The sequence below is a fragment of the Thamnophis elegans genome, chromosome 13 (assembly GCF_009769535.1).
Source record: "Thamnophis elegans isolate rThaEle1 chromosome 13, rThaEle1.pri, whole genome shotgun sequence".
NCBI lineage: Eukaryota > Metazoa > Chordata > Lepidosauria > Squamata > Colubridae > Thamnophis > Thamnophis elegans.
The window spans coordinates 44,936,846-45,081,024 of NC_045553.1; the positions used below are offsets into that span (position 1 = coordinate 44,936,846).

The window sequence follows — 144,179 nt, forward strand, 5'->3', positions numbered from 1 at the left end:
GAGCATTGGGGGGTGGAGGAAGCAGCGTTCTGGAGCTTCCGCCTTGGGTTCCGGCAAAATGGTATGGTCCAAGGTCTGTTTGTTTTGTTTTGTTTTTAATCCAAAGGTTTAGGATTTTAAACCAAATTGGCAGTTTTCTAATTTTAGGAAGAGGGAGGGAGGAGAAAGAGAAGGAGGGAGAGAGAAAGGGAAGGGAAGGGAAGAAAAGGAAGGAAGGAAGGAAAGAAGGAAGGAAGGAAGGAAGGACTGATGATGTTATCCAGTTTGGTAATGAAACGTCTGCAAGAAAATAACCAAGCTCAGAGAGCACTGAGGTTCTCGACAATTCAACCCTGAGCTACAAATATGGATGGATGGAAGGAAGGAAAGAGATGGAAGGGAGGGAGGGAAGAAAGGAGGAAGGAAGAAAAAAAAGATGGGTGGTAGGGAGGAAGGAATAGGTAGGGAGAGTGAGAAGGAAGGAAGGAAAAGAGATGGAATAGAGGGAGGGAGGGAAGAAGGAAAGGAGGAAGGAAGATGGGAGGGAGGAAAAGGAGGGAGGGAAGAAAGGAGGAAGGAAGAAACAGATGGGAGGGAGGAAGGAAGGGATGAAGGAAAGACTAGGGAGGGAGAGTGAGAAGGGAGGGAGAGAGGAAGAAAAAGAGTTGGAAGGGAGGGAGAAAAGGAGGAAGGAAGAAACATGGGAGGGAGGGAAGGGAGGAAGGAAGGAAGAAAAAGAGATGGAAGGGAGAGAGGACAGAAAGGAGGAAGGAAAGGAATAGGGAGGGAGAATGAGAAGGAAGGAAAGAAGGAGGGAGGGAAGAAAGGAAAGGAAAAAAACATGGGAGGGAGGAAAGGGAGGGAGGGAAAAAGAAAGAAAGAACAAAAGGAATAGGGAGGGAGACTGAGAAGGAAAGAGGGAGGGAAGCAAGGAAGGGAAAAAGAAAAAGATGACAGGGAGGGAAGGAGGATTTTACAGGGCAATTTAGTCAACAATGCTATTTCTCTCTTTTTTTTAAATCAAATCTGCAAATGACCTTATGACAGACCCTCTTTTTATTCACTTTGGCGCATTTGAAGTGTATGCTTTTTCCAAAAAGGAACTGCGTTTGTTGAAAATTAAGCTCTAATTAATAGAAGATAGGTTGCAAACCTCCACATGACTAATAGGGGGCGGTTTTATCCCAAAACCTGCTGCCCTCTACTGGTTATCTTGACCTCAGCAGCTTCGATGCGTTACAATATTTGGCAAATGGATACCGTACTCCACTGTGCTTGCAACCAAAGAGGTTGCAGTGTTGGGGGCTATCATTCTAACCTTCCTTTTAGGGGCGTTTAAAAGATTTCTTGGAGTAATGTAATAAAATAACTTTGTATATCCCGAAAACTGGTTTTCCCAGTTGCAATGAACGGCTGTGAAAGTTGGAGCATAAGGAAGGCTGAGCGCCAAAGAATGGAGGCCTTTGAACTCTGGTGCTGGAGAAGACTCCTGCATTGAGTCCCTTGGACTGCAAGGCCATCTAATCGGTCAGTCCTAGAGGAGATCAACCCTGACTGCTCTTTAGAAGGCCAAAATCCTGAAGAGGAAACTCAAAGACTTTGGCCACCTAATGAGAAGGAAGGACTCCCTGGAGAAGAGCCTCATGCTGGGAAAGACGGAGGGCAAAATAAGAAGGGGACGGCAGAGAAGGAGGTGGCTGGATGGAGTCACCGAAGCAGTTGGCATGAGCATAAATGGACTCCAAAGGATGGTAGAGGACAGGAAGGCCTGGAGGAACGTTGTCCATGGGATCGCGATGGGTCGGACACGACTTCACAACTAACAACAGCAGCTTAGCAAAAACTCATCTTACCACACTGACAAAATGCAAGGATTTAATGTCAATTTGGCAAAGTATTTTTTTTAAAATAAAAAAGTCATATATATATATATTTTCATATATGGGTCTTCTAAAATAAATTTTGCTGTGTTACATTTGGGCTGTCTCAGCCAGTGTGAGATAATTCACGTTCCTATGGTTTCCTTTGAAAACTGTTGCTGGTACATCTGTATTTTGGGTTTCTTTTTATTAGTTTCAGAGTTGTTATTAAGTGGTTGGATACGTTTATTTTGTGGATAAAACCAATGAAAATAACAATAGCCCTGTCTTTGCAGTCGGTGTGAACTTATATGGACTCCAAAGGATGGGAGAGGACAGGAAGGCCTGGAGGAACGTTGTCCATGGGGTCACAATGAGTGGGACACGACTTCGCCACTAACAACATCCCAAAATCATTTAAGTCCACACACAAGGAATTTCACTGCTAAATAACAACTGGCACAGATTCCCAAGGGCCTTTATCGCGTGGTTATCGCTTTATTTGCAGTATTGTTCTGAGATGTATCTTGGTCTAAGAGATCCAAAATCCTCTCCAAAATCTGGATTTTTGAAGATAATTTATTTTATTTTTTTTGCAAGAAAGGGTCAGCGCAGGAAGAAAAATGGGAAGAGAAGGTGGTTCTTGCCGTTAAGCACAGCACAACATTGTCCTTAGTGTTACATATCTGTTTCTTTAAAGTGGGACAATTCTTTTTCGAAGACCGAAGAGTCCTGACTTCCTTCGGAAGGTTTTGGCGTCCTGGCACGTGATTCTTGGACGGTATACTTCTCGCTGTTCCTCCAGGGCATCACTGTGTAAAATAAAGGCACAGGTCATTGCTACTTTGAGCTCATATCTTTTCACTTCTGATACTAGCTCATATTTCAGCCCCCAAAGAGCTGGTAAAAAAAGATACAGTTTAACGGAGTTGGAAGGGACCTTGTTGGTCATCTAGTCCAACCCCCCAACCAAGCAGGACACCCTACACCATTTCTGACAGAAGGCAGTCCAGTCTCTTCTGGAAAGCTTCCAGGGTTGAAGCTCCAACAACTTCCGAAGGCAACTTCTGTTCCACGGGTTGATTGTTCCCACTGTCGGGAAATTTCTCCTTATTTCTAGGTTGAATCTCTCCTTGATCAGTTTCCAGCCATTATTCCTTGTCTGGCCTTCAGGTGCCTTGGAAAATAGCTTGACCCCCTAACTCTTCTCTGTGGCAGCCTCTCAAATATTGGAAGCCTGCTATCCTGTCTCCCCTGGTCCTTCTCTTCACTAGACAAGACATGCCCAGTTCCTGCAACTGTTCTTCATATGGTTTAGTCTCCAGTCCCCTAATCATCCTGGTTGCTCTTCTCCGCACTCTTTCTAGAGTCTCAACTTCTTTTTTATGGTGTGGTGACCAAAACTCGATGCAGTACTCTAGGTGTGGTTCAGAGGTGAGTTCCCACCAGGCCTTACTAAGGCTTTATAGACTGGTATTACCCTTAATCTTGATTTTAACCTCTGTTGATGCAGTTTAGGATTACATTGGCTTTTTTGGCTGCCTCTGCACATGGCTGGCTCCTATTTAACTAGTTGTCCACTAAGACTCCAAGATCCCTCTCACAGTCACTGCTATTAAGCCTGGTTTTACCCAGTCTACATGTGTATTCCACAGCAATGGAGCTGCCCATTTGTTCACCCTTTTCTTAATTCCAACCTCTGCCCTGCCTGCAAACCATAAGAAATCTCATTTCTACGTACCACATAGATTCTTCTCGAGTCCGCCAAGGGCTTTGCTTGCTTTAGGCCTGTAGCTCTCAATGGGTTGTTCAGAAGCATTATTATTTTCTATATTAGGGAGGGACACGAATGAGGTGCAGAGTATTAGTCCGGATATCTGTTCTGACAAACACATTGTTATTTTTAAAATCTGCTATGGACATTCAATGCAATGCAATGCAATGCAATGCAATGTAATGCAATACAGTAATGCAATGCAATGCAATGCAATGCAATGCAATGCAATACAATAGCAGAGTTGGAAGGGACCTTGGAGGTCGTCTAGTCCAACCCCCTGCCTGGGCAGGAAACCCTATACCATTTCAGACAAATGGCTATCTAACATCTTCTTAAAGACTTCCAGTGTTGGGGCATCCACAACTTCTGGCGGCAACTTCTGTTCCACTGATTAATTGTCCTCACGGTCAGGAAATTTCTCCTCAGTTCTAAGTTGCTTCTCTCCTTGATTAGTTTCCCCCCATTCTTCAGGAAAGTGAAATCAATCGCTATGGCCGACAAGGTCTACTGTTCTATGAAGATGCTGGAGATGGTTTCCCTCAAAGAATGCTTTTCAAAACCTTGGAGCCCCGCAAGAAATTTTGTGGGTGTTGAATACAGGCTTTTTAGAAACTTTTGGACGTTTGCGTGTGTGTGTTTGTGTCTGTGAAAGAGGAAAATATTCCAAATATGTACTAAATGCTTCTTTTTCCCCCCTTCTTACCTTTTTTCCAGACGCTGTGTGCTTTCCACAGCTTCATCACAAAGAGAAGGACCATGATCAAGAGAACAAGCAGGAGAATGGACACAAGGCCCGGGAACAAAATGTGGGCTTGTTCCTCCACAAAGCCTCTGTAAGCCACGTTTGTTTCTGTTTGGGATGAAAAGGAACAGAAAACATTGGAGTTTTGTCATCTTTAGCTTCCTAGCAGAAAAATATTGGGGGCTTTGAGAGCGGGGAAATTGTATTTTTCCACCAACTGGAGCTTCCATGGAGTAAGATGTCTAGGTCCACCACACCAGCCTTCTCCAACTTGTTATTTCCCAGAAAGTTCTGGACTACGCACAGAATTCGCATGACCCGACAAAAGCGCGCCGACAAAACCGCGTTGCTAAAACTGCAACGTCATCAACGCGCCGACAACAGCGCGTCGACAGAAGGGCGATTTACAACAGCCTGTCGGCAGAAGGGTGATTTAAGTTAAGGTAAGGGTTAGGTTTAGTTTTAGGATTAGGGTTAGGGTTAGGGTTAGGGTTACGTTTAGGGTTAGGGTTAGGGTTAGGTTTACAGCACCCTTCTGTCGGCGTGCTGTTGTCGGCGCGATTCAGTGCTCATTCGTCGGCGTGGTTCAGAACTCATGGTTTTCTCACAGCGGTTTAGTTGGGCGCGCTTTTGTCAGGCGCGCTTTTGTCGGTGGAACCCAGAATTTGTTAGAATATTCATGACTGAGGGAGACATGGGAACAAGGTCAGCCAATGAATAGGCAGAGCAACTAAGTCAGCCAATGGGAGCCTAAACAGGCCTGAGTCTGTGCTGAGAATTGAAACTGAAACAAGACTGATTCTCTCTGTTCTGAACTGAAAACTCCTCTCTGCTGTACTGTTGCGTGTGTTCTACTTGTAACTTCTACCACGTTGTAAGAATCTACTATTGGTATTGTACATCTATTCATCTGTTAGAGGTGGGTTTCTACCAGTTCGGGCAAACCAGTAGTGGTAATTTGGCCTGGGTTACAGAACCGGCAGCGACCCAGGCTGGCTCGCCCCTGAACCAATTCTTCGGTCTCTTCTGCCATTGCCGGCATGGTTTTTATTAGCGTTTCATGGTCTTCGCGTATGCGCAGAACAATTTACAGTGAACTATGCATGTGTGCGCCATGCGCGCCTGTGCAAATGAAGCAAGTAGTGAGTGTGTAAAGTGCGCAGAAGCGAAATGGTACCAACACAGTTGGGAAACCGCCCCTTATCTATTATTAGGTATATAAAGATGAATCCAGCTGAATCAGTTGTATCTGTGTGTGCTTTCTGGATTTCATTTTTCTGCAACAAACTCTGAGAGTTTGTATAGTCTTCCAAGGGGTCTTGAAGGCCATCTAATCTAACCCCCTACACAGGGCAATTCCTATACTAGGAACATCATTTGAAATCAATTAATAAGAACAATATGAACCCACCAGGAATGTCATTAGTTTTGCTTTAGCTAAGTGTCTGAATCCAAGTTATGATTTATAGCTTAGTGTATATTGAGCCAAGAAAGGCTATTTATAAACCTATTTACCTCTGCTTACCTCTGCTTATAAAGAATTCCATGCCCCTATACATAGTGCGCTTAATTCCAGGAAGTTGACTAAAGGTTGCACATATGTGCTAATCGTTCCTGACTCTAGGGGGTGGTGCTTATCTCCATTTCTAAGCCGAAGAGCCAGCACTGTCCAAAGACGTCTCCGTGGTCATGTGGCCGGCATGACTAAATGCCAAAGGTGCACGGAACGCTGTTCCCTTCCCACCAAAGGTGGCTCCTATTTTTCTACTTGCATTTTTTACGTGCTTTCGAACTGCTAGGTTGGCAGAAGCTGGGACAAGTCCCGGGAGCTCACTCCGTTACGTGGCACTAGGGATTCGAACCGCCGAACTGCCAACCTTTCTGATTGACAACCTCAGCATCTTAGCCACTGAGCCACCATGTCCCCTTATAAGAAGTTGACTAGAGAAACACACACACACAAAAGAGAGAGCATATCTTTTAAGCAAATACTCTGAAATGAAAACTCCATCATCTTCCCTAACCTGTTCCATGTCACCAAGCCTCTGGCATCAGATCAGGAAGGACAGCAAAGAATTAAAAGCACATCAGTTGAACATGAGGAGTAATGTGGGAGCAGCTTACGATTGTTTGTCCAAACTTCTGTATCTGTACTTGGGAATGATGTTTGCGTGGTTGGGTTTCCTTCTCCCATGTTGAATGTTGGATTGGATTCTGTGGAAGGGTTGAAAAAGAGGGTTATGGGAAGGCCAGGAGAAATGCAACCGATGTTTTGGAGACGAGCTAGAAGCAAATTGAGGGTGATGTCCAGAAACACCAGAGAGGATCAATGTTGTAGTCTTACCGTTGGTGGTGTTAGGATGTTGAACTTCTGTTTTCCTGGTTGGGGATAATGTTGGAATGCTAAACGTTCCTTCTGCCTTCTGTTTTTGTTCTGAATGTGTGGAAAAGGAAACAAGGAAGGCATTTAACGCCCAAGTGTAACATATATCAAGGTCAAAATCTTCTAATCTTCTACTAGATTAGAAGATTCATTTAGATCAGATATGGCCTTCCGCTTCACAGTGCTTTTACAGCCCTCTCTAAGCGGTTTACAGAGTCAATCTCTTGCCCCCAACAATCTGGGTCCTCGTTTTACTGACCTCGGAAGGATGGGAGGCTGAGTCATCCTTGAGCCTGGTGAGATTCGAACTGCCAAATTGCAGGCAGCTGGCAGTCAGCAGAATTAGCTGCAGTACTGCATTCTAACCACTGCGCCACTGCAGCTTAAGTAGTCGCAAGTCATTTTTTTCAGTGCTGTTGTAACTTTGAACAGTCCCTAAATAAACTGTTGTAAGTCGAGAACTATCCGCAGCGCAAACCGTATACGTTTCCCATGGGGCATACTGCACATGCAAATGATTGTGTAATTCTTAGGTAAAGGTAAAGATTCCCCTTGCACATATGTGCTAGTCGTTCCCAATTCTAGAGGGAGGTCTTCATCTCCGTTTCAAAGCCGAAGAGCCAGAGCTGTCTGAAGATGTCTCCATGGTCATGTGGCCGGCATGACTAAACACTGAAGGCGCACGGAATGCTGTTACCGTCCCACCAGAGGTGGTTCCTATTTTTCTACTTGCATTAATACATGCTTTAAAACTGCTAAGTTGGCAGAAGCTGAGACAAGTCACGGGAGCTCACTCCTTTACGCGGCACTAGGGATTTGAACTGCTGATCTTTCGGATCAACAAGCTCAGCGTCTTAGCCACTAAGCCACCACGTCCCTGGTAATTCCTAAGAGGGTCTTATTTCTCCTGTTTATTTTTTAAACCCTTTTTCCATCTTGCCCTCAAGATCTCCACTTACTGCCATGTTCCAGGTGCAAAGTCACAGTTAAATTCCTCCTTCCTAAGGCTTTGTGGTGTATCACACAAGAAATGACACAGCCTTGTGGGAATGCGTAGATGGCCAAGTTGCTTATGGAATGGAACCTCTTGGCTTCCAGTTGATGTTGACTGTTTCCTAAAAATGCATTGAGGGATGCAAAAAGAGATGATGATAATAACAATGATAACAAAATATCCTGTTTCCCTGAAAATAAGACCTCCTCAGATAATAAACCCAATCGGGCTTTTGCGCGAAAATAAGCCCTCCCCCCCAAAATTGCAACACAGCAGCAGCCATGAGGTGATCACGCTCGCCGCCTCCTGCACCTCAAAAATAATAAGACCTCCCCGAAAATAAGGCCAAGCGCTCATTTCGGGGATCAAAAGAAAATAAGACCCTGTCTTATTTTGGGGAAACAAGGTAATAATAGAATTATTTAGTGGCCAAGAGAGTAGAGTAGAGTAGAAAAGAAATAGGAATAGGAATAGGAGTAGAATAGAATAGAATAGAATAGAATAGAATTCTTTAGTGGCGAAGTCAGAGGTGGGTTCCTACCAGTTTGGTAGAACCGGTTCGTTAAATCTACCGAACCGGTTAGAAGACGTTCCACCAGTGGACCCAGAAAGCAGGCCACACCTACAGAAGAGATTCCAAAATTTTTTGAAACCCACCACTGAGCCAAGTGTGATTGGACACACAAGGAACAGATTAAGTGGACACAGAAACTTTTGAAAAGTTCTTTCTACTTTCTGCTGCCCTCTCCCTGCAGTCTGACGTGGCTGCCTTCATCAACCCTAAACCTAACCCTGATCCTAGGATTCTCCATGAATACCGAGCTAGGATAAACCAGATTCAAATCCTACTTGGTTGTGTCATTTCCACAGTTGTAGTTTGAAGCCTGGTTCCCACCGAACATTTAAAGTTCCTAGAAAGATGCTGACCTCACTGAGGTTCTGAATGGAGATGATGCTGATCTTATACCCCAAGATAAGAATTCAAGGTAATACAAATACTGTGATCTCCCTTCAAGGAGTAGAGTAGAGTAGAGTAGAAAAGAAATAGGAATAGGAATAGGAATAGGAAAAGGAGTTGGAGTAGGAGTAGGAATAGGAATAGGAAAAGGAATAGGAATAGGAATAGGAATAAGAGTAGAGTAGAGTAGAGTAGAGTAGCGTAGAATAGAATAGAATAGAACAGAACAGAGTAGAATAGAATAGAATAGAATAGAATTCTTTATTGGCCAGGTGTGATTGGACACACAAGGAATTTGTCTTTGGTGCATGAGCTCTCAGTGTATAGCTTATAAAAACTATAAGAAATAAACCATGATCATAGTCATCATAAAAATACACTCATCATAAATCATAAAATACAACACTTAGTGATAGTCATCGGACTATCAACATAAATCGTACTAGGAAACTAAATAAAACATTATAAATAGTAAAGATACAAGCAACAACGTTATAGTCAAATGTAGGAAGAAGATAGGCAATAGAAAAAATGAATAATAGTAATACAGCCTCAATGAATAGTTTGACAGTGTTGTGGGAGTTAGTTGTTTAGCAGAGTGATGGCATGAGGGAAACCTGTCCTTGTGTCTAGTTGTTCTGATGTGCAATAGCAATAGCAATAGCAATAGCAGTAGACTTATATACCGCTTCATAGGGCTTTCAGCCCTCTCTAAGCGGTTTACAGAGAGTCAGCATATTGCCCCCAACAATCTGGGTCCTCATTTTACCCACCTCGGAAGGATGGAAGGCTGAGTCAACCCTGAGCCGGTGAGATTTGAACCGCTGAACTGCTGATCTAGCAGTAGCCTGCAGTGCTGCATTTAACCACTGCGCCACCTCGGCTCTGCAATGGCATACAGCTTCGTTTTGAGGGTAGAATTTGAAACAATTCATGTCCAGATATGAGGGGTCTCTGGATCTTTTCATTGGTTTCTTTTTCACTCATGCAATGTACAGGTCTTCGATGAAAGGCAGGTTGGTAGCCATTGTTTTTTTTTCCTGAAGTACTAATTATCCCACTATAATATCACAGTAGGATAATTAGAACTGCATAAGCAAGACTAAAACATCTGGATAGTGGATGTGGTATTACCTGGAGGCAGCAGAAGAGAAGAGAAAGAACTCTCTAAACACAAAGACCAACAAATAGAAATAGAACAACAACGGCAAAAGAAAGCAAAGATAATACCGACAGCAATTTGGTGCAATCCCAAAACATCTGGAAGAGATGTTTTTTTTTAAAAAAAAATGCTTAGTGCTATTTTTGTCGAATGCTGATTATAAACCAAGTTCACTGCTTAATACAGTGTTTCTCAACCTTGGCAACTTGAAGATGTCCGGACTTCAACTCCCAGAATTCCCCAGCCAGCATTCTCTGGCTGGGGAATTCTGGGAGTTGGAAGTCCGGACATCTTCAAGTTGCCAAAGTTGAGAAACACTGGCTTAATACAATGGACCCAACTAGTAAATAAATAAACAACCAACTTGATTTTAAAGCAGGTAATTGCCTAGCGGTTTTTTCAGTGTTATTGAACAAGAAGCTATTAAAAGGCAAAGTCCAGGAAGAAAAATGACGTTATTTGAAACATACCAAAGATTTCCATTCCGTTTTGTAGCAGCCAGGTGATTTGAGGGGCGGGCCAACTGCCCTGAGTGGAACACCTTAAAAGCATATTTTCTTCTGTCTGGTTTACTGTGGTTTTCAATGCTTCCAACAAAGGTTTGGAAGGTGGAGCTGTAAAAAGAAGAGAATCCATTAGTAAAAAGGCTTGATTTAAATCAACTCGGTTTAAATCATAATTTTTAATGAGCACCTGCCACCTCTGTCCCGCATCGGCTACTCCTGTGACTGGCTGTTGAGTTACCGACCGTCCCAATATTGCAGAATATACAGCCTCATGCTACCTAACTAGGTTCCATTTCATGCTGAATAAACTCAATTATTAATGTATCTTAAATAGAAAACTATCTTTAGATAGATTTTTTTTTTTACTCCAGAAGCATTTTATTAAAATGAGTTTGATAAAAATAAAAAAAAAACACGATTTAAATAGAAAAAAAATCCATTTTATTTTATTTTTTTATTGGATCAATTCATCTGCGTATTTGGAGGGGAGATATAAGCAAATTTAAGATTACTGGTGGCCCTCGATTTACCACTACAACTGAGCCCAGACATTTCCGTTGCTAACTGAGGCAGTTAAGTGAAGCCGGCCCCATTTTATGACCTTTCTTGCCACAACTGTTAAGTTAAACATTGCAGTTATAAGTATGTAATATGGTTGTTAAGCAGTGGTGGTATTCAAAAATGGTTCTGTGGGCGTGGCTTGATGGGCGTGGCTTGGTGGGCATGGCAGAGGAAGGATACTGCAAAATCCCCATTTCCTCCCGATCAGCTGGGACTCGGGAGGCAGAAAACAGATGGGGGCGGGGCCAGCCAGAGGTTGTATTTACCCATTCTCCGAATTACTCAAAATTCCCACTACCAGTTCTCCAGAAATGGTCAGAACCTGTTGAATACCACCTCTGTCATTAAGTGAATCTGCAACGCCCTGCGGTTCAGCTCCAAACCATCTCACCCATCTCCGCAAGCCGTCATCCGTTGAAAAGTAGGAGTTTCAGATCTTACCCCAAATTGTAACGTTGACTACTTTGGTCCCAACATTCTCGCTGTAGTAGAGACAGGTGAATAAACCCTCATCGTGTCTTGTTACGTTGGAAAGACGAATGGACAGGGAATCATTGGAGTAGTGCAGAAGTTCGTACCTTCCATCTTTTGTGACTGTTTAAAAGAGAGATATAAATGTTGGTAAGGCGAAGGCCACACTTGGAATATTACATCCAGTTTTAGTCACCACGACGTAGAAAAGATGCGGAGACTCTAGAAAGAGTGCAGAGAAGAGCAAGAAAGATGATTAGGGGACTGGAGGCTAAAACATATGAGGAACGGTTGCAGGAACAGGGTACGTCTAGTTTAATGAAGAGAAGGACTAGGGGAGACATGATAGCAGTCTTCCAATATCTCAGGGGCTGCCCCAAAGAAGAGGCAGTCAAGCCATGCCCGGAAGATAGCTGGGCCTCAACACAACTGAACATCACACATAATGCTTTCTTGTTGGAGAGAGTGAATACTTTGAAGTATTTCTTAAAAGAAAGAAAACAAAGAACAACTGTGGAGGCCGCCATCACACTATCGGAATTGCCCTGTTCACACATCCTAACTGTGGTGTGGAGGTCTTGTGGCTTTGAACCAAGAGGGCGAGTTGTGAAAATAGATTTATGTCAGCCTGTTACACCTCAGAGGCCTGTAGGAAAAACCCCCTTCTTGTCTGCTTCCAGTGGAAAAAGTTGAAGGCGCCACCATCCCACCTTGCAAGTCATTGAAAAATATGGTAAAGCCGCTGGGGTCCTTCCATTCCAGAGCGGAGGTGTTGCCTTGACTGTTGACGCAATGGAGATCCAGATTCTGACCTTCCTCCAAGGTGAGACGTTCCCTTAGGACTTGGGAAGAAATCCCTAGCAAAGAAAAGGATTTGTAGAGGGTTACTCCAGGGGGACCCAGCGGTTGAGTCCTTTTGAGTAAAATAGAAGAGTAGCCTCTCATTGGCCTCTTACAGAATTACTACGTTCCTCCAATCACTTGGGGAAACATATCTTTGACACAATATGTATTCTTCTTTCTCTCCACCTCTCTCTGTCTCCCTCCCTCTCTCTCCCCCTCCCTGTCTTTCTCTTCCTTTCTCTCTTTCTGTCTTCCTCCTTGCCCTCCTCTCTCCCTCTCTTCCTCTCACTCCCTCTCCCTCTCTCTCTCTCCTTCCCTCTCCTTCCCTCCCTCTCCCTCTCTCTATTTCTCTCTCCCTCTCTTTCTTGCTCTCTCCCTCCCTCCCTCTCCCTCTCTTTCTCTCTCCCTCCCTCTCCCTCTCTTTCTCTCTCCCTCTCTTTCTCCCTCTATTTCTCCCTCTCTCCCTCCCTCTCTCTCCTTCCCTCTCCTTCCCTCCCTCTTCCTCTCTCTATTTCTCTCCCCCTCTTTTTCTCGTTCTCTCCCTCCCTCTCTCCTTCCTCTCCCTCTCTCTTTCTCTCTCCCTCTCTTTCTCTCTCTCTCCCTCTATTTCTCCCTCTCTTCCTCCCTCTCTCCTTCCCTCTCCTTCCCTCCCTCTTCCTCTCTCTATTTCTCTCTCTCTTTCTCACTCTCTCCCTCCCTCCTTCTCTCTCCCTCTCTCTCCTTCCCTCCCTCTCTCCCTCTCTCCTTCTCTTCCTCCCTCCCTCTCCCTACTTCCTTCTCCTTCCTTCCCTCCCCCTCTCTCCCCCTTTCTCACTCTCTCCTTCTCTCTTCCTCTCCCTCTCTCTCCTTCCCTCCCTCTCCCTCTCTCTATTTCTCTCTCTCTCTTTCTCGCTCTTTCCCTCCCTCTCTCCTTCTCTCTCCCTCTACCTCTCTCTCCCTCTATCTCTGTGTTCCTCCCCCTCCCTCCTTCCCCCTCTCTCCCCCCTCTCCCTCCCTCCCTCCTCTATCTTAAATACATACACACACAGTGTATTGCGGCTGAATTTTTATTTTCTCCTAAAACATCCTACACACTGGGTGGACTTAACGCCTTGTGTAAACCAGACAGATATGGACTTCCTTAAAATGGTATTTGCTCAAAGACACTTGAACACACCAGGGTTAGGTCCAAATCCTGATGCCAAGGATTCATTTATTCATTTTCATTTATTCTAAAAAAAAAAAAAAATTATTCTCCAGGCCACGAGATTCCAAGCTGTTCACAATAAAAGAACGTTAAAAACACCCCATTTATCCCTCAACTCCTCCCAATTAAAACCCATGTTTTAATTTTAGCTATGTTTAGCTATGTTAAGCTAAAACATAGTCTCAATCTAAGTTCTTATGAATCCAAAATGCAACCCGCCCAGTGTGGGTGCTGAATTTTACCCACCCAAGGGCCGCTTCTATTTCATTTCGCCCACCTAAAATAATGTCACACTTCTACAAACATTGGAGTTTCCCGAAGCTGGTTGATAACCTCCCACCTTATCTGTGAAAAGTGTCACTGAGGCTGGAAGGTGGGTTTTCCATAGGAGGGAATAAAAGGTTCCAAAACGCTCACCCCCTAAAGGGAAAGTTTGTGAAGTTTTCTCCTGGGGGCTCAAAGGCAGAATTTGCGGTCTTCCTGTGAACTCATCTTTAGCTTCACTGTTTCCTGCCGCAGCTCGGTTCGCAAACTATGAAATGAGGCCGAAAGGAAACGTGCACGCCAACAGAGATTGGGCCCCAGAATCAATTATATATTTCCTTTCCATTTGAGGTCTTAGAAAAACCGAGAGTGAAAACAAATGCAGTAGGCAGGGCCGAAGTACATGTAAATGTGTATTTTAAACAGAAGCAAGTGTGTAGAGAAAAGAAGAATTAGGGGGTGACAGGATAGCAGTGTTCCAGTATTTGAGGGGCTGCCACAAAGAAGAGGCAGTCAACCTATTTTCCAAAGCACCAGAAGGCAAGGCAAGAAACGATGGAAACTAATCGAGGAAAGAAACAAGCTGGAATTGATGAGAAACTTCCTAACAATGAGGATAATTAATCAGTGGAACAGAAGTTGTCTTCAGACATTGTAGGTGCACCATCACTGGAAGCTTTAAATGGTATAGGGTCTCCTGCTTCAGCAGGGGGTTGGACTAGAAGACCTCCAAGGTCCCTTCCAGTTCTATTCTGATTGGTTGATTGATGTTGGAGAACAAGAAATGGGGAAAACACTCATTTCCCCCACGTTAGCTTAGCATCCTCCCACCTACCCAACATTGGCCCCAGGAATTCCCAGGTTGAGTTCAGACATTGCCCGAAGCTGGGGTTCTCCAAAATGGTCAATATCGGCCCACCAGGGTTGGTCTATTATGGTTGCTGTTGTGGCCCAGCAGGAGCTGATGGAGCTGCCACCAGACTCCGACAGCGAGGGGCCCTACGAGTTGGCTCTGGAGGATGTTGAGGACCCTGGACAGGGTTCCGACTCCAAGTAGGGCGCAGAGACTAGTTGGCCACCAGGTGGTGCCTGAGCCTTGGATTAGTGGGGAGGAGATAAGGGAGAGTGATCCAGAAGCCAGCAGTGAGTTGTTCCTGGATGCACGCCATCGAAGAGCTACTAGGCGTCAGGAACAATTAGGCAATTACAGGAGGTAATTGTGCTCAGCTGGTGGTCATTAGACTCCTCTCCAGACTATAAAAAAGACTGTGCACACACACCTCTTGCAGAAGTCAACGCATTGACTAAAGAGACCTGTTGTAACTAACTTGGCAGGCTGGATTGCTGCCAAGGTTTGTCTGAGTTGCTGCCAAGATCCTTATCTGTTTGTTTGCTTGGCTTTCAGCCACCGAGATTTTGGTCTTATTATTAAAGGACATTCCAGTTAAGCTTGGAAATTTGTTACTGGACGGAGGAGGGGGTCAGAACAGGTTGCTATGGTTATTATTATTCATAGTATTACTAGTAAATGTAACGATCTTCATCTAGGAAATATTTGGAGGTCAATGAGCAAATGAAATTTCATGACAGGGTGGATGGCAGTGCGAGAAAGACCTTGAGAAATGGAGCAAAGAGATGCTACCTAGGGAAGCATTAGATAAGAGATGATGCAGCCCTGAGCTGTATAGTAGGCAGAGAAAGAAACTGGGAAGAAACCCTCCCTAACTTCTCAGAGGAAACACTAGCTTGGCTCTTTCAGGCTTGCAAATGTTGACGTACAATAAAGTAAGAGTTGCCCCAATAAAAGAGAATATTTGTAGCTCAGGATTGAAATGCAGGGTCCTTGGTGCTCTCTGAGCTTGGTTGTTTCTTGCAACCAAGAGTAACTTGATCACTTGGACCCCTAAGAGTAACTCAACTCATCATAATCATTATCATCCCAACAACTGGAACAATTAATAGCATTACCTGTGAGAGGGATCTTAGCGTCTTAGTGGACAACCAGCTAAATATGACCCAACAGTGTGTGCCGTCAGCCAAAAAAGCCAATGCAATCCTAAGTTGCATTAACAGAGGGATTCAATCAAGATCAAGGGCGGTACTAATACCACTCTGTAAAGCCCTAGTAAGACCACACGTAGAGTACTGCATCCAGTTTTGATCACCACACTATAAAAAAAGATGTTGAGACTCTGGAAAGAATGCAAAGAAGAGCAACCAGGATGATTAGGGGGCTGGAGGCTAAAACATAACGATGAACAATTGCAAGAATTGGGTTTGTCTAGTGAAGAGAAGGAGCAGGGGAGACATGATAGCAGACCTCCAATATTTGAGGGGCTACCACAGAGAGGAAGGAGGTCACACTATTTTCCAAAGCACCTGAAGACCAGACAAGGAATAATGGATGGAAACTGATCAAGGATAAATTCAACCTGGAAATAGAGAGGGATTTCCTGACAGGGAGAACAATCAATCCATGGAACAGAAGTTGCCTTGAGAAGTTGTGGTGGCTTCATCACTGGAGGCTTCCAAGAAGAGACTGCCATCTGTCAAAAATGGTGTAGGATCTCCTGCTTGAGCAGGGGGTTGGACTAGATGACCTACAAGGTCCCTTCCAACTCCGTTGATCTGCATCTAACTCCCGTCAGAGAAAAATGAGCAGCCCAACCATTTGACCATGAAGATCTCGTTCGTTGAAGGAATCTTCATCCTTGAGATGAGTCCTTGCAATTTAAGCCACCGCCAGCTGGCTCTACTCCCTGAAGACCAGGGAGAACGCTGGCTTGGTCTCAACACTCATTTGAAGGAGGTGAAGCAGAGCCGAGCCTGATCCTAAAGATGCTGCTGGATCGCCTACCCTGCTGGTTTTCTGAAAGCTACAATGATGTCCCAGAACTGAACCCTTGACATGGAATCCGAGCAGATGCTCTGGTGTTACTTACCTTGCAGGGACAGGAGTACCAGCACCCAGACCCAAGGAAGGCAAGTCATCGTGAGGTGATGTCTGATCGACTTCCCCTCCACTTTCGATCTCAGGGGTTTGCTGACGACTTCTCCTTTTCAACAGAGCAGCAAAAGCCGTGTACCATGACTTCATCAGGGGTAGGTCGGCCCTCTTCCTCTTGACTCCTTCTCCCCTCCCTCCCCCGTATCGTCACAGTTCCCTTCGCGGCAAGGGACAAGTGATCTCCAGGCTTGTGGGTGGGGAGATCTGCACCTCTCTTTAGACTGCTCCAAGCTTCGCTTTGTGGTGAATGCTGAAGCGCAGCTCAACCGCGAGTTCTTGCAAGGCGCCTTGTGCATGCATCTCATAGCTTTCTGGCGGTGTTCTGACCGAGGCTTCACAAGAGCATGAAGCAAACTCCTTGTCCCAACAAAAAAACCCTTTTATTAATTGACTGTGAATTCTGCTCATTCACATCCAGCAAAGTCTTTCGAGGGAGGATTTATAATCACTGCCCTTATCTGGCTTGGAGAGCTGCGAGATCGATATCTGCAAAACTTGGCAAGGAGCCTCAGAGAGTCACAAACCAATTAAGTGAAGTAATTGTCTCCTGCAAACTCCACTCCCCTTTTGCTCCTCTTTTATTTGTTCTGGGAGGGGCCATTCATCGTCCACCTGTGGCCTTACTCCCAAGTCGACCCCTTTTCTTTAGCTGTTCCCAGTGTGCGCATGTGCAGAGCTGCCAGAAGAAAAGAACAGCTCAGAAATCAGGGTAGACTTGGGAGTAAAGCCACAGGTGGAAGGTGAATGGCCCCTCCCATAGGAAATAAAAGAGGAGTGGGCTTTTGCAGGAAACAATTTGTTTCAGGAGTGTGAAGATCTGTCCATGAATCTCAGAGACTCTGTGCCCAGTCTTTCCTTGCACAGCACCTCACTTGGAAAATATTTACATGGCAGCTTTCCAAGGTAGATAAGGTCTGTGGTCATAAATTCACCTTTGAAAGACTGTTTGCCAGGCCTTTGATGAATGTGAATGAGAGGAATTCACATTTGTTTAATAATGTTGGGACCAGGACTCTGCCTCGTGCTTTTTGGAGGGAAGCCTAGGTCAGAACAAACCCCAGGACTTGTCTGTTTCATTCCCTCTCCTTGTGCATCCCCCAAAAATCATGGGCATTCTTCCAAGAGGCCGTGTCAACCTCGCCTTAACATTTTGACTTGCAGAAATGTGGTGTTGCACTTACCTGAATGATTCTGCTTCCAGCACAACCTCTTCTGAATAGTGCTACCTAATTCCTCCTGTCATTCAATGTTTATCCAATGTGCTAGGACAACGGTGGTGTTCCGTTGGTTTTCTAGTGATGGACTTAAGAGGACGTGAAAAGAGGACTCTCCTTGCAAATTAGAGAATGCATTCTTGCCAATCCCAAAAGAACTGAAAACCAAATTTATTTGGATGATTCAGGACAAACCAGATGATGAGGGGACTGGATGCTGAAACATACGATGAACGGTTGCAGGAAATGGGCATGGCTACTTTAGTGAAGAGAAGGACAAGGGGAGACACAATAATAGTGTGCCAATATTTGAGGGGCTGCCACAAAGAGGAGGGGGTCAAGCTATTTTCCAAAGCACCCGAAGGCCAGACAAGGAATAATGGATGGAAACTGATCAAGGAGAGATTCAACCTGGAAATAAGGAGACATTTTCTAACAGGGAGAACAATCAATCCATGGAACAGAAGTTGCCTTCGGAAGTTGTGGGAGCTTCTTCCCTGGAGGCTTTCAAGAAGAGACTGGACAGTCACTTGTCAGAAATGGTGTAGCGTCTCCTGCTTGGGCAGAGGGGTGGACTAGATGACCTTATAAGGTACCTTCCAACTTTGTTAAACTTTAACCATCATCTTTTTTAAATACCTTTTTGCTCTGTGGGGCTCCCTCCCTCATAAATATTATGCAACTTGCAATGTGTGTTCCTTAGTTACGATGGGAAAGAGAGAATAATATCCCTATCTATTTGTTATATACCCTTTTAGAAAGAGCTTAGAAAGGATCTACCACATCCTGTTTTGGTTGTCCTTTCCGTCAAATTGAAAACCACTGTAGATCAACTCAATTAGGGGACTGGAGGCTAAAACATATGAGGAACGGTTGCAGGAACTGGGTATGTCTAGTTTAATGAAAAAAAGGACCAGGGGAGACATGATAGCAGTCTTCCGATATCTCAGGGGCTGCCACAAAGAAGAGGGAGTCAAGCTATTCTACCAAAGCACCTGAGGGCAGAACAAGAAGCAATGGGTGGAAACTAATCAAGGAGAGAAGCAACCTAGAATTGAGGAGAAATTTCCTGATAGTGAGAACAATTAATCAGTAGAACAACTTGCCTCCAGAAGTTGTGAATGCTCCAACACTGGAAGTTTTTAAAAAGAGGTTGGACAGTCATTTATTTGAAATGGAAAAGGGTTTCCTGACTGAGCAGGAAATTGGACTAGCAGACCTGCAAAGTCCCTTCCAACTGTGTTATTCTATGCTATGCTATGCTATGCCATGCCATGCCATGCCATGCCATGCCATGCCATTCTAATTGTTCCCAGACTTTGATCCCAAATAATATTGTGGGGAGACAGTGAGAGCCCTTTTGTGGGAGGAGAAATAAATAAATGTACACTTTAAATAGTGCGGTTGTGAGAAACAGAGACCAATTTCTTTTATTGAGATCAATTTCGTTTCAAATGACAACATGTGGAAATTGAGCAGTAACAGAAAGAAAACATACTTTAAGCAGCAATTCTCTCCTTTAACACACACACACACACACACACACACACACTTCACATCCAAATGAAAAATCTGCGAAAGGAGGCATAGGATTTCCCTTTCATACCAGATAACACTCCCAAAAACTTAAAAGCAACAATAAAAAGGACGTTGCTTACTTAGCACCAATCCCTTGAACAGAAAATCTTAGTTCACTCTAAACTCCCTGCAAACTCGCTTTAAAACAAAGCAAAACAACAACAAGAAAACACAACGAAAAACTTAACATTTGGTTCCGGGAAGGAGATTAGCTAAACCTTTCCCGAAGATTCCCAAAATATATTTTTTTGCGTGTCATTTTTTTTTAAAAAAAGAAGTTTCTTCGCTTCCCATTTTCCCTGAATTCAGCAGTTTCCTTTTGAGAGAGGTGGCTAAGAAGCCATCTCTACCCCAAACTGAGAAGTTTCTCTTCCCCAAATCAGTGCACAAATTTGCTAACATGCTAAAAGAACTACTTGGTGGTGGTGGCGGTGGTGGGAATGGACGTTTATCCAATCATCCGGGACATAAGCGTCAATAGTAACACAACGGAGTAAGACCCTGGAATGTGTACTTTGTGAACGAGTTTTTGATACATTAAAAGATCGACCTACTTCTGGGATGGGTGCTACTCAAACATATCCTGTTATCTTTTTGTACAGTACAGGGGTGGGTTCCTGCCAGTTCTAACCTCTTCTATAGAAGAGGTTCCATAAATCTACAGTGCCGTTTAGAACCGGTTCCAGTTCCCTCCCCCCTCCCGTCCGCACATCATCAAGATGAAGAGGGAGAGGAGGAATTCTGGGAGTTGAAGTCCACCAGTCTTAAAGCTGTCAAGTTTGAACACCCCTGGGTTGTTTTTTTCTAAAGGGTTAGGGGTGTAAGAGTCTTGTAACTTAACAGCTTTAAAACTTGCTTGCTTCAAATGCCAGAGTTCCTGAGCCAACATGACTGGAGGAGGAATTCTGGGTGTTGAAGTCCACAAGTCTTAAAGCTGTCAAGTTTGAACACCCCTGGGTTTTTTTTTCTAAAGGGTTAGGAGTGCAAGGGTTTTGTAACTTGACAGCTTTAAGACTTGCGTGCTTCAAATGCCATAGTTTCTGAGCCAACATTTTGGTTGCTCAGCAAGAGCGTTGTTAAGTGAGGTTCACCACATTTTACAAGTCGGCCACACCCACCCAGTCACATGGCTGGCAAGCCACTCCTATCCAGTCACGTAGCCGGCAAGCCACTCCCACAAAGCAGGCCACACCTACCGAAGAGGTTCTAAATTTTTTTGAAACCCACCACTGGTACAGTACATCATGAAGTGTGAACAACTTGCAAGCTCTCAGTGCAAAAAACCCCCAAAACATTCCTGCCCCAATTAAATACATATCAGTCAACAATAAGTCGGCGTTGATTGTCAAACACGTTTCAAAGATCGCAAAGACTCTTCCAGAAAAACCAGCCCGAAGAAGCTAGACCCTCGGTTCATTTTTAGAATATCTGTACATAGCCAAAAATATTTTAAATTATATACTTCCTACCTAGCCTAGGTGTATGCATGTATTTACAGGTGTGTGTGTGCGCGTATATACACATATGTATACATTTCCAAAAATACTAGCAGCAACCAACGGCGTAATACAAGGCCTGCAATTGCTCTCCGTCCCACTCTTGGCTGCAATTTCTCAACTTTTCACTGTACATCCCTGGTTACAAAAGAATGCTTTCCCAGAATGCCTTGCTTACTTTTACATGGGTAGAATGTACATCATTTTAAGTCAATTTACATATTGCACACCAGGAGCTTTCGTGGATTGGCGTAGCGCCCTCTGCTACCCTTGGCGGAAAGCTCCTTTTTTTTAAAAAAAAGCAAAGCTTATCCTATATACTGTACTTTTCTGAGCATAAGATGCACCGGAGTATAAGTCACACCAAGGTTTTGAAGAGGCAAATTAAAAGGGAAAAAAAAGTTTTTGCACTCTGCAAACTTCCCAAAAAATGGCCCGTTTTTTGTGAAAATGGACGGGCCCGTTTTTTTTCCCCAAAAAATGGGCAGGAGTAGCTTGTAGAGTGTTCCTGGGGGGGGGATCCCCTCAAAATGAACAAAATACAGCCTGATTTTCACAAAAACTGGCCCGTTTTTTGTCAAAATGGCTGTGCATTGTCTTTAGCTGGGGAGGGGGCAAAATTGAGCAAAAAATGGCCTATTTTTCACTCATTTCTGCCCTCCCCAGCCCCCAGCTCTCTGGAAGCCTCCTAAAGGCAATGCACGGTCATTTCGGTGAAGGGGGCGGGGTTTCGGGAGGCAAAAAATGCTATATTCAGTGTATAAGATGCACCAAGATTTTCAGCCTCTTTTTTGAGGGAAAAAGATGCGTCTTATACTCCGAAAAATACGGTATGTACGATGCAAATGGCATTATTGTTTATTTGAACCGGCCATGTGGCAGCTGTGTTCGGGGCCGGCCGGCCCTACCCTTTGGCAGAATTCAGGAAGGTGCCAAGCAAGGTTTGGAGGCGTAAGCTCTGTGCCCAGAGAACCGACGGGGTGCTACCTAAACTAGTCTTTGAGCCTTTTGAGGTGTAGTTGTGAAAGCGGTGGCGCTGGGACCCTATTGCGCCAGGGCCCTATCGCCACCGCGGTTGAAGAAAGATTCATCTTGGCAGTTGGGTTGACTTTGGTACGTGGGTTAAAAGGGAGCACCGTTTCGACTGTAAGGTAGCACAATATTTTGGGTGGAACTGAAGCCGATTGTTCTACCATCGAAGCCCCTCGTAGCACTAAGGAATATAGGTCGTCCTTGAACTTACAATCATTCATTTAGCAACTGTCGAGAGGACTGACAAAATGACTTAGAACTGGTCCTTGCCCCCCAGGGACATGTGATCAAAATTTGGGCGCTCGGCAACCTCGGCGTATATATATATATATATGATGCTTGCAGCATCCTGGGGTCATGCGGGGGCCATTCGCAACCTTCCCATGGTCTTCTGACAAGCGAAGTCAATGGAGGGGGAGTTGGATTTGCTTAATGACCATGTGATTCACTTAACAACCATAGGAAAAAGGTAAAACCGACCACGATTCACTTAACAACTGCATCACTTAGCAACAGAGGATCTGGTCCCAGTTGTATTCGTAAGTTGAGGACTACTGGTAATGTATGAACCACAGTTAACCAGGTTAGCGTTGGCGTAACTTATTTGTAAGAGGCTGTATCTGCTGGGGTCAACTTCATGTCTGGTGAAACTATCTTAAGATACTTATTTTCCCAACCAGACACACACACACACACAAACCCACAAACCCACACACACATACACACACAAAACCCTTCCTTGGAGTTTTTATACTGGCCTTGAGTCAGGGGTAAAAAGCTCTGTGGTCTGCTACTGGTTTGCTTCGTGAACCCATAGTAGAACAGCGAGGGTGGGGAACAGCTGTGCCGCATGATTTCCTGCTTTCTAGCAAATATAAATATTTATATTTATATAAATATATAAATATTTATTTATATTTTATTTATTTGCTATTTATATAAATAGCAAATATAAATCGTGCAGCACAGCCAATTGTCACACAGCTGATTGTCGGAACATTAAAAAAAAAATTAGCATTTTTTTTTTCCACTAATGGTTTGGGCGAACCAGTAGCATTTTTTACAACTGGTTCGGGTGAACTGGCCCGAACCTGGTAGCATTTCACTCCTTCCTTGAGTGTAGTTGAAGGGAAAAGCTGTCTCTTGAAGCAGCCTAAACCGGATGAAAAGTATCCCATTTTTTCCCAACCATTTGATAAACCAATTGTTTATCAATTCAACGTAGCATTTAAGCATACCTTCAAATGGCACCCAGAAACAGGTACCTATCTGAATCTTAGGGGACCCCCCCCCCCATTTCTATGAGTTCTGAACTCGCATTTTCTGGGTCTATTTTTAACGATACAACCTCTCTTACATCAAGTTGTTATTAAATAGATTTTTTTTTCTAGTTCTGTTAGCAAAAGCTCCCCTCTTGAATTCCTGGTCCCCAGGTTCACAGCCAGAAACCAACAAGCACCATAATTGTTTAATCCCATAACTAAATCTATCCAGAACCAGATCTTCCATGCTTTGTAAGGCTTATCTAAGAGTTGTCTCAGTAGCAACCATGAGTAGTAGTTCTTCCTCTAGGATAATAGGACTCTTTCTCATAATGTCTAAGAGTCACAATTGGAAGCCCTTCTAAGATGGCTTCCCTCTTCCTCGGGATACGGCCGGCTCAGCCACAAAGGGAGAACTCTTTCAGTTGCTTGCTTGCCCAAAGCTGATTGCCCCCCAAAACCACTTAGGAGAAATATGCAAAAAGAACAAAACGAGAGCCTTCAAATCTTTGCCGATCGTTGTAAGGGAACTTGTGAAGTTTGAAAAATCAATTTTCTGAAGCGTAAGGGAAGTGGGGGGGAGGAAATGGAGTGGGAAGGCTAATAAACATTTATAGAGTGATTGCCCTGCCGGCAATAACCCAATCGCTTAAAAGAGTAACTTAACGGTGACTTTTTTGAGAAATATTTATGGCGTGGGGGGGGGGGGGTGGGCCAGAAAAATGCATGGAAGAGCTGGCTCATGAGGTAAGGGCCATGAAACCGCACGTTCAAAACTGTTGAGTAACATCAAGAGGTGCTGATCATGGTTGAAATACCGTATTTTGGGGAGTATAAGACGCATCGAGGTTTTGAAGAAGCAAATTTTTTAAAAAAGTTTTTGTGCTCTGCAACCCCCCCCAAAATGGCCTGTGTTTTGCAAAAACGGGCCCATTTATTTTTTAAAAAAAGGGCATGAATATCCTTTAGGAGGCTTATAGAGTGCTCCTGCGGGCTGGAGTCGGGGAGCAAAATTGAGCAAAAAATGGCCCGTTTTTCGCTCATTTCTGCCCTCCCAAGCCCCCAGGAGCACTCTGGAAGCCTCCTAAAATCTATGTATTTTGGTGAAGAGGGTGGGGTTTGGGGAGGCAAAAAATGCTGTATTCGGTGTATAAGATGCACCCAGATTTTCAGCCTCTTTTTTAAGGGAAAAAGGTGCGTCTTATACTCCAAAAAATACGGTATATCATTACGACTAAATTAAAGAGTTTCTCCAGTCTCTAACTAGACCAGGACTGTCAAAATCAAGGCCCGGGGAGGGGCGCATCCGATCCACAGGGCGTTTAGATCTGGCCTGCCGGCCTGACCAGTGAAAAAGGAGCAGACCACTGCCTCTGCCAGCGAAAAGGGAGGAGACCCTTTGCCAGTGAAAAGGGAGCTCAGGAGGGCCGCGTGCAGCCCTCCCGGGCTCTGTTTTGGGCTGCAACAGCCTCCTGCACTCCTCTGCCAGAGCTCAGGGAGGCTGTGCAGCAGAGGGTTGCAGGAGGCCTTCACGGCACAAAACAAGAGCCCGGGAGGGCTGCACGTGGGCTCCCCAAGTTCCATTTTCAATGGCAGTGGTCTGCAGGAGGCATCGCAGTTGAAAAACGGAGCCCGGGAAGGTCTTTGTGGCCAAAAACGGAGCCTCGATAAGTGACATCGAGCTGGCCACGCCCATCCGGGCCACATCCACCCAGCTCTGCGAGGTCAAACACAACCCTGATGTGGCCCTCAATGAAATCGAGTTTGACACCCCTGAACTAGGCAACTGTTTCACTTGAGGTTTTTCAGTATGGCGAGATAACGCAGCTAGTCCTTGACTTACCACCATGTGTCCAGTGGCCGTTCCCAGTTACAATAGCCCTGGAAAAAAGTGACCTATGACCATTTTCCACAGTTACGACCATTGCAGCATCCCGGTGATCAACATTCAGCCGCTTGGCAACGGATTCATATTTACGACCGTTGCAGTGTCCCGGGGTCACGCGATCCTCTTTTGCGACCTCCTGAACAAGCCGAGTCAGTGGTCAAGCCAGATTCACTTAACGACCGTGCTACTAACTGAACCATAGCAGAGATTCACAACTGTGGCAAGAAAGGTCGTAAAAGGAAGCCGAACTCGCTTAACGATTGTCTCGCTTAGTAACAGAAACTTTGGGCTCAGTCGTGGTCATAAGTCAAGGATTACCTGGACATCTTTAGTGTGCAAACGAGATTTCCCTGTACAAAAATCTCTCTCCTTTTTTTTGCATTCTGATTCCTTTTGTTCATTTCAAATATCAAATCATAAACCCTGTGCTGACAATGCTAGAAAAATTAGATATACTGTTAGGCAACCTTCTCTATTTTGACCTGAACTTTCCTTCCACAGAAAAATAATTTTCTTTCACAGACACATCCCTATAATGGGGATGAGATCTTGCTCAATATATCAAAAAACTAACATTGAACAAAACCCACAGTTTACGACTTTGTTGCTAACAATTATACAGAAGGCAGTGGAAACAAGTTTTCCTTCCTAGACCTTAATTCCAATTTTTTTAAAAAAAATTCTGGAAGTTATATATATATATATACACGCATAAATACATACATAGAGATGTGCATTAAAACTCAATGGCTTACATCAGAGAGACCTATCTGCTGGACAGAAGACCGAAGAGACGAAGAATGAAAATAAGTTGGAATAACGTTATATTTTTCCACAATCCAAGCAGATGCTATATTTGCTAATTCCCCCCCCCCAAAAAAAGTGCCATTTGGTGGCAGATATGCTTAAATGTTATTTTTAAAGCCATTTCCAGGGCCAGGAGTAATTTTCTCCACCATCAATGTTTTCTGTTTTTTGTTTGTTTGTTTGTTTTATAAAAAAAAACTCTCAAGGAGGTGAGAGACGAGCTCCAGTTTTTAAGAAACTTTTTCCCCCCCTGTCCTTCTGACTTTTCCCTCCCCACTTTTGGCCTTATTCTTGGAGCAGAGTTTCTCTCCAGTTAAATCCACCGGTTGGTCCGTGAGTGAGTGGTAGGATAGGTGGATCGGTCAGTTGCCAGAGTCCAGTGTCTTCAAGTTCTTCACAACAGCAGAAGCCCAGGTAGGGAATCTGAATCGAAGGAAAAGAAACGTCAGCGAGAGATTCAACAGAATAAATTATTCTCCAAAGCACCAGAGGGCAGGACAAGGAAAAAAAAATGGATGGAAACTGGTCAAAGAGAGAAGCAACCTGAAATTAAGGAGAAATTTCCTGATAGTGAGAACAATTAATCAGTGGAACAACTTGCCTCCAGAAGTTGTGAATGCCCCAACACTGGAAGTTCCTAGCAGTGAGGACACTTAACCAGTAGAACAGAAGTTGCCTTCAGAAGTTGTAGGTGCTCTCTCAATTTTTTATTCTTTTTTCCAATATATTTTGGAATGTTATTGTTAAAGATTTATACCGTGTATGGGTTCTGGGAAGGCTGGGGAGGGAAGGCTGGGGGTTGGGGGTTGGGGGGGAGGGTGGGAGGGAGGGATGAATATTAGGCTTGACGAGGGGTGTTAGATTTTAATGTAATATGATCACACATGTATACTGTCTTCTCTTATTTTTTTCTTTAAAACTAAGATATGTTAAGTATATTGATATGGAAGCATAAATACCATCAACATAGATTGGGGTTTGCTCAGAAGCTGAAATACACCAAGTGAATGAGAGGAAGAGTGGGAAACAGAGGAGAGAAGAAAGATAGGAAGAGAGGGATAGGAGAGAGGGTAAGGGGGGAAGATGAGGAGGATAAGGAGGAGCAGAATGAAGAGAGAGGAGAAGGAGAAAGGAAGGGGAAGTAGAGTAGAAAAGGATGGTGGAGGGAAGAAAGGAGGTAGGAGAGAGGTAGAAGAAAGGTGTATGGAGAGCAGAAGAGCTAATAATGGGTTTTTATCTTTGGGCGTTGATGACAAGAGGAACTGATGTAATTACTACTTAATACAATAGGATATTGGCTATGTAATAGTATACATGTGATTATATGTTATGAAAGTGGAAAATAAAAAAAGTATATTTAAAAAAAAAACAAATCCCCCCCCAAAATTAAAAAAAACAACTAACATAAAAATCACAGAAGTTGTAGATGCTCCATCACTGGAGGTTTTTAAGAGGAGACTGGACAGTCACTTGTCTGATATGGGATAGATTCTCCTGCTTGACTAGAGGGCTGGGCTAGAAGATCTCCAAGGTTCCTCCCAACTCTATTCTATTCTATGTCAGGCCGATGCTTTATGAGTTGACATTCTAACTTATTCTATTCTAGCCAAGAAGTTGCATCTCTGTAACTTGATTTCAGTATTATTGGTCCAATAACATTATTTAGGTTGTGTTTGGAGAGGGGAGCGAATACCTTTCAGCCATGCGCTTCCTCTACACCAGTGGTAGTCAACCTGGTCCCTACCGCCCACTAGTGGGCATTCCAGCTTTCATGGTGGGCGGTACGGGTTTTGTTCCGATATTGAAGCACTTTCCTTTTTAAAATTGAATTGAATTGAATTTTATTATTTGTATGCCGCCCTTCTCCGGGAGGACTCAGGGCAGCGAACAATTCAAAAGGGGAAAAAAAGGGGAACATAGAACGAAATACAGATAATTAAAATAAGCAAGAGTCACGCAACCATACAAGTCGAGAGGGGAGGGAACTCATCAACCCCAGGCCTGCCGGCAAAGCCAGGTTTTGATGGCTTTTCAGAAGGCCTGGAGAGAGGTGAGGGTCCGAATCCCTACGGGGAGTTCGTTCCAGAGGGCCGGAGCTGCCACAGAGAAGGCCCTCCCCCGGGTAGTAGCCAGATGGCATTGGCTAGTAGATGGAACCCGGAGGAGGCCAACCCTGTGTGATCTAATGGGTCTGTGGGAGGTAATTGGCAGCAGGCGGTCTCTCAAGTACCCAGGTCCAATACCATGAAGGGCTTTATAAGTTACGACTAGCACCTTGAAGCGTATCCGGAGACTGATCGGTAACCAGTGCAGCTCGCGGAGGATAGGTGTAACGTGGGTGTACCGAGGTGCACCCACAATCGCTCGCGCGGCTGCGTTCTGGATGAGTTGAAGTCTCCGAATACTCTTCAATTGACTTCCCTACTTTATAAATCACCATTACTGTGGAACCGGTGGGCGGTTAGAAAATTTTACTACTAACAGAGATACCAAAGTGGGCGGTAGGCATAAAAAGGTTGACTACCCCTGCTCTACACAATTATAATTTTGTTTCAGGAGTGCAGAAGCAACATATGTATTAAAAATAGAAGTGCAAAAGAGAAGCGAATGCTGAAATAACCTTTTCGAAACACTAAGTCTATCAGGCACAGTCTGGATTAATTGCTCTGCAAATGTGCATATCTGTGCCCAATTTCATGGTCACCGTCATGGGTTGTCCAAATGAGGTATGAGACAATCCTTTTTCCGGCAATCTTCCCTGCTCACATGGTTCTTGTGCTCAGACAATAAGCTTAGGGATCACGCCTGACTGAATAAAGCATGTTCGGACGCCTAAGAAGATTTTCATCTGGGCGCAAACAAAACCACATCTAAAGAGCTTTATCTTGTCAGCATGTCAATCACCTTTCGGACCATCTGGATAAAATCCTTCGAATTCTGCGGCGACAGTCCTTGTAGCTGGCAAGTGCAGGCCTCCAGGGAGGATGCGTGCGCGACAATCAAGATGTTATTCCCTGCGGTTAAAAACAACAACAAAACAACAACAGGTAAACACAGAATCACATGGATTTAGGTTTCCCAGGGATGAGCTCTCCGGGATGCAAAAGCAAAGCTTTGACATGGGTTTGATGAGGCTGGTAGGGTTTTCTGGTCCAAAGTGGCTCCAAGAGGCTGCCTTTTTGAGCTGAAGATAGTGAGAAGTTTAGAAAGTAGAAAACCGTTGCACACAGACACCCGTGTTTTTGTCTACTTATAATCAATTTCTTTCTATCCTGCTTTCCCACAATCTCTGGTGGGATTTCCTTTCTCTCCTTCCTTTATTCAACATAACTATTTCCATAAGTTGCCTTTCCAACCCAATGCATTGCAAGCCAACCCAATGCAATGCAACTCAACCCAACCCAATACAATGCAACTCAACCCAACCCAACACAATCCAACTCAACTCAACCCAATGCAACTCAACCCAACCCAACGCAATACAACCGAACCCAACACAATGCAACTCAACCCAACCCAATCCAACTCAACCCATCCCAACTCAACCCAATGCAACTCTCCCATCCCAACCCAAAGCAATACAACCCAACACAATGCAACTCAACCCATCCCAACTCAACCCAATGCAACACACCACACACAGAAACTGGTTTTTTTGTCTACTTATAATCAATTTCTTCCTATCTTGCTTTCCCACAGTCTCTGGAGGAATTTCCTTTCTCTTCTTCCTTTATTCAACATAACCCCCAACCCAACCCAACACAACACAATGCAACCCAAACCAACTCAAAGCAATGTAATCCAATACAAGACAACCTAACTCAACCCAACCCAACTCAATGTGGAGGTAAGCTTCGAAACATTTGAAAAGGGGAAGAAAACAGCTATCTAGTCACTAGTTGGATGAATTCCTTTGGCCAAAGTTAAATGAGCTTAAATCAAGAGCCACATAGACTTTGGGAGGAGATTAAACCACAATACATTCTCGTGCCATCTTTCCCCAAGAGTCTCTCTTTACATGGGACAGGCCTTCTTATTTTATTTTCTTAACTTTGTAACAGAATAGAGAGGTTTGCTGTTTGCAACTTCTTTAAAAAAGAGAGAAAGCCTATTTACAATGTTCATGAGCTTCCTATCGTATCTTGTAAGGCAGGATTGTGGTTTTCTCTTCTGCCTTGTCTTTACAATCACATCCTACCGTATCTTGTAAGGTAAAGGTAGAACTTTCCCTTGCACATATGTGCTAGTCGCTCACGACTCTAGGGGGCGATGCTCATCTCCATTTCAAAGAGCCAGCGCTGTCCAAAGACGTCTCTGTGGTCATGTGGCCAGCATGACATAATGCCGAAGGTGCATGGAACGCTGCTACCTTCCCACCAAAGGTGGTTCCTATTTTTCTACTTGCATTTTTTACGTGCTTTCGAACTGCTAGGTTGGCAGAAGCTGGGACAAGAAATGGGAGCTCACTCTGTTACGCGGTGCTAGGGATTCGAACCGCTGAACTGCCGACCATTCTGATTGACAAGCTCAGCGTCTTAGCCACTGAGCCAGCGTGTCCCTCCACTGCGTCATGAGTTTCCTATCGTAAACCAGGACGATGGTCTCCCCTTCTCCCTTGTCTTTACAATCCTATCCTACTGCATCTTGAGTGGCAGTGTTACAGACACAGGTTGTCCTCGACTTACGACCACAATTGAGCCCCACAATTTCGTTTGCTAAGTGAGGACACTTGTTAAGTAAGTTCTGCCCTGTTTTATGACCTCGCTTGCCCTGGTTGTTCAGTGAATCGCTGCAGGGGTTAAATTAGTAACACAATTGTTAAGCAAATCTGGCTTCCCCATTGACTTTGCTGGTTAGATGGTCGCAAAAGGGGATCACGTAACTCTGGGACACTGCGACCATCATAAATAAGATTCCATTGTCAAGCATCTGAATTTTGACCGTGTGGCCGTGGGGATGCTGGAACGGTTGTTAAGTGTGAAAAGTGGTTGTAAGTCGCTTTTTTCAGTACCATGATAAACGGTCATTAAATGAAGCGTTGCTAAGTGAAGGACTGCCTGTATCTCTTAATCTAATGTTACTGTTCTCCACTTCACCAAAGGAATTATACTTGCCTTTAGCTTTGCATTCACTTAGAATTTCCTTGGTGACCTGGAAACTTCGGCTGATGTAGGTCTCATAGGATTCCGAAATCCCTAATTTGTTCACGGCTAAATGAGGTCTGTGAAGAAGAAAAGAATCAGAAAGCAAAAAATCCAAGTAATTAATTAATTGTAATTTGTAATTTAATGAGTTTATATGCCGCCCAATCCCGGACGACTCCGGGCAGCTTACAAATACAAGATAAAAATAAAATGACAAATAGGGGAAAGAACAAAAAACAATTTAAAAACACAACATACATTAGGGTTAAACTGGGGGTTGGACCTGATTTAAAAATCAGCAACCCCAGGCCTGTCGGAACAGCCAGGTTTTGGTGGCTTTTTGGAAGGCCACGAGAGTGGGAAGGGTCCGGATTTCTGCTGGTAACTCGTTCCACAAGTATTATAAGAAGGAAAAGCTCAGCTGCCAGGGATGAAATGCTACCGGTTCGGACCAGTTCGCCGGAACAGGTAGTAAAAATGCTACCGGTTCACTTGAACCGGTAGCATAAAATATACTAAAAATGCTTTCCCCACAATCAGCTGTGACGCCTGATTTATATTAACTAGAAAGCAGGATTTCCTACTTTCTCAATTGCTAATGTAAATCGTGGGGCACAGCGGAATCCCCCCCTTCGCTGTTCGCTTACCTTTGCAGGCGCACTCAGTAGCAGGCTTCGCCCACCTGCCCGAATGCCATCCCATCCTTTTTTGACCCTCTGCGTATGCGTGGGGGGTCCTGCGTGGAGGTGGCATGTCCAACCAAGCGAGATCGTGCTCAAACGCGAGCACGCTCTCTCTCACATTGCTACTGAACCGGTAGTAACAGTAAGTTGATTTCACCCCTGTCGACTACGATTCTCTGTCTTCTCTTTTGGGGTTTTTTTTTTCTTATTATTTTGCACTCTATTAACCTCCCAGAATTGGGTTTGTGAGATGGGCCGATGCATGAATCAATCAAAATAAATAAACAAATGCAAAGAGATAAGAGAATACTGGAATTGGAAGGGACCTTGGAAGTCTTCTAGTCCAAACCCCTCCTTAGGCAGGAAACCAGAGGTGGGTTCCTGCCAGTTCGCACCAGTTCGGTAGAACCGGTTCGTCAAATCTACCGAACCGGTTAGAAGAGGTTCCACCAGTGGACCCGGAAAGCAGGCCACACCTTCAGAAGAGGTTCCAAAATTTTTTTGAAACCCACCACTGACACACACACACATACACACAAACACACACACACACACAGACTCACACAGAGAGAGAAAGAGAAAGGAAGAAATAAAGAAAGAAAGAAAAAAGAAAGAAAGAGAGAGAGATGAAAGAAAAAAAGGAAAAAGGGGCAGAGAGGCAAAAGGAAGGAAAGAGAAAGAGAGAGAGAGAGAGAGAGAAAGAAAACACATGGCCGGCAAGCCACTCCCACCAGGTCACATGGCCGGCAAGCCACTCCCACAAAGGAGGCCACATCCACAGAGTAGGTTCGAAAGTTTTTTGAAACCCACCACTGCAGGAAACCCTATATAATTTCAGACAAATGGTTGTCCAATCTTTTCTTGAAAACCTCCAGTGTTGGAGCATTCACAACTTCTGGAGGCAAGTCGTTCCACTGGTTAATTGTTCTAACTGTAGGTTGATTCTCTCCTTGATTAGTTTCCTGATTAATCCTTCTTTTCATTAAACCAGGCAGACCCAATTCCTACAACTTTTGCTCCTACCTGTATGTTGTATCGACACTCAAACTGGCTGCAGCTAAATCAGGCGGTGGGATCCAGGCTGGCAGAGAATTCCCTGATACCCATTTGGTCCATTCGAACAACCCTGGCTCAACTCGAATCTTCAGGTTATTTTCTTGTTGCAAGCCTATTGAAAAAAGAAAAGAAGGAAGGATATAAAGGGAGAGAGGGGAAGGAAGGGAGGAAAGAAAGAAAGAAAAAGAAAAGAAGAAAAAGGGGGAAGGAAGGAAAGAGGGAAAGGATGGAAAAAAGGGAGGGAGGGATGAAAGAAAAGGAGGGAAAGAAAGAAAGGAAAGGAAGGAAAGAAAGAAATGATGAAAAGAAAGAAGCAAGCAAGGAAAGAAGTGGCATAATATAAAAAAATGCAGTGGTGGCCAACGCTTCATAATAACACATGCCATTTTCAAACGTTTGTGTTTCCGATGAACAAATTTGGCCTCTTGGCTCTTGGCTGTTTTTATCAGCCGCTTGTTACTTGTGCGTAAATCACAATTCTGGCTGGATTAAACCTCCAGGCAGCAGAATTTTACAGAAACGTAGGAACAAGTGCCCCATTTCATCCCTAGGATGGACTCGGCCACGGGTGGCCCTCGGGGGAACCAACATCAACCCACCCAGCGACTTACCTTTCAGGATATGGTGTGCGGTCTGCACACAGCGCAGCGACGGAGAACAATAGATGTGGTGGATGACTGTGTTGCTCTCAAGAAGAGCCTCGCCTGTATGGAGACAGTGGGGTTCAAAATAAAGGCCACCGCAGGGTCTGCAGCACCCCGAGGGCCAAATTGGCTTCTTCAAGCTAGGAAAATTGTGACTTTCCAACAGGGGTGAAATGCTCTGAAGTCTGCTACCGGTTCACTCCTCACGTGATTAAGAAGCCTTTCCTGAGTCTGCAAAGGTACGTAGAACAGCAAGGGGGAGTGGGAACAGCTGTCCCGCACGATTTAGATTAGCTAGAAAGCAGGATTTCCTGCTTTCCAGCGAATATAAATTGTGTGGCACAGCTGATCGTTGGAACTACCGGTTCGCCTGAATCAGTAGTAAAAAAAAATGTTTAAAAAAAGTTTTAAAAAGTTCCGGTGATCAGCTGTGTGGCAATCAGCTGTGCCGTGCGATTTCTAGCAGATCATTCCCCCATTTTTTGCATTTTTGGGGAGAAAAGCCACTAAAACTGTAGCCTGCAAGGCAGTAACTACATTCAGCCTCTAGATGGCAGTTGTGCTGCAAAAAAACAATGTTCCCATCCGACGTGTATTCCTTTTTTTTTGGAAGCTTAGTTCAAGAGGTGATTTTGAGTGGGGTTATCACATTGTCAGTCTGGAAAATGGGAGACGTGCAGTAGGGCATTGCCAAGTTTCATTTTCAAGGACTCTTGGGGAGGGGGGGGGGCAGAGGTTGGAGATTATTCTGCTGGTGATGTTGTTTGATCCCGGTGACACAGTTGTATTGTATTGTATTGTATTTGGTTTATTTGTATGCCGCCCTTCTCCAGGAGGGACTCAGGGCGGCGAACAACTCAGGGGGGAAAGGGAACATAAACACAATACACATAATTAAAATACACGAAAATCACACAGCCATACCAGTCGAGAGGGGAGGGGAACTCATCAACCCCAGGCCTGCCGGCACAGCCAGGTTTTGATGGCTTTCCGGAAGGCCTGGAGAGAGGTGAGGGTCCAGATCTCCGCAGGGAGTTCATTCCAAAGGGCCGGAGCTGCAACAGAGAAGGCCCTCCCCCGGGTAGTAGCCAGATGGCATTGGCTGGTGGACGGAACCCGGAGGAGGCCGACCCTGTGAGATCTGACGGGTCTTTGGGAGGTAATTGGCAGCAGGCGGTCTCTCAAGTACCCAGGTACCCAGTTGGTGTCATTGGCACAAATGTGGTCAATGAAAAAGCTGCAGCCAAACTGGGCCAGTGGCCAGCAAGGCGCCCACGGGCTGGGGTGGGAAATGGAGGCTTTGCTGTGGTTTTGCCAAGGGGAGGCCAACAGGCACAGGAGCATTAGAGGAGCATTGGTGAGTGTGCTAGTGCCTTTATGGGTGTACAACCAGCATGGCTGTCTAAGGAATTCTGGCAGTCGAAATTCTGAAAGTTGTTACCGTGTTTCCCTAAAAATAAGACAGGGTCTTATTTTCTTCCCCCCCCCCCCCCGAAATAAGCGCTTGGCCTTATTTTCAGGGAGGAGGTCGTATTATTTTTGAGGTGCAGGAGACGGCGACCTCAGGGCTGCTGCTGTGTTGCAATATTTTCAGGAAAGGGCTTATTTTAGCACATGTGCTCAAAAGCCTGATTGGGCTTATTATACTGGGGTGTGTGTCTTATTTTCAGGGAAACAGGGTAAGACTTGTAGCCCCCAGTCTTTCTGGCTTTGCAGAGTGATGGGAGAGGAAATAGTTCCGTGCGAGCGGCAAGGGTGTGTGCTTCCACGCGCAGCTCTGCTTGCAGCACTCGCACAAATGGAGCTTCACATGGGTCTGCGAGTGCCCGTCACTCAAACAAATGGAGCTGCGTGTGCAGGCTCGCCTGCTCCTTGTGTGGCCCAGTTCCAAACAGCCCAGGGTTGGGGATCTCTGCTTTAGACCGGAGGGGGTGTCAAACTCAATTTCATTGAGGGCCGCATGAGGGCTGTGGGTGACCTCAGGGCACCGAGCAAGCATGGTTTACTGGGTGGGTGTGGATGACGGTGGGCATGGCCAGCTTCATGCCACTTACTGGGCATGGCCGACTGGGTGGGCGTGGCCAGCTTCATGCCACTTACTGGGCATGGCCGACTGGGTGGGCATGGCCAGCTTGATGCCACTCACGGCACCGAGCAAGCATGGTTTACTGGGTGGGTGTGGATGACGGTGGGCATGGCCAGCTTCATGTCACTTACTGGGCATGGCCGACTGGGTGGGCATGGCTAGCTTCATGCCACTTACTGGGCATGGCCGACTGGGTGGGCATGGCTAGCTTCATGCCACTTACTGGGCATGGCCGACTGGGTGGGCATGGCCAGCTTCATGCCACTTACTGGGCATGGCTGACTGGGTGGGCGTGGCCAGCTTCATGCCACTTACTGGGCATGGCCGACTGGGTGGGCGTGGCCAGCTTGATGCCACTCACTTGACATGGCTGACTGGGTGGGCATGGCTGACTTGGCCCCACTCCCCAAACTGCTGGCCTGTTTCCTCTTCACACTGAGTAGGCCAGGCTCAAGCGACATGGGCAGGCCCCTTACATTTTCCAGGACGGCCCTCGTCGGCCACATCCGGCCCGCGGGCCTTGTGTTTGACACCCCTGCTTTCGACAAAGAGCTTGCAAAGGCAAAGATACACCTTTTCAACGTGCCCCTTCCCGCACCAAACCTCTGAGCAGGCCGAACTCACCCACAAGCCGGGCTTGCGTGCATCCCAACACCGTGATGGGAGCATCCTTTTCATACTCCCTGAAGCCACCACTCCGTTGAGGCAAGTTGTGAGGCATGTTCAGATTTGTGCGGATGTATCTTCCTGTTGGGAGACACAGAACAGTGCCGGATAAGGAGATTCCTCAAGGATGCATGGCTGACGTCAAGATAAAAGTCAAACTCAACTCCTGGTGGCATCTGTGAAGCTTTCTTGGCGCTATTAGAGAAAGGATTTGCCCCAATCGAGTTCTGGGGGACGGAGTGGTGGTGGGATTGACCTCGAGTGTCCACAGCTGATGGCCTCTCCTTCCAAGATATAATCTGCTTTGATCTTGGTGTTCTTTTGAGGTTGGTCAGGAGTTGCCACCTCTTATACATTAATGGGATGGCCTGGCAATTTTGAGATTGCTATCCGTAGTTTTTTAAGGTGACACTATGCAACGTTCATGGGAATGATTTAGAAGTGAATTGGCTTTGTCTTCTTCTAGGCTGCCTTTTTTAATTTAAAAATCTAGCCCAGTGCCTTAGAATTTCCTGGTATTCTCTTACCCTAATACAAATCAAGCTAAGATAAGATCTGTCTGTCTGTCTGTCCATCCATCCATCCATCCATCCATCCATCCATCTATCATCTTCATCATCATCTATCTATCTCTATGTATCATCTCTGTCTCTCTCTTTCTCACTTGCTCGCTCACTCATTTGCTAGCTATCACCTAGCTATCATCTATCATCCATCCATCCATCCATCCATTATCAAAGTCTTCATCATCATCATCTTTCTATCTACGTATTATCCCTCTCCCTCCCTCTTTCCCTATCTATCTATCTATCTATCTATCTATCTATCTATCTATCTATCTATCTATCTATCTACTATCCTCTATCATCTATCTATCATCTGTCTGTCTGTCTGTCTGTCTCTCTATATATACCATCTATCTGTCTGTCTGTTTGTCTGTCTCTGTATGTCTGTCTGTCTGTCTATCTATCTATCTATCTATCTATCTATCTATCTATCTATCTATCTATCTTCCTTCCTTCCTTCCTTCCATCCATCCATCCATCCATCCATCCATCCATCCATCCATCCATCCTAGAACAACAATCAAGCAATAAACAATAACCCAATCAAGGAACTACCAGCTCAAACAAAGAAGCTAACAAATAAACAACAGCCCAATGAGCTGTTGTTAAGAACATCTCACCAACACTGACAGCGTAAGGCAGGGTATACAAACAGAGAGCAGACCCCACCCCCTCCCCACACTGACCATGTTACCCAATTAGGTAATGAAATGTCTAAAGGATCCCACGGCAGCTGTCTGTCTGTCTAGGAAGTTCCAGAATCTCAGAAATCGCCATACGTTCTCTTCCTTCTCATTCATCCTCTGTTTTTGCTCCGACCTACTTCCCATCCTCTTCTAAATCAGGTGAAACCTCATTAAAGGTGAAGATGAAGGTTCCCCTCACACATGTGCTAGTCATTCCCGACTCTAGGGGGCGGCGCTCATCTCTGTTTCAAAGCCGAAGAGCCAGCGCTGTCCGAAGACGTCTCTATGGTCATGTGGCCGGCATGACTCAACGCCGAAGGTGCACGGAACGCTGTTACCTTCCCACCAAAGGTGGTCCCTATTTTTCTACTAGCATTTTTTACTTGCTTTCGAACTGCTAGGTTGGCAGAAGCTGGGACGAGTAACAGGAGCTCACTCCCTTACGTGGCACTTGGGATTCGAACCGCCAAACTGCCAACCTTTCTGATCGACAAGTTCAACGTCTTAGTCCCTGTTTTCCCATTACATTAATCCCCATTACTGAACTCAAAATTGGCTGCCTGTAAACATAGAAGAATGAACAGGTTCCTGACGGAACGGAATGGAGAGAGACTCACCTTTGGTATCAAAACATTGCGAGAGCCAGTATTTTCCAAACACGACATCCATTCTTTCTCCATGACGACAGACAAAAAGGCATCTTTTCTGGGGTCCAGGTGTGTTGGAGATCCGTAAGGGCTGACCACAAGGAGAAAGTAGGACTTAAAAACGACCTTGGCTTGACTTCTCCCCTCCCAGCAGTCAAAACTGGGAGGCAGGCAGAGGGAGACTCACAAGCGTGAACTTTCCTTACCTGCATACTCTGACAGAAAATTGTGAGAGGCCCTGTTTCCCCTGGCCCTTGATCCTCCTGGGATCGTCGATCCATCACCCCATCAGCGAACATCACGAGAGACGAGGAAATAGTGGCATTCATAATAGAATATGACCTAGAGCCAATGCAGAAAACAAAAAAAATATGGCTAAGAAGAGCCTTGGTGGTGCAGTGGTTAGAGTGCGGTACTGCAGGCTACTTCTGCTTACTTCCGGCTGACTGCAGTTTGGCAGTTCAAATCCCACCAGGCTCAAGCCTGACTCAGCCTTCCATCCATCCAAGGTAGGTAAAATGAGGATCCAATTGGGGGCAATAAGCTGACTCTGTAAACCGCTTAGAGAGGGCTGTAAAAGCACTGTGAAGCGGTATATAAGTGCTATTCCTTGGGAAGGGAGGGAGGGAGGGAGGGAGGGAGGGAGGGAGGGAGGAAGGAAGGAAGGAAGGAAGGAAGGAAAACAAGGAGAAGGAAAGAAGCCATGTTGGTGCAGTGATCCGAATGCCGTATTGCAAGCTAACTCTGCCCATAGTTAGGAAGTTCGATCCTGACCAGCTCAAAGTTGACTGAGCCTTCCATCCTTCCGAGGTGGGTAAAATGAGGACCCAGATTGTTGGGGGAAAGAGGCTGACTCTGTAAACCACTTAGAGAGGGCTCTTAAAGCTTTATGAAGCAGTATATAAGTCTAAGTCCTATTGTTGTCTTCCTTCCTTCCTTTCTTCCTTCTTTTCCTTCAGAGCGGTTAGAATGGAATATTGCAAGCTAAGTCTGCCCATAGCCAGCAGTTTGATCCTCACCAGCTCAAAGTTGACTCAGCTTTCCATCCTTCCGAGGTGGGTAAAATGAGGACCCAGATTGTTGGGGGCACAAGAGGCTGACTCTGTAAACCGCTTAGAGAGGGCTGGAAAGCACTGGAAAGCGCTATATAAGTCCAAGTGCTGTTGATATTGCAGGGAATATAACTCTTTATGTGTAGAATGCTACCAAAGGGCCCTCAACCTGGTACCAGCTGGACTTCACCAATTCTTATGATAAAAAGAAAATAAAACTAACATTTTCCAAAGATGCAGGAAAATACAGGGGTTGGTTTTTGTTTTTTTACAACAGACAAGAATAGACGGGGGGGGGGGTCATCTCTTAGTAGCGTATCTATACAACGATCAGTATGTTTATGTCCCCTCCTTATGGCCATGGCTGCCTACCACTGACAATTGTAATTGACCTAGTTTCAAAATGTCAGCTCTCTTATGGAAGATAATTATTAAAATCTGGAGCAAATCAATTTTGCAAACTGTCTCACCAGGAAGAGCTACTACTGTTCCTTTCCATAACGCTAGTCGTTTGGAAGGAAGAACAAAGCACAACGATGAGAGCTATTTTATTTTGTGGGGCTGCCCCAGAGAGGAGGGGGGGGGTCATGCTATTCTCCAAAGCACCCGAAGGCCAGACAAGGAATAATGGATGGAAACTGACCAAGGAGAGGTTCAACTTGGAAATAAGGAGGAATTTTCTGACGGCGAGAACAATCAACCCAATGGAACAGAAGTTGCCTTCAGAAGTTGTGGGAGCTTCATCCCTGGGGGCTTTCAAGAAGAAACTGGAATGCCCTTTATCAGAAATGGTGTAAGGTCTCTTGCTTGGGTTGGGGGTTGGACTAGATGACCTACAAGATCCCTTCCTACTCTGTTAATCTGTATTTGTACTTTCTCCTACGCAGTCTGGATAATGTTCTAAAAGTACTCCAAATTACAGCGATTAAATGGGATGTAGACTGAGAGATTACTTTTTGTTTAATATCCAAGAGAGATCAGCTCTTCTCCATCAAGTGCTTCATCTTGACCTTTAACTAACATGTGAACCTGTGAACTCACAGGTTCATCTTGATCTCCCATCAATATGTATCTACTCACAAGTTCCTCTTGACCGCCTATCAACATGTTTCTATCCAAAGGTTTATTTTAATTGTCTGCCAAGGTAGGTCTACCCAGCGATTTCACAGACCCATCAACAAGAAAACTTCTATAACTATAACTACTGATTGTACTGTTATAGAGACTAACTTGATTCTGCATTTAATAATGGCAGCAAGACAGTTGGTGGCGCAATACTGGAAGAAGGAAGATTTGCCTACTATTCAAGAATGGACAATAAAAGTAACAAACTTAGCAGAGATGGCTAAAATATCAGCATATTTTAAGGACCACTCAAATGAAAAATATAAACTGGAGTGGCGAAGATGGATTGACTATATTCAAAATAAATACGGGACTAAGAAACTCCAGATAGTTTTTGACTGAAAAAGCGAGGAATGATACAATCTGTTTAGAGTTAGCCTAACAAAAGAGGAGTTAAAGCTCAAATGAAAGATGATACTAACTTTCTTTAAGTTTATTTTAGAACATCCTTGTTAAAGATTTATACCCTGTATTGGTTCTGGGAAGTCGGGGGGGGGGGGGGAGAAGGTTTGGGGTGGGTGGGCGCGGGTGGAGAGGGCGGAGGAGGGGAGGTAAATATTTGTAAAAGCCTTTTTTTGTAAAAAAAAATTTCAATTAAAAAAAACAACAAGAAAACTTCCCATTACCCCTTCTGCACAGGATGAGGGTTATTCCCCACGAAAACACTAGACAAGATGGAACATGGAATTACTCACCCGTGGTAAACCCAAGTGCCACATTCATCGGCTTTGGTGATATAATTCTCCGGCAACAATCCTGAGCACCCCGTGGCGAAAGAAGTACCATAAATCCATCCTTCGCTTGTCGTGATTTGTTCCACAGGAGACATGAAGATGAAGTCCCCCGGCACGAGTTCAAGCTCGTCATCATTCTGTGGGGTGTAGGGGTAGATGACTTGCAGGGTCTGGAGTAGAGAAAGAGGAAGAAATTGGGCACTGACTGGCAAATCTTTAGGCTCCCTTCTCCAATCCTTCAGAAGATGTGAACAATCAAAGGAAACGAAGAAACGATGGATGGAGAGAAGCAACTTAGAACCAAGGAGAAATTTCCTAACGGTGAGAACAAACAACCAGTGGAATACCTTGCCTTCAGAAGTTGTGAATGCTCCACAGTGTGGGGTTTCAAAAATTGTTGGAACCTACTCTGTGGGAGTGGCCTCCTTTGTGGGAGTGGCTTGCCACCCATGTGCCCAGATGGGAGTGGCTTGCTGCCCATGTGACCGGATGGGAGTGGCTTGCCGCCCATGTGACCAGATATGAAATTATGAATTAGTACTTAGGTCGGTCCAAGTAGCTATTCAGAAGTTAGTGGTTAGAAGCAATCGTAAAGCAAGATATGGAATTAAAAACCAGAAATATTTTGTTGGCTATTTGAAAGGGAGTATAATATATATTTAATTTTACACATGTTAGCAGCTGCTGGAATTGTGTTTGCACAACAGTGGAGAAACAGAGACATGTAAATGAATAAATATTACAATGTGCAGGAATAAATAAATTGACAATTAAAATCAAGAAGGCTTTGAATACTTTTTCACATGGGATTGGTTTTAGCAATTGCCAATTAACGGAAACAGAAATTAGAAATCCAAAAGTTTGTTTGTTTGTTTGTTTGTTTATTAGTCTTGTATGCTGCCCACTCCCGGAGGATTCCGGGCGGCTTACAATAAAAAGGGGAAGGGAATAAATAAGACAAACAAACAATTTAAAATACAACAACATTCAAAGTATGAAAGAAAACACCAATTATGTAAGGAAAGGTCCCTAAAATGTATAAGGAAATATTACTAGATCATTATTAATGTGTAGATAACTGCGGGACATTACACACCCACCAGTGGTGGTTTCAAAACTTTTTGGAACCTCTTCTGTAGGTGTGGCCTGCTTTCCAGGTCCACTGGTGGAACCTCTTCTAATCGGTTTGGTAGATTTGACGAACCGGTTGTACCAAATAAGTGTGAACTGGTAGGAACCCACCTCTGGTGCTCCATCACTGGAAGGTTTCAAAGACACTGGACAACGATTTATCTGAAATGGGATAGGCTCCTGATGGAGCCAGGGGTTAAACCAGAAGACCTCCAGCGTCCCTTCCAATTCTGTTATTCTATGTTCTATTCTAAAGGTAAAGGTAAAGGTTCCCCTCACACATATGTGCTAGTTGTTCCTGATTCTAAAGGGCGGTGCTCATCTCCATTTCAAAGCTGAAGAGCCAGTGCTGTCCCAAGATGTCTCTATGGTCACGTGGCTGGCACGACTAAACATCGGAGGTGCACGGAACGCTCTTACCTTCCCACCAAAATGGTCCCTATTTTTCTATTTGCATTTTTTTTAACCTGCTTTCAAACTGCTAGGTTGGAAGCAGTTGGGACAAGTAACAGGAGCCCCACTCCGTTACGCGGCGCTAGGGATTCGAACTGCTGAACTGCCGACCTTTCTGATCAACAAGCTCAGCATCTTAGCCACTGAACCACCGTGTCCCCATGTTCTATTCTACTTTTCCCCTAACCATGGATTCTTAGGGGGAACTTCTAAGACTAAAGCTTCTGGAATTCCCACCCCCAAATAAATAATCTTCTATTCCTACTTCATCGTCATCTTCTACTGAACCCATAATCCCTTGCGGGGGTGGAATTTGGGCAACTGAATGGAGCTAGCAGAGTGTTTTAATGGCCAGATGCCCTTCCCTGTTGCCAATGTGGAGTTTTGTTCAGCAGATATATTCTCATTGTGCCCAGAGAGAGAAATATCAGCCTCTACCCAGGATCGAACTCTCAGCCTTTTGATTGTGAGACGAGAGCTCTATCTCTAGGCTACCACGCCACCATTTTGTTCCTACTGCGCTACTTTTGCAGTATTTGAATTCTGAGAATCCAGCACAGAATTCTAGGGCTATTGACAAAACTGGGAAGTCAAGACCCTTGACTCAAGAAGCCATCCCAGAATAAGTACAATAATACAATAGCAGAGTTGGAAGGGACCTTGGAGGTCTTCTAGTCCAACCCCCTGCCTGGGCAGAAAACCCTATACCATTTCAGACAGATGGCAATCCAACATCTTCTTAAAGACTTCCAGTGTTGGGGCATTGACAACTTCTGGAGACAAGCTGTTCGTGACAAATCACTTCTATAATACTGCCAAGGAAGCATTGAGTGAGTCAATTTCAGGACACCTTCCTGGTTTTCACAAGGCATTTCTTCAAGTCCAACTCACCTCATGATTGGCAAATCTAATGTCACGGGAGAAGATGGCAGCTACCCAGTCACAGCCCAGCTTGACATCAATGCTCTGAGCCAACTTCTCAAGGGTGGGCAAGTGGTTGGCTTGGAAGTGGTAAGCCAGGGTCACATGGAGTTGCTTCTTGTGGGGCTCCACATGAACATCTACAAGAAGGAAAATGGTGGTCAACGGCACGGCATCGAGAACAGCAGGAAGTCCCAACGGGCCCAGCATTTCATTTTGCGTTATGGATGATCAGAGGTTACCAGAGGTTACTAAGCAGAAAATGAATATAAAAATACCTCTCTTTTTTTGGTAGTGTTATTGAAAGGGGAACCAATCAATGCTCTCATGGATTTTCCCCATTTTTTCCTTCTCAATCTATCTACGATAATATACGTCAATGCAGAATTGTTGGCCCTTCACTTACAATCGTTCTTAGCAGCCCTTGAAAGTTACAAGGTTACTGGAAAAAAAGTGACTTATGATGGGTCCTCGTGTTTACAACTGCCACAGCATCCAGAGCAGTTAGACTTATATACTGCTTCATAGGGGCTTTCAGCCCTCTCTAAGCCAAGGTGGCGCAGTGGTTAGGGTGCAGTACTGCAGGCCACTTCAGCTGACTGTTATCTGCAGTTCAGCGGTTCAAATCTCACCGGCTCAAGGTTGACTCAGCCTTCCATCCTTCCGAGGTGGGTGAAATGAGGACCCAGACTGTGGGGGCAATATGCTGACTCTGTAAACCGCTTAGAGAGGGCTGAAAGCCCTATGAAGCGGTATATAAGTCTAACTGCTATTGCTATTGCTATCCTCACACTCACATGATCAAAATTTGGGTACTCGGCAACTGGCATTTAATTATGATGGTTGCAGTACCCCCCAGTTCATTCGTTCACCATTTCTAACCTTCCCATCAGGTTTCCGACAAGCAAATGCAAGGGGGCGGGAAGCCAAATTCACTTAACGACTGTGTGATTCACTTAACAGCTGAAGGGATTCACTTAACAGACATGGCTGGAAAGGTCATAAAACCAGGTGCATCTCAAGAACGGTTTAGCAATAGAAATTCTAACTCCAAGGGTGTTTGTAAGGGAATAATTTTAATTCAGTTCCCTACGAGACTATGGCTAGTTTAATAGAAAGAAGGACTAGGGGGAGACATGATAGCAATGTTCCACTATCTCAGGGGTTGCCACAAAGAAGAGGAAGTCAAGCTACTCTCCAAAGCGCCTGAGGGCAGGACAAGAAGCAATGGGTGGAAACTAATCAAGGAGAGAAGCAACCTAGGAGAAATTTCCTGACTGAACAATCATCTACAACTTGCCTCCAGAAGTTGTGGATGCTCCAACACTGGAGATACAATACAATAGCAGAGTTGGAAGGGACCTTGGAGGTCTTCTAGTCCAACCCCCTTCCTAGGCAGGAAACCCTATACCATTTCAGACAAATGGCTATCCAGCATCTTCTTAAAGATTTCCAGTGCTGGGGCATTCACAACTTCTGGAGGCAACTTCTGTTCCGCTGATTCATTGTTTTAACTGTCAGGAAGTTTCTCCTCAGTTCTAAGTTGCTTCTCTCCTTTGATTAGTCTCCACCCATTGCTTCTTGTCCTGCCCCTCAGGGGCTTTGGAGAAGCTCACGTGCCTTGGAGATTTTAAAGAAGAAAACCATTTGTCAGAAATAGCAATAGCATTTAGATCGCTTCACAGCCCTCTCTAAGCGGTTTACAGAATCAGCAAATTTCCCCCAGCAATCCGGGTCCTCATTTTACCCACCTCGGAAGGATGGAAGGCTGAGTCAACCTTGAGCCTGGTGAGATTCGATCTGCCAAATTGCAGGCAGCCAGCAGTCAGCAGAAGTAGTCTGCAGTACTGCCCTCTAACCACTGCGCCACCGCAGCTCGTGGTATAAGGTTTCCTGCCTGAGCAGGGGGTTGGACTAAAAGACCTCCAAGGTCCCTTCCAACTCTGCTCTTCTGTTTCTGGAATCTCTTCAAGGCAAACCCTTCCTTGGGTTCTTCGAGATCTCTCGTCACAAGTAAACTGGATTTGAGGACAGCTTGTCTACCTGAGGTCATGGAAAGCCATTTCAAAGGAACCAGTATAGACCATTTAAGCAGGATTTAAACGGGAAGAATCATCCTGTTATTCCGCTCCCTGCTCACCAGCTTTAGCAGTGGCTTCCGCCGCAAAGTCCGAGCCAAATTTCTTCAGGATCTCCGCATAGTCCTCCTTAACAAAGAGACCGATGAAGTTTGATGAGGTATAGAGTTCCAGAGGCAATGGGAGAGGGAATTTGCACCTCCACCTGGTCACTGTTGCCTGAAGGGCTTCACAGAGGGCATCCACCTTGCTGTCTTCACACTGCAAGACATCCCATAAGAAGGTGAGATGCAGACCTCAAAGCCGCGTCGACAATTCAGGAGGAACTCCGGTCCAGACTCACCATAAAGAACTGGCAGAGTGTGATGTGGGGGAAGATGTTGTGGGCCTTATTTTTCCCACACAACTGCTTCGACTGCTGCCAGAAGTCGGTCAGCTTCCGCGCTAAGGGGCCAGTGGGACGTAGGTAGAGGACGTATTCCCGAGGAAGAGGGTCATCGAGGAAGGGGTCACACACGTGGGAAAAGAGCCTGTAAGGAAGAACAAAGGGGACGGACGGTCCTTTCAGGTCCATGGAACAAATCCAGATTAATACACAATAGAATTCCTTATGCTACTACCGTATTTCCCCGAAAATAAGACAGGGTCTTATTTTCTTTTGACCCCCCCAAAAAATAAGTACTAGGCCTTATTTTCAGGGAGGTCTTATTATTTTTGAGGTGCAGGAGGTGGCAAGCGTGGTCACCTCATGACTAGGGAATTCTGGGAGTCCAAACTTCTTAAAATGTTCCAGTCAGGGTCCTTGCCATTCTGGTTGCCAAATTTGAAAAAAAAAAAAACACTGCTCTGGGAGAACCCTTTTTCTCATAGACAAGTAGTCCTCGTATTATGACCACGATTGAGCCCAAAGTTTATGTTGATGTGAGTTTGCCCCATTTTGCGACTTTTCCCTCCCACAGTTGTTAAATGAATTTACTTAAATAGTAAACTCGTTGTTATGTAAATCTGGGTTCCCCGTTGACTTTGCTAACCAGAAGGTCGCAAGAGGGGGAAATCACATGACCTCAAGACACAGCAAGTGTCGTAAATACGAGTCAGTTGCCGATCATCTAAATGTTGATCACGTGGGGATGCCGTTGTAACTTTGAGCAGTCACTAAATGGACCGTTGTAAGTCGAGGACTACCTGTATATTTTATTTACATGTTAGGTTTTTGTTTAATACCTCTATAATCAAGAAAGGCACCTTTGACTCTAAAGACCAAGCCAGGAGATGCCGCATAGTATAAATAATAATATCTAATGTAAGTAGCCGATGTGAATTGGACAGCTCCAACCTTAGTAAAGTTATAAAACCGGCTCTTATTTTCATCGGTGGGATGCCCAAGAGATCATAATGGCTTTGGATGTAGTCGCAGAGATCAACACCAGAGGACCATGCCTGCCTACACACAAAGCCACCAATTTTATCCCCGGTTCTTCCAGGGACACAGGGGGAATTTTTATTTCCCACAATGCTGGCCGTGTTCGAGATTCCATAGTACGTGAATTCATACGCACCAGTCGCAAGCCGCTTGCACACTCCGACCTCCGGTGGATGCCAAAGCTTTCTGCCTGCAGAAAAGCAAAGAGAGAGAGAGAGAGACATGAGTTGTGGGTTCCGGCTCAGAACACTAGATGGCAGTCAAGAAACACATCCTTCTCTCAAGGAGGGAAATACAGTCTAGGTGTCCCTGGATAATTTCTATTTATTTATTTATTTATTTATTTATTTATTTATTTATTTATTTATTTATTTATTATTATTTATTAAATATATTTATATGTCGCCCAATCCCGAAGGACTCCGGGCGGCTTACAAAAAATATAAGGAAAAAAAAGAACACATAACGATAAAAGAAAACAGTTTAAGAACAGCAACACCCTCATGCATTCATTCTAATCGGGGCTGGACCTCAACAGTGAGGTCAACAGCCCCAGGCCTGCCGGAACAGCCAAGTTTTTACAGCTTTCCTGAAGGCCATGAGAGTGGGTGTGGTCCGGATCTCCGGGGGTAGCTGGTTCCAGAGAGTCGGAGCAGCCACAGAGAAGGCTCTCCTCCGAGGGCCCGCCAGCCGACATTGTCCGGCTGACGGCATCTGAAGGAGACCCAATCTGTGGGATCTTACTGACCGCTGGGAGGTATGTGACAGCAGGCGGTCTCGAAGGTACCCTGGCCCTAAGCCATGTAGGGCTTTAAAGGTGATAACCAACACCTTGAATTGAGTCCGGAGACCAATTGGTAGCCCGTGCAGCTCACGGAGGACAGGTGTAACGTGGGTGTACCTCGGCACACCCAATATCGCTCGCGCGGCCGCATTCTGAACTAACTGCAGTCTCTGAACGCTTTTCAAGGGTAGCCCCGTGTAGAGTGCATTGCAATAATCCAGTGGTGGGTTCCAGATCCCATTGCAACCAGTATGGTGCAACGCGGCCAGGCGTCCAACTCATAGTCGCGCACAGCATGCGCATTCGTACTTACCGCCTGCGGCGCTCCAGCTGCTTGGTGGAGCATCATGCAGGCGCCGTATGTTCCGCGCGCATGTGTGTAAGCCCCGATCGGCTTAAATACAGGTAAGGAAGGGCAGGCGGGTGGACTCTCTGGAGCATTGTACCTGGTACCTGGTGCACCAGAACGGTACCTGGTGCTCCCAGCAGGCACCGGTACCCCCGTACCGGGGTGTACCGGTCATATCCCACCACTGTTGGGACCAGAGATTTAGTCTTCCAAGTTTTTGGCCCCATCCTCAGAATGTGTGAAAGAGAAGTTCTGGCGAGAGAGAAGTTGACTGAGGATGGGCTCCAGCATGAGTCCAAAACAGTGGTGGGTTTCACATTTTGTTACTACCGGCCAGATGTGGGTTCCTACTGGTTCGGACCAATTTGCCCAAATAGGTAGTAACTTGGCAGCCTGAGTCCCTGGAACTGGCAGTGACCGAGGCCTTCCACACCCTCAAACCATTTCTGTTGGTGGCGGCATACAGAATGCAGTGACATGCCCTTTCATCCAGGTTGGGTTGGTGGCCTTGCAACTCTACTCTGTGCTGGGTGTCTGATACTAAAAAGAGAAGCTGGAAGCCACCAGCAGAAAGCCGTGGTCCGTTTCCCACAAGTCCTTTTTGGTTTTTCTCGCAAAACAATCATTTCAGGAGAAAGAATTGCCAATGCGCCACACTACCTCTGCCGCGGCACGCTGAATTTCATCCTCTGCGTAAGACACGGTCGCACACAGACAATTGGCACAACCACAGCTGGGCTGAGCGGTGATGTGCACATCAAGGATTGCATAAGCAGAACTCTCCGGAGCCCTTGAAACCGAAGGGCCATCACGAGGCCAAGGAGGAAGGGGAAATGCATGTGAACGAAAGCGTTTTGACACAAAGATTTGGGAAGACGTTTCCTGTTCCCATTGGCACAACTCGCCCTCTGGGTTTGTTTGAGAGGAAGGGTGGCAGAGAAACAAATCCGTAACCTTTCAAGGATTTAGGAGTTGGGGGGGGGGAAGCAAACAAGAAGAGCAAAAAACAAAGCATAATATCGGCCAGAGAAATAACTACCAGCAGAGATAAGTTAAGAGTTGAAAATGGTTGTCCCAAAGGTGCTTTTTCAAAAGGCAACTGGACTTTTTTCTTCTTTGAGAACGTTTTGCTTCTCATCTCAGAAGCTCCTTCAGTTCTGAAAAACTTCAGTTCTTCAATTCTGAAAATCTGAAGAATTTAACTTCTGGAGATCTGAAGAAGCTTCCAGAATGAGAAGCAAAACATTCTCAAAGGGAAAAAAAAAAGCAGTTGCCTTTTGAAAAAATACCTTTGGGGACAACCACGACTTGAATGACTGAGAATCTTCACAGACGTTGGGAGCTTCCAAGCTCTCCAATTGTGGCTCTCACGATGCATGTGTTGTGGCCCACCAGCAGCAGTAGATTTGGACAGTGCGGAGGTTGGGGAGGAAGATGGGACAGTCCTGGAGTCTGGGGAAGGCTCTGATGAAGGCTCTGTGTCGGAGGCAGAGAGGGGGCCAGGGCCGTATGCCAGTTATCAGCTGCCTTCAGAGTCAGACATCAGTGAGGCAGACAAACAGCTGGAGCCTGTTCCCAGTGTGCGCATGTGCAGAGTTGCCAGACGAAGGGAACAGCTAAAGAACAGGGGTCGTCTTGGGAGTAAGGCCACAGGTGGACAATGAACGGTCCCTCCCAGAGGAGATAAAAGAGGCGTGAAAGCGGAGTGGAGTTTGCAGGAGACAAATAGTTCGCTTAATTGGTTCCAGATTCTCCAAGACTCCTTGCCAAGTTCTGCAGATCTCGGCCTGGCAGCTCTCCAAGCCAGATAAGGTCTGTGACTGTAAATCCTCCCTTGAAAGACTTTGCTGGAGGTGAATGAGCAGAATTCAGAGTGAATTAACAAAAGGGGGTTTTGACAGGACAAGGAGTTTGCTTCAGGCTCTCGGAAAGCCTCGGTCAGGACAGCATGAAGTGGACATGGAATAAGACAATATAGAACGGAAGAGGAGCAGCAAAAGCAAGGTCAGAATCTAAGTGAGTCTAAATAACACGACCTCTGATGGACTTGAAGGCCTGCCAAGGGAAGAGTTGGGACTCTCCTGTCCATCAGCTGCTCCCTGGCACTCTCTTTGAAATGAAACCCATAGATGGAAAGAAGAAAAAAGAACGGGGGTCTCAGAAGAAGCAAAACAGCGCCGGAGTGGAGAAACATTGGCTGGGATCAGTGGAAAATGTTCTGTGGTTAATTCTTGCTTTCGAAAGGGCTTCACTGTGCCCAAAGTTGGTGATCTAGAGGAGGAAAAGGGGATATTAGGAAGGTGTAGATCGCCAGACGTTTGGCTCAGAGGCAGAGGAGTCGAGAGGCTGCAGCAGAATCCGAGGGGGGCCTGGAAACGTGCAATCGATTAGTCCCGCCAGGGCAGTGGTGGGTTCCGGATTCCGTTCCAACCGGTACGGTTGGAACAGCCCCGGCGGCGTCACCTACATGCATGCACACGATATGTGCATGCGTTGTAGCATCAAATGATGCTTTCGCAAGCCTCTGGGACATTCCAGCTTCTCAGCGGAGCGCCGTGCAGGCGTTGTATGCACTATGCATGTGCGTGGAGGCGCCAAATGCTTAAAGCACAGGTAAGGAGTGTGGGCGGGCGGGTGGGCCCTCCGGAGCACCGTACCTGAACGGTAACCAGTGTTCTGGGCCTAGATGAGCCGAGGTGGCGCAGTGGTTAAATGCAGCACTGCAGGCTACTTCAGCTGACTGCAGTTCTGCAGTTCGGCTGTTCAAATCTCACCGGCTCAGGGTTGACTCAGCCTTCCATCCTTCCGAGGTGGGTAAAATGAGGACCCGGATTGTTGTTGGGGGCGATATGCTGACTCTGTAAACCGCTTAGAGAGAGCTGAAAGCCCTATGAAGTGGTATATAAGTCTAACTATTGATTGCTATTGATCCGGTATGCCCATCCCGGGGAGTACTGCCTGCAACCCACCACTGCGCCAGGGAGAAGTCCTGCCCTCTCCCTCCCATTGCAAAATGCAAAGGGTTTCCATCCATATGGCTTCCATGTGCCGCTTTGCTCGAGGTTGCTCCTTCAAAGGCAGAGCCACACATCCTGAGAGGAGGCCTGTGTAAGGAATGCCTCTATATATCACCAACCCCAGCCGGCATTCTTCCAGAGGACATGAAAGCAGATCCCACAAGTGGAATGTAGGGGGACCCTCCCTCTCTTCCCCCCGCCCCACACACTTAAAAACCAGAAATGTGGCCACGGGGAGGAGAGGGGGGAGAGGGGCAAACGAGAGCGAGTCAGATGAGCTGGGGAGGTTCAAGAGAAACCATCTGGAGGAGGAGCCCTAGGAAAGGAAATGCTTGTCGTGTGGATCTGAGAACAATAAATTTCTCACCGTCTTCTGCCAGATCAAAAGGAGATATGACATCTCCCCTCCCACTATCGACATGAAAGGAGGCAGCTCCCACCACCAGATTGAGATAGAATGACAGGTAGCCCGGGACCCATAATCGTAATTGGGGCCAATCTTCCCATTTACTCAGGGTTGTTAATGAACTGTGCCTCATTTTATGACCTTTTTTGGTCACGGCCGCTAAGAGAATCACTGCAGTCATTAAGTGAACCTGGCTCCCCACCCCCTTAAAGTTGCATGTTGGAAACCAGCTTGGAAAGTTACAAAAAAAGGTAAAGGTTCCCCTTGCACGTACATGCTAGTCGTTCCTGACTCTAGGGGGCGGTGCTCATCTCCGTGTCAAAGCCGAAGAGCCAGCGCTGTCCGAAGACGTCTCCGTGGTCATGTGGCTGCCATGACTTAACACTGAAGGCGCACGGAACGCTGTTACCTCCCCACCAAAGGTGGTTCCCAATTTTTCTACTTGCATTTTTTACGTGCTTTCGAACTGCTAGGTTGGCAGAAGCTGGGACAAGTCACGGGACCTCACTCTGTTACGCGATGCTAGGGATTCGAACTGCCGAACTGCCAACCTTTCTGGTCAACAAGCTCAGTGTCTTAGCCACTGAGCCACCGTGTCCCTGGTAAGAGTTAAGGAGATAAGGCTAATTAGGGAAGGGGTCTAGGGCAGTAAGAAATACACAAACCTAATTGAGAGGCCAGAATTGATTATTTCAACTGTTGCTTTATGACGTTTCTGATATTTTTATAACATTTCTAACAGTATAAAATGGAGACCATTCCCTCTCTTGGCTGTGGCTCTTCCAGTGGTGAAATTCAATTTTTTTTACTATCGGTTTTGTAGGTGTGGCTTGGTGGGTGTGGCTTGGTGGGTGTGGCTTGGTGGGTGTGGCTTGGTGGGCGTGGCTTGGTGGGCATGGCAGGAGGGAAATACTGCAAAATCTCCATTACCACCTACCTCACTCTGGGGCCAGCCAGAGGTGGCATATTGCCGGTTCTCTGAACTACTCAAAATTTCCGCTACCGGTTCTCTGAACTACTCAAAATTTCCGCTACCGGTTCTCTGAACTACTCAAAATTTCCGCTACCGGTTCTCTGAACTACTCAAAATTTCCGCTACCGGTTCTCTGAACTACTCAAAATTTCCGCTACTGTTTCTCCAGAACCTGTCAGAACCTGCTGGATTTCACCCCTGGGCTCTTCCCTTCATATCCTTGTATGTGTTTGGAACTTGCCCATGCCCTTTGATCTGCTGATGCTTATTCTTGCCTCCGTGTCTAAGTCTCATTTTTGGCTCATTGCGGCTTAAACGTATTGTCAGACCTAACACCACAACGTTGCACCCAATGGGTTGGCTTCAAAGGCTGCCTATCAACCTGTTGCCGAGGCTATTTTTAAGCAATTTAGCAAAAGTTTATGCCAGTTTCCAGGGAATATTTATAAAAATATTCCCAGACATTGGGGGGCTGTTTTCAGATCCGCCGAGTCCCTCATCCATGTTACTGAAAAGATTAAGTTGGGTAAGAGGAAAAAAAAGGGAAGTGTTTGGCCTCTTGAGGAAGTATCCAGTTCCAAGAAACAAGGAAGGAAGACGATTGTACATCAGGTTTCCAAATTAAGACAGGCCTTCTTCCCATTCGTTCAGGAAGCTTTCGGCTATTTTAAGACTCTTGTGCTGATTTTCCTCCAAAATCCTGTTTAGTTTCTTTAGCTTGTTCCCCCAACAGTTGTAACTGTGAGAGGGACCTTAGTGGATGATCCCTTGAATATGAGTCAGCGCTGTGCAGCCGCTGTCAAAGAAGCTAATACGATCCTGGGTTGTATACCCAAGAGGCATAGAATCAAGATCACGTCAAGTATTAGCACCGCTTTATAAAACCCTAGTGAGACTATTATTATTTATTATTATTATTATTTATTAGAGTTATAGGCCGCCCATCCCGGAAAACTCCGGGCGGCTTACAAGTAAGAAAAAAAAGAAGAAAAATAAAATAAAAAATAGTTAAAAGATTCCCAACACGCATACATTCTAATCGGGGCTGGACCTTTACAATAAGGTCAACAGCCCCAGGCCTGCCGGAACAGCCAGGTTTTAACAGCTTTTCTGAAGGCCATGAGGGTGGGTGAGGTCCGGACCTCTGGGGGTAGCTGATTCCACAGGGTCTGAGCAGCCACAGAGAAGGCTCTCCTCCAGGAGCCCGCCAGCCGACACTGTCTGGCTGACGGCACCCTAAGGAGGCCCACTCTGTGGGATCTTATCAGCCGTTGGGAGGTATGTGGCAGTAGGCGGTCTCGCAGATACGCTGGTCCTGAGCCATGTAGGGCTTTAAAGGTAATGACCAACACCTTGAATTGCATCCGGAGACCAATTGGCAGCCAGTGCAGCTCGCGGAGGACAGGTGTAATATGGGTGTACCTCGGTACACCCAATATCGCTCGCGCGGCCGCATTCTGGACTAGCTGTAGTCTCCGAACGCTTTTCAGGGGTAGCCCTAGAACCGTGGAAGACTAGAAGACTTCCACGGTTCCTTCCAACTCTAACCCTAACCCTTCCGACTCTATTCTGATTGATGTTGATATTGACCTCACTTGGAATAGTGCAACCAATTTGGGTCACCATTGTACAAAAAGATGTTGAGACATTGGAAAAAAATGTTCAGAGAAGAGCAACTAAGATGATCGAAGGCCTGGAGACTAAAACATATTAAGAACGGCTGAAGGATTTGGGTCTGGCTAGTCTAAAGAAAAGAAGAATTAAGGGATGACAAGATAGCTGTATTCAAGTATTTGAATGGCTGCCCTCAAAGAAGAGGGGGGTCAAGTTATACTCCAAAGCACTAGGGAAGGGGGATAAGGCAAGAAATAATGGTTGGAAACTAATCAAGCAAAGAAGCAACCTGGAATTAAGGAGAAACTTCCCAACAGTGAGGACAATTAACCAGTGGAATAGAAGTTGCCTTCAGAAGACATGGGCGCTGTGAGGCAGAGGAACAGCTGGAGCCTGTTCCTAGTGTGCGCATGCGCAGAGCTGCCAGAAGAAAAGAACAACTCAGAAATCAAGGTAGACTTGGGAGTAAAGTCACAGGTGAAAGGTGATTGGCCCCTCCCATAGGACACAAAAGAGGAGCAAAAGGGGAGTGGGCTTTTGCAGGAAACAATTTGTTCATTCAATTGTTAGATTCGTTTCAGGAGTGTGAAGATCTGTCCGTGAATCTCAGAGACTCTGTGCCAGGGGTGGGTTTCAACCGGTTCACGGCGGTCCCCGCGATCCGGTTGGTCGCCGAACCCGGAAGTAAGTAACTTCCGGGAACGGCGAAGGCCCCCCCCGCGCGCCCGCGTGCCCGCGCGCCTGCGCCTGCTCCTTACCCGGTTTTGCCGAATTCTGCGCTTCCACGCATGCACAGGACGCATACAGCGCCTGCGCGATCCTCCAGGAGCAGCTGGAGCATCGCACAGACGCTAGTACGCATGCGCGCAGCGCGCGCATGCGCGAGTTCGCCGCCGGCCTCGTTCCAACCGAACCGGTTGGAACGGGGCGAGAAACCCACCCCTGCTCTGTGCCCAGCCTTTCCTTGCACAGCACCACATTTTGAAAATATTTACATGACAGCTTTCCAAGATAGATAAGGTCTGTAGTCATAAATATTCCCTTGAAAGACTGTTTGCCAGGCCTTTGCTAAATATGAATGAGAGGAATTCCCATTCGTTTAATAAAAGGGGTTTTGTCGGCCAGGAATCTGCCTTGTGCTTTTCGGGGAAGCCTGGATTAGAACAGACAGTCACGTGATTGCAGGATGTTGTAAAGAGCTATGAATGTAGGCTAGTTCCCAAGAGCATGCTGGCTGGGGAATTCTGGGAGTTGAAGTCCACAAGTCTCAAGGTTGCCAAGGTTGAGCACCCCTGCTTTAGAACAAGGGGTGGATTATGATGTCATAAGACTGGTATCAAGGCGGCATCTCACCCAGAGCTTCTTCTGAACCCCAGCTCAGCCCCTAGAAAGAGGCTGAGCGGAGAAATGTAGAACTTGTGCCTAGTTCCATTTTTGGAAGTTTCACAAAACCCCAACCAGATCTTCGCAGCCCGTCTTCACATTTTGATGAATTGTGTTGTTAAGGAATCTGTTTACTTGTGACAAGGAGCCCAGGATCCTAGCCAATTTCCTTCAGATTGGCATTTTATGGCTTGCGGGGGGGGAAACAACCCAAGTCTGTTTGTACTTTTCTTAAAAAGCAAAAGACAGTGAAACACAACAAGCCAGGGGAAAAAAAAACTCCACAACCTGGCAGATTGACTAATGATTTGCAGAATGCAGATTAAGCAGCACTGACAGCAGAGAATGCGATTAGCAGATTTCAGATTAAAAGGCCACGAAGGACTTTGAGGGTCGGGGGGGGGGGACAAACATTCTGGATTGGGCAGCCTTATTTTTCATTTATTTTTGATCGTGTCGGCCTTCCAAATTGCAGGCTGAGTTAGGGGACCATGGAATTTTAGCAGGAGCACCAACCTATGTGTAATTCATGGCAGCACCCGGGATGGGTCAATTGTGCCAGGCAGGGATTTTTGCACAAACTCAATCCTTAGCTACGTAACATGCCCTGTTTCATAAACGGAATTGTAAGGAAGAGACTGAATATGTTAACTCGCTTTGGTAATGAACCATCTGCAAGGGAAACAATCAAGCGAAGAGAACACCGAGAACGCAACGGAGGTGCTATAAATTTTGGATTCTGTCTTAAATTTGGCATGAAGCCGTTGAATGGGAGGAGGAAAATAAAAACAAAAAAAACAAGATCCCCCCATTCAGGATTCACTCCACATTGTCTCTTTAACAAGATTAACAAGCATGTTGGGCAACAATCGCATCTATTCTTTCAGACCGCATTAAATCTGCTTAGGCCACACAGATGCTAAAGGGGAAGCGATTGAGATGGTAACCCCCAGCTAATTGCTCTCAAAATGATCTAACTGGCAATTGTAGCCCCGTTGGACATCTATCTTAGCATGTTCCATTCAGCGCCGCCATATTCTCGACGTAAGGATGAACCTGAAAATGTGACTTCCAGTTAGAGGAGCGGTACTCATTTTTGGAGAAATATAAGCCTGTTTTTGTTTTTTCTAAAGATATCATCTCATGGGTTGAACTTCAGTATCATAGATTATCTCGGGGAGCAGCAATCCATGGCTCTGGAGCCGCATGTGGCTCTTTCATCCCTCTGCTGCGGCTCCATATCGCCGGTCGGATCCACAATTGATAGGGCTTTTGGTTAGGACAGGTAGAGGAAAAAGGACACCGCGCTAGGAGGAGACCGTACGGTGGGGGAACCGGACTTCTGGTCAGCTCCAGAATTGAACAGGGGGTGTTCCAGTTACGACCTTTGTGGCTCTTTGAGTGTTTAAGGTTGCCGACCCTTGGATTATCTCCTTGGGTAGACTCTTCGTGAATTCAGCCAGGCAAAAATGAAATCAAGAACTTTAGAAGAGCCCAAGGATAGATCAATCAAAGGTCCACTTAGCTCAAAATATGGGCCATGGAACATATTCCCTTCGATGCAGAACTGTAAACAACACACAACATGAGGTAGGTTGGGTTGAGAAAAAGCAATTAGTCTTAAGTCCCATCCAATGTGATTACATAGCTGAGGATGGCTTGATCTTGGGGCTAAATAGATCTTACGTTACCCACTATTTGTGGCTTTCCTTAGCTTAAAATAATGAATGAGTCCAGCTTTTCCTTATATCTACTGGCCAAGTAAGACTACTACCAATAGAATATTTGTGGTTCAGGATCGAACTGCAGGGGTCCTTAGTGGTCAGTGAGTTTTGTGGTTCTCTTGCAGATGTCGCATTACCCAACTAGGTAACATCATCAATGCATCAATAAGAATTCTACTTTCCAGTATGACCTTTATAAAGGACAAATAGTCTTTGATCAGATATTGTTGAACTCTGATGAAAAATGAATTAAGAACAAGAACTATCAATTGACTTCTTATAAAGAAAATTTATATCAAATGTTCTAAAGATGGCACTTACCACCCACTAGGTTAGCTAAAGTGTTTAAAAAATTGTTTAGCAAATATTGGAAAGGTAACCGAAAAACGAGCACATATTATTATAGGTGGTGGATTTGGATTAAAGTAAACATTGTTTTGGAAAATTGTTTTCTTTAGAAAAGATTATTGGAAAACAGTAGATCTTAATCCTGAACTGTTTTTATTAGGCATAATAACAGAAAAACTAAGAGGTGGAGATTAAGAATGTAATCTATTTTGTCAAACAAATTAAATAGCCCAGACAAAATGATGTTTGTTAAGCACAAACAAAATGTAAATAACCAAAAATCAATAAAAATATATATCTATATATATATGTGTGTGTGTGTGTACATACATACATATATACATACATAAACAGTGTATATATATATATATATATATATATATATATATATATATATATACACACACACACACACACACACACACACATATATGTGTGAGTGTCTGTATGTATGTATGTATCTATGTATGTATATACATACATACATACACATACATACATACATACATATACACACACACACAAATACACACACATGATTCTATCTTCCCAAATTTTCTGTATTTCTGAAAAAAAGAGAGTCTACAATTTCTCAGAGCCATTCACTCCAACTGAATGGTAGAAATAGAAGTGGCTACCCAAAAGTCCAAAACGCTGAGCTTGTCGATCAGAAAGGTTGGCAGTTCGGCGGTTCGAATCCCTAGTGCCACATAACGCAGTGAGCTCCCATTACTTGTCCCAGCTTTTGCCAACCTAGCAGTTTGAAAGCATCTAAAAAAGCAAGTAGAAAAATAGGAACCACCTTTGGTGGGAAGGGAACAGCATTCCGTGCGCCTTTGGCATTTAGTCATGCCGGCCACATGACCACGGAGACATCTTCGGACAGCGCTGGCTCTTCGGCTTTGAAACGGAGATGAGCACCGCCCCCTAGAGTTGGGAACGACTAGCAGACATGTGCGAGGGGAACCTTTACTTTACCCAAAAGAATTTGCACCGAGTCTTGATATTAAAGAATAGAACGAATTTGCGTTCTTTATTAACAAGTCATCAAAGATCCAATATCCGAAACACAACCAGATGCCTGCTCCTCTTCTAAACCATTTTAAGTGCCACCATTAAAAGAAAGTGGAATGCGAATGGACTAATTGCATCTCCACTGCTATATCACCCTCCTCAAATAACTAGCGAGCGAGGATTCCGTAGGAGAGACTCTGAAATTGCATGGCTATTAACTCACTTTAAAAAAAAAAAGCCTCTAAAAAAAATGTAGATGAAGTTTGAAAACCACAGCAAGGGAAAGCAATAACATTCTCATTAGAGAGACTCCAGGAAGGAAATGGCTTTAGGAGCCAAGTCTCAAGAGAGAAACAAATCTTTTCCAGAACCTTTCTTGGGGGAAGGGGGAAGAAGGGAAGAGAAACTCTCCATGGGCTGCAAGGAATGGAGAGACTCTGTGAAGACATTTCTACTGGCGAAAAGGATGGAATCCCAGCCCCAGAAGATGTGGAGGCATTTGTGCATCACTGTGTGGCCCTCACAAGCCCTTCTGGAGAGCTTCAAACTGTGTCTACGGGTGTGGAAGAGGCAAGGAGTAAAGTCCTTTGCAAGCAGGAGTTTGAAGGAGAAATGCTGAAGCAACATTCTGGGCAACGGTCCACCTCCCCCACACAGCTGGAAATAACTCAGATTAAACAATTTAGCCTGGAATAGAATGGAATGGAACGGAACAGGACAGGATAGAGAAAAATGCAGAATAAAATAGAGGAAAATGCGGAATAGAATAGAATAGAATAGAATGGAATGGAACAGGATAGAGAAAAATGCAGAATAAAATAGAGAAAAATGCAGAATAGAATAGAATGGAATGGAATGGAACGGAATGGAACAGGACAGGATAGAGAAAAATGCAGAATAAAATAGAGGAAAATGCAGAATAGAATAGAATGGAATTGAAAGGAACACGACAGAGAAAAATGCAGAATAAAATAGAGAAAAATGCAGAATAGAATGGAATAGAATAGAATGGAATGGAATGGAAAGGAACATGACAGAGAAAAATGCAGAATAAAATAGAGAAAAATGAAGAATAGAATAGATAAGATATTGGAATGAAGAATAGAATAGAATAGAAAAGAAATATATATCGTACCAATTCAGTACAATAAAAAAATGCCGAATCCCTTCTTCATAAAATACAGAAAGTTTGAGAAGATAGAATTCTTATTTATGTACTAAGGATGTTGCCTACTTGGGTAATGAAATGTTTGCAAGAAAACAAGCAAGCTCAGAGAGCACCAAGGATTCCTCATTTCCACCCTGAGCTACAAATATTCTCTTCGATTGATGTAATTCTTACTTAGCCATTAGCTGTAGGGAAAATTGGACTTATTCATCATTTTAAACGGGTTTGTTGGCATGGCATTGAGCACAGCCTTTGCAATAAAGTCAAAAAACCATATTAATAAATCAACTTGTGGCTCTGTCAGACGTGAATCTCTTTTCTGCGGATGGGTATATGTAATTTGATTTATTCAAGAGGTCCTTCCGTGATGGGATTTTGAGACAGATGATTGTGTGTGCTTTCTAAAATTGATAATGGCTGCCCATCTTGTGGAATAGCAATAGCAGTTAGACTTATATACCGCTTCATAGGGCTTTCAGCTCTCTCTAAGCGGTTTACAGAGTCAGCATATTGCCCCCAACAACAATCCGGCTCCTTATTTTAACCACCTCGGAAGGATGGAAGGCTGAGTCAACCCTGAGCCGGTGAGATTTGAACAGCCGAACTGCCGAACTAGCAGTCAGCTGAAGTAGCCTGCAGTACTGCACTCTAACCACTGCGCCACCTCGGCTCTAGTGGCTCACAACAGAGGTGAGCTCCTACCTGTTCGGCAGCCTGGGTCGAAAACGTGAGAGAGATGAAAGGAAAAAGGGACAGAGAGACAAAAGGAAGGAAGGAGAGAGAGAGAGAGAGAGAAGAGAGAGAGAGAGAACACATGGCCGGCAAGCCACTCCCACCAGATCACATGGACGGCAAGCAACTCCCACAAAGGAGGCCACACCCACAGAGTAGGTTCGAAAATTTTTTGAAACCCACCACTGGACCAGGTGCCCAATCCTTCAACTGCATCCATTCACCTATGCAATCCCGAGCTTCAGTTTTATTTCAGCGCAATTCCTGGCACAAACAGCAGCTCTTTACCCCTTTTCAGAAAGTTAAGAGGATGGTGACCCACAGGTTTCAAAGGGAAGATGTTCCACGAGGCAAATGCAGCCGTATGAATGCTTGTAAACCATGTTTTATGGCTTAGTGCAATGTGTAACCACAAGCCATGGTTAGCAACACCTTAGCACCATGCACAAAGCCAACCCATGGTCCATTAGAGAGCCTTTGCTGCAGGCGCATGCACACATCTGTATGATAACAAGAATTGTGAGGTGCAAAACTGCCTTGCAATTCCTGTTATGGTGCCCACCGAGGTCTTCCATCTGCCCCAGGGACCGTTGAAGCAGCCACACTCCAGTGGTGGGATTCAGCCAGTTCGCACCTATTCGGGAGAACCGGTTGTTAGCTTTCTAAGCAGTTCGGAGAACCGGTTGTTGGAAGAAATCTCCTTTTGTTTTTTATTCCCACTTTGCAGGGCTAATCCTGTAAGGAAGGCAGGAAGGAAACATTCTGGTGTTGTTTCTAGCCTCATCTTGATTGCCCTCCTTACAGAAACTGCCTCTCTGGTTAACCCTTATTCCATTGTAACAGCTAAGGCGAAGCTCCCATCGACGTGAGTGACATCCAGTTGGCCAACCCACACGGTCACATGACCACTGAGTTATGCCTGCCCGGTCATTAGGGCAGAGAACTGGTTGTTAAATTATTTGAATCCCACCACTGCCACACACCACTATCACCAAGATCACGTGAAGTTTTACCACAATGTAAAACAGATATGGAGACTCTAGAAAGAGTGCAGAGAAGAGCAACAAAGAGCATTAGGGGACTGGACCCTAAAACTTGAAGAACAGTTGCAGGAACTGGGTATGTCTAGTTTAATGAAAAGAAGGACTAGGAGAGACATGATGGCAGTCTTCCAATATCTCAGGGGCTGCCCCAAAGAAGAGGGAGTCAAGCTATTCTCCAAAGCATCCAAAGGCAGGACAAGAAGCAATGGGTGGAAACTAATCAAGGAGAGAAATAAACTACCGTGTTTCCCCCAAAATAAGACAGGGTCTTATTTTATTTTGACCCCCAAAACCTTATTTTCGAAGATCTTATTATTTTTGAGTTGCAGGAGGCTGCTGCTGTGTTGCAATATTTTTGGGGAGGGCTTATTTTGTGGGGGAGGAATTATTTTAGTGCAATAGCAATAGCAATAGCAGTTAGACTTATATACCGCTTCATAGGGCTTTCAGCCCTCTCTAAGCGGTTTATAGAGTCATCATATCGCCCCCACAGTCTGGGTCCTCATTTCACCCATCTCGGAAGGATGGAAGGCTGAGTCAACCTTGAGCCGGTGAGATTAGAACCACTGAACTGCAGATAACAGTCAGCTGAAGTGGCCTGCAGTACTGCACCCTAACCACTGCGCCACCTCGGCTCTCTCTTGCATGCACTCAAAAGCCCGATTGGGCTTATTATCCGTGGAGGTCTTATTTTCAGGGAAACAGGGTAGAACTAAGAAAAATATTTCCTGACAGTGAGAACAATTAACCTGTGGAACGACTTGCCTCCAGAAGTTGTGAATGCTCCAACACTGGGGCTTTTTAAGAGGACATTGGACAATCATTTCTCTGAAATGGTGTAGGGTTTCCTGCCTGAACAGGGGGTTGGACTAGAAGACCTCCAAGGTCCCTTCCAACTCTGTTGTTGTTGTTGTTATTGTTGTTGTAAACACAGGCCTTTTCTGCAGTGGGCCAAAACTAGCCGAGCCAATTGTCGTCCCGCATCTGTTAACAGGAATTGCATTCTCAGCCAAGCCAGCCCAATCTTTTAAAGACCATTTTCCCCTCACTGATAAACAAACAGCACAGAAGGGCTAATTATAGCCTCTTTTCCTTCAGGCTGGCAATTACCAATGACACGAAATAACCTCCACTCACAAGCAGCGGCTGCTAGAGCTCATTATCAAGAGGCTTTCTTTCTTTCTTTCTTTCTTTCTTTCTTTCTTTCTTTCTCTTTCTTTCTTTCTTTCTTCCTCCCTCCCTCCCTCCCTCCTTCTTCCTTCCTTCCTTCCTTCTTTCTTTCTTCTTTCTTTCTTTCTTTCTTCATTCTTTCTTTCTTCTTTCTTTCTTCTTTCTTTCTTTCTTTCTTTCTTTCTTTCATTACCGCATCAGCTAAAAATACATTGAATTATCTCTATCTTATCTATCTCCAAAACCAAGGTTGTCCCTTCCACAATTGCCAATCATCCCTTCTGCAAGATGAAAGAGCAATAGCAATAGCAGTTAGACTTATATACCGCTTCATAGCGCTCTCAGCCCTCTCTAAGCGGTTTACAGAGTCAGCATATTGCCCCCAACAACAATCCGGGTCCTCATTTTACCCACCTCGGAAGGATGGAAGGCTGAGTCAACCCTGAGCCGGTGAGATTTGAACAGCCGAACTGCCGAACTAGCAGTCAGCTGAAGTAGCCTGCAGTGCTGCATTTAACCACTGCACCACCAAATTTGCAGGGTCTGGGTGAAATGACGCTCTTTCCCACCTGCTAGATTCCATAACTGGGAGAAGGGATGGAAACTGACCAAGGAGAGATTCGACCTAGAAATAAGGAGGGATTTTCTGACTGTGAGATCAATCCACCCATGGAACAGAAGTTGCCTTCAGGAGGAGTGGTAGCTTCATCATTTGCGTCTTTCAAGAAAAGACTGGACTGCCATTTATCAGAAATGGTGTAGGGTTTCCTGCTTCGGCAGAGGGTTGGACTAGATGACCTACAAGGTCCCTTCCAACTCTGTTAATCTAATTCATTGGGATTTGTTTTGTAACACGTGAGTTTTAAAAAATGAATTTTGAGGGCACTCCTAAGGACTATGTTCTCTGATATCCTGGAATAGAGGCAGCTATGGGTTCGTAGGCGTTTGGGAGAACCTCTAGCTAAGATTCTCTGCAGTTCGGAGAACCTCTAAATCCCACTCCTAGCTAGGGGGGGGGCAAAAACGCCCCCCTGCCATGGTGCAGGAGGCCAACTAGGCCACGCCCACCCAGGAACCAGGCAGAAAACCCCTTGCTAAAATTTTTGAAGCCCACCCATGAAAAGCAGTAGTAACTGGCTGGGGAATTCTGGAAGTCCACAAGTCTTTAAAGTTGCCAAGATCGGACACTCCTGATAAAGGCTGTTCCTTATGGTACAAGAACCGGCCTTCTCTTCCCACTCCAAAGCAAAGTGGAAGTTATTTAATTGCCAAACACCATCTTGCTTTCCCTGCAATCTGTCAGTTTTCCTTCTTTCCCTTCCTCTTCGCCTCCCACATTGCTTGCACAGCCCTTGGCTTATCTGCATAGTCAATTAACTGCACGGCAAAGCCAGATACCAATGCCAAATCTGAATCAGCTGCATCGGAAATGCAACTAATCTGGGCACATCCCGAAAAATGACTTCAATCAAACGCGTCTCAAACTCTGAATGAGGCCCAGGTATTAAGGTAAACTCTGAGGGCAAGGATCGGCTTCTTGCCCCGCGAGATTCTGTCACAGCAAATGGCATTACAAAGATTTATCTGCAGGATTAAACATCGTAAATGAGAATACAATGGAGATACACAATTAAATCTTGGCTAATCTCACAAAAGCTTAGCTGGGTTCTAATTTAGACTGGTTTTCTATAGTTGGTTTTCTGGTGTAAAATGTGTTTTTATTTTCCATTTTTCATTTTCATACAGTCACAGCATTAGGAATATAAAGTGCTGCGGGAGGAGTTCATTTTTGTTATCAGCTCCAAAAGCACCCATCATCCTTGGCTATATATTGCTTCCTTTCCTCCATCATGTTGACTACATGCCTTTAAATGAAAAGGGTTGGACATTTTTATTTCATACTAGCTGATAACTCAGCACTGCCCAAGTATTTATATAACCCTAACCCAACCTTCCTTCCATAAAGAGATATTAAGTGCTATTGTTATTTAATCTGGCAGTCTGAGATACCCAGAAATCCCATCAATTCCTAAACTTGGTGTGTGAACCTTGTCATCCGGTACATGCCCACTGTGGTTATATTTCCCATCACGTTTGTTTACTATTTTACCTCTGCCATCGTGGCTTGTGTACCATAATTTACGGCTCGAAGTGTGAGGTTAAGCTAATTGTGGCCGAGTCAACCAGATATGTGAGAGAAGTTAATTAGTTACTGCGCACGATCCTTAATTATGGTGAGTCTGGAATGCATTTCTCTGCACCATAAAAAAGGGCTCTTTAAACCACAGGGCTTGTCAACGTGACTGACAGGAGGTTGACGTTTTGCAGGATGTAAGGAGCCGATGCCCTAGAGCAGGGGTGTCGAACTCGATTTCATTAAGGGGGCGCATCAGGATCTTATTTTCGGGAAAACACGGTACTAATTTAACAACTGCAGTGATTTACAGTGTCCAGAAAGGTGGCCAAATGGGTGAAACTCGCTTAATCACTGTCTTGCTTAGCCACAAAAAAATGTGTGGTTGTATGTCAAGAACTGCCCGTAGTTTGCCATGAGGTCAACAGGAATTGATCTTGAATACAAAAGAGATGTTTACTTCACTTACAAATGGCCGGCCGAAAACACCTCCAAGATGCTAGAAGAATCTGGCACCAGCTTGTCTCTCTCGTTCTTGGCTCTGCCCTCCGCGCTTCATGGGGAGGAAACCGATCTCTTGGGCCCTCCAGGCCGTCCTTTAATTGCCACCCTGGTTTGAAATGCCCTCTAATATGCCAGATGTTCTTGGATGTTCTTTCACTCTGTCATCTGTGGTTGGGAAGATGGAGAACAGATGACTCCAAGCTGACCAACGTTGTAAGACAAATGGGGGGTTGTAAAAGCCACCGCCAGCCTTTTTCTCTCCCTTGTAATGGCAACCTACACTAGAAGTCACCACCGATTGCACGAATACTGTACGTGCATTGCACCCTGTTAACTGCCACGTTTCTCTTGCCTTCTTCACCTTGGTGCACAGACAGCCTCTCTCGCTCGGCTCCGCCAACGTTTGCTGATGGAAACCTCCATCATGTCCTTAACAAAAATAAAAATTAAAGGTGGAGGAATCAAGGCTGAAATTCCAGATGTGGCCCTTCGGTCAAGCAAGACTAAAATGGGAATTGAGCAGCCCTGCAGGAGAGAAAAGGGAGTCGCGGAATTCTCTGGGATTCAACAATATTCCGCATGTGTACATTCGTGAAACTGTGAACAAGCCATGGCTTAGCCTGGGGATTTCCCAGTTCCATCAGGATGAGAGTTATGTCAGGCTTTGTTCAGATGTTAAGAGGATCTCTTCCTCCTCCTCTTCTCTCTTCCTCTTCCTCCTCTCTCTTCCTCCTTCCTCCCCTCCTCCTCTTCTTCTTTCTCTTCCTCTTCTTTCTCCTCCTCCTCCTCTTCTTCCTCCTCATTCTCCTCTACCTCCTTCTCTCTCTTCCTCTGTCCTCCCCTCCTCTTTCTCTCCACTCTCCTCTTCTTCTTCTTTCTCCACCTCCTCCTCTTCCTCTTTTTCTCCTTCTCCTCCTTCTCCTCCTCCTCTTCTTTCTCTTCCTCCTCTTCTTTCTCCTCCTCCTCTTCTTCCTCATTCTCCTCTACCTCCTTCTCTCTCTTCCTCTGTCCTCCCCTCCTCTTCCTCTCCACTCTCCTCTTCTTCTTTCTCCACCTCCTCCTCTTCCTCTTTTTCTCCTCCTCCTCCTCCTCTTCTTTCTCTTCCTCTTCTTTCTCCTCCTCTTCCTCTTTTTCTTCTCCTCCTCCTCCTCCTCTCTCTTCCTCTGTCCTCCCCTCCTCTTCCTCTCTACTCTCCTCTTCCTCCTCCTCTCCTCCTCCTCCCCCTCCTTCCCCAGTCTCCTGCAAAAATCTGGCTTGTTCAATATAATTTTTAGTGCCTCCTTGCTTCCATCTACTGGCCATCTGGATTGTTGCAGTCCAAATACGTTCGATATAATTAGGGAAGTTAAACAGAGGTGGGTTGCCAACTTTTCTACTACCGGTTGGGGTGTGCTCCCATGTGCCCTTGCATGTGCCCCTAACACTTCTGGGCATGCGCAGAAGCATCTGGGCAGAGCCTCCTGCTACCACTTCTACCGGTTCACCCGATCCAGGCCGAACCGGGAACAACCCACCTCTGGAGTTCAACCTCTTTACATTTCCCTACTTCTGTCTAACTAAGGTTTAATCTGAAATGTTGTGGGAATTGGGGAAAGGGATCCTGAGCCGAGGTGGCGCAGTGGTTATGGTGCAGTACTGCAGGCCACTTCAGCTGATTGTTATCTGCAGTTCAGCGGTTCTAATCTCACCGGCTCAAGGTTGACTCAGCCTTCCATCCTTCCGAGGTGGGTGAAATGAGGACCCAGACTGTGGGGGCGATATGCTGACTCTGTAAACCACTTAGAGAGGGCTGAAAGCCCTATGAAGCGGTATATAAGTCTAACTGCTATTGCTATTGCTATTGCTATCCTGGTAGGCCCTATGGCTGTCCTGTATGAACTCCAAGCTTAACCCCACGGGCAGCCACAGTCTTGATGAAGAGAAGGGCTGTTTGTGGCTCTCTGCGTCCCAGGTAAAGCATCGCGAAGCCTCCTCTCCTTGCTGGATGAAATGAACAGAAACCCTCCAACGCACACCAGAGACATCCAGCCAAGCTTCTCGGAGACTAAATGTCACACTCAGGGAAGGTCAGCGAGAAGCAAGCCACTAACCACTCTCAGAGAGGAAATCAGCCTTGCAACTGTCAGCAAACAAACCCTCTGTGCGAAAGCAACTTGGGAAAGCCACAAAGGCACGCTTTGGAGTGCTTTCTGTGCCAAAGCTGCACACAACAAACCCCGGGAGGGACTTGGCTTGAAAATGTTTATCAGAACACGGCCTGACTCTTTGCCAACCAAGAGGAAACACACACACACACACACCCCTCTTTCAGTTCAAGCTCCTGGGGCAATATTTTCTTTTGAGACTTTTTTTTTAATTATTACCATGACGCTCCCTCCTTTCATTCAGGAGCTTAAGGCGGAGCCGATGATAAGCATTTCCTCCTGCAATTTATTTATTTTTTTTCTCCCCAAACCCCAAACATCCTGTGAGACAAGTTGGCCCGGGCTGGCAGCAAAACCATCCAAACTTGCTGAGTTTTGAGGACGAAGCTGACAAGGAAAAAGCCCCCCACCCCCTATTTAGAGTCCAGCACCCCCTATTTAGTATCCAGCACTTAATCATTACACCGCCCTGTTTCCCCCCCCTCCCCCTGCAAAGAGAAGCGGTCAAATCGATTCCTTGATCCCAAGGAAGAGAGAATATGTTTAACCTTTTTTTCTGTTCTGAAATTGCTTCCGGATTTTGGGCGCTTGGGATGAAAATTAAATAAATAAACGAAAGTTTGTCTTTGTTAACGAGAGAGGCTGATTGTTCTAGAAATGGCTTGTACGTACTGTGGTGTAAATTGCAAAAAGTTGTGGTTGTGCTGTTGTTATCTTCTGCTGTGCTAAAGGATGTTGGTACTTTCTTCTTTCTTCTTCTCCCTTCACACTATCTCTCTCTACCCCCCCCTCCCCCTCTTCTTTGTTTTCCATTTCTTTTTCTTTCTTTCTATTTTATACTTTGATAAATTAAGGGGGGGGGGAACATTATACATTAAGGGCTTCCGCAAAGCCCTTAAAACCTGGCTGTTCTGACAGGCCTGGGGCTAAGAGCTTTTGCCCCCCTCCTCGAATGGTATGACTGTTGTGTGCTTTTAAATTGTGTATTGTTATGTTCATCTTTTTTATTCCCTGTCTGTACCCCCTTCCCTGATTTGAATTGTGAGCCGCCCTGAGTCCCCTTCGGGGAAAAGGGTGGCATATAAATGTAATAAATCCAATCCAAATCCAATCTTGCTAGAGATTTGCAGCAAGACAGAGGTCACACACGTTCATTCAGGCACTGCTGAGGCCTGGAATTTCCATAGGGCATTAAGAGAGAGACACTTTGGTCTAGTGGTTAAAGTGTCAGGCTAGGAACCAACCAGGAGACCGTGAGTTCTAGTCCCCTTCTGAGGCACAAAAGCCAGCTGGGGGACTTTGGACCAATCATCAGGAGATGGCGAGTTCTAGCCCTGCCTTAGGTATGAAGTCAATTGAGTGACTTTGGTTCAATCACCGGGAGACTGTGAGTTCTAGCCCTACCTTAGGCACGAAGGTCAGCTGAGTAACTTTGAGTCGGTCCCTCTGTCTGAGCCCAACCCACCTCACCACGTTGTCGTTGGGGGGGGGGGGGGAAATAGGAGGAGGAGGGAATATCAATTGTGTTCACCGCCCTGAGTTATTTATAAAAAGAATAAAGACTGGGTCTAAGGGGAAATCTAGACAGCATCCTAAAAAGCAGAGACATCACCCTGCCAACAAAAGTGCGTCTAGTCAAGGCTACGGTTTTCCCAGTTGCAATGGATGGCTGTGAAAGTTGGACTATAAGAAAGGTTGAGCGCCAAAGATTGGAGGCCTTTGAACTCTGGTGCTGGAGAAGACTCCTGCATTGAGTCTCTTGGACTGCAAGGCCATCCAACCGTTCAGTCCTAGAGGAGATCAACCCTGACTGCTCTTTAGAAGGCCAGATCCTGAAGAGGAAACTCAAATCCTTTGACCACCTAATGAGAAGGAAGGACTCCCTGGAGAAGAGTCTCATGCTGGGAAAGATGGAGGGCAAGAGAAGAAGGGGACGACAGAGAAGGAGGTGGCTGGATGGAGTCACCGAAGCAGTCGGCGTGAGCTTAAATGGATTCCAGAGGATAATAGAGGACAGGAAAGCCTGGAGGAACGTTATCCATGGGGTCGCGATGAGTGGGACACGACTTCACAACTAACAACTACAGAAATAATTAAAGCAAGCATAGGAAGAACCCTACAGAAGCTGCTGATGCAACCCGGATCTCTTTTTTCCACAATGGCCATGCAATATCCTCCCGTAAAGGTCATTCGTGGAACATGTTGCAAGCCTCTTCTTGCTTCTAACACGCACAACAAGCTGGGCAACTTTGCAGGTGAGAAGCACTTCCTGTTAACTCCAGAGCCTAGAAACCTCTGTGGGAGCACAGCTGAATTGTAAAAAAAAATCTAGGTTGATATAACCCGGCTAGTTTTCCTTGAAGCTTCCGTGTCTACACATAAAGCATCCTGAGCAAAACCATCTTGGAGCTTCAGTGCTGCTGAGAGATAGGGATGAGGGGGGGAATTGAGATCGCTGGGGTTGTGTAGCCAAAATAAGATACTTTCTCTTGGGAACCAAGGCCGTTCTCACACCTGGTCGGAGGAAGGAGGAGCGATGTCACCAGGCAACCAGACAGCGCCTTGATTGGACCATGTGACGGATTGTTTGGGGAAGGGGGAAAAACAGTTTAATTAGGTGAAAACCGCGGGAAACTTCAGAGTCGGTTTTCACCAGCCTGTGCCAATATGACATATCCAATAAATGCTTCGGGAGCAAAGTGCCAGCATCGTAGACAGGGCGGGAAAGAGGAGCGCATGGGAGGTGGAAGGAGAGGGTAGGGATGATGGGCATGGGAGTAGGGGGAAGAAAATCCCCTCTCAATGGCTGCCTGTCAGACAAACGCTTCAATGTCTATAAATACCTGGGCAACGCCAGTTTGTCAGCTAGTATCAGGGGTGGGTTCCTGCCAGTTCTAACCTCTTCTACAGAAGAGGTTCTACAAATCTACAGTGCCGTTTAGAACCAGTTCCAGCTCCCTCCCCCCACCCGTCCACACATCATCAAGATGAAGAGCGAGAAGAGGAATTCTGGGAGTTGAAGTCCACAAGTCTTAAAGCTGTCAAGTTTGAACACCCCTGGGTTTTTTTTTCTAAAGGGTGAGGGGTGCAAGGGTCTTGTAACTTGACAGCTTTAAGGCTTGCACGCTTCAATGCCAGAGTTCCTGAGCCAACATGACTGGAGGAGGAATTCTGGGAGTTGAAGTCCACAAGTCTTAAAGCTGTCAGGTTTGAACACCCCTGGCGGTTTTCTTTTCTAAAGGGTTAGGGGTGCAAGAGTCTTGTAACTTGACAGCTTTAAGACTTGCGTGCTTCAAATGCCAGAGTTTCTGAGCCAACATTTTGGTTGCTAAGCAAGAGCGTTGTTAAGTGAATTTCACCACATTTTACAAGTTGGTCACGCCCACCCAGTCACATGACTGCCAAGCCACACCCACTCAGTCACATGGCCAGCAAGCCACTCCCACAAAGCAGGCCACACCTACAGAAGAGGTTCTAAAAAACTTTGAAACCCACCACTGGCTAGTATCCAATAAAACTATTCTTTGAGGAATCTACCTGCCTTGGGAGTTTGTTGCTGTGAGTATGTTATTTGGAACTTTGATAGCACTTGTAAAATATGAGTCATTTTCTACCTGGCAAGCAGGATCAATCGCAACGCTCCAAAACCGCTCATTGTATCTCCTCTTCTCTCTCCCCCACACCCACCAATTTTGAAGAGTCCTTATCTGACTTCATCAATACCCCCCCTCCCTTCAGGGCTGATTCAATCCAGGACTACCAGGCTGCACAGTCATAATGGAAAGATCTAACTACGACACGCACAGGAGCTGAATGTGTCAACCATTCCAGCTCGTTGTCAAACGATTGTTTGATCTTTAGATCATACCAAACTTTTAACCCAAAGGGGAAGGAAGCCCCACTCACAAGGTTTGGCCACCAAAAGTTTAAAGAAAGGAAAAGAAGACAAAGGAAAAAGAAATGAGACCAAAAAGAGAAGGAACATTAGTTGCCCAATGACAACTAACGAAGAGGCATTCAAGATGGCAACAGCAAACTGGCCGAATATGAGCCTGTTGCACCGCTACATTCCTCTTAGGGCATGATGGCGAACCTTTGGCAGGTGTGCCAGAGGTGGCGGGCAGAGAGCCCTCTCTGCCGGCACATGCGTCATCGCCCCATGTCAGATTTCTGTGTCGTTTCTTTCGTGAGCTTCTGCTTCCCTGCAAATGGTGAAACAGAACTCACAAAACAAAAAGATCTTACCTCTTGCTGCGTTGATGGTGTTGTGATGCCCCACCTCCTGTGGGCCAGCTGGTCTTTGGGTCTCTGCTGTGCATGTGCACATGTCCCCCAGAGGTGGGATTCAGCAGGTTCTGACCAGTTCTGGAGAACCGGTAGGGGAAATTTTGAGTACTTCGGAGAACGGTAAATACCACCTCTGGCTGGCCCCGCCCCTATCTATTCTCTGCCTCCTGTGGCCCAGTTGTCGGGAGGGAATGGGGATTCTGCAGTATCTTTCTCCTGTCACGCCCACCAAGCCACACCACGTCCACCAAGCCACGCCCACAGAACCGGTAGTAAAAAATTTAAAATTCCACCACTGATTTCCATGCACGCGCTCATTCGTGCATGCGCACACACCTTTCAGTTTGGGCATGCCCGTGTACAGTTTGGATACTCCGTGCCTAAAAAGTTTGCCATCCCTGCTCTACGTAACGAAGTGAAATTGCCAGGCTCAAATAACCAAGAGCATCGATTGATTTCCAAGTACAGAAGAGTTCATTACTGCTATCTGAGCCGAGGTGGCGCAGTGGTTAAATGCAGCACTGCAGGCTACTTCAGCTGACTGCAGTTCTGCAGTTCGGCTGTTCAAATCTCATCGGCTCAGGGTTGACTCAGCCTTCCATCCTTCCGAGGTGGGTAAAATGGGGACCCGGATTGTTGTTGGGGGCGATATGCTGACTCTGTAAACCACTTAGAGAGGGCTGAAAGCCCTATGAAGCAGTATATAAGTCTAACTGCTATTGCTATCTCTACACATGGATTTAGTCAGCTAATGGTCAAAGCTAAAATTGGCGCTAGATAAGGCTCAACGAATTTAGAGGTTGCTGGGCTCGGGTCTCTTATGGCAACGCAAGGACTCCAAACTGATAACACCTTTAACTCCACCTCCCAGATCAGCCTCCTCTTCTCCTACACAAATTGAAAAGCAACCCAATGAATATATTAAATAAAATAGCAAAAAAAAAAAAAAACATGCACAGAGATATAAATAATAATAATTATAATAATAATTTCATTTTAGGAAGGAATGTGTAACACTGGTCAAGATGGTAAATGAAAAAGTAGTGGCACAAAGTTGGAGGGAGTTGCTTTCTCTTTGGGGCAGTTAAGATGTCGTTGTTAGCTCTACCACCCACTCCCCAAAACATGTGCGTCTGACCAAGGCTGACTCAGCTGAAGGGGGGGGGGAATACTTCCAAGCACAATGCAGAAGTGATAGTCATGAATTATCAGCATTTGCACAAGGCTTAAAGTATGTTCAAAGCTCGTCTTGTTGACTCTTACCCTGCAAACTAGGTCAGCAATATTATCCCGAGCTTGCAGAGGAGAAACTTAAAACGTAGACAAAGCAATATGATTAAGGGCCAAACTAGATTAACTTGCTACATCTGGGCCTTATTTTTTTCCTCCCTCCAAGGAACTTAAGGTTGAGCAGCTGTCTGGTGCAGCTGTTCTGTCAGAGGGAGAAGATTAATGGTCAAGAGCGGTGAACCTCCCCAAGATTATAGGGGAAAGAGTCTCGTTTAAAGGTTGAGGCCCAGATAAGTTATCATCCTAAGCCAAAGTTTACCTCCCCTTGCTCCAGACCTTAAAGTCAAACCTCGGAATAAGCTTGTGCTATATTCTTATATCTCCATGCAGTGGCTCAGGGGCTAAGACGCTGAGCTTGTTGATCAGAAAGGTCGGCGGTTCGAATCCCTAGTGTCGTGTAACGGAGTGAGTTCCCGTGACTTGTCCCTGCTTCTGCCAACCTAGCAGTTCGAAAGCACGTAAAAATGGAAGTAAAAAACTAGGAACCACCTTTGGTGGGAAGGTAACAACGTTCCGTGCGCCTTCGGCATTTAGTCATGCCGGCCACATGACCACGGAGGCGTCTTCAGACAGAGCTGGCTCTTCAGCTTTGAAACGGAGATGAGCACCGCCCCCTAGAGTCGGGAACGACTAGCACATATGTGCAAGGGGAACCTTTACCTTTTTATATTCTTATTATTTGAAGAGTGAAACACAGCAGTTATGGTGAAATAGTTTGGAAGTGTGGATGAAGAATATACATGACTATGTATGTATGCATGTATGTATGTATGTATATATTCATAATGAGGATGTTTGTATGCTTGTATGCTAACATCATGGACACCTAGAGAGAGGACTGCTCAACATAGAAAGGAAATGTATGATATAAAACAATAAAAATAAGTTTTTTAAAAAAAAGGAATGCTAGTGTAGCTTCTGTGCACAAGGAAGAATTTCTACCCCATTTGCAAACAGCTAACAGAAATGTAAAAGCAAAAACTCTCTACTATGAAATAAAGAGAAAGAGAGCACTTGTCCCTTGGATATTTATCACAAACTACTCAGAAGATGCAAAATGAAGAAAAGGGAATAGGAAAGGATAAGCATAAAATTATAACAGGGTTTGAGGGAATACCATCCCAAAAATACACCAGTTCAGAGTTGATAAAAGATAACCACAATAACAGAAAAGGAAAGGGAGAGAGGAGGAGAGAGGGAAGGGGAGAGAAGGAAGAAAGAGGAAAGGAGAGGAAAGAGGGAAGGGATAGAAAGAGAAGGAGAGAGGGTAGGAAGGGGAAGAGAGGGGTAGGGGAAAGGAAAGGGGAAAAAGGAAAGGGAAAGGAGGGGAGGAAGGAAGGAAGGAAGTAGAGAAGGGAGGGAGGATGAAAAGAGAAAATAGGGTGATGATAATACAAATACAAAATAAATGTATGGGATGGTAAACAAAGCAATCCAGAATGTATATTTTAACCTTTTATATGGAAAAACAAATATGTAAAAGTGATAAAGATAAATAAGAATAATAACTATGTGAATATATACCCGTAACTATATATAAGAGAACAAAAATAAAAGAATTTTTTTTTTAAAAAAAGGAAAGAAGATCCAAAATTTGAGCTACAGTTGTCTTATAGTTCATAGCATAACACAGAAGGCCAAAGGAGAAACTCTCATTCTGCTGATAACCTAAATCCAAGGCCCTTCTTTCTTTAAAGGCGGCGTTTCAAATTCCACCCCATGGTTTGCATAAGCCTTGGGAAGTTTTCCCCTAAACAAAAGTCCTCTTGTCTTTTTATCTGATCCTCGCAAAACCCCAGTCTCCTAGAAGAATACCTGATAAACATTATGTTTGCTCTTTCCTTAGTCACCCTATTCGGTCCTTCTGCTCCAAACATTCCCAGCGTTATTTATTTATTTTAATTGCAAAAGAAATAGTGCTCAGCTGGGGAACAGGTTTCCAACAACACAGACGTTGAGCAACTGTGGAAAACTGCAATTCCAACAACTCGGTGTTCGGTGCGCCAACGGTTTTCTTCCCACAAACATTTATGAAAATTAAGAGCGAGCCAGTTGGGTATAGTAGTGAAGGCGCTGGCCCAGAAAGTGGGAGACTGTGAGTTCTAGTCTCGGGCGTGAAAGCAGGATGGGTGATTTGCAGCCAAACACCAGGAGACGGTGAATTCTAGTCCTGCCTTAGGCATGAAGGCCAGCTGGGTGACTTTGGGCCAATCATCAGGAGACTGTGAATTTTAATCTGGCCATAGGCTTGGGAAAACAGCTGGGTAATTTGGGGCCAATCACCAGGAGACTGGGAGTTCCAGTCCAGCCTTAGGCAGGAAAGCCAAGCGGGAGGCCTCGAGCCAATTACTCCCTTTCAGCACCTCACAGGGTTGTTGTGGAGAAAACAGAAAGAGGCAGGAGTATTAGGTACATTTGGTGTTGTAGGAAGTTAGCATCCACCCCACTCCTAGAAAAATGAAATATTATAGGAAATATTAAAAAGGCAGAATATTATATTTCCCCAGATGAGAAAAGGAGAAACATGTTTTTAAAGACAAAGCAGCTTCCTGAAGCTCCCTGCCCGCCCCCACTTCAGCTCCAGGGTGATAGGATTAAGACATGGTCCTCAGGACATGATAGGATTCGCCTGCTACCCATCTCACCACATGATGTTCTGACCGAGGCTTCCTCAGACAGTAAAAAGCACACGCTTAGTCCCCAAAACCCTCTTTTTATTTCAACGGCTGTGAATTATGTACATTCACAGCCCGTAATGAGTCACAAATAGTTTGCAAAGAGTCCGACCGAAGTCTGCCAAAGTCTTTCTGGATAAGGCTGATAAGCACCCATCTTTATCCCCCTTGAAACGCTGCCAAAGGCCTAATTGGCAATTAGCTTTGCAAGGCCACACGGAGCACAGAGCTTCAGAGTTTAAACCGACCAGAACGAACAAAGTTGCTTCCTGCAAAACGCATGTGTCTTTGCTACTCCTTTATGTCTTACGGGCGGGGCCAATCATCTCTAAGCCTTACTCCCGAGTTTCCCCTTTTGTCTTAACTGTTCTTGCCTTCTGGAAGCTCTGTGCATGCGCGCACTGGGAACAGGCTTCCCCTTTTCCTCTGCCTCACTGCTGTCCGACTCTGGAGGCAGCACATAACTCCCAGATGGCCCTGGCCCCACTCTCTGCCTCCGACACAGAGCCCTCATCTGAGCCTTCCCCACCTCCAGGACTGGCCCATATTCCTCCCCAACCTCCTCACTGTCCGACTCTGCTGCCAGCTCTGCAAGCCGCTGGTGGACCACAACACGTGGCACCTGGGGAGATTGTATCACCAGCAAGGCTCAACCAAGCCTGGGGATGCAGACAGCCTAAAAAGTTAGGTAAGACCCCCTCTGCCTGGGAGTCTGGCCACCAATCAGAATACATTTATTGCACAGGAACAGGAAGCTCCAAGGCGAGGCCCAAGACAGGGTATAAAACTGAAGCTCACACAGCATCTCTTTCCTTTGTTACTTCAAGATTTTCAAGGCACGTGATCCCCATTTTCCCCCAGGACCTCAAACCACGTGGTCCTGTCCATCATCGATAAACCTTCTTTCCAAGCAACTTCCATGAATCCAGTGTCTTTGTCCCCACTTGGGAAAAAGATGGACATTTCTTCTAACGGTATTATTTATAAATTAATAAAGGTGGCATAAATCAATCAATAAACTGTCTGGCACTGCAGAATGCATCTTTGTATGTCCCCCATGTGTTAATAAGAAAAACCAATCCTCAAAAAAACATAACAGGGTTAAAGGTTTTTCATGAGACTCTTAATGCACCCCCAATTCCAAGCGTACTCATTGATTGGCCAAAACAACTCCGTTTTTTTCCAGTTTTGAACACGCAATCAATAACCAGATCTTGGACTACAAACACCTTGGTTTTCCCTGGCTGTGACCATGAGGTGTGACTCACAACACCCGTTGCAATTAACATTGATTTATTATTTTTAGCCAAAGGAAACATGTGGAATAGCACTAACATATTCTTTGTTAAAAAGGAAGAAAACAAGAATCTCCAATCCCAATTATACCATCTATTCGACAGGTGGTATAATTGGCTTGAAAAGAGATGTAAAGCCAATGCATAATGAATAGATAGAAAATATAGTAACAGGAGATGGTATATATTCAGACAGTAATAGAGATGTAAATATTGTGTGTGTGTGTGTGTGTGTGTGTGTGTGTGTGTGTGTAGGCAACAGTAAAAATATTGGGTTTCTGCCTGGATGGTCTCTTGTGACGAGCCGAAAGACAGAGAATGGAAGTAGTGATCTTCCTCCCATATTTGGGCATACCGGGGGTTGTAAAATATATAAATATATATATACACACACACACACAACATACACAGGTTCAATTCCCAGTAAGGGTATGGCTAGCTGATGAGAGCTAAATAGTTTGAAATAGATCTGTACTAGTCTCCCTTTATTTATTTATCAGCACAAATATAACACAAAATGTGTAACAAAGGCAACAGTAAAAATATTGGGTTTCTGTCGTGATGGACTCTTGTGACGAGCCGATTGACAGATGATGGAAGCAGTTAGCTTCCTCCCATAATTGGAGCTTACCAGGCGTTGTGACTCTAAATATGTATGTATGTATGTATGTATGTATGTATGTATGTATGTATGTATGTAGTAACAAAAAGGCAACAGTAAAAATATTGGGTTTCTGTCTGGATGGTCTCTTGTGACGAGCCGAAGGACAGAGAATGGAAGTAGTGATCTTTCTCCCATATTTGGGCATACCGGGGGTTGTAAAATATATATATATATATATATATATATATATATATATATATATATATATATATATATATATATGAAATTATGAAACAAAGAGGAATATGTATAAGACAATATGTTGTAGAATGGAAAACCCAAAATTAGAAAAAAGATAACAGAAAACTGTAAAAGCGTACTTGTGATTTTTAATGTTTGGAAAATGTTGAATAAAAATAATTTTTAAAAATAAGAATCTTCAACACCTCCAAAAGATAAATCTCAACCATGCAACCTCCTGTTTGATGCGTCCCACAACATCGATTTAAACATCTCCCAAGAAACGTGATTGGAATTCACCGGCTAACCCCTGGTTGCCTAAGACTTCTGCAGCTGCAACTTACAACATCTGGAATAGTCATCAGATACAGACCGAGAACAGTAAACAAAGCAACCAAACAGGAGATAGAAACATCTGTAGCTGTATTCAGACTCTACAAACCGAGCACAAACTCCCCATAACCGGCTGAGAAATTATAGAGAGCGTTGAAGCCCTCCAATTAAAATCAGAACGGAGAGGAAGCCTCTTGACAAATTCAAGAAGATTCTGCGGCTACGGAGGAGAAACCACCCCATTTTCAAACCCACAGCTCTCTGGCCTCCAAGTATCCTGTTGTTCTGACCTGGGGGAAAAGGTAAAAGTTCCCCTGCACATGTGTGCTAGTTGTTCCTGACTCTAGAGGGCAGTGCTCATCTCCATTTCAAAGCTGAAGAGCCAGCGCTGTCCAAAGACGTCTCCGTGGTCATGTGGCTGGCATGACTCAACGCCGAAGGTGCACGGAACGATGTTACCTTCCCACCAAAGGTGGTTCCTATTTTTCTACTTGCATTTTTTACGTGCTTTCAAACTGCTCAGTTGGCAGAAGCTGGGACAAGTAAAGGGAGCTAACTCCGTTACGTAGCGCTAGGGATTCAAACTGCTGAACTGCTGACCTTCTGATCGAGAAGCTCAGCATCTTAGCCACTGAGCCACCGCGTCCCTCTGTTCTGACCTAGGCGTCGCCAAATCCCGAAGCAGACTCCTTGGAGCATTCATGGAACAATCTACAACACAGTCCTTTTAACAGTTCCAAAAAGGTCCCACGCAGCGGTGGGTTTCAAATTTTTTTCGAACCTACTCTGTGGGTGTGGCCTCCTTTGTGGGAGTGGCTTGCCGGCCATGTGACCTGGTGGGAGTGGCTTGCCGGCCATGTGTTTTCTTTCTTTCTTTCTTTCTTTCTTTCTTTCTTTCTTTCTTTCTTTCTTTCTTTCTTTCTTTCTTCTTTCTTCTTTCTTTCTTTCTTTCTCTCTCTCTCTCTCCTTCCTTTTGTCTCTCTGTCACTTTTTCCTTTTTTTCTTTCATCTCTCACTTTTTCTTTCTTTCCTTTTCTTTATTTATTTCTTCCTTTCTTTCTCTTTCTCTGTGTGAGTCTGTCTGTCTGTCTGTGTGTGTGTGTGTGTGTCAGTGGTGGGTTTCAAAAAAATTTGGAACCTTTTCTGTAGGTGTGGCCTGCTTTCTGGTGGAACCTCTTCTAACCGGTTCGGTAGATTTGACGAACCGGTTCTACCGAACTGGTGCGAACTGGTAGGAACCCACCTCTGGTCCCACACCCATTTGCGCCACTCCCCGTGGAGATCCGCACCCTCACCACCGCCCAGGCCTTCCGCACGGCCCTTAAGATCTGGCTATCCCGTCAGGCCTGGGGATAAAAAATCTTAGTTTGTCCCCTCCCGAATGATGAATGAATGTTGTGCTCTATTTTTAATATTATGTATTGTCTTATGTTTTTTGTCTTTTTACCCCCTTCCCCGCATTTTGTAAGCCGCCCTGAGTCCCCTCAGGGAAAAGGGCGGCCTATAAATTATAATAAACATTCCAAACATTCCAAACACTCAGGTGACCCTGAGGACAGAGATAAACCTCCAGGCGGCCTCAACAACAACTCTCTAAAAAGATGCAAATGATCAGCTGTCTGCAAGGAGTACAAATCTTTCCACTCCCCACCATCCAGTCAGAGCTGAAGAAGCTTCTTGGATGAGAAGCAAAACGTCTTCAAAGAAAAACCGGAAAGTCCTCTTGAAAAAAGCACCTTTGGAAGGCAATGACATGTTAGCACAAAACTGGTTATCAGCTCAGGATGAGAAGCCACGAACCATCTCCACCACAAAACGTGGCCCAATTATTCCCTGGATCAAGTAGCTGGGGGTGTTTTTGAGATGGGGGGGAGGAAAGAATCTTAGTCTCGTTGACATCTGAGCAAGCGATCCGTCCTTGAAGCTATTTTGCAAATCTGCTAGATTTCATTTCGAAGGGTGAGAGGGACAATATGCAGCCCAGTTCGCTGCTATTAATAAATGTCTCGCCTCATTAGCTTAACAGAACATCCTCGGCGTACTAATTATTCCTCAACCTAACCTCATTCTATCTCGCCTTACTTTAAAGGCATTTTATATATTTTAGGATGTCGAACCGGACCAGGAGTCACACGCGTCCCCCAAAGCTGAACTGAACGTCGATGTTTTTATAACTTGGGCCTTGTTCTTTTCATCGATGAATCTTGCCACAGAGTTACACCTGTATTGTTGTGATTTTGTTTGAAAGTCCCTATCAAAATCATCATTGCAGTAATTGTAACATTGCAGCCTGAACAATAACAAACTGATCGAACTTTTCCAATCTGAACAGGGATAGATCAGGCATCCAGGCCTTGCTTATCAATGGAGACCGAGTGGAGCGAGTGGCCAGTTTTAACTTTCTGGGTGTTATCCTAAAAGAGGGGTGCTCACATTTCAGCCCTGGTCAAAAGGGCCCAGCAGAGAAGATTACCTCTCTCAGACCAATTAGATCGCACAGGTTAGGTCTCCTCCGGATTCCATCTGCCAGCCAATGTCGGCTGGTGACTCCCCGGGGGAGAGCCTTCTCTGTTGCAGCTCCGGCCCTCTGGAATGAGCTCCCTGTCGAGATCCGGACCCTTACTACCCTCCCGGCCTTCCGCAAAGCCACCAAGTCCTGGCTGTTCCAGCAGGCTGGGGGGGGGGGGGGGGGCTGAGAAGCATTTACCTCCACGGAAATTGTGAATGTTGGTTTTGTTTTTAATATGTTGTCTTTGTCTCGTTTTCCCCCTTTCCCTTGTCTTTTGTGAGCCGCCCAGAGTCCTCTGGGAGTGGGCGGCATACAAGACAAATAAATAAACAGATAAATAAATAAATAATAGATAAATAAATAAATAAATAAATAAATACTTGAGCCTTCTCAGGAAACAACAACTGCATGAAAAAACCTGCCCGGTGACCTTCTACCGATGCACCATAGAGAATATTTTAACTTACTGCAGCTGTGTCTGGTTTGCCAATTGCCCAGTGGCAGATAGGACAGCGCTCCAGAGGGTCAACGTCATTGCCCAGAGGATGATTGGCTGCCCTCTCCCCTCTTTGGAAGAGCATTAGAGCTCCCGCTGCCTTAAGAAAGTTCAAAACATTCTCAAAGATCCATCTTATCCTGGGCACTCCTTTTTTTTTTTGAACTATTACCACCTGGCAGACGGTACAGGGCAATAAAAAACAAGGACAAATAGGTGGGAGAAACAGTTTCTATCCCAGGGCAGTAACTAGACTGAATTCTATGGTATAGTGCAATATTAATGCAATATCAGGTTTTCAATTTCAATTACCATATTTTTTTGGAGTATAAGATGTACCGAAGTATAAGACGCACCAAGATTTTGAAGAGGTAAAATTTAAAAAATAGTTTTTTGCACTCTGCAGGCTTCCTGAACCCTTTGCACGCCTCATATTTTGTGCCTGGGGGCCGGGGAGGGCAAAAACTGGATGCGCAGAGGACAAAAGTTATTTTTTTTCCTGTTTTCCTCTTTGACATCTAGGTGCGTCTTATAGTCAGAAAAATACGGTATAACCATTGCAGCATCTCCAAATCCCATGATCAAGACTCCGGGGTTTGACAATGAATATATGTTTACAAAGGTTGCACCGTCCCTGGGATCATGTGATCCCCACTTACAACCTTCCCAGGGGGATTCCGACAAGGGACCCTTTGGTTTGCTTAACCGTCATGTGTTTCGCTTCACAAATGCGGCGACTCGCTTAACGACCTTGGCCAAGAGGGTTGTGAAATCAGGCCCAACTCATGAAGCCCTTGCCTTAGCTATGGAAATTGTAGCCTCTCGTTGTGGTTGTAACTCAAGGATTATCTTTTACCACGTTATGATTTTTGATTGCCGGTATCTATCAAGGCATCAAAATAGGTCAGTGGAAAAAGGAACATCAAAATATCACACCAGTGGGTGGAAGAAGAGACTATAGTGAGTTTGAGGCCCAGGCTGCCAACTGCACAGATATGCAAACTATTTCACTGTGCTTTTTTTTTTTTATGGGTTTGGCTTCTAAACAATGGCTGAGAATGAGAAAGAACCTGAAATATTTTCCAAGGTCTTGGCTAGCCTCTTCTTAAAATCTGGGGAACGTAAAGCATTCATTGATACAAATTCTGCTATTAAATCAAACAAATATAAATATACCGTATTTCCCCGAAAATAAGACAGGGTCTTATTTCTTTTGCTCCCCCCCCCACTGGAAATAAGCGCTTGGCCTTATTTTCGGGGAGGCCTTATTATTTTTGAGGTGCAGGAGGTGGTGAGCGTGGTCACCTTATGGCTTCTGCTGTGTTGCAATATTTTTGGGGAGGGCTTATTTTGAACGGAGGGATTATCTTAACACATGCGCTCAAAAGTCTGATTGGGCTTATTATCCGTGGAGGTTTTATTTTCAGGGAAACAGGGTAGATATAGTTTAACAGAGTTGGGAGGGACCTTGTAGATCATCTAGTCCAGCCCCCTGCCAAAGCAAGAGGCCCTACAGCATTCCGGACAGATGGCAGTCCAGTCTCTTCTTGAAAGCTTCCAGGGATGAAGCTCCCATAACTTCCGAAGGCAACTTCTGTTCCATTGGTTGATTGTTCTCTCTGTCAAAAAATTTCTCCTTATTTCCAGGTTGAATCTCTCCTTGGTCAGTTTCCATCCATGAATGAGTCGGTGGTTTAAAAATTACTCTGGGTATAACATCCCCAAGGTTAGTGAGTAGATAGTTAGTCCTTGACTTATAACCACCATTGAGCCCCAAATCTACACTTCTGAGCGAGACATTCGTTAAGTGAGTTTTGCCTTGTTTTATGACCTTTCTCGCTGCGTTTGTTAAGTGAATCACTGAAATTGCTAAGTTAGTGGCACGGTTCTTAAGTGAAGCTGGCTTCCCCATTGTCTTCCCTTGTCAGAAGGTCGCAAAAGGGGAGCATGACCCCGGAGCATTGCAACTGTCATAAATATGAGTCAGCTGCCCAGCATCTGAATTTTGATCATGTGTCTGTATGGATGCTGCAGTTGGAAAAAGGATCATAAGTCTTCAAACATTCTTCAAACATTCAACTTCAAACATTCACTAAACTTCAAACATTCACTAAATTTCAAACATTCACTAAACTTCAAATATTCACTAAACTTCAAACATTCACTAAATTTCAAACATTCACTAAACTTCAAATATTCACTAAACTTCAAACATTCACTAAACTTCAAACATTCACTAAACTTCAAATATTCACTAAATTTCAAACATTCACTAAACTTCAAACATTCACTAAACTTCAAACATTCACTAAACTTCAAATATTCACTAAATTTCAAACATTCACTAAATTTCAAACATTCACTAAACTTCAAACGTTCACTAAACTTCAAACATTCACTAAATTTCAAACATTCACTAAACTTCAAACGTTCACTAAACTTCAAACATTCACTAAATTTCAAACATTCACTAAACTTCAAATATTCACTAAACTTCAAACATTCACTAAATGAAACTTCAAACATTCACTAAATGAAATGTCGTAAGTTGAGGGCTATCTGTAGTAGGTCCCGACAGACCAGTAGCAGAAGATCAAAAGCAAATGAAAACTTATTCTTTCCCCAGCCATTTCCTAGTTTAATTTCACCGGAAACTGAAAAGCAAAGAATACTTCCGTTCACTCACATCAAATTCCCAATTGTCATCATCCAAAATCTACATTACGGTAAGAAGGCTTCCCGAGAGAAGTAGCTACTGAAATACAGTACTAATACAGAGGGATACAATCAAGATCAAGGGAGGTAATAACACCACTCTATAAAGCCTTAGTAAGAACACACCTGGAATACTGCATCCAATTTTGGTCACCACAAAGAGAGTCTCCAAAAAAAGATTGAGACTCTAGGAAAAAGTGCAGAGAAGAGCAACCAAGATGATTAGGGGACTGGAGGCTAAAGCATATGAAGAACGGTTGCAGGAACTGGGCCTGGCTAGTCTAGTGAAGAGAAGGACCAGGGGAGACAGGAGAGCATCTTCCAATATTTGAGGGGCTGCCACAGAGAGGAGGGGGATCAAGCTATTTTCCAAAGCACCAGAAGGCCAGACAAGGAATAATGGATGGAAACTGACCAAGAAGAGATTCAACCTGGAAATAAGGTGAAATTTTCTAACAGGGAGAACAATCAATCCATGGAACAGAAGTTACCTTCGGAAGTTGTGGGAGCTTCATCCCTGGAGGCTTTCAAGAAGAGACTGGACATAAAACTTTGTTTTCGGTTTAATGCTATGACTTATGAATTAGTATGAATAGATTTTTATCACATTGCTGGTTGTTTGAAATTCAGCATATTGGTTGTTTTTTTAAGCAATTGCCTGTATAAAATAACTGATGACGTGGAACCTTAATTCTTTAGATCAGTGTTTCTCAACCTTGGCAACTTGAAGATGTCGCATTCGCTGGCTGGGGAATTCTGGGAGTTGAAGTCCGGACATCTTCAAGTTGCCAAGGTTGAGAAACACTGCTTTAGATAGTAAATTGTGACTTAACTGGATTGTTCTTAGAACTCTCATATGCAAATGTACTGCATAGGGAATGGAATGTTACAGATATTGCGTACGGCATATGTGCTGTTGTCATTGGAAGAAATGCAAATTATTTGCAACCGTGATACCAAAATAATAAATCATTTATTAAAATGAAAACAAAAACAAGAGACTGGACAGTCATCTGTCAGAAATGGGGTAGGGTCTCCTGCATGGGTGCGGGGGGGGGGGTTGGACTAGATGACCTCCAAAGTACCTTCCAACTCTGTTAATCGGTTAAGCCAAAACCACCAAGCGAGGGGGGGGGAAACCCCTCAAGCTTTTGAAATTTCCAAATATTCATCAGACAGTGTGAAAATGGAAGGAGTTGATCACCAGCCAAACAAACAACATGCATTTACTTCTGTCGGCTTCTTCCTTTTTTTTTTTTTCCCTGATTCCATTAGAGCTCTTGATTCTGAGATGATGACTCGGCAGAATTTGTGACTAACGCATATCCGCAGCTTCCTTTTTCTTTCGCCATTTCATCTGCCTTTCTTGACCCCTTGCCGGATGAAGCAATCTAGGCCCCTTGGAAGCTTGCTCAGTTCCATTAACCAGGGGAATGACCCGCCTCCAGAAATTGTGGGTGCTCCAACAATGGAGGTTTTAAAGAAGAGAGTGGACAGCCACTTGTCTGAAATGATATAGACTAGAGTTGCCTTCTTCAGCAGTGGGTGGGACTAGAAGACCTCCAAGGTCCCTCCCAATTCTGTTATTCTGATAAAGCGAAGGAGTAGAAGTGATATACCACTTTATCATGCCTTGGTAAGGCCACACTTGGAATCCTGCATTCAGTTTTGCTCGCCACGATGTAAAAAAGATGTGGAGACTCTGGAAAGAGTGCAAGGAAGAGCAACAGAGATGATTAGGGGACTGGAGGCTGAAACATATGAAGAACGATTGCAGGAACTGGGTATGTCTAATTTGATGAAAAGAAGGACTAGGGGAGACATGATAGCAGCGTTCCAATATCTCAGGGGCTGCCACAAAGAAGAGGGAGTCAAGCTATTCTCCAAGGCACCTGAGTGTAGAACAAGAAGCAATGGGTGGAAACTAATCAAGGAGAGAAGCAACCTAGAACGGAGGAGAAATTTCCTGACAGTTAGAACAATTAATCAGTGGAACAGAAGTTGCCTCCAGAAGTTGTGACTGCCCCAACACTGGAAGTCTTTAAGAAGATGTTGGATAGCCATTTGTCTGAAACGGTATAGCGTTTCCTGCCTAGGCAGGGGGTTGGACTAGAAGACCTCCAAGATCCCTTCCAACTCTGCTATTGTATTTATTTTATATGATAGCAGTGTTCCGATATCTCAGGGGCTGCCACAAAGAGGAGGGAGTCAAACTATTCTCCAAGGCACCAGAGGGCAGAACAAGAAGCAATGGGTGGAAACTAATCAAGGAGAGAAGCAACTTAGAACTAAGGAGAAATTTCCTGACACTGAGAGCAATTAACCAATGGAACAGAAGTTGCTTTTAGAAGTTGTGAATGCTCCTACAGTGGAGGTTTTAAAGAAAAGATTGGACAGCCATGTGTCTGAATGGTAGAGGGTCTCCATCTCGAGCAGGGGGTTGGACTAGAAGACCTCCAAGGTCCCTTCCAAGTCTCGAAGAGCTGAGATGGCGCAGTGGTTAAATGCAGCACTGCAGGCTACTTCAGCTGACTGCAGTTCTGCAGTTCGGCTGTTCAAATCTCACCGGCTCAGGGTTGACTCAGCCTTCCATCCTTCCGAGGTGGGTAAAATGAGGACCCGGATTGTTGTTGGGGGCGATATGCTGACTCTGTAAACCGCTTAGAGAGGGCTGAAAGCCCTATGAAGCGGTATATAAGTCTAACTGCTATTGCTATTGCTAAGTCTGTTATTCTGCTTCTTGTGACTTTTGAGGGGGTGGGATCTAACCATCCAGCAATTCTCACAGACTAGCATGGCGGCCAACAGGAATGTCTTCCCTAACCTCTGAATTAGCTTGCAAGTAATTCTCCCTGTAACAGAACCTTTAAAACTCTTGCTGTGGACCGAGGATTACTAATGAGGTTTGCAGACAAGGTTCACAAAACTTGATTAATCTCTCGATGGGAAGAAGTGGATTATGTTCAAAATTTTAGGGGGGAGTGAGAGGGAGGAAATATTAATCTCAGAGGGAGAGGGGCGGTTAGGAAATATGAAATATAAATAAATAAACTTTCCTTGAACTTGCTGCAAAGGCTGGGAGTCACTTATTAAAATATTCTGTTTTTTTTTCTTTTTCTAGTTTGACTTTTTCTATTTTCTTTCTTTCTTTTTGCACTTGGGGTTTCTTTTCTCTCTTTCTCTGCCTTCCTTCCTTCCTTCCTTCCTTCCTTCCTTCTCCTTGGATTCTGTTTCTTTCTGCTTTCTTTTTCGTCTTGTGCTCCTTCGGAGCCTTGTTCAAACCCTTAAGGAAAAGCATTTTTAACAAACACCTAAATGAAACTTTTCATATGTTCACTACATCCAAGGTTAACCGAAGTGGAGAGGATGGTCTTGTTTGGGACACTATCACTTTCAGTTCTACCACCTGCATTGGTCAAACAAGACTTTTTTTAAAAAAAAAATAAAGCATGCTCCTGTGCCTTAAATCAGTGTTTCTCAACCTTGGCAACTTGAAGATGTCCGGACTTCGACTCCCAGAATTCCCCAGCCAGCATTCGCTGGCTGGGGAATTCTGGGAGTCGAAGTCCGGACATCTTCAAGTTGCCAAGGTTGAGAAACACTGCCTTAAATGACACCTGGGTGCTGTTTGCTGGATAAAACTAATGATGCCAAAGGTTAGCGTTTAAGTCCTTCCGAAAGATATTTTAGAATGGCATAACCGGTTTCCCCAGTTGCAATGGAGGGCTGTGAAAGTTGGACCATAAGAAAGGCTGCGTGCCAAACAATTGGGGCTTTTGAACTCTGATGCTGGAGAAGACTCCTGCGAGTCCCTTTGGACTGCAAGGAGATCCAACCGGTCAGTCCTAGAGGAGATCAACCCTGACTGCTCTTTAGAACGCCAGATTCTGAAGAGGAAACTCCTAGACTTTGGCCACCTAATGGGAAGGAAGGACTCCCTGGAGAAGAGCCTCATGATGGAGGGCAAAAGAAAAAGAAGGGGACGACAGAGAATGAGGTGGCTGGATGGAGTCACCAAAGCAGCAGGCGTGAGCTTAAATGGACTCCAGAGGATGGAGGAGGACAGGAAGGCCTGGAGGAATGTTGTCCATGGGGTTGCAATGGATTGGACACGACTTTGCAACTAACAACAACAAACCGGTTTTTCCCCTTACAATCCAGACTTTCCCTTGACACTTGACTGGCTAATATCATTCCTGAGCTGCCCTACCTACAGCTAGAGAGAAGGCGAGGGAAAGGCCTGTAGGAAAAAACGCAGGCTTGCCAAGCATAAAAACATCCCCATTAAGGCCAGCAAGCTTGAAACGCTGGAAGCCAGCATTTCCAACCCTGCGGGCCTTTAGGACTACATTTCCCAGCATTCCTCCGCAGCCTCACCAACCCACCCTGGGTGCCTGGGCAGGTTGGGAAGCCGAGTTCCAACACACAGCTGGAGGGCACCGGCTGGAAAAGCTGGCGTAGGAGGAGATGCCCAGCGAAGGGGAGCAGAGGGCCCGACTCCCCCGCCCGGAGAAAACGCTTGTGCCATTCCCCCCAAAGTGGAGGCGATGGACACTTGAAGGGGTGCCAGACAAGGGCTGGCTTTTCCGGGAGCCAAGGATGCTCCTGGACCACAACCCCCCCCATCACTCTCAGCCTGAAGGGCGGGGGCAGAGAGGGGAGCAACCCAGGTTCGATTCCAGCTGCGGGCTCAGTCCTGCTTATTACGGGCCGAGGTGGAGGGGAAAAGGAGACAAGGAACCGAAGTGAGAAGCCAGATGAGAAAGCGGCGAGGCACAGATGTTGGCAGCGCGCTGGTCCCTCGTCGCCGAGCTCCCCGCTGCCTCGCTCCGGCCACCCGGCAAGCAGCTTGCTTGGCCGGCTGCCGGGGCTGGGCGAGTCCATCGCTCGGCCTCTGCACTGCGGTGCAACAGAGCGCAGTCCAGCCCAGCCCATCTCCAGCCACCACGGCTCCCCTGGAAAAGCGTCCCGGCGGGCCAAAGGATGCTCAGCACCGCTCCTCTCCAGAACCCCATCGCCCAGCCCGGAGAGCAGCTTCCCCTTGCCCCCGCTGTCCGACAGGCAAGGCTGGACGAGAGCATCGCCCGGCCGGCTGGGGAGAACCAAGACCCCGGGGATGCGCGCTTTGCTTTGGCACGCGTGGCGGGGCGCGCCAGTCCAGCTCCGGGAGAGGCAAACCTGCGACCCCCCCCTCTCCCCTCCAGCCCTCCCCTCCAAAAAGCAGATTCCTCCCACCCTCCCTCCCTTTCCCAGGCCTAACTCACGCTCGCGCTTTGGGGAAGCCCATGGAGAGCAGGATCTCCAGCGATGAGCCCCGCTTGATGGTCCCCGCTCGGCTCTGGCGGCTTCTCCACGGGGCCACTTGGCTGTACAAGTCATCCTTGGCAGCCATGGCCAACGGGCGGGGGGACGGTGGCAGGGGCACGGCGGCACGGCTGCCCGGCCGGCGCTCACCCGACCATCACGCCCCCCCTTCCCTCCCAAGCCGGGCCAAAGCAAGCGGGCCCGCTCGCTGGCTTCTTCGCAGCTTGGATTGCGCCCTGCAAGGAACCGGCTGGCTTTTTGCAAAACCCCCCGCGGGTGGCTGGGTGGGTGGTTGATGCGTGCCCGGCCAGGCCAGAGGATTGCGCGGCTCCTGTGGCAGCGGCAGCTTCCTGGGTAGATGGCGAAGGGAGCTGCCTTGCCCGGCCTTCCTCCTCTTCCTCCTCCTCCTCCTGCTGGCTCTGCCTCCGCCAAGGTGGTGCCAGCAGCTGCTGACGCCCAGCGCCCTCGCCTCTTCCCGTCCCTCTCCTCCCTCGCCCCGCCCGGATGCTCAGGTCCCGAGCCGACCAATCCACGCGCGTCCTCCTCCTCCCCCCCACTTTCCTCGGGCAGCTCCCTCGTCCTTTGTCGTCCCCCCCCCCCCAGTTTGGCCACCGGGAATTTCTGAATGGATCAAAGGCGAGCGCGTCAAAGCCGACTCGGCTACTCCATTTCCGCCTTGCTTCCGCCCCCTCCCCCCATCTTTGGCTTCCCTCTGCACGCATTTCTCTCCTCCCCCATCCCAACTCCTCCTCCCCCCTCCCCGCAATATTTCAAAAGAGGCAGAAGAACTCAAGAGCCGGTTCCGTCCACGCGCAAGTGTTACGCAAGGACCTTTGGGGATCGGCTTTGAGGAGCCTTTGATGGATTGCCGCAAGGCTGCATTGGATGACCCAATAGTCAAGTTTGGGATTCGTGCCAGGGGAAGAGACTATTTATAGCTCAAGCTTGAACTGGGTGATCTTTGGAGCTGGTTTTCCCTTGAGCTGGGTGGTTTTCCAGATGTTTCGGATGATGTGACCAAGTTGGGTATTGAAAGGGTTTGCAAGAAAACAACCACAGATTCTCCTTGGATTACCAGATTACTAGAGCTGGAAGGGGCCTTGTAGGTTTTTTAATCCAACCCACACACCCATCACCCAGCCTGTCCCACCCTGCTTTGCCCCACACGCTCATCAAGCAAGGGGCTTGTCTGTATCAGACATTGCCTTATTCCAGAGTGGGTTCCTACCAGTTTGCACCTATTTGGTAGAACCGGTTCGTCAAATCTACCAAACCGGTTAGAAGAGGTTCCACCAGTGGACCTGGAAAGCAGGCCACACCTACAGAAGAGGTTCCAAAATTTTTTGAAACCCACCACTGGCAAGGATCTTGTAACTTGACATCTTTAAGACTTGCATGCTTCAATGCCAGAGTTTCTGAATAGCTACTTGGACCAACCTAAGTACTAATTCATAATTTCATATCCGGTCACATGGGTGGCAAGTCACTCCCATCTGGTCACATGAGTGGCAAGCCACTCCCACAGAGTAGGTTCCAACAATTTTTGAAACCCACCACTGCCTTATTCACACAACACGGAAAACTGTGAATTTAAGAGAGACATTCTTGGAATGAAATTTGATCTGTGTTCACTGAATCTGTTCGGTTTTCTTGGCACTGCTATGCTACAGAGATGGTTTGTCATTTTTTTCCCCCTAGCTTGTATCTGTACCCAGTTTACTTTTGTTGTTGTTAGTTGTGAAGTCATGTCCGACCCATCGCAACTCCATGGACAACGTTCCTCCAGGCCTTCCTGTCCTTTACCATTCTCTGGAGTCCATTTGATCTCGCGCCGGCTGCTTTGGTGACTCCATCCAGCCACCTCATTCTCTGTCGTCCCCTTCTTCTTTTGCCCTCCATCGTTCCCAGCATGAGGCTCTTCTCCAGGGAGTCCTTCCTTCTCATTAGGTGGCCAAAGTCTTTGAGTTTCCTCTTCAGGATCTGACCTTCTAAAGAGCCGTCAGGGTGGATCTCCTCTAGGACTGACTGGTTGGATGGCCTTGCAGTCCAAGGGACTCGCAGGAGTCTTCTCCAGCACCCAAGTTCAAAAGGCCTCCATTCTTTGGCGCTCAGCCTTCCTTATGGTCCAACCTTCACAGCCATCCATTGCAACTGGGAAAACCATCGCCTTGACTAGATGCACTTTTGATTGGCAGGGTGATGTCTCTGCTTTTTAGCATGCTGTCTAGATTGGCCATAGCTTTCCTCCATAGGAGCAAGCATCGTTTAATTTCTTGGCTGCAGTCCCCACAAACAACAACTAAAATTGGATCCTCTTGAATCCTGTGGGCCACTGAAGTGATCCAAAGTTAACCAAACCACAAATTTAAGAGAGTCATTCTTGGGATGAAATTGGATCTGTGATGACTGAATCTGTGCATTTTTCTTGGCACTGCTGTGCTACAGTTTGAGCCGAGGTGGCGCAGTGGTTAGAGTGCTGTACTGCAGCCACTCCAGCTGACGGTTCTCTGCAGTTCGGCGGTTCAAATCTCACCGGCTCAGGGTTGACTCAGCCTTCCATCCTTCCGAGGTGGGTAAAATGACGACCCAGACTGTGGGGGCGATATGCTGACTCTGTAAACCGCTTAGAGAGGGCTGAAAGCCCTATGAAGCGGTATATAAGTCTAACTGCTATTGCTTTGTCCTTCCCCACCCCCCCACCCCAATTTGGGCCTTTATCCATTTTACAGCTCTAGAATTCCCAGATCCCCATCCAAACACTAACTAAAATGCTGCCCTCTTGAATCCCGCTCACCACTGAGGGGAACACAAGTTAACCAATCTCAGTTCTGGGAGTTGAGGTCTTTCAGCCTTGGAGTTGCCAAAGTTGGAGACCCCTTGATTAGAGCATAATTTATCTATATATAGTATTGCATTTGTAGAGCAGCTGCTATACTTTTAAACCAATGTTTTTTCTAGCTTGCTCAATATCTGATCTCTGGGCTGCTGCAATGTTATCCTGCCTGACATTTAGATAGCACTATGGAGTTACGTAGCATTATGTAAGGACATGGAGGCCCAAGGGGCATGGTGGCTCAGTGGCTAAAACGCTGAGCTTGTCGATCAGAAAGGTCGACAGTTCGGCGGTTCGAATCCCTAGCACCGCGTAACAGAGTGAGCTCCCGTTACTTGTCCCAGCTTCTGCCAACCGAGCAGTTCGAAAGCACTTAAAAAATGCAAGTAGAAAAATAGGAACCACCTTTGGTGGGAAGGGAACAGCATTCCATGCACCTTCGGCATTTAGTCATGCCAGCCACATGACCACGGAGACGTCTTCAGACAGCGCTGGCTCTTCAGCTTGGAAACGGAGATGAGCAACGCCCCCTAGAGTCGGGAAAGACAGCACACATGTGCGAGGGGAACCTTTACCTTTATGTAGTTACATTCCAGGCAAATGGATTGTAATGTCAATTTTCCCCATTGTGTTTCTGTTGGGCAGAGCAGAGCATTTGAATGTGTTTGTATATATACACAGCGTCTCATTTTCCATAACAAATATGGGTGACTCTGGCCAGCCACAGAATTTTCTCCTGTTCTCTCCTGCTTAAATGTGTGCTTTAATGTTGCATATAATAAGTGTATACAACTGCAGGGAAAAAAGTTAACCAATCACATTTGAGCCCAGCAGACTTGAGCTGAACCCAACGCCCCATGGGTTGACAGTACCCTTCAAATCCAGGAGTTTGGGACTAACCACGGTCCCGTTAACTCTGCATAAGAGGGCCTTGCAAACACAGTGTAGGAAGTTGAAACCCACCCCATTCCTAGAAAAGTGAAATATCCTGGGAAATATTGAAAAGGCAGAATATTATATTTCCCTGGATAAGAAAATGGAGAATTATGTTTTTGGGCAGGAAACAGACTCACTCTTAATAACCTTTGTCAATGGGCCATTACAAAAGCCTGAGCTAGTCTACTCTACATAACAAAGGTTAGGGTTAGCCTTCCACAGAAACTCACCACATGGCATCTGGTAACTCAACCAAGCTTGGGACTCAAAAGACACACAACCTACAAAGTTAGCTAAGACAGCCCCCCCCTCTCCCCTGCGGCTGGGAGTCTGACAACCAATCAGAATACATTTCTTACACAGGAACAGGAAACAGAGAGGTGGAGCCAAACAGAGAGTATAATAACCCAGGAACTCCCATTCATTCATTCATTCATTCATTCATTCATTCATTCATTCATTCATTCATTCATTCATTCATTCATTCATTCGCTATGGAGTCCTTGGTGTTCTCTGAACTCAGTTGTTTTCTTGCCCACGTTTCATTACCCAACTAGGTAACTTCATTAGTGGTAGAAGGGAGAGGAAGGAGTCTGATCTCTGTTTATATAGAATATAACCCCACTCCGTTCTAGCACTGCTGATGTTATCTAGTTGGGTAATGAAACGTCTGGAAGAAAACAACCAAGCTCAGAGAGCACCAAGGACCCCACAGTTGTCGTCGTCCTCCTCCTCCTCCTCCTCCTCCTCCTCCTCTTCCTCCTCCTCCTCCTCCTCCTCCTCCTCCTCCTCCTCCTCCTCCTCCTCCTCCTCCTCCTTTCCACAATCCCCATTCCTTTCTAGTCCTGATGATGTTATCTAGTTGGGTAATGAAACGTATGCAAGAAAACAACCAAGCTCAGAGAGCACCAAGGACCCCACAGTCCTTCTATTCTTCCTCCTCCTCCTCCTCCTCCTCCTCCTCCTCCTTTCCACAATCCCCATTCCTTTCTAGTCCTGATGATGTTATCTAGTTGGGTAATGAAACGTCTGCAAGAAAACAACCAAGCTCAGAGAGCACCAAGGACCCCAGAGTTTTCCTCCTCCTCCTCCTCCTCCTCCTCCTCCTCCTCCTCCTCCTCCCCCCCTCCTCCTCCTTTCCACAATCCCCATTCCTTTCTAGTTCTGATGGTGTTATCTAGTTGGGTAATGAAACGTCTGCAAGAAAACAACCAAGCTCAGAGAGCACCAAGGACCCCACAGTCCTTCTATTCTTCTTCCTCCTCCTCCTCCTCCTCCTCCTCCTCCTCCTCCTCCTCCTCCTCCTCCGCCTCCTCCTCCTCCTCCTCCTCCTCCTCCTCCTCCTTTCCACAATCCCCATTCCTTTCTAGTCCTGATGATGTTATCTAGTTGGGTAATGAAACGTCTGCAAGAAAACAACCAAGCTCAGAGAGCAGCAAAGACCCCTCAGATAGCCAAATATCTGGAGTGGCTTCACCAACATGCCAACCACAGCTTCACAAGGTCTTTGCTATTTGCCTAAAGCAAAGTTGCCCTCCGCAGGAGCAGGAAGTCTCTTTAGCTCCAACTGGCTCCCCTTTGAATGTTCTTCATGCTTTCCTCTTTTTCTTTCTCTTTTCTTTCCTATCGGTGATTTTCCCAGCCCCTAGACTCCTTCTTCTGCCCCAAGCATTTCTTTTAGGCTAAGGGCCTCCTGCTCTATTTCTCCCTTCCTCAGAGCAGCAGGGAGATCAGTTCAACCTGCTCCCTCAGACCAGAAATGGTCAAAGCAAGTCAGCGGCAAAGATGGATCCATCCTGAAGACATCCGATCACCTCTTTGTCCCTTTGTAGGGTTCATTCCATCCCTGGAGACTGGACAACCCTTCTAAACATCCAGCTCTTCTTTCTCAGCTGGTTGCTTTTCGGAGATGAAGGCATAGATGTTAAATATTTGCTTTCTTCCAAGATCCTGGAGCTCCCTCTGGTGTCCGAAGAAGCTCTTTCCAGTCCTTTTCCTGAAAGTTGTGCTAATGTGCAAGTCATTTAACAGATTTCCAACTCCCATCTCTACTTCCATCCATCCTTCAATCCTTCCTTCCATCTATCTATCTATCCTTCCATCCATCCATCCTCATCCTTCCTTCCATCCATCCATCCATCCATCCCCATCCTTCCTTCCATTTATCCATCCATCCCCATACTTCCTTCCTTCCATCCATTCCCATCTAGCCATCCATCCTTCCTTCCATTTATCCATCCATCCCTATACTTCCTTCCTTCCATCCATTCCCATCTAGCCATTCTTCCTTCCTTCCATTTATCCATCCATCCCCATACTTCCTTCCTTCCATCCATCCATCCCCATCCATCCATCTCGTCTGTCCACCCAACCATCTATCCATCCATCCATCCATCCATCCATCCATCCATCTTGTCCATCCACCCACTCATCCTTCTATCCATCCATCACATCCATCTATCCATCCATTCCTACCCATCCATCCATCCTGTCTGTCCACCCATACATCCACCCACTCATCCATCCCGTCCATCCATCCATCCATCCATCCATCCTGTCCGTCCAACCACTCACCCACCCACCCATCCATCCCCATCCATCTTTAAGAGCCAAGGTGGCGCAGTGGTTAAATGCAGCACTGCAGGCTACTGCTAGATCAGCAGGTCAGCGGTTCAAATCTCACCGGCTCAGGGTTGACTCAGCCTTCCATCCTTCCGAGGTGGGTAAAATGAGGACCCAGATTGTTGGGGGCAATATGCTGACTCTCTGTAAACCGCTTAGAGAGGCCTGAAAGGCCTATGAAGCGGTATATAAGTCTACTGCTATTGCTATTGCTATTGCTATCAATCCATCCATCCATCCCGTCCATCTGTTTGTCCGTCGGTCCATCCATCCATTCATCCATCCATCCATTCATCCATCCATCCCCATCCATTCATCCATCCCATCTGTCCACCCATCTACCCATCCATCTATCCACCCATCCACCCATCCATCCTGTACATCCACCCACCCACCCATCCATCCCTCCCCATCCATCCATCTATCCATCCATCCCTTCATCCATCCCCATCCATCCATCCTGTCCGTCCATCCATCTGCTGCAGTTCTAATTCTGCAGTTTATTAGAAGATAGAAAAAAAAAACCCCACACAATTTCCAGTATCTTGGTCATGTGGTAATGTTGGAATTAACCAGACCAGTGGCCCTAAGAATGGGTGAGCAGGTATAGGATGATTTTATTTTATTTTATTTAAATCACTGCCAGTTTAATCTAGGTTATTTTGCATTTCTAAAGAAATACACCAATTGAAACATAATTAACATTCAAAGTGCACTGAATTTTCAGTGCTTTCTCTCTCTCTCCATGCCCCTCTTTCTCACACTGCCTCCTAGGACCTGTGTGTGTGTGTGTGTGTGTGTGTTAGTTGTTCCTGACTCTAGGGGACAGTGCTCATCTCCGTTTCAAAGCCGAAGAGCCAGCGCTGTCCGAAGACTTCTCCGTGGTCATGTGGCCGGCATGACTCAACACTGAAGGCGCAGAGAACGCTGTTCCCTTCCCACCAAAGGTGGTTCCTCTTTTTTCTACTTGCATTTTTTACGTGCTTTCGAACTGCTAGGTTGGCAGAAGCTGGGACAAGTCATGGGAGCTCACTCCATTACGCGGCGCTAGGGATTCAAACTGCTGAACTGCTGACCTTTCTGATTGACAAGCACAGTGTCTTAGCCACTGAGCCACCCTGTCCCTTTTATATATACCTCATATGAGCCAATATATATATACCTTCATGAAAATAACATAGAAACTTCCAGCAAGCCAGATTTAAGGAGAAACAGTTCAAACGGAAATGGCCCTCATTGTGTTGTTGTTAGTTGCGAAGTCGTGCCCGACCCTTCACGATCCCATGGACAGCGTTCCTCCAGGCCTTCCTGTCCTCTACCATCCTATGGAGCCCATTTAAGCTCACACCAACAGTGACTCCATCCATTCCACCTCATTCTCTGTCGTCCCCTTCTTCTTTTGCCCTCCATTGTTCCCAGCATGAGGCTCTTCTCCAGGGAGTCCTTCCTTCTCGTTAGGTGGCCAAAGTCTTTGAGTTTCCTCTTCAGGATCCGGCCTTCTGAAGAGCAGTCAGGGCTGATCTCCTCTAGGACTGACCGGTTGGATGTCCTTGCAGTCCAAGGGACTCAATGCAGGAGTCTTCTCCTCCAGGACCAGAGTTCAAAGGCCTCCATTCTTTGGCGCTCAGCCTTCCTTATGGTCCAACTTTCACAGCCATCCATTGCAACTGGGAAAACCATAGCCTTGACTAGATGCACTTTTGATTGGCAGGGTGATGTCTCTGCTTTTTAGCATGCCGTTGGCCATCGCTTTCCTCCATAGGAGCAAGCGTCGTTTAATTTCTTGGCTGCAGTCCCCACAAACACCAACTAAACTTGGATCCTCTCGAATCCTGTGGGCCACTGAAGTGATCCAAAGTTAACCAAACCACGAATTTAAGAGAGTCATTCTTGGGATGAAATTGGATCTGTGATGACTGAATCTGTGCAAATTTTCTTGGCGCCGTAGCGAGGAAGAGCTAAAGAACCAGGGTACAAGCAGACACGAAGGTATTTGCACAAATACACAAAGGAGAATTCAGAATTGCCCGCTGGCAAACGGTTCCACCACAAAACCGTGTTCGACTAAAGCTTGCTCGACTAAACCGCGTAGCTGATGTCATCACAGGGCGACAACAGCGCGGAGACAGAAACACGCTGTAAACGCTAAACCTAAAATTAACCCCTAAACCTAAACCTAACCCCCCTAAACCTAATCCTAAACCTAAACCTAACCCTTAACCTAACCCTAAACCTAATCCTAACCCTTAACCTAACCCTAACCCTAACCCTAACCCTAACCCTAACCCTAACCCTTAACCTAACCCTAACCCTAACCCTAACCCTAACCCTAACCCTAACCCTTAACCTAACCCTAAAGCTAACCCTAAAGCTAACCCTAAAGCTAACCCTTACCCTAACTTGAATCGGCTTGCTTTCGAAGCGCTATTTAAAGTGCCCTTCTTTCTCCACGCTCGCTGTTGTCGCCCTGTTGATGACGTCAGCGACGCGGTTTAATCGGGTGCGCTTTAGTCGAGCGCGGTTTTGTCGTGCCACGCTGGCAAACAGATCAGGACAGAAGGACTTCGGGGAAGCTTTATCTTCATCCGTCTTCAAAACGCAGAACGTGCGACGTTCCCCTTTTACGCATCTCTGCCATATCTGACCCGTCTCTTTGGAAGCTGAACCAGCTCCATTTGAAACCCGCCAGAAACGACGAAGAACAACAAGGCTTCTGGCTCTCCGGGCCTTGCATTAATTACTGGTATCCATGGTGACGGAAGAATTCTCGGAGCCCGGCTTCCAGACCGTCAGCATGGAAAACATAAGGCCAGCGTGATAAAAGACCTATTGTGAGCATCAACTTCTTATACCCCCCCCAGTGAAAAAGGGACACGGTGTTTCGGTTACCGCCCAGAGTGCCAACCTCTGATGGAATGAGGGCCGGACAGTCGCTTCCTCGGGGGGGGGGGGAGTTCATGAAGAGGCCTCGTGCTTAGACCATGACGTAACTCCGTCAGGCATTGCTGCGAACTTCGATTGCTTTGCAAAAGCTTCCCGCAAAAGGTTTCTGTGCTTCTTGCACCCATTCGTGGTGAGAGTTCGCATCGTCAAACAAGGTTCATTTCAAGGTTCAAGGTCCATTTTATTTATATGCCGCCCTATTCCCAGCGGGACTCAGGGCGGCGCACAAACCCAAGGAGGGGGGAGGGAAAAAACACAAAAACTACAAAAAGTACAGGGCATTTAAAACAACCAACAGCCACACAATTCGAGAGGGGAAGGAAACTCATCGACCCCAGGCCTGCCGACACAGCCAGGTTTTAACGGCTTTTCGGAAGGCCTGGAGAGAGGTGAGGGTCCGAATCTCTGCGGGGAGCTCGTTCCAAAGGGCTGGAGCCTCCACAGAGAAGGCCCTCCCCCGGGTGGTAGCCAGATGGCATTGGCTAGTAGACGGAACCCGGAGGAAGCCTAATCTGTGTGATCTAATGGGTCTTTGGGAGGTAATTGGCAGCAGGCGGTCTCTCAAGTACCCAGGTCCAATACCATGAAGGGCTTGAAGGGAACAAGCAGGTGGCGTGGGTGCTTTGCTTCGTTTACTGATTAACAGAGTAGGAAGGGGCCTTGGAGGTCATCTAGTCCAACTCCCCTTGCCCAAGCAGGAGACCCTACACCGTTTCTGACAGATGGCAGTCCCATCTCTTCTTGAAAGCTTCCAGTGATGAAGCTCTCACAACTTCTGAAGGCAACTTCTGTACCATGGATTGATTGTTCTCCCTGTCAGGAAATTTCTTCTTATTTCTAGGTTGAATCTCTCCTTGATCAGTTTCCATCCATGATTCCTTGCCTGGCCTTCAGGTGCTTTGGAAAATAGCTTGACCCCCTCCTCTCTGTGGCAGCTCCTCAAATATGGGAAGACTGCAATCCTGTCTCCTCTGGTCCTTCTCTTCACTAGACTAGCCATGCCCAGTTCCTGCAACCGTTCATTGTATATTTTATCCTCCAGTCCGCTTATTGTCTTTGTTGCTCTTCTCTGCACTCTTTCTAGAGTCTCAACATCTTTTTTATAGTGTGATGACTAAAACTGGATGCAGGATTCTAGGTGTGGCCTTACTAAGGCTTTATAAGGTGGTATTAGTAGCCCCCTTGATCTTGATTGTATCCCTCTGTTAATGCAATTTAGGATTACATTGGCTTTTTTGGCTGCCGCTACACACGGTTGGGTGATATTTAGCTGGTTGTCCACTAAGACTCCAAGATTGTTTGTTTGATGATTTAAATTGATTTTTCTCTTGAATACATTTCTTGGTGCTTTATAAACATTGTGCTGTCTGGGCATTTAATTTGCTTAATAATACATATTTACATTCTTCACTCTCCACCCCTTTTTTTCAACCATTGGTCAAATAGTTTCTATGTTTCATAATATTCCATATCGTCTTTCTGTTTAATTTTCAATGTCAATCTATCCCTTTCTGTATAATCTAGTACAGTGTTTCTCAACCTTGGCGACTTTAAGTCCTGTGGACTTCAACTCCCAGAATTCCCCAGCCAGCATAGCTGGCTGGGGGATTCTGGAAGTTGAGGTCCATAGGACTTAAAGTCACCAAGGTTGAGAAATACTGATCGAGTATCTTCCTGACTATCTTTTCATCTCCTGGTCTATTTTCATTTTTACAGTATTGTGTGCTGCTGCTGTTAACCCATATCATCTCCTTCTCCTTCTGCTTCAGAACTCATCCGTACTTTCCCCCTTCCTAATCCAGATGTTTTGCTGAGCTGTTGTGCCTATTCTGTCTGCTTCTATTGAGAATTTAACCTATCCCAATCAAAAACAGATGCTTCCCAGCCGTCCTTTACAACGGCTTGGAAAACGTGGCCCCAATGAATCCTTTTAAGGCGATGCTATCAAAAGACGGAGAGTTTTTAGATCCACGACCGGGTGAAAATTCCCTTCTAAACATTTCTCCTGCTCATTTGTAGCTCTCAATTATCTCTCTGGAAATCGAAAGAACCTATTTTTATTCTCTGGATTACTTTGCTAGCGGTCTAGCCACTAGGGGGCACCATTGCATCACATTTCTGTGCGCTGATTTCCCCCCCCCCTGCAGAATTTGTGTTTTTTTTTTTTAGCAGAAAAACAGTTGGGTAGGACACAAAGGACTTGGAAATCCCCCTTTTTTTGACTCCAACCCCCCTTAAAGGGAAGCCAAACGGAAGAGAAAAAAAATAGCCTTTTTCTATCTATCTAGAATTTTTTTTCTTGATAGGGTCACACCAGAACAATCCAAATTACAGTGGTCCTTGATAGTGTTGTGCCCCCCCCCCCCAAGCAGCCAGTGCAGCTGGAGGCAGACAGTGAGGAGGGTTGGGGAAGGAACCTGGGCCAGTCCTGGAGTCTGGGGAAGGCTCTGACGAGGGTTCTGCATCGGAGGCAGAGAGGGGGCCAGGGCCGTCCGACAGTTATCAGCTGCCTTCGGAGTCAGACCTCAATGAGGCAGAAGAACAACTGGAGCCTGTTCCCAGTGTGCGCATGCACAGAATTGCCAGGAGAAGGGAACAGCTAAAGAACAGGGGTCGACTTGGGAGTAAAGCCACAGGTGGAAGGTGAATGGCACTGTGAGAGATACAGGAAGTAGAGGGTTTGTAATAGCCCTTAGATCTATATACCACTTCGCAGTGCTTTACAACCCTCTAAGCGGTTTAGAGTGTTAGCTTATTGCCCCCAACAATCTGGATCCTTGTTTTTTTTTTGACCTTGGAAGGATGGAAGGCTGAATCAACCTTGAACTGATCAGGATCGAACTCCTGACTGTGGGCAGAGTTAGCCTGCAATTCCTTCCTTCCTTCCTTCCTTCCTTCCTTCCTTCCTTCCTTCCTTCCTTCCTTCCTTCCTTCCTTCCTTCCTTCCTTCCCACTTAGCAATAGCAGTTAGACTTATATACCACTTCACAGTGTTTTACAACCCTCTCTAAGCGGTTCCACCACAAAACCGCGGTAGACTAAAGCGTGCTCGACGAAAGCGCGTACGTGACGTCATCACAGCGCGACGAAAACAGCACGCTGTGAGCGGTAAACTTAAAATTAACGCGTAAACCTAAACCTAACCCCCCCAAACCTAACCCTAAGCCTAACCCTTAACCTAACCCTAAACCTAACCCTCAACCTAACCCTTAACCTAACGCTAAACCTAACGCTAACCCTTAACCTAACCCTAAACCTAACGCTTAACGTAACCCTAAACCTAACCCTAACCCTTAACCTAGCCCTAACCCTAACCCTTACCTTTATGTGAATCGGCTTGCTTTAATTTAATTTTAATTTAATTTATTTTTAATTTTATTTGTCGCGCTGCTGATGACATCACGTACGCGCTTTAATCGGGCGCGCTTTAGTGGACCGCGGTTTTGTCGTGCCACGCTCTAAGCGGTTTATAAGGCAGCTGTAAAGCACTGTGAAGCGGTGTATATAAATCCAAGGGCTATCGCTATCTCTCTCCTACCTGTATCTTTCCCAGGCCTATTTAACCAACCAAACCAGGATGGTGGGAATCTAATTTTAATTTATTCGTTGGTTGATGCAGCCACCTGATGGGCTTCTCTTTTCTGATGGTGCGTTTTGATGAGCAAGAAAGAGGGCAGGTGTTGAAATAATAATTTAAACACACACACACACAAACCTGCAAAGAAGATACTTTAATGAGCAATTTCCATTCCTTTCTCTCCCCACTTCCGGGTTGAACCTTGTCATGTTTCGGGAAAGGGAGAAAAAAAGGGAGGACGGAGCCTCCTTGAGGGATGTCAAGCCGGAGGCTCATTAGGGCCCGCGATACCCTTCCAGCCGCCCCGTTGTCAGCTCTTAAAAATAATTGGGCGCTGCGCGTTTTGAGCAAAGCTTTCCAAAGAACGAGAGAAGGAGGAGACGCCGCGCAGGTTTGCTTGGATGGAACAAAGGAGGGGGAGAAAAGCATCCGTATGCAAACGCTCACCTCCAACTTCGTCTTAAAGAGGGGTGGGGGGGACGATTCAGACGTTGGGGATGGGGGAGTGGGTGGGCTCCCAGGGTGGGGAAGGAGGGAAGGGATGCGGGAGCTTGGCTTCTGCAGATTTCCCCAAACGCTTCATGGAAACTTTCTCATGCGTAAAAAAGGTAAACCTTCTCCGCAACCTTTTCAGACCACGCTGGGGGAATGAGGTCACCTGCTTTCCTCCCCCCTCCCACCCCAAACGTTTCAAAACAGGGGCAGATGAAATGGGAAGCCAACACCCCCCCACCGGTGATGGGGGAGGGGTGGAAAGGGAGCCTTTTCCCACGTGTGTCGAAAACTCATAATTGGATGAAAAGGCAGATCGGTCTAGTGCGTAACGGTGGATAAAGCGCGCTGGCCAGAGATTGTCCCTTTTCCCCCTTTGTCTCATTGATCAAACTCCCTGGATTACATTGCGGTTTGGGGTAGGGGGGAGAGGGGGGGGGCGTTTTGGTGCCCCTCGGTTGGATCTCATTAAGGGGCCCTCCTTGAGGGGAAGAACAAGTCTGGGCTTTAAAAAAAAAAAACTTTGATCTGAAGAAGGCGGAGAAGAAAAGATCGGAAATTGCTGCAGACCGCAGGAGAGGTTTGATTAGCTAGTGCGGATAGATAAAGTTTTCTGCTTGGGTTGGGGAGAATTGGCCCTTCGGAAGCACCCCGAACAAAAGAAAGAGGAAGACAGCTCCTGTGTGGTTGTGATTGGCAAGTTGCCGTTGTCTGGTGTTTGGCAAGGTCTACACAACAGACTGGCTCCCACAGCCGGAATGAACCTTGAACCCTAAATGTGGCCGAAATATTTTGGTGCTGGAGATGGAAGGGAAAGAAGAGACGGGCACCAAGAAATGAAATGTTCTTTAGCTGTTCCCTTCGTCTAGCAACTCTGTGCATGCGCACACTGGAAACAGGCTCCAGCTGTTCTTCTGTCTCACTGATGTCTGACTCCAAAGGCAGCTGATAACTGTCGGACGGCCCTGGCCCCCTCTCTGCCTCCGACCCAGAGCCCTCCTCAGAGCCTTTCCCAGACTCCAGGACTGGCCCAGGTTCCTCCCCAACCTCCTCACTGTCCGAATCTGCTGGCAGCTCCACTGGCCACTGGTGGGTGCTCCCTGGCAAATGAGGTTGACTGATCTGCCATTACAAAGAGATATTGTGCCCTGTCTGGTGCCCTGAACTTTTTTAATGTTCTAGATCTCTCTATGTGTGAATATCTGCATTTTTGCACATTAATCGCTAGGAGAACTTTTGCAACAAGTTGGATGGAACCATTTGCACATAAATAAAATTCATTTTTCTGCAGGTCCTTCAGGCTCGCCTTTCCCCAAGCCTCTGGGCCCGTGTTTGTGTGTCTATGCACGCTTACGGTTCTGGTAAGAACTTTAGCGAGAGCATCCTGTTGCATTGTGGAGTGGGGGGAAAAACGCGATTTCCTGCGATAGGGAGGGATTTTGCAGTAGGAAGCGTGTGGCACAGGCCCAGATCAAAGGTGCTAATCAGTTTTGTGTATATTCATATTGCAGGAAGTTCCCCGGATTGTGTTTTGACAGAATAAACTGTAGGTGGGGGCGACCTTGCCAAGCGCAGGTTGGGAGAGGGAGAAAGCTTGGGAAACGAGAGAACTTGCAAATAGCACATTTCAGATTTGGAGGGTTGCTCAGATTCAGGGCTTATTTCCTATAAAGAACAAGGGCGGTGGGATATTTGGGCAGCTTGAATGGACTGAATATTGTTTTTTTTGTGTGTTGTTTCTTTCATCACCTATACCGTTTCCCTGGGTTAAGGTGGCTTGGTGAGGTGGAGTTCAGTTGGGATAAAAGAGGGGAAAATTGAAAAATAGAAGCATATTAAATAACTGAAACTAGAAACATTCACTCTTTCTCTCTCTCTCTCTCTCTCTCTCTCTCTGTGTGTCCGTGTGTCCGTCCGTCCGTCCGTCTATCCTAATCCTCCCTCCCTCCCTCTCTTTCTCTCTCATCTATCTATATCTATCTATATATTTGTGTCTCTGTCTGTCTGTCTATCCATCCATCCTATCTCTCTCTCCTTCCCTCCCTCCCTCTTTCTTTCTCATCTCTCTCTCTATATCTCTCTCTATCTTTATCTCTCTGTCTGTCTGTCCGTCCATCCTACCTACCTACCTAACTCACCCACTCACCCACCTATCTATCTATCTAGTCATCTATCTATCTATCTATCTATCTATCTATCTATCTATCTATCTATCATCTATCTATCTATCTATCTATCATCTATCTATCTATCTATCATCTATCTATCTATCTATCTATCTAGTCATCTATCTATCTATCTATCTATCTATCTATCTATCTATCATCTATCTATCTATCATCTATCTATCTATCTATCTATCTATCTATCATCTATCTATCTATCTATCTATCTATCTATCTATCTATCTATCTATCTATCTATCTATCTATCTATCATCTATATCATCTATCTATCTATCTATCATCTATCTATCTATCTATCTATCTATCTATCTATCTATCATCTATATCATCTATCTATATCTATCTAGCTATCAATCATCTATCTATCATTATTTATCTATCTATATCATCTATCTATCTATCTATCTATCTATCTATCTATCTATCTATCTATCTATCTATCTATCTATCATCTATATCATCCATCCATCTATCTATCTATCTATCCATCCATCCATCCATCCATCCATCCATATCTATCTATCTTCTATCTATCATCTTCCAAGGTTTGGAAGCCCTGTCCTATTTAAATCTTAATTAATAGGACTTGCCTTTTCCCTGGCAATTATAGACGTTTTCTTCCAATAACATGTTGGTGGCAACACATAATTAGATCTAAATTTTACGAATCCTGACAAACTTTAGAAACATTTCTGAAAGAGATGCTTGAATGTATTGTCTGCAAATAATTTCTGCGCTCTGTTTGCAACATTCTGGAAAGAAAGAAAGAATGAAAGAAAGAAAGAGAAAGAAAAAGAAAGAATGAATGAAAGAAAGACAAAGAAAAAGAATGAAAGAATGAAAGAAAGAGAAAGAATGAATGAAAGAGAAAGAAAGAATTAATGAAAGAAAATGGGAACCAATAAATTTGGGGCCACTTTTGTAAAGTTACCCATCAAGGAAGTTGCCAACAAAGAATTTCAGCTCCCGGGAATTATGAATATGAGCCAGTGGGGGGCAGGAAATGCCAACCATTAGAATAAATAAAGAAATGAAATACGGTGTTATTTCGCTCTAGATCCACCAGGCGGTTATCTAAGCCTGCTTTCTTGCAGAAGAGTACGCGAAAAGATTGGATTTGAATTTTGTCTCGCCTCCTGGGGAAAAAAAAAAGAACTTTAGAAAATATAGTCCTATGCATTTTTATATACATTTTTAATTTTTTTAAAAACGAAAATTGAGTTCCAGTTCCTTCGCTGCAGTTTCTTCAGATTAATTTGGGCAAGATAGGTAAATTCAGAGAGCGGAGAAGACCTTTCCTTTTCAGTGTAGTTTAGAAAGGAGAAAAAGGGTTTTGAAAAAAAGGGAAAAGAAAATGCATATATCCATCCCTATTTCCCCCCATGTCTGCTAAACACTTAATTTCCACAGCATTGTCTTATGCGTCTCAACTTTCCTACTACCTTCCCCTATTGGTATCTTACAATTGATCACATTGTTGTTTGTATCTTATGGTTTATGATGGTTATCTTATGATTTATCACTTCATTGTTTCTATGTACACTGAGAGCTTATGCACTGGAGACAGATTCCTTGTTTGTCCAATCACACTTGGCCAATAAAGAATATTCTGTTATTGTTCTGTTCTGTTCCCTTCCCTTCTCTTCTCCTCTCCTTTTCCCCTTCTCCTCCCTCCCATTCTACTTCTAATTCTAATCTATTCCTATTCCTATTCCTTTCCTATTCCATTCCATATTTTCTCTTCTCTTCCCTTCCCTTCCCTTCCCCTCTTCTCTCCTCTCCTTTTCCCTTCCCTTCCCTTCCCTCCCATTCTAATTCTAATTCTAATCTATTCCTATTCCTTTCCTTTCCTATTCCATTCCATATTTTCTCTTCTCTTCTCTTCTCTTCTCTTCTCTTCTCTTCCCTTCTCTTCCCTTCCCTTCCCCTCTTCTCTCCTCTCCTTTTCCCTTCCCTTCCCTTCCCTCCCATTCTAATTCTAATTCTAATCTATTCCTATTCCTTTCCTTTCCTATTCCATTCCATATTTTCTCTTCTCTTCCCTTCCCTTCCCCTCTTCTCTCCTCTCCTTTTCCCTTCCCTTCCCTCCCATTCTAATTCTAATTCTAATCTATTCCTATTCCTTTCCTATTCCATTCCATATTTTCTCTTCTCTTCTCTTCCCTTCCCTTCCCCTCTTCTCTCCTCTCCTTTTCCCTTCCCTTCCCCCCCATTCTAATTCTAATTCTAATCTATTCCTATTCAATTCCATTCCATATTTTCTCTTCTCTTCTCTTCTCTTCTCTTCTCTCTTCTCCTCTCCGCTTTCCTTCAATTCTAATTCTAATCTATTCCTATTCCTTTCCTTTCCTATTCCATTCCATATTTTCTCTTCTCTTCCCTTCCCTTCCCCTCTTCTCTCCTCTCCTTTTCCCTTCCCTTCCCCCCCATTCTAATTCTAATTCTAATCTATTCCTATTCCTTTCCTATTCCATTCCATATTTTCTCTTCTCTTCTCTTCCCTTCCCTTCCCCTCTTCTCTCCTCTCCTTTTCCCTTCCCTTCCCCCCCATTCTAATTCTAATTCTAATCTATTCCTATTCCTTTCCTATTCCATTCCATATTTTCTCTTCTCTTCTCTTCTCTTCCCTTCCCCTCTTCTCTCCTCTCCTTTTCCCTTCCCTTCCCCCCCATTCTAATTCTAATCTATTCCTATTCCTTTCCTTTCCTAATCCATTCCATATTTTCCTCTTCTCTTCTCTCTCTTCTCTTCCCTTCCCTTCTCCTCTTCTCTCCTCTCCTTTTCCCTTCCCTTCCCCCCATTCTAATTCTAATTCTAATCTATTCCTATTCCTTTCCTATTCCATTCCATATTTTCTCTTCTCTTCTCTTCTCTTCCCTTCCCTTCCCCTCTTCTCTCCTCTCCTTTTCCCTTCCCTTCCCTCCCATTCTAATTCTAATTCTAATCTATTCCTATTCCTTTCCTTTCCTAATACATTCCATATTTTCCTCTTCTCTTCTCTTCTCTCTCTTCTCTTCCCTTCCCTTCCCTTCTCCTCTTCTCTCCTCTCCTTTTCCCTTCCCTTCCCCCCATTCTAATTCTAATTCTAATGTATTCCTATTCCTTTCCTATTCCATTCCATATTTTCCTCTTCTCTTCTCTTCTCTCCTCTCCTTTCCTCCCTTCCCTTCCCATCCCATCCCATTTTACCCCTGCTTCAACTCACCCCCAAGTATCCACTTCCTACAGTACCTATAGGACTCCTGAAATAATTCACTTCTAAATGGGGAAATATCATCCTTGGTTTTTCACGCTTAGTTTTACTCCTAGCTTAACCTACCTCGCAGGGCTGTTGTGAAAACAAAGGTCACTTCATTCAGAGAGCAGCACCCTTGGATTTAACCCTGTCCCTTGACATTTATTCCCGGCTTATGTGAAAAGCTTTTGTGCGTCTTTTGTTTCCTGAACAGATCAGGATTCGGTAGCCACTAGTCTGAAATAGTCTACGGTCTCCTGCTTGAGCAGGGGGGTGGACTAGAAGGCCTCCGAGGTCCCTTCCAACCCCCTTCCACTGTTCTGTTCCAAATTTTCGCTGCTGAGTTTGGTTAACCGAAACCAGCATTTCTCAACCTTGGTTGTTTTTAAGGCAGGTGGATTTCAAACCCCAGATTTCCCCAGGCAGCATGGTTGGCAGTGGTGGGTTTCAAAAATTGTTGGAACCTACTCTGTGGGTGTGGCCTCCTTTGTGGGAGTGGCTTGCCACCCATGTGACTGGATGGGAGTGGCTTGCCGCCCATGTGACCGGATATGAAGATCAGTGGTGGGTTTCAAAAATTGTTGGAACCTACTCTGTGGGTGTGGCCTCCTTTGTGGGAGTGGCTTGCCACCCATGTGACCGGATGGGAGTGGCTTGCCGCCCATGTGACCGGATATGAAATTATGAATTAGTACTTAGGTCGGTCCAAGTAGCTATTCAGAAACTCTGGCATTGAAGCATGCAAGCCTTAAAGCTGTCAAGTTACAAGATCCTTGCCAGTGGTGGGCTTCAAAAAATTTTGGAACCTCTTCTGTAGGTGTGGCCTGCTTTCCGGGTCCACTGGTGGATCCTCTTCTAACTGGTTCGGTAGATTTGACGAACCGGTTCTACCGGATAGGTGCGAACTGGTAGGAACCCACCTCTGATGGTTGGCAGGGGAATTCTGGGAGTTGAAGTCCACTGCTCTTAAAAGCGGCCCAAGTTGAGAGATGCTGATCTAAATAGAACGAAGCGAAGCCCTTTGAATCAGTCACTCTGCGTCAATGAAATCATCTGTTCGCACTCTTACCCAATCTGCAATGCTGTCTTTGTCCATTGTCTGTCCTTGTGATTTTAGTATTCCTAAACACCTCCCTTGTTCTCCCTTACGCTCAACCAAGTAATGCTGCATATATATATATTTTGCTCCATCAGCATTTTTTCTCAGAGAGCCAGCAATGTGTGTGTGTGTGTTTGTGTGTTCGTGTGTGTGTCATTATTCTGGCTGCCACCGTTTCCCAGGTTGTTCCCGTTGTGGGGGGGTGGGAACAGCTGACCGTGTCTGCTGAAAGCTGATTGGCTGGGAGAAGCCCCGTCTGGAAGATTAAGCTGGGTGGAGGTTTGAAAGCGGAGAAAAAAGCCGATTGCTTGAGCCAACCAATCTCTGTTCAACCATCCTGACCTTTTGCCTGCAGTGAACAAAGAAAAGCAAAGTTGCCCACCAGATGTCTTTGCAGAATAACAGAAGAGTTGGAAGGGACCCTGGAGGTCTTCTAGACCAACCCCCCCCCCCCGGCTCGAGCAGGAGACCCTACCCCCATTTCAGACAGATGGTTATCCAATCTCTTCTTAAAAACCTCCCCTGATGAAGCACCCACAACTCTTTTTTTTTTTGTAAAAAGTGTTTTTCTTTTTCCTTTCAAATTCATTCTTCGATATACTGTACATTCTGTTTGACATTGGTCAATTCATATCATTTTTCCGCCTTTATATTTACATTTTGATATTTTCTTATTTCCCCTAATTTAATAATGGGTCGTCTGAGATATTTATTTCATGTTTTGTTCCTTTTTCTTTCTATTTATATCTTTTCTTCAAAACCACTCATAAAATCGCCCCCATGTCCTGTAGTACACTGATCCCTCTTTCTCCTTTATTCTCAATGTCAACCTGTTCATTTCTGCACAGACTGATATCTTCTTTATCACCTCCCCTTCCGATGGGACTTTGTCTGCTTTCCAATTTTGTGCAAATACAATTCTAGAAGCACCCACAACTGCCCCACTTTGAATGGTATGATTGTTGTGCTTTTTAATTGTGTATGGTTTTTATGTTTTGTAACTTCTCTGTTTTTCCCCTCCCTTGAGTTGTGAGCCGCCCTGAGTCCCTTTCAGGGAAAAGGGCGGCATACAAATAAAGCAAAATGAAATGAAAAAAAAAAAAGAAAAATGAAATGAAACTTCTAAAGGCCATTCATTCCACTGGTTCATTGTTCTCACTGTCAGGAAATTTCTCCTCAGTTCTAAGTGGCTTCTCCCCTTGATTTATCTCCCTCCATTGCTTCTTGTCCGGCGAAAGGTGCTTTGGAGAATAGCTTGACTCCCTCTTCTTCGGGGCAGCCCCTGAGAGATTGGAAGATTGCTATCATATCACCTCTAGAGGAGTCCTTCTTTTAAAACATATGAACAACAGCTGGAGGACTTGGGGCTAGTCTAAAGAAAAGAAGAATCAAGGGTGACATGATAGCAGTGTTCCAGTACTCGAGGGGCTGCCACAAACAAGAGTGGGGTTCGAATTATTCTCCAGGACAAGAAATAATGGTTGGAAACTGATCAAGGAGAGAAGCAAATGGAATGAAGGAGAAACTTCCTAACAGTGAGGACAATGAACCAATGGAACAATTTATTTTCAGAAGTTGTAGTTCTATCACTGGAGGTTTTTAGGAAGAGACTGGACAATCACTTGCCTGAGATGGTACGAGTTCTCCTGCTTGAGTAGGGGGCTGGACTAGAAGACCTCCAAGGTGCTTTCCAGCTCTTCTACTGTACATTTCTGCAGTACATTTCATTAGAATGGACGTACCCAATTTTGGTGGCCATTATGTGATACCTCTGAAAGAGTAGGCTAAGTTCTGAGTTATCTCCAGCGGGATTCATTCCGGGAGGGCAACTTGGCTTGAAGGGCAGATGTTTAGGGTGGCTAGAAAAGGCATCCAAGAGAAAGAGTCTTGGTGGTGCAGTGGTTAGAATGCAGCATTACAGGCTAATTCTGCCAACTGCCAGCAGTTCGGCAGTTCGAATCTCACCGGCTCAAGGTTGACTCAGCCATCCATCCATCCAAGGTTGGTAAAATGAGGACCCAGATTGTTGGGGGGCAAGAGGCTGACTGTGTAAACCGCTTAGAGAGGGCTGTAAAGCACCGTGAAGTGGTATATAAGTTTAAATGCTATTGCTATTGCTAATTCCTTCCTTCCTTCCTTCCCTCCCCTCCTTCGCTCCTTCCCTCCCTCCCTCCCTCCTTCCTTCCTTCCCTCCCAGTGATTAAAATGCATTCCATCTTTCCTTATGCAGTGTGTTGTCTGGGTACAAACACATCTGTGCAACATCATTCCTCTTTTGCCACATCTTTCACATTCATATTAACATTATTTCCCTAAGTTTAGTATTACAATATATTGAGCATTTAAATGTTATGGAACTCTCAATTTTTCTTTTTAATATCTTCTCTAATAATATCATATCGACATTAAACATCATTATTCTCATCATACACATACTAACAGTTTTCATCTTATTTATATCGCTATCTAAGAGTATTATCTACTTATTTTTTAGCTTTCTTCACTTCCAAAAACTCCTTTTTTATTCTCCAACCACTGGTAAAATACTTCCCAAATCATATAATACCCAGTTGGCTCTTTCTCCTTAATTGCTAATGTTAATCTGTTCATTTCTGCACATTCTAATATTTTCCTTATCACCTTCTCATCGATAGGGATCTCTACACTTTTTCAATGTTGTGCAAATACAGTTCTAGCTTCAGTTAATACATGAATGATTAAATGTACATTAACTTTATTATAATTTTCAGCTAGCCTTTCTAAGTGCCGATATCAGTGACTACCCTCTTCTGCATCTGATAAAAATCAGGAGGGAAAGAAGGAAGAGGAAGGAAGGAAGGAAAGAAGGAAGGAAGGAAAAGGAAAGGAGAGGAATGAATGAATGAGAGGATGAAAAAGGAAAGGGGAGGGAGGAAGGAAGGAAGGAAGGAAGGAAGGAAGGAAGGAAAGGATGAAAAAGAAAAGGAGAGGAGAGGAAGGAAGGAAAGGGAGGGAGGGAGGAAAAGGAGAGGGGAAGGAAGGAACAGAAGAAAGGAAGGAAAGAAGGATGGAAAAGGAAGAAAGAAGGAAGGGAAAAGAAAGAAGGGAGTAAGGACAGAAAAGGAAAGATGAAGAAGGAAGGAAAGGAAAGGGACGAAGGAAGGAAAGGAAAAGGAGAGGAGAGGGAAGGAAAGAAGGACAGGAAAGGAGAGGAAGGAAGGAAGGGAAGGGAAGAAGGAAGAAAAGGAAAAGAAGAGAGGGAAGGAAGGAAGGAAGGAAACATTAGTTTGTTTCAGTGATGTCCTTGATGTGTCTCCATTTCCTCTCCTGAATGCACAATCAATTTTCAACGGATTAAACAAATGGAGGAGGGGGGCATTCTTTCTCGGTCCCCCCCCCCCCACACCAACAAAGAAAAGGCAGAGAGATTGATCTAAGGTAGAATGGGGGGAACTTCCCTCCTCTCCCTAACCTAGGAAAGGGTCTCTTTTATTAGAGGATTTAAAAAGTGGGGGGGGGGAGGGGAAACCTGAGTGATGGGAAGGAATGGAACCTGTGACCTTGGAGAGCCCATCTCTCCTGGCACGGAAACAGATTCAAGTTCAGCCGTTGGGATCCCTGCCGGAACTGAACCTTGGGATGAGCAAAGCAGGCTTCATCCTGGGCTGATGACGACTCCGCTTCATGTTCTTCTTTCGGATCTTTTCCCTCCCGTTTTTTTCTTTCTTTTTTGCCATCATCCATCTGGTTCTCGACCACTTCAGTTGTCCTTTCCTCCTCCTTCCTCCTCTTCTTTTTCCTCCTTTCCCTCCTCTTCTTCTTCTTCCTCCTCCTCCTCCTCCCCTCCTCCTCCTCTTCCTCCTTCCTCCTCCTTCTCTTATTTTTCCTCCTTCTCCCCTCCACCTCTTCATCCTCCTCATCTTCTTTCTCCTCCTCCCCCTCCTCTATTTTCCTCTTCCTCTATTTTCTTTCATCCTTCTTTAATCTTTTCCTCCTCCTCCTCCTCCTCTATTTTCCTTCTCATCTATTTTCTTTCTTATCCTTCTTCTCTTTAATCTTTTCCTCTACCTCCTCTTCTTCTTCCTCCCCCTGCTCTATTTTCCTTCTCTATTTTCTTTCTTATCCTTCTTCTCTTTAATCTTTTTTTCCTCCTCCCCCTCCTCTTCCTCTATTTTCCTTCTCATCTATTTTCTTTCTTATGCTTCTTCTCTTTAATCTTTTCCTCCCCCTCCTTTTCTTCCTCCTCTTCTTCGTCTTTTCTCCTCCTCTCCTCTATTTTCCTTCTCCTCTATTTTCTTTCTTATCCTTCTTCTCTTTAATCTTTTCTTCCTCCTCCCCTCCTCCTCTTCTTCCTCCTGCTCCTCTTCCTCTATTTTCCTTCTCCTCTATTTTCTTTCTTATCCTTCTTCTCTTTGTTTCTTCCTCACCCTCCTCCTCCTCCTCTTCTTCCTTCCTCCTCCTCTATTTTCCTTCTCCTCTATTTTCTTTCTTATCCTTCTTCTCTTTAATCTTTTCTTCCTCCTGCCCCCTCTTCTTCCTCCCCCTCCTCCTCTATTTTCCTTTTCTATTTTCTCTCTTATCCTTCTTCTCTTTAATTGTTTCTTCCTCCTTCTCCTCCTCTTCTTCTTCTTCTTTCTTCCCCCTCCTCCTCTATTTTCATTCTTCTCTATTTTCTTTCTTATCCTTCTTGTCTTTAATCTCCTCCTCCTCCTCCTCGTCCTCCTCGTGGCTGTCTCTTTCACATACTTTAGCTCCTTTCTTTCATCTCGGGAATGACCTGAAATGACCTTTTGCTGAGCTTTCAACGTGACTCAACTGATAATAGCGAATACTTTGGGGCCCCTGAAGTGTTGGAAAGTCTGAGCACGTAATGGGAGGGGGGGGGGAAGTGTGCGAGTGAGACAGAGGACAAGAGGTGAAGTCTTTGTGAGCGTATTTGTAGATATGTGAGTTTTCTAAAGTTGGCAGCTACAGCGGGCGAGACAGAGGGAGGAAGAGGCTGCAGAGGATCATAATCGGTTGGATGTTTTGTCCAAGGAAACACCCTGCAATATTTTATTCTGTTTGTATAAAAGGTGGTTCTTAGAAACCACAGTTTTGGGGAAATAAAAAAAAATGTGGCCAATAAAAAAAATGGCAGGGGATGGATGGGAAGATGCATAAGCTGTTTCTCCTCATTTTAACGTTTTTCATGACACAAACAGCCATATTAATATTTTTTTTTAAAAAGAGTGCATTTGAAGAAATTTAAGGGAACTCAGTGGCTAAGACGCTGAGTTTGTTGATCAGAAAGGTCGGCAGTTTGGTGGTGCGAATCCCTAGCGCCGCGTAACCGAGTGAGCCCCCGTTACTTGTCCCAGCTTCTGCCAACCTAAGTTTGAAAGCAGGTGAAAAATGCAAGTAGAAAAATAGGAACCACCTTTGGTGGGAAGGGAACAGCGTTCGGCATTGAATCATGCCGGTCACATGACCATAGGGACGTCTTTGGACAGCGCTGGCTCTTCGGCTTTGAAACGGAGATGAGCACCGCCTCCTAGAGTCGGGAACGACTAGCACATATGTGCGAGGGGAACCTTTATCTTTAGCTAAAGACATTTGCCCATCCTCAAAATTTCAGTAGAAATGCCTATTATTATTATTTTTTTAAAAAAATGGTGATTGTATTTGCTTGTTTGTTTATCTATTTCTTATCTTTGCATCTTGCCTTATTTTTCTGAGAAGGGCAAAGAGATCTGTGGGCAGCATCCTCATGTTTATTGTTGCGGCAACCTTGGGAGGTTGAACAGGAAGTGAGGCACGGCTACAGAAAGGGAAAGTTATTCGGCATCTTTCTTTCTGCTTCTTTAATTTCCCGCTCGAGTAATTCCTTTGACCCCCGAGGGGGGGCTTTTTGCTGACAGCTCCAACAGTGCAAATTGCCCCCTATCCTTGAAGAAAAGGCACCAAAAAGGATCAGGAAGGGCAAGATGATAAAATAAATATAAATTACGATATAGGTTCTCTGGCTTGAGCAGGGGGCTGGACTAGAAGGCCTCCAAGGTCCCTTCCAGTTTATCCCTATCCCTATTCCTTATTCTGTTCTGTACTATTCTATTCTATTCTATTCTGCCCTATCCTACCCTATTCCTATTCCTATTCTATTCTGTTCTACCCTACCCTCCTATTCCTATTCCTATTCTACCCTACCCTACCCTATTCCTATTCTATTCTATTCTACCCTACCCTACCTTATTCCTATTCCTATTCCCATTCCCATTCCTATTCCACTCTACTCTACTCTACTCTACTCTACCCTACCCTACCCTATTCTATTCTACCTTACCTTACCCTATTCCTATTCCTATTCTATTCTACCCTATCCTACCTTATTCCTATTCCTATTCCTATTCCTATTCCTATTCTATTCTATTCTACCCTACCCTACCCTACCCTATTCCTATTCTACCCTACCCTACCCTACCCTATTCTATTCTACCCTACCCTACCCCACCCTATTCCTATTCCTATTCTATTCTACCCTATCCTACCTTATTCCTATTCCTATTCCTATTCTATTCTACCCTACCCTACCCTATTCCTATTCTACCCTACCCTACCCTACCCTATTCTATTCTACCCTACCCTATTCCTATTCCTACTCTATTCTACCCTATCCTACCTTATTCCTATTCCTATTCCCATTCCCATTCCTATTCTATTCTACCCTACCCTACCCTACCCTATCCTATTCTACCCTACTCTATTCTATTCTACCCCACCCTACCCTACTCTATTCCTATTCTATTCTATTCTACCCTACCCTACCCTACCCTACCCTATTCCTATTCCTATTCCTATTCCTATTCCTATTCCTATTCCTATTCCTATTCCTATTCCTATTCCTATTCCTATTCCACTCTACTCTACTCTACTCTACTCTAATGTAACCAACACGAGATAAACAATCTAGCTTTGAAATGGGATTAAATATGGTATAATAAATATGGCTTGCCAACATTAGGTGAACTACTTGGCTTTTGAGATAACTTGCCGAGTCTATTGGCGTCAACTCTTAATTCTTCATTCAATCTATCAAAATATTCAAGGTGGTCCTATATTACCAAACATTGACTAAGACACTTTCCATAGTGTCTTGCTCATCTCCTTATTTCTTTGAACTTATTTCAGATGTTCCTGTTTCTTCGTCATAGTGAAGGACTCCTTCAACTTGGAATTGATTCCAGGAATAGCCAGGCAGTTCATCAAACCCAGGACAAGAAAGACCAGAGTGTGTCATCACAACATTCATCTAGCCATGGATTGTTCCAACCAAAGAAGGAGGATTAATTCTTAATAGTCACCGAAATAATCCATGCAAGTAATTGCCATGAATGTTGCTTTGCAGCTGACCTTCACCCAGGAAATTCCCCTTGGTATCTTGTCTTACCTCCTCTTTTGGGCGAGGCCAAGCACACCCCATTCCTTCAGCGCTTGCAATAATGTTTGTTGAGAAGAGAAAAGCAGAGCTTCTCAATGGGTTGGCTTGCTACACCCCCTTTCCCCTCCCCAGCCCAGAATGGCCCTATTTACAGTAGTGGCCAAAATTGTGGAAACCTTTTGGGAAAAGTATATTGTCTAAAACTAGCTATTAACTAACTATTTTTGAAGTAGTACCGTAAGATTATATATCAATGGAAAGATAGTTTAATCAAGAATGTATTGCAATAACTTTTATGAAGGATTTGCTATTAGAATAGCAGTTATAAAAAAGAAAAGTCAAATGAGAAATGCAAAAATTACCACCATAGAAAAAACGAGAGATACAAAAATTATATCACCATGTCAGTTAATACTTAGTTGGGTAGCCTTTAGCCTTTAGCATGAATTAAGACAATTACAATGTCTTCCCATAGAGTGAACCAAGTCTTTTAGTTCTGCAGCTGTTATAATGTGAAACCAAGATGGAATGATTGCTTCTGTTAACTGGGTTTATTGCCGAGTCGCTTCTGACTAACTAAGTTTCTTTAGTTGGCTCCATAGATTTTCAATTCGGTTAAAGTCTGGGCTATTCCCAGGCCATTCCAGCAGTGGAATATGATTATTTTGAAATCCCCCCCCAAAGTGGTGTTATTATCCCTCAAAGCTCAGAAATACACTTTCCCCAAAAGGTTTCCACAATTACTGTATAAAAGGTAAAGGTTCCCCTCGCACATATGTGCTAGTCGTTCCCGACTCTAGGGGCCGGTGCTCATCTCCGTTTGAAAGCTAAAGAGCCAGCGCCATCTGACGACATCTCCGTGCTCATGTGGCCAGCATGACTAAATGCTAAAGGCGCATGGAACGCTGTTCCCTTCCCACCAAAGGTGGCTCCTATTTTTTACTTGTATTTTTACATGCTTTCCAACTGCTAGGTTGGCAGAAGCTGGGACAAGTCACGGGACCTCACTCCGTTATGCGGCGCTAGGGATTCGAACCGCCAAACTGCCGACCTTTCTGATAGACAAGTGCAGTGACTTAGCCACTGAGCCACCGCATCCCTGATAAAATGTAAACGTTCATAAATTCTGAAATGGGTATCATCCTCAATATTTTTCATGTGTCCCTTTTTCTGTATTCTACGGTATACTGTAGAGTGATAGATAGATGTAGATAGATAGATGGATAGATATAGATTATATATATATATATATATATATATATATATATATAGATAGATAGATAGATAGATAGATAGATAGATAGATAGATAGATAATAGATAGATATAGATATAGATATAGATATAGATATAGATATAGATATAGATATAGATAGATGGATGGATGGATGGATGGATGGATGGATGGATGGATGGATGGATGGATGGATGGATGGACGGACGGACGGACGGACGGACGGACGGACGGACGGACGGACGGACGGACGGACAGACAGACACATACATACATACAGATTATAGATATAGATAGATATAGATATGGATAGATGGATAGATATAGATTAGAGATATCAATATAGAGATAGACAGACAGGCAGATACATACAGTACATAAATACTGATTATAGATATAGATAGATATAGAGATGGATAGATGGATAGATATAGGTTAGAGATATAAATATAGAGATAGATAGATAGATAGATAGATAGATAGATAGATAGACAGACAGACAGACAGACAGACAGACAGACAGACACATACATACATACATACATATATACATACATACATACATACGGATTATAGATATATAGATATGGATATCTATGGATATAGATATATAGAGATGGATAGATGGATAGATATAGATTAGAGATATCAATATAGAGATAGATAGACAGACAGACACACACACACACACACATACATACATACTGATTATAGATATAGATAGATATAGATATGGATAGATGGATAGATATAGATTAGAGATATCAATATAGAGATAGACAGACACATACATACATACTGATTATAGATATAGATAGATATAGAGATGGATAGATGGATAGATATAGGTTAGAGATATAAATATAGAGATAGATAGATAGATAGATAGATAGATAGATAGACAGACAGACAGACAGACACATACATACATACATACATATATACATACATACATACTGATTATAGATATATAGATATGGATATCTATGGATATAGATATATAGAGATGGATAGATGGATAGATATAGATTAGAGATATCAATATAGAGATAGCTAGCTAGCTTCACTGTCTACTGTATATATGACCAAAAAGTCTTCATATTTTGTCCGTTTTCATTAAGACCTATGCAATCCACTCCTTGGGAGCTGCATAACTCTTAAGCTTAGGTGGGAAAACCAGTGTTGCAAATAAGAGCAAGCTTGGAGGACGGGTGGGGAGACAAGGGGGAAGAAGAGGCCATAGATTATATTCATACATACATAGGGCAGGTGGCCCACACACTAACATCCCTTTTAATGAACTGATTTGCAGGTTGCAACTGGCCTGCTTTCCTTGACCTATGAGAGCTGGGTTGGTATTGGCGGTGGAGCTAGTCCCTTGGATCTGAGCTCTTCAATTCAGCTTCATTCTCAGCTTTGGAAGGAGCAGGAGGGCGGTAGGTTTCCCACAGCATGACAACGGAGAAGGGAAACGCTATTCATTGAGCGAGGCGGCTCTCGGCATGAGAGTTCAGGTCTGTGCTTGGCCCGAGCGCCAGCCTCCTTCCCGGCTGCGCGTCGTCAAGAGGCGATGTCTGAACTCAACCCCAGGACCCTGGATTTACTTTGCAAAGTTGGAAGGACCCTCCTGAATCGGGTGTTCTCTGTTCTTGCGGGGCGAAGAAGCGGGAAGCTCCTCCGTCCAACTCTTTGGAGAGGCAGATTTTGCGCTGAGGAATGAGCCAACACCGAAAGGAGAAGGGGAAGGGACTGGAGGCTGCCCAGGTCAGTAAAAATAAATGGTCATTCCATGGAGACCGACAGGTTTGAAATGGGATTGTGGTCAGCTTTAGATTTTTATGAATGTCTCGAACGCTTTGCTGCTTTGATTCCCTGACTTGATTAAGAACAAAGCTTTGTGTTCTGGACAAGTTGTTTTCCACTGCAGGTTTCCGTACTGTAAAGCTAGGGGAAGGACACGTGATAGAAAAATGTTTCACTGACTTTCTTTAAACAACTGGAAATGAAAGGAGAGGGAGAGAGAGAGAGAAGGAGAAAGAGGGGAGAGAGAAAGAGAGAGAGAGAGAGAGGAGAAAGAGAGAGAGAAGGAGAGTAGAGGGGGGAGAGAAAGAGGAGAAGGAGAGAGAGAAGGAGAGTAGAGGGGGGAGAGAAAGAGAGAGAGGAGAAAGAGAGAGAGAAGGAGAGTAGAGGGGGGAGAGAAAGAGGAGAAGGAGAGAGAGAAGGAGAGTAGAGGGGGGAGAGAAAGAGAGAGAGGAGAAAGAGAGAGAGAAGGAGAGTAGAGGGGGGAGAGAAAGAGGAGAAGGAGAGAGAGAAGGAGAGTAGAGGGGGGAGAGAAAGAGAGAGAGGAGAAAGAGAGAGAAGGAGAGTAGAGGGGGGAGAGAAAGAGAGAGATGAGAAAGAGAGAGAAGGAGAGTAGAGGGGGGAGAGAAAGAGAGAGAGGAGAAAGAGAGAGAGAAGGAGAGTAGAGGGGGGAGAGAAAGAGAGAGGAGAAAGAGAGAGAAGGAGAGTAGAGGGGGAGAGAAAGAGAGAGGAGAAAGAGAGAGAAGGAGAGTAGAGGGGGGAGAGAAAGAGAGAGAGAAGAGAGAAGGAGAGTAGAGGGGGGGAGAGAAAGAGAGAGAGAGGAGAAAGAGAGAGAGAAGGAGAGAGGGGGGAGAGAGAAGAACAAGGGAGGGAGGTAGGTTGATTTAGAAGATTTATTTCAGTTGGCGGAGAAAAATTGTTAAGAAATGGATCCATTGATTCCCTCCCGGCACCGTGCAATTAATGCTCCTTCTTTAACCTTGATTGATTGAGTAAACTTCTGGAAAGTTGCTGAGAAACTTAATTTGCGCTGTGCCTGACCTGAATGCAGATGTTGGGGGGGGGGGGAAGCTGCTATTCCTTTCCCGTGGCATATTGTCTCGCTAAGCAGAAAGTCGGTGCCAGTAATTCTTTTTCCCTATTAAAATGTTTGTGGTATCGCGCCAGAATCGTTTTCATCTGCGTTCCAAGCCATGCCGTGAATTTCAAAGAGGCTGAAGTCATGGTGAGGGGTGGGAGGGAAAGATTACTTCTGGGGAAACGAAATCGCGCCTGAAAGAGACCCGTGAGGAATAGAAGGATAAACTTGATTTGTGGTCAAAGACCAGCTGGCAAGTTACACATTTCCACGCAATCAGGCAGACAAATGAAAGGAAGTGAAGAGAGAATAACATTCTCAAAGCGTTAACCCACACGAAATAATCTTAGAATAACTTCAACATGAGAAAGAGAGAGGAGAACCCCCTCATAATCTCAAACAGTTAAGAGACCTGGCCTATTCTTGAGATTTCTGAAGACCTTGTTTCTAAATGTCTATGGAGATTCTCCCTCATCCAGGTCATGGTTGTCCCAAAGCTTCCCCTTTTTCAAGAGGTAACTGGACTTCCTTGGTTCTTCTTTGAAGACTCTTTGCTCCTCATCCAAGAAGCTTCTTCAGCTCTGAAGGAAAACCAGAAAGTCCAGTTGCCTCTTGAAAAAGCACCTTGGGGACCAGTTGGTCACAAGATTTGTGTTCTCTTTGTTTGGCCTGGCAAACTGGGACCCTTGAAGCTACGCAGAAAATATAGTCACATGTGTGTAACCATCTCAGACTCAAATGGACACAAAGGTTTTGGCATTGGGGTGTTTTTGAACCTCCCTTGGAGGGCACGGCACAAAATCTGCCCTCCTCCCAAAAGACTCTCCAGTAAGCGCAAGAATTATGGTTCGAATTATGGTTGAAAGACCTTCCAGTTCATCCAGAGAGGCCACCGCCAAAACAGGTAGAGTAGAGAAGTCTGTTTAGATATTTTTGTTGATCTGCATCCATCCAATACTTGTTTCCCCGGCTCCATTTTAGTTCTCTCAAAGCCAAGTGAGATCAAATATATGCGTAGACTTCAGTTCTCAGAATTTCTTAGCCTTAGATTTCTTAGATACATTTAACAGGGGATTGGATATATTCATGGTGAACGTGTCTAGCAAAAGTCTTAGTCTCTTGAGGTTAGAAGAAAGCCCCCAAATATAGTTGTAGCAAGACAACAAGAGTGTCAATCTGGAGCCCATCTTTTCTTTTGGATCTTCAGGGATGCCGGATTGTGAGCTGATACCTAGCCAAAACAACGTTCTTTTCTCTGGGAGTCAAGGACGTTCAGCCTGCAGCTGGATAGATGCGACTGGGGGATGTCTCCAGTAGGGAATGGTGAAGCGATTGGGTCCTGTGATGGACATGTGGGTCAGTGGTGGGTTTTAAAAATTGTTGGAACCTACTCTGTGGGTGTGGCCTCCTTTGTGGGAGTAACTTGACACCCATGTGACCGGATGGGAGTGGCTTGCCGCCCATGTGACTGGATATGAAATTATGAATTAGTACTTAGGTCGGTCCAAGTAGCTATTCAGAAGTTAGTGGTTAGAAGCAATCGTAAAGCAAGATATGGAATTAAAGTATTTTGTTGGCTATTTGAAAGGGAGTATAATATATATTTAATTTTACACATGTTAGCAGCTGCTGGAATTGTATTTGCACAACAGTGGAGAAACAGAGATATGTAAACGAATAAATATTACAATGTGCAGGAATAAATAAATTGACAATTAAAATCAAGAAGGCTTTGAATACTTTTTCACGTGGGATTGGTTTTAGCAATTGCCAAATAATGGAAATAGAAATTAGAAATCCAAAAGTATGAAAGGAAACACCAATTATGTAAGGAAAGATCCCTAAAATGTATAAGGAAATATTACTAGATCATTATTAATGCGTAGATAACTGCAGGGCATTACACACCCACTCACACCCACACCAGTGGTGGGTTTCAAAAATTTTTGGAACCTCTTCTGTAGGTGTGGCCTGCTTTCCGGGTCCACTGGTGGAACCTCTTCTAACCAGTTTGGTAGATTTGACGAACCGGTTCTACCGAATAGGTGCGAACTGGTAGGAACCCACCTCTGATGTGGGTGCAGGGGATGGAACTTTGACTTTCGTTTGGGGTGTGGGGGGGGGGAATTAAAAGATTTCAGAGTTGGGTTTTCCCAGAGGTGCCAATATGACATCTTCAACACACTGGAACTTTGAGGAATTGCCTGCCTTGGAGTCTTCATTGGTTGGGGGTGTTACTTGGATCCCTGACAGAGAGAGGGATGATGTCTCCGCCTTCTACTTCCAGAGTGGCCTTTTCATTGGCCACCATGAGAAAATGCTGGAACAGGATAGTCTTGAGGTGTCCAATGGGATACGGATAATATTTGCTTTATTTCATTGCTTTATTGAGAGGAAGAAGATGCGGTGAATACTTGTGTGGCTGCGAGACACAAAGAATCAAGACCATGCCTTAAGCTCCAGTTAAACTAAGTTATTGCTCATGCCTTTAGACAAGAATCTAGTCCAGTGTTTCTCAACCTTGGCAACTTGAAGATGTCCGGACTTCAACTCCCAGGATTCCCCAGCCAGCGAATGCATTCGCTGGCTGGGGAATTCTGGGAGTTGAAGTCCAGACATCTTCAAGTTGCCAAGGTTGAGAAACAATGATCTAGTCAATTACTATTTTTTTTTGACTATAAGATGCTCTTTTTTGTCTCCCAAAAGGGGATGAAAATGTCTGTGTGTCTTATAGACCGAATATTTCTGAAGCTTCGCCCACCCACCACCATATTTGGGTCTCTGTACACCCCGTTTTTGGGCCTTTTTACAACCTTTTTCAGGGCTTTTTCCGGCCCATTTTAAAGGCTTTTTTCGGCCTGTTTTTTCCAAAAACAGGAGAACGGCTACCAGTTCTCCAGAACTGGGCAGAACCTGCTGAATGCCACCTCTGATCCACTCCCAAAATCAAATGAGCAGGAAGTCTATCTCTTATCCAGTCTTTTCTTTGAGGATCTACTTATCTTCCCGGAGAGCCTTGATTTTCTTTCGCTATAGAGATGTCCACCGTCACAGGAGTCCCGCCTAACATTCTCTTATCTGAAGTCAGAATAGCTCCTAACATTGTTTTGCTATGCAAAATCGCACCACCAACATCTATCTTTTTTTAAAATATATTTTTATTCTTTTTAAACAAAACAACACATACAAAACAAAGCAAGAGGGGAAAGAAGAACAACTTTCCTCCATTTCATCAAGCATGTCGTTTGGTTACAAGTTTTTGTGCATCAATTCTTAAACTTAGAACTAACATCACTGGTTTACATTAAACGTAACTAAATGTTTCGCTGTCATTGAGCATTATGTGTTCAGATTACCATTAATATTCTTTCATTTGTAACAATCCTTATTTCCTTGAATTCATAATTATCTGTTCTGACTCCCCCTCCTTCGCTCGTTCAAAGACAACAGGCAGACAGACTTAAAAGGAAATAACTTTATCAGTCCTCGGCTCAGACTGGCTGCGAGCCCAAAATAAACATAAATAAAGTCTCTGGCAAGAAGATAACAGAATGCAAAAACAAAGATCTCTTACGGCCAAACCAGGTGTACAGAAAGAAAGCAGATCACTTCTCCAAGTGTCTCCTTGAATCAGGGTTACAGAAAGCAAATCACTTATCCATGTGCCTCTCACAAACAAACCATGACCGATGAACAATGAACCATGAACGAATGACGAACGATGAACGTTGACTTCTGCAACCAGGACGTGGCACCATCAGTCCTTTTATCTCCAGAAGACCACACTAACGAGCCCCAGCTGCATTGTTATTCCTGCATCCCGACTCAACTCACAGCAAACTTCTGCTGAGTCCCAACACTTATCTGTCAAATAACAGTGAGTCTTTAAAGTATTATAGTGTCACCTATCTCTAAGGAGTAAAAGCGAAGATTGGAACAAAGAATTCCCATCAGTTTATAATAGACATTCATATTTTCAATTGACCATAATGTCTCCAATCATCCAGAATTCCAAGAATGGTTTCCCATTATTAATTATTAGTCCATATAGTGGTTAAGTATTTCAATTCATGTATACATCAATTATTCCTTACATCATCGTTGATCTGTTTAATATACAAAGATCTTTCTAATATGAAATGGTCACTACATACAATTATACCAAAGTATTCAAATCATCCCACTCTTATACATTAAAAACATTATTGTCCTTTATATATCAAATAAGTAGTACTCTATATCGTAACAGAAAAAAAAAAACTACTACAACATAAGTAAACAGTTTCATTCCCAGGTGTTTTTTTTATCTAACCATTGGTAAATACCGAGATCTATCTTTGTATCCCTCCGAGATTCCTCCTGCTTCAGCTGTCTTTGGGCATTTTCCCATCCATCCTGGTTGTAAAGGTTTACTTCCCTCCCGGTGTGACCTGAACCTCATGCTAATTTATTTCTGTCATGGTGCGATGGCTTGAAGGCAAGGGTGGCAGTGGAAAAGGAGAGTAGAGGCAATTAGTTCAAGATGTGTAAGGGGGGGGGGGAAACCCCAGGAAGACCCAACTAGACATTCCATCAGCCAACTCCCTCCTCTCTCCCCTCCTAAGTGTAGGATATATATATATATATATATATATATATATATATATATATATATATATATATATATATATAGCCAACGTTTTTTTTTCTTTGCAGCTGAAGCTACAAAAAATGTCAGCCCAAAATGAGCTGGAATTAAAAATGATTTATTTTTATTTTTATTTTTACAAAAAATATAGCACCTGGGCTGCTCCAAAGTTTTCAGCAAGACCTACAGCTGAAAAAAATCTTGTACATAATGGATGGATTAGAGCAGTGTTTCTCAACCTTGGCAACTTGAAGATGTCTGGACTTCAACTCCCAGAATTCCCCAGCCAGCATTCGCTGGCTGGGGAATTCTGGGAGTTGAAGTCCAGACATCTTCAAGTTGCCAAGGTTGAGAAACACTGGATTAGAGGGTACAGGTAGCTCTCAACTTGCAACAGTTTGTTTTATGACCATTCAAAGCGATGAAAAACGTGACTTATGACCATTTTATTTCATAGCTGCGAACCAGATTAGGAGTGATTTATCTACAAAGCATACCGTTTCCCTCCAGAAGTTGTGAATGCTCCAACACTGGAAGTTTTAAGAAGAGATTGGACAACCGTTTTGTCTGGAATGGTGTAAGGTTTCCTGCCCGAGCAGGGGGTTGGACTAGAAGACCTCTAAGGTCCCTTCCAACTCTGCGACTCTGTTAATTTGCTCTCACAAAGTGGCCACATTTACAATGAAGGTTTAAAAATGGAATGCTTTCTCTGATACAGCTTGACTTCAATTCTTAATAGATGTCCATCTACTAATCAAAAGCATAATAATATCCATTGCCTATCCCAGTGTGCCTTGATGGGTAAAAATGGAGGGGGGTGGGTTGTTTGTGTTTGGCAAAAAGAGGGAAGTGGTTTGGCATGGCTTTATTCCCATTTTTCTTTTAAAAAAAGTTGTTCTGATGTGTGTTTTTTAAAAAAATAAGAAACTTACATTATGTATTCGAAAGAAACTCCATAAAGGATTATTCAGAAAAAAGAGTTTTATTTCTTTTAAAAAACACAAATATTTCATCATTCGTCAATCATTAAAACATTGAAGTACAATTTTTTTTTGTATGCCTAGGATTATTAATATTAAAGACTGGGGTGGGGGAATGACCCACACAGACTGCAATATATAATTTTTCATGGCAAATGTGATAAAATTCACAGTAAATGGCCTAGACCTATCGGCTATACCAGGGGTTGGCAACCTTAAACACTCAAAGATCCACAAAGGTCCTAACCGGAAGCCCCCTGTTCAATTCTGGAGCCAACCGGAAGTCCGGTTTCCCCACCATAGAGTCTCCTCCTAGCGCGTCATCTTTTTTCCTATTCCTGTCCTAACTGAAAGCCCTATCAATTGTGGAGCTGACTGGAACCGCATCCCCCCCTCTTGCCATAGAGGCTCTTCCCACCCTGCTTCCCCTCCAAAAAACTGGAAGTTCCTCTCAAAATTGTGGTGCCGACTGGCAATAGGGAGCTGCAGCAGAGGGATGAAAGAGCCACATGCGGCTCCAGAGCCACGAGTTGCTGACCTGTGAGCTACACCAAAAGGGAAAGGCTGGAATGCAGTGAATTCTTGTAATATTTAACTGATCTACTGGCAAAGTTCATACTTGAGGTCTCAGATCTTCCATCAAGAGAACAGAGCAGTCTCTTTCTTTCTCCTGGAATTCTAGCCACTTGTAAATCGGACACAAACCTAGTAAACAGTTTACAAACATTTTTTTTTATTTGCAGGTGAGATTTCAAATATATGCTACTGGCAAACTACTTAAGGCTGGTGTCTCCATAAATGTTCTTCATTGCACTTAATTGTGACTCAGAATTATACACACAAAAAAAGAACACCTGTGTGTGTATGTGTATGTATGTAGGTAGGTAGGTAGATATAGATATAGATATAGATATAGATATAGATATAGATATAGATATAGATATAGATATAGATATAGATATAGATATAGATATAGATATAGATATAGATTAGATATAGATTAGATATAGATATAGATATAGATTAGATATAGATTAGATATAGATATAGATATAGATATAGATATAGATATAGATATAGATATAGATATAGATATAGATATAGATTAGATATAGATTAGATATAGATATAGATATAGATATAGATATTGATTAGATATAGATTAGATATAGATTAGATATAGATTAGATATAGATATAGATTAGATATAGATTAGATATAGATTAGATATAGATATAGATATAGATTAGATATAGATATAGATATAGATTAGATATAGATATAGATATAGATATAGATTAGATATAGATATAGATATAGATATAGATATAGATATAGATATAGATATAGATATAGATATAGATATAGATATAGATATAGATATAGATAGTCTTTATTTTTTCTTCAACTAGGATGCTGTATTGGAACAATTGTGTAGAATATTCTTTTCCCTACTTACTTGAAAGTAAGGCCCTCCTACTTTGCAATTCTACTTAAGATCGAACCCTCCAGGAAAGAAATATCCTAAATTTTAAGAGCGTCCTAAATTCCTGTCCCATATTTTCAGCATCACCATCTTCGTTTTCACTCTTTAACGTTTCAGTCATTTTTCAACTGCGGGATTTGGCGATTCTTTCTGAATCTTGGCAAGGAAACCACACTGTCCCTCTTACGCGCTTCCTCCCCCGCCCTTATTTTTTTATCTTCAGTTTCCCAGAAGGTTTTTCCTTCTGCGCCTTTTCAGTTCTGGGTTTTATCATCGATTCTTATGCTAAGAAGGGTCAGGAGATGAGAAGTTTCTCACGTTATGCATTTAGTTCCTCATGAATAATGGGCCCATATCACCTCTATTGTCTGCTCCCAAGCAGAAGGCCGGAGGAGAAATTTCAAAGTGCTGGTATGAACAAGAAGGGTTTGGGGGAAATGTTAGCAGGTCCAGCCGAGGAGGCAAATACAACTTGCAGCAGATGTAATTTCGGAGAAGGAAAGCGTGTCAGCTTCTGCCGAGGAGATTGCTGAGCAGCCGTAGAATGGAGCACAGTATTTTCTTCAAGGTTTTCTGAAATCTTTGGCAAAGGATTAAAAGTGTCCCAAGGGAGAATCTTTGGAGTCAAAAGAGGCTACAGGTTGTTATTTCCCCCTGTCATTTTCCCCCCCTTATTTTCCTTTCAAAGGAAATTCATTGAGTTGATCACTTGGAGGCTTTTCCTGGAATTCTGATAACAGCGAGCATCTCTACAAGGGGGACAATGACTTACACTGTTTCCCCGTCCTGGTGCAGAGCCTGTGTACAGCTGTAGTAGATTGAATTGCCAAGTGTTGACTTTATTTTGGGTCAAACCGACCTTTTTCACTCATGTTTTCTCTCTCTCTCTCTCTCTGTCTCTGTGTGTTAATGAATGCAGAAAAAAACCCCTTATTGTCTCCACTTTTATGGTTTTGAGTTGGCTTGCTATATAAAGTCTTACTGGCAGTGATGTCATGCGGTCCCTTTAAGCAATTTGCGACTCCTAGTTGGTCAATTTTTCCCATTTCCAAGAAAAAGAGTCCAAATATAAATACGATGCTGAATCTTTCTTTCTTTCTTTCTTTCCTTCTTTCTTTCTTTCTTTCTTTCTTTCTTTCTTTCTTTCTTTCTTTCCTTCCTTCCTTCCTTCCTATTTCTTTTCCTCTTTCTTTCTTTCTTCTCCTTCCTCATTTTCTTTTTTTTTCTTTTCCTCTTTCTTTCCTTTTCTTTTCTCCTTTCTTTTCTTTCTTTCTTTCTCTTCCTTCCTTCCTTTCTCTCTCTCTCTTTCCTTCCTTCCCTCCCTCCCTCTCTTTCTTTTCTTCCTTCCTCTCTTTTTCTTTCTTTCTTTTTTCTTTCCCTCCCTCCCTCCTTCCCTCTCTCTCTCTTTCCCTCCCTCTCTCCTTCCCTCCCTCCCTTCTTCCCTTCCTTCTGGTAGATGGGTATCTCATGGGAATGTGTAATTCAGTAGGTTTCTCCCGTATTCATTCACCTTCCTTGAAGGAAGTGATCTACTGCTCAACTTGTGAAATCATACCTCTTTCAACCTCAAATCTTGCTGTATTAAGGATATCATGAATTTAAGATGCAACGTGTGTAAATGGTAGGAATAAGAAATCAACCCATTCATTGATTCATTCACTGATAAAAAGTTTTGTTTGTCTAATCTAAGAACCGATATTCCATTCCTAAGATTTAAGTCAGGTGAAATGTCTGCGAAACTAAGAGGATAGATATTGATGTCCCTCAGCCTGGAGAACCCCCAACTCTCCCGCTCTCCCGGGATCCCTGTGAACTTGTGGACTTGGACTGCTGCAGAATGAGCAGTGTCTTCCTCCTCTCCATCCCCAGGGCCACCAGATTGGAGAAGAAAATAGATTAGCCTCCCCCCCAAGAACTTTGACATTTCTAATGAAAGATCTCGGCTTCTAGAGAGATAGAGACAATCTTAGCAATAGCAATAGCAGTTAGACTTATATACCGCTTCATAGGGCTTTCAGCCCTCTCTAAGCGGTTTACAGAGTCAGCATATCACCCCCACAATCTGGGTCCTCATTTTACCCACCTCGGAAGGATGGAAGGCTGAGTCAACCTTGAGCCGGTGAGATTTGAACCCCCGAACTGCAGATAGCAGTCAGCTGAAGTGGCCTGCAGTACTGCACTCTACCCACTGCGCCACCTCGGCTCTTGAAGAAGGTATGCAGGAATGGGAAAATAAGGGAGACTCAGGGCTTGAGAAAGGAACTCAAAATAATCCTGCCTTCCATCAATCAGTCAGTCAATCAGAATACAGCTGGAAGGGACCTTGGAGGTCTTGTAGTTCAGCCCCCTGCTCAAGCAGGAGATTCTAGACCCATGATGGCAAAACTCTGGCACATGTGCCACAGGTGGCATGCGGACTCATTTCTTAGGGCACATGAAGCATTGCCCTGTCAGCTCCAGTGCACATGTGCGTGCTGGCCAGCTGATTTCTGCCTTCATTTTCGGCCATTTGTCGCCCTCCGGAAGGCGAAAACCATCCAATGTGCAAACTGGACGTTCGGGAATGGCTACTTCTGCTGGAGAAGGATCTGCAGGCTACTTCTGCTGATTGCCAGCAGTTGGGCAGTTCAAGTCCCACCAGCTCAAGGTTGACTCAGCCTTCCACCCTTCCGAGGTGGGTAAACTGAGGACCCAGATTGTTGGGGGCAAATAGGCTGACTCTGTAAACCACTTAGGGAGGGATGTAAAACACTGGGAAGCGGTATATAAGTCTAAGGGCTATTGCTAAGTGCTAAAGAAGGAAGGAAGGAAGGAAGGAAGGAAGGAGAGAGGGAGGGAGGAAGGGAGGGCCATGGTGATGCTATTGCTAGAATGCAGTATTGCACGCTAATTCTGCTGACTGTCAGCAGTTCGATCCTGACTGGCTCAAGATTGATTCAGCCTTCCATCCATCCAAGGTGGATAAAATGAGGACCCAGATTGTTGGGAGCAAATAGGCTGACTCTGCAAACCACTTAAAGAGGGGTGTAAAAGCACTGTGAAGCGGTATATAAGTCTAAGCACGATTGCTATTGCAGGAAAACTCCGCCCATAGTCATAGTTCGATCCTGACCAACTCAAGGTTGATTCAGCCTTCCATCCTTCCAAGGTGGATAAAATGAGGACCCAGATTGTTGGGGGCAAATAGGCTGACTCTGTATACCGCTTAGAGGGGGCTGTAAAAAGCACTGTGAAGTGGTATATAAGTCTAAGTGCTATTGCTATTGTCTGTTTTCAAAGCAGTCCCTAGTTGCGGGCAGAGATGGCTTTAGGAGGGGGGGGGGAGGGAGCCGCTTCAAAAGCCCCCTCCCCATTTCCCAAAATGATAGGACTGATATCTGTGCTTATCTCTTTTCTGGTCCCATTTATCCACGGCAGAGCCTCAGCAAATTAATAGCTTCAGAAATGCGAGGCTCTCTTCTTATTACACTCTTATCGATCCGATTGCAGGGCCTTTAATTGAAAGACACGCGAGAGGTGATGGATCGGGTGAAGCTAAGCCTTGCATTTTCATCCTGGGGGGCTCCTGCAGGAGGAGAGCCGCAGGGCCCTGATTGAAATCCCCCTACCTCCGGTTTTTTTTTTGTGTGTGTGTGTGCGGGGGCGGGGGGGGATTGCAAGGAATTATTTGTTCTTTGTCAGATCTTGTAACAGGCCTTCCAACAATGGGAGGTTTACAATAGGAGATCTTAGATGGCAATGGGTTCAAAATGCTGAGTGTGTGTGTGTGTGTGTGTGTGCGTGTGTACACACACATGCTTTGGAATCCTGAAAAGAGCTTGGATAAAGTGTCCTTTTCTAAATTTGTTTCTAAATATTAAAATCGTTTTTGATTTTAAAATACTGGGTTTTAAGACCTGTCCTCTTTTCTTCCCTCACTCCCCATTGTTCCTTCCTTCCTCTTCCCTTCCTCATACTCTATTCTTCCTCCCTTCTTCCCTTCCTTCCTTCTTCCATTCCTTTCTTCTTCCCTTTCTTCTTCCATTCCTCATACTCTATCCTTCCTTCCCTTCCTTCCTTCTTCCCTTCTTCTCCTTCCTTCCTTCTTCCCTTCCTTCTTTCTTCCCTTCCTTCCTTCTTTCCTTCCTCATACTCTATCCTTCCTTCCTTCTTCCCTTCTTTCTTTCCTTCCTTCCTTCTTTCCTTCCTTCCTTCTTCCATTCCTCATACTCTATCCTTCCTTCCTTCCTTCTTCCCTCCTTCCCTTCTTCTCCTTGCTTCCTTCTTCTCCTTCTTTCCTTCTTTCCTTCTTCCATTCCTCATACTCTATCCTTCCTTCCCTTCCTTCCTTCCTCCCTTCTTCCCTTCCTTCCTTTCTTCTTCCATTCCTTCCTTCTTTCCTTCTTTCCTTCCTTCTTCCATTCCTCATACTCTATCCTTCCTTCCCTTCCTTCCTTCTTCCCTTCTTCCCTTCTTCTCCTTCCTTCCTTCTTTCCCTTCCTTCCTTCGTTCCTTCATTCCTTCTTTCTTTCCTCCTTCCTTCCCTTCCTTCCTTCCTTTCCTTCCTTCCTTCCTTCCTTCCTTCCTTCCTTCCTTCCTTCCTTCCTCTTCTCATAATTTATTCTCCCTCCCTCCCTCCCTCCCTCCCTCCCTCCCTCCTCTGCATTTCTGTATTTCCCATTCAGATTAGGAGCTGACTATATGACAGGCTTTTTGAGACCAGTGGATTGATGCTTAGTCAAAACCCATTTAATTTTGCATCCCAGCCAACGTCATATATTGAGCCTATTTTTTTAAAAAAAGAAAACATTTGAAGGAATAACTGTTCTTCATTGCATACCTTGGACTTCAGTAAGGCATTTGATAAGGTAGACCATAACCTACTACTAGATAAAGTAGAAGAATGTGGGTTAGACAGCATCACCACCAGATTTGTAACTGGCTGACCAACCGTACTCAACGTGTAGTCCTCAATGGAACTGCATCTACATGGAGGGAAGTATGCAGTGGGGGACCCCAAGGCTCTGTTTTAGGCCCAGGACTCTTCAACATCTTCATCAATGATTTGGATGAGGGGATAAATGGGGAACTCATCAAATTTGCAGATGACACAAGCTGGCAGTAATAGCCAACACTCCACAAGACAGGCTTAAGCTACAGAAGGATCTTGACAAACTTGAACATTGGGCACTATCTAATAAAATGAAATTCAATGTTGAAAAGAGTAAGATTCTACATTTAGGCAACAAAAACGAAATGCACAGGTACAGTATTGCTCAACAGTAGTAACTGTGAGAGGGATCTTGGAGTCCTAGTGGACAACCATTTAAATATGAGCCAGCCGTGTGCAGCAGCTGCCAAAAAAGCCAACACAGTTCTAGGCTACATAAACAGAGGGATAGAATCAAGATCACGTGAAATGTTAATACCACTTTATAATGCCTTGGTAAGGCCACACTTGGAATACTGCATTCAGTTTTGGTCGCCACGATGTAAAAAAGATGTGAAGACTCTAGAAAGAGTGCAGAGAAGAGCAACAAAGATGATTAGGGGACTGGAGACTAAAACATATGAAGAACGGTTGCAAGAACTGGGTATGTCTAGTTTAATAGAAAGAAGGACTATGGGAGACATGATAGCAGTGTTCCAATATCTCAGGGGTTGCCACAAAGAAGAGGGAGTCAAACTATTTTCCAAGGCAGGAGGGCAGGGCAAGAAACAATGGGTGGAAACTAATGAAGGAGAGACACAACTTAGAACTGAGGAGAAATTTTCTGACAGTTGGAACAGCTTGCCTCCAGAAGTTGTGAATGCCCCAACACTGGAAGTCTTTAAGAAGATGTTGGATAGCCATTTGTCTGAAACGGTAGAGGGTTTCCTGCCTAGGCAGGGGGTTGGACTAGAAGACCTGCAAGGTCCCTTCCAACTCTGCTATTGTGTTGTATTACCTTTCTTGGAAATGGTGCACAATCAGACCGACAAATTTGGAAAGGGCGAGGATTCCAGACTTTTCTTTTATAGCGGAGATTTCTCCGTGGTGGGAGAACAATTGAAGAGTTGTTAATTGGTTTCCCCTCCCTGTTCTTCATCTAGCCAAGCCCTCTAGGCTGCTCCAAGGGGAGATTTTAATATGTCTTTGTTGGGCAAAAAGCTGCATGAATTCGCAGTGTTGTTATTGTGGCCGTTAGCTGACTGCTTTAAAAAAAAAAAGGATTCAGAATCTGGCATTTCCACCAAGGTGGAAAACTGCAAAAGAGACCATTAGCTCTTCTTCTACCCCTCTTTCATAATCTATTTTCCCCCCCCTTGGGAAAATACTACTGATTGTAGAAATCCATGTCCATTGTATCTGAGATTTAGTAGAGATTGTTGTACATTTCGCTGTTGATTCATCCAGCCCCATCTTAAGCTTTATGAATGTTGTGCATTTCTAATGTCTGTTCTTTTTAATTTTTTATATGTTCCCCTTCCCTGTTTTATCTGTAAGCCGCCCTGAGTGTCTCGAGAGTGGGCGGCATATAAATCCTAATAAAACTCAAAACGCAAACTCAAAATTCACTGCTGTAGGGCGCTGAGTGCCGAAATGGAGGTGCACGTGTGTGTGCATCAGGGGTGGGTTTCTCGCCCCGTTCCAACCGGTTCGGTTGGAACGGGGCCGGCGGCGTCCTCGTGCACGCGCGCGGTGCACGCATGCGTACTAGAATCTGCGCGACGCTCCAGCTGCTCCTGGACGATCGCGCAGGCGCTGTATGCATCCTGCGCATGCGTGGAAGCGCAGAACTCGTCAAAACCGGGTAAGGACCGTGGGCGTGCGGGTGCGCCCTTCGCCATTCCCGGAAGTTACTTACTTCCGGGTTCGGCGACCAACCGGTTCGCAGGGACCGCCACAAACCGGTTGAAACCCACCCCTGGTGTGCATGCCGGAAACCAGAGAGCAGCCATGCATGCGCTGGGAAGGTGATCTTCCAGTTTCCAGCACGCGCATGCACAGCTGGTCTTCATGCACACATGCACGCCAGAAATTGGAAGACCAGGTGACCGATGTGCATGCATGCACCAGAAATCAGAATATCGTCTTCCCAGTGCACAGATGCGCCCTAGGCGGCTGCTCTCTGGTTTCTGGCATGGACACATGCACGCGTGCATCCCCCCATTTTGGCACTCAGTGCCAGAAAGGTTCACCAACACAGCTATAGGGAGTACACAACTGTCATGTGACAAAGTTCACAGCCGGTAATGGCTTTTACTATTCAATACCATCAATAGCTCCATATTTACACACGTCCTTTAAATATGTCACATTGAGATTGTTGAGGAGAAAGGGGGAAATAAAAGAGATTCTCTTTGATTTCATTCTTCAGCTTTTCAATAGGTTTTTTGGTTTGTAACATTTGGTCACTATGCGCAGCTTTTTCCTTGTGTTTTCGGTCAGCACAAAAGTTGCATTCTGGTGGAAATAAAATGTTTTGCATTTGAGGTCTCCAAAACCTCGGAACGAACTCAAAAATCTAATTTGTTTTTATGTATGAATGTATTTCATTTTTAGTGCTGATTTTTCCTCTTTCGGCCCCTGGCTGAGACACATGCTGCGAAAAATAAAGAATAAAAATCTTACTGGAACCTCTTTGTAGGAAGTTTGAAAAACAGGGTGTCTGTTTTTAAGGAAAGCAGGATGATCTTGGGCAAATGCTTTAATTTTTCACTCTATTCCCCATGGCTGATGCTTGGTTAATTATTTAAGATATATTTAATCTCTTCTTTCCACCTTTAACCCCCACCACAGAAAAAAAGAACTTAAGACATATATTTGAAATAACAAGGACTTATCTCTGTTGTTTTTTTTCCTGTCCGGCTGAGGAATTCCTCCTTTTTAAAAAAAAAAACATTCTTCCCAGCCACCTTTTTCCATCTGTATCAGATTGAGGTTTAAAATAGAATAATACTTTAAAAAAAAAAAAATGCTTCGTATCCCAAAGCTGACGGCGAAAATTGTCTGATCCCATTATCGTGGCGAACCTGTTTATGGATGAAATAAGAACAAAAAGGAAGGAAGACAATCAAACCGAAACAATAGGATGTCGGGAGCGAAGTTACCAGACATGAGCCAGGTGTTAGAGCTTATTTGCATATTTCCCACCTTTTATAACACACACACACACACACAAGCACACAGACACCTACTATGGCTGACTAATTGATAGTTGTAGCAATTGCTACAAGCTATCCTTCCCTTCCCAAGGTGTGCAGAGGGGCTATCTTGAGTCAAACGTTTAAGGAACATGCTCCCTCCCTTATTTACATGGTCAGAAAACCTCCCCCCCCCAAGAGGTGCATAATGTAGATCACAGCACATAAAACAGAAGGCGCGTTCTCACAGGCAAGCATGGACACACGGACACAGCATCACCCAGCCTATGTCCCCCCCCACCCCCCCACACCCTAAACATTTCTAACGCCGCGTTTGTCAAAAGCCAAAATCTTCCGAAATGTCCCCACGGATTCTTTTCATCGTTTCTTCCACTTGGGACGTCTCTATCCAGAATGTCTCGGGGAAAAAAAAATAATAATAATAGGAAAGGTGAGCGATCTGCCTTCTTTGACTCTGAATCCATCCATTTCCCAATTTCCATCCTCACCCCCATCAACCCCCCCCCCCACCCCCCGACCCTCCCGGTCATCTTGTACTCCTCATGCCGTTATCCATTCTTATGACGGTAGCAGCCTCTCTCGCTGTTGAATGAAACTGTCACAGCGGGAGGGAAGGAAGGGGTTGGAGCATCATTGTCAACGCCATGGCTGTCTATTGTTTCCCCCTTCTTGCACGCTGTTGGTTCCCTGAACCTCATTCTTTACCGGTGACCCTGATCCAGGGGTAGAGGAGGAAGAAGAAATCAGCAAGAGGAGTCTCCTTCTCCTTCTCCTTCTCCTTCTCCTTCTTCTCCTTCTCCTTCTCCTTCTCCTTCTCCTTCTCCTTCTCCTTCTCCTTCTCCTTCTCCTTCTTCTTCTTCTCATTCTCATTCTCATTCTCATTCTTCCTCTCTTCCTCATCCTCCACTTCCTCCTCTTCCTCCTCTCTTCTTCCTCTTCTTCCTATATCTCCTCCTCCTCCTCTTCCTCCTCCTCCTCTTCCTCCTCCTCTCCTTTCTTTCTTTCTTTCTTTCTTTCTTTCCTTCCTTCCTTCCTTCCTTCCTTCCTTCCTTCCTTCCCCTCCTTCACATCCTTATGATAAACAGTTCCGTCTTACCTCCTGCAAAATTCGGAGCTATAATGAGTGGGCGGTGGGCTGGATCCTTTGTTGCTTTTCAGTGTTTTGTGACACACCGGCCATATGTCAAAATGCCAGGTTTTCTTCCGGAGATTTGTGTGGAAGGGGCTGATTGGGAAGGCGAGGGAGATGGTTGGGGTTCGCTTTTCCATAAAGCAGTAAGAAATAATTGTAATTTGCAACCTTCAAGGGTAGCTCGGACGGATCCAGTGAGATGATGAATGCATTTGTTTGGAATTTGGTGTTTCCAAGACTTACATTTTGGAGACCTATATAGCTTATCGTTTGGAATAATCCCTATTGTCATCTACCTGTCTGTCTTCTCTAGAACTAGACACCGGTGGTTTTTAAAGAGGCCGGAAACAGCGTAAAATTCATGTTTAGCTTGGATAGTGGCCAGGCAGAAAGCTGAGCTTTAGCATTTTTCAGCATGCGACTTTGCAACTGGCAAATGAAAAGGAATGTGTGTGCATGTCTCTCTTACATAAGATATTTGGATTGTTGGAAGTCCTACAAGTAAAATCCATTTTGTTAGATTTCCTTTGATGGCCTGAAAACATTGTTAGCTCCTTTGTTGCCTTCTTATGCCTGAGCTTCAGATTTCCACATCTTATTCAGAAGCAAGGATGTTTAAGAGACACTACGGCCAGCAGTATCCGGATCTGTCATATTTAAATATTCCAATTCTTAGAAATTCCTGTGTAACCACCTCTTGACTCGTTAAAAGACACATTTTTTTTTAAAAAAAATCTATGTTATACGTCTGGTGAGCTTCATTATTCTGATTTTAAAAATTCATATTGGTGGAAGCATAAGAAATGGAAAGAAAACCATCTCAGTTCTGCTTCCAACAAAGGCATTTAGATGGTTCTCACTATAGAAAGAATAGTGAGTTGGAGTCCTAGTGGACAAGCATTTAAATAGGAGCCAGCCGTGTGCAGCAGCTGCCAAAAAAGCCAACATAGTTCTAGGCTGCATAAACAGGGGGATAGAATCAAGATCACGTGAAGGGTTAATACCACTTTGTAATGCCTTGGTAAGGCCACACTTGGAATACGGCATCCAGTTTTGGTCACCACGATACATAAAGGATGTGGAGACTCTAGAAAGAGTGCAGAGAAGAACAACCAAGATGATTAGGGGACTGGAGGCTGAAACATATGAAGAACGGTTGCTGGAACTGGGTATTTCTAGTTTAATGAAAAGAAGGACTAGGGGAGACAGGATACCAGTCTTCCAATATCTCAGGGGTTGCCAATAAAGAATAGGGAGTCAAGCTCTTCTCCAAAGCATCTGAGGGTAGAACAAGAAGCAATGGGTGGAAACTAATCAAGGAGAGAAGCAACTTAGAACTGAGGAGAAACTTCCTGACATGTTAGAACAATGAATCAATGGAACAACTTGCCTCCAGAAGTTGTCAATGCTCCAACACTGGAAGTCTTTAAGAAGACGTTGGATAGCCATTTGTCTTAAGTGGTGTAGGGTTTCCTGCCTAAGCAGGGGGTTGGACTAGAAGACCTCCAAGGTCCCTTCCAACTCTGTTATTCTATAGAGTCTATAAATATATCTTAGATTCAAAATATAGGCTTTCCGAGTTCCTATTTTTAGCCGTTTTGCTCATTACACCGCCATCAAGGAAAGTATTTTGATCTCGGTAATTATGTGGAGAAACATTTCAAAATCACTCCAGCATGTTTACTCCTTACACCTTGAAATGTCTCAGTGATTATGAAGGTCTGCTATCATTTTCAACCTGTCTAATTTTAGTCGTTTAATGCTCTCCTTGCCTCAAAACAGAGCTCAAACTTCCCCTGAGTAATTCCTGTCTGTTCCCAGCCATTTGGAATGGACCCCTTGCTTGCCAGGAGATGCTGGCATTTTATTTGATTGGAGTGGAAAGAAAACTGAGAACTTCAAAAGTAACGTATACAGCAACGATCATGTATATTCTGTTAAGCAACGAATTTTTATTGCACTGTCAAACTATTCAAAAAGGCAGTATTGACATTATTATTCTCATCTTCCCTATTAACTATCTCCTTATCTACTTATGACTATAACTTTGTTGCTTATCACTACTGTTGTATATACATTGAGAGCTTAGGAAACAAATTCCTTGTGTTCACATTTGGCCAATAAAAAATTCTATTCTATTCTATTCTATTATTCCATTCCATTCTATTCTTTTTTATTCTATTCTATTCTATTCTATTCTATTCTATTCTATTCTATTCTATTATTCCATTCCATTCCATTCTTTCTCATTCTATTCTATTCTATTCTATTCTATTCTATTCTATTCTATTCTATTCTATTCTATTCTATTCTATTCTATTATTCCATTCCATTCCATTCCATTCTATTCTTTTTTATTCTATTCTATTATTCCATTCCATTCCATTCCATTCTTTCTCATTCTATTCTATTCTATTCTATTCTATTCTATTCTATTCTATTCTATTCTTCCATTCCATTCCATTCTTTCTCATTCTATGCTTGCGCATGTGCAGGATGGAAAATGCTGGCCTATAAATTCAATAAATGGAAATGGAAATGGAATTCTATTCTATTCCATTCCATTCTTTCTCATTCTATTCTGTTCTGTTCTATTCTATTCTTCATTTCAATATTTATTCTATTCTATTCTATTCTATTCTACTCTACGAATGGAAGAACAATGATAGAATAACAGAGTTGGAAGGGACCTTGGAAATCTTCTAATCCAACCCCTTGCTCAAGCAGGAAACCCTATACCATTCCAGACAAATTGTCGTCCAATCTCTTCTTAAAAACCTCCAGTGTTGGAGCACCCACAACTTCTGTTCCTCTGCCTCACTGCTGTCTAGCTCCGGAGGCAGCTGATCACTGCCAAGACGGCTTCAGCCCCATCTCTACCTCTGATGCAGAGCCCTTGTCTGAGCCTTCCCCAGCCTCCAGGACTGGCCCATGCTCCCCCCCAACCTCCTCACTGTCCGACTCTGCTGCCAGCTCTGCTGGTGGGCCACAACACTTCCTTCCTTCCTTCCTTCCTTCCTTCCTTCCTTCCTTCCTTCCTTCCTTCCTTCCTTCCTTCCTTCCTTCCTTCCTTCCCCTGCCCCCTCTGCCTTGGAAGTGAGATAGTGCTATAATCCCTTTTGTAGATGGGATGGGTTCGATAGCTCCCTGACAAATGCTTCAACCAGGAAAAACATCTTCTGAACTAGGCATGCAGCGGGGAAAGACATCCATTCTTACATTTCAGATTCGCTTCGGCTGACCTCTGCGTAAAGAGTGAATTGTTGCATAAGCTTCCAGGACGTTTGGAGAGATGACATGAGCTTTGAGTTACACACTTTTACACTAAGGCACGTTTTTTAAAAAAACAACAACAACCAAAAAACCGATTTTCTGTGTGTGTTTTTCCCTCCCTGGTTCATTTGTAATGGGGACACTATATGCGTCCAACTGTTGCACTGAAGTTCTAGAAACCATCCTTGCTCGACAGTTGTGCCCCTGGTCTTGCTGCTGTAACGGGGAGAGTCAGGTGACTTCCCTGTTTCCATGGATAAGCAGTTTGAAAGGATGGGTGTGTTATGTTTGGTCGGTCATAGCTAGGGAACAATTCTTTTGGGATATCAAAACAAGGGTGAGGTTTTTATGGGTTCTTAAACTAGGTCTGATTTTGCTGTTATTAAACCCTATGGGACTTTTTCTTTTGACTTGAGATTCAGTCAACAGCCAGATATGTTTGATTTCACCCCAAGAGTGTATATAGCTAGGAACACAGCCAGAGTTTTGCCTTGGACTAAATATTTTAAGTATATCTTTTTCCCCCCTCTTATTTTGGGGAAGAAAAATGTTTTGTTGTTAGCTGTGAAGTTGTGTCTGACCCATCGTGACCCCATGGACAACGTTTCTCCAGGCCTTCCTGTCCTCTCCCATCCTCTGGAGTCCATTTAAGCTCATGCCGACTGCTTCGGTGACTCTATCCAGCCACTTCATTCTGTGTGTCATTCCCTTCTTCTTTTGCCCTCCATCGTTCCCAGCATGAGGCTCTTCTCCAGGGAGTCCTTCCTTCTCATTAGGTGGCCAAAGGATTTGAGTTTCCTCTTCAGGATCTGGCCTTCTAAAGAGCAGTCAGGGTTGATCTCCTCTAGGACTGACCGGTTGGATGGCCTTGCAGTCCAAGGGACTCAATGCAGGAGTCTTCTCCAGCACCAGAGTTCAAAGGCTTCCATTCTTTGGCTTCCTTCCTTCTCATTAGGTGACCAAAGAATTGGAGTTTCCTCTTCAGGATCTGGCCTTCTTAAGAGCCGTCAGGGTGGATCTCCTCTAGGACTGACCGGTTGGATGGCCTTGCAGTCCAAGGGACTCGCAGGAGTTTTCTCCAGCACCAGAGTTCAAAGGCCTCCATTCTTTGGCGTTCAGCCTTTTGTATGGTCCAACTTTCACAGCCATCCATTGGGATTGAAAATGTAAAGAAAAGTGTAGGGGGACCTGATAAAAAACTCGTAAACGAGACTGTGAATTTGAGTGAATGCAAACAGTCCTTGACTTCATTTATTTAGTGACTGGCCACTCGAAGTTACAACGGTGCCGGAAAAAGTGACTTATGATCTTTTTTTCACACTCCTCTCCACGATCATGTGATTAAAATTCAGTCACTTGGCAACTGACTCATATTTATGTTGGTTACAGTGCACTCACCTTTTGAATTCACTGTACATGTCACGGTTCCAAGGAACACCCCCAATGAAAGAAGACTCCGAGCCTTGATTTTCCTCAAAGTTCCATTTTATTTGAGATGTCATATTGGCACATCTGGGAAAACCCAAATCTGAAAGTTTCCAGGTTTTCCTCACCCAAATTAAAGTCCAGGTCCCTGCCCAGAACCCACATGTCCATCCCATGGCCCAATCAGGCACTGTCCAAAACTGGAGATGCCTCCCAGTCACACCATCACAGCTGCCGGGCAAGGTGTCCTTGACTCTCTGAGAAAGGAATATTCTTTTGAGGATATATCTCCCATACGCCTCATAATCCCCCTCCCATATTCCCTCAGTAGAAAATGTGGCGGGCCTGAAGGCCCAAATTTAAAAGATGGCTTCCAAATCTAACAACATCACATGATCCAATCAGGCACCATCCCAGCTGGAGATGCCTCCCAGTCACACCCCTCAAGGTGAAGGGCCAAGATGTCCTTGACTCTCTGAGAAAGGAATGTTATTTAGACTGTATATGTCCCCTCCATATAATCCCCTCTCCCGTTTTCCCACAGCAGGAAAATGTGGCGGGCCTGAAGGCCCCAATGCAAAAGATGGCTTCCAGGCCTTGACACCACAACTGCCTGAGGAACCCAAATTTGGGCCCAGTTGTGGTTGCAAGTTGAGTCAGGTCTCCCTGTAATAACATCCTATTATTGACATGACTGAAGGGATATTAGAGTTCAGGAGGAGGGAGGTATACCAGAGGTGGTATTCAGTCAGTTCAGACCAGTTCACCTGAACCGGTAGCGGAAATCGCGGGTGGTTTATCAAAGAGTGAATAAGAATAGTTGAATGAATAGGTGGCGCAGTGGTTAGGGTGGAGTACTGCAGCCACTTCAGCTGACTGCTAGTTCTGCAGTTCGGCAGTTCAAATCTCACCGGCTCAGGGTTGACTCAGCCTTCCATCCTTCCGAGGTGGGTAAAATGAGGACCCAGATTGTTGGGGGCAATATGCTGACTCTGTAAACCGCTTAGAGAGGGCTGAAAGCCCTATGAAGCGGTATATAAGTCTAACTGCTATTGCTATTGCTATTGCTAAAGGCTGGTCTTGCTCATCCATTCCACTTCATTCTCAACTCAAATCTATTTGCATGGGGGGAAATCAGTGGTGGGATTCAGCCAGTTCGCACCTATTTGGGAGAACCGGTTGTCAACTTTCTAAGCAGTTTGGAGAACCGGTTGTTGGAAGAAATCTCCTTTTGTTTTTTCCCCATTTTACAGGGCTAATCCTGTAAGGAAGGCAGGAAGGAACATTCTGGTGTTGTTTCTAGCCTCATCTTTATTGCCTTCCTTACAGAAAATGCCTCTCCGGTTAACCCTTATTCCATTGTAACAGCTAAGACAAAGCGCCCATTGATGTGAGTGACATTGAGTTGGCCACGCCCACACAGTCACATAACCAATAAGCCCAGCCTACCCATCTGGTCATTAGGACAGAGAACCGGTTGTTAAATTATTTGAATCCCACCACTAGGGGAAATAGACAAAAACTGGAGTGCTTGACACATTAGACAGCAAATAGCCAAGAAGGATGAGAATGTACCATGGAAAACGACAGCCCATAACTTTCTTGGAGACAATTGGGGAGAAAAATCTTGTGTTTGCCGTAGAATTCTATTTCCAGTTCCAGGGAGAAAAAGGAGGCAGCGTAATGTTGGTTTCCTTTTCAATAGCTCCATTGTGGTTTTGCAGGAAGAATGAGTGTTGAGTAAAATGAGAAAATTGCGGTTGAAGAAAGTGAGTCACGAATTCTTCGGTGACACAATTTGACTCACTTTCTTTCCCCGAAAGGACTGAGAAATGATGCGATGAGTCAAACAGGGAAGTGGTTCAAATTGCAACGGTGGAGACATTTAGATATCAATAGGCAACCTGTGACCCCTTTGGGTCATCATTTCAGAAAAATGCCCCTACTTAAAGCCATAAACCGAATGACCACGGTTGGGTACAAAAGCAGTAAGAACAGGAGTGAACTTCTGACTTCCCACAGGCTTCCCCATTGACTTTCCTCAAAAAAAAAAGAAAAAAGAAAGCAGACAGCAGAGAGGGTTGGAATTGACAATCATGTGACTGTGGCTGACCACAGTAGCATGGTGGCAGCACAGAAAGGGCCACAGCTTTGCCAAATTTCAATACCCATGGGTTCTGACACATGCTTCAAGTAGACAATAGGCAATTCTGGAAGCCAAAGTCCCCAGTTGAAGTTGCCACGGTTGAAAATCACTGGTCTACAGGATCCCCAAGGAGGCTTAGGAACGAATATGTCAGGCATAAAAGATCAGGTTCGTATGTGACGGTCCAATTAAGCTGATTTATTAGTAATCATCCCTCTGAATAGGAGTCTTCTC

At 44.8% G+C, this 144,179-nt stretch overlaps 2 protein-coding genes across 2 annotated transcripts; both read right to left on the bottom strand.

The window, feature by feature from the left end:
• Nucleotides 1-2,088: 2,088 nt before the first annotated feature.
• Nucleotides 2,089-16,713, bottom strand: CRTAM (cytotoxic and regulatory T cell molecule). The gene is made up of 10 exons (XM_032229837.1): nucleotides 16,628-16,713; nucleotides 12,103-12,249; nucleotides 11,363-11,515; nucleotides 10,325-10,468; nucleotides 7,700-7,855; nucleotides 6,702-6,791; nucleotides 6,482-6,571; nucleotides 4,319-4,465; nucleotides 3,580-3,666; nucleotides 2,089-2,650 (listed from the first exon to the last, which is right to left on the bottom strand). Exons 1-10 carry the CDS (start codon nucleotides 16,674-16,676, stop codon nucleotides 2,517-2,519), a joined length of 1,197 nt encoding a protein of 398 aa, XP_032085728.1. The 5' UTR covers nucleotides 16,677-16,713; the 3' UTR covers nucleotides 2,089-2,516.
• Nucleotides 16,714-25,551: 8,838 nt separating this feature from the next.
• Nucleotides 25,552-89,791, bottom strand: UBASH3B (ubiquitin associated and SH3 domain containing B). The gene is made up of 14 exons (XM_032228857.1): nucleotides 89,280-89,791; nucleotides 47,201-47,254; nucleotides 45,985-46,171; nucleotides 45,704-45,902; nucleotides 43,534-43,703; nucleotides 41,020-41,228; nucleotides 38,354-38,489; nucleotides 38,118-38,238; nucleotides 36,207-36,329; nucleotides 33,464-33,556; nucleotides 32,820-32,964; nucleotides 31,084-31,190; nucleotides 28,874-28,983; nucleotides 25,552-26,392 (listed from the first exon to the last, which is right to left on the bottom strand). The coding sequence occupies exons 1-14, from the start codon at nucleotides 89,405-89,407 to the stop codon at nucleotides 26,255-26,257; spliced, it is 1,920 nt and encodes a 639-aa protein (XP_032084748.1). The 5' UTR covers nucleotides 89,408-89,791; the 3' UTR covers nucleotides 25,552-26,254.
• Between the last annotated feature and the right edge of the window lie 54,388 nt (nucleotides 89,792-144,179).

Coding starts and splice junctions, on each gene's coding strand:
- CRTAM (XM_032229837.1), bottom strand. CDS start 16,676: ATGACTTGCCTTCCTTGGGTCTGGGTGCTGGTACTCCTGTCCCTGCAA. Junction 12,250..16,627: donor GGTACTCCTGTCCCTGCAAG/GTAAGTAACACC, acceptor TTTCTTTGCTAG/GGATTTCTTCCCAAGTCCTA. Junction 3,667..4,318: donor ACACAGCGTCTGGAAAAAAG/GTAAGAAGGGGG, acceptor TCCCTAATATAG/AAAATAATAATGCTTCTGAA.
- UBASH3B (XM_032228857.1), bottom strand. CDS start 89,407: ATGGCTGCCAAGGATGACTTGTACAGCCAAGTGGCCCCGTGGAGAAGC. Junction 46,172..47,200: donor GTGCAAGCGGCTTGCGACTG/GTGCGTATGAAT, acceptor TCTTCCTTACAG/GCTCTTTTCCCACGTGTGTG. Junction 41,229..43,533: donor TTAGATTTGCCAATCATGAG/GTGAGTTGGACT, acceptor TCTCTACTCCAG/ACCCTGCAAGTCATCTACCC.